Source organism: Manihot esculenta, chromosome 17 (genome assembly GCF_001659605.2).
Source record: "Manihot esculenta cultivar AM560-2 chromosome 17, M.esculenta_v8, whole genome shotgun sequence".
NCBI classification, from domain to species: domain Eukaryota; kingdom Viridiplantae; phylum Streptophyta; class Magnoliopsida; order Malpighiales; family Euphorbiaceae; genus Manihot; species Manihot esculenta.
The window spans coordinates 3935410-4079588 of NC_035177.2; the positions used below are offsets into that span (position 1 = coordinate 3935410).

Genomic DNA, 144179 nt, shown 5'->3' on the forward strand with positions numbered 1-144179 from the left:
ATGACTTCGATGGAAGAGGATGATCTTCTCCAGCGTAGTGTACGCAGGAAAAGTAAAGATGGTGAGATGGGTGTTTCATTGAATGAGATTTGTGATGATCTGATTCTTCATCTGACTATCCGATGATAGAGACTGAGAATAATCCTGTGAACCTTGATTTTGTTAATGGACCTTCTTTTAAGGATGTAGTGACGAATAGAAACGGTCCAGGACTGTAGGAAGCTTCTGGGAGTGACATGGCTCCTAAAGACAATGAGTTTCATTTTTCGGATGGTGAGGAGGATGATGAGGATGATCGTTGCCCTGTGATTAGACTTTCGAGTGTGGATAAACGTCGATTGTGTCGACCTTGAAAAAATTCCCTTATTGTGAAACTTTTTGGACGTTCAATAGGCTATACATATTTGTGTAGACGATTGAAAGAACTCTGGAAACCTTCTGCTCCAATGGATGTTATTGCTTTGGATAACAATTTCTTTTTGGTCCGTTTCGCTAATTCTGGGGACTTGGACTTTGCTAGATCTGAGGGACCCTGGATTATTGCTGACCATTACTTGACTATTCGTCAATGGTGCCCGGAGTTTGACCCTTTTCAGGATGTGTTAGAATGTTTAACTGTATGGGTTCATTTCCCTTGCTTGCCTATTGAATATTATGATGAGGAACTTTTGTTACGCATTGCCCGTAAAATAGGTGAGCCTGTTAAAGTTGACTCTAATACTAGCCTTGTGACTCAAGGACATTTTGCCAGAGTTTGTGTGGAATTGGATTTGACTAAGCCCCTTCTATCTAAATTCAAGTTGCACCGTAGAGTTCGCCGGATTGAATATGAGGGTTTGCATATGGTGTGCTTTGAGTGTGGTAAGTATGGGCATATGAAGGAAACTTATCCTAGTATTAAACCAACGCAGGTTAATCAGCCTAATTCTGTTAATCAGCAAGGTGTTGTTGTTGGTCATGAGCTGAACCGTGAGACTTACAAAATGCCTGAGAGTTTGCCTGTCAATCCCGCTGCTACTGAGGATTTTGGGGATTGGATGTTGGTTCGGAGGGATCGACGTAGGGATAATCGTCAGAGTATCAGGCCTGGGCCTAAGAGAGTTGATAGAGATGAGGTTCAAAGGGTAGTTGCAGATGGGTCTACGGGAAATCATTTTGACTCTTTACTTAATTTAGAGAATGAGGTCATACCAGAGGAGCAGAATAATGGTAGTTTGGGCACTCAGGAGATTCACATGGCTGTCCATGATGAGCGTCCTAGCAACCGGGCAAATAATGTAGTATCTAGGGGAGGTGGAATCCAGAGAGGGAGTCGTGGTGGTAGAAGGCTGTTTCGTGGAGGACGAGGAAGTCAGGCTGTGGCTAATAATGCTAATGTCGAGATAATTCCATCATCTGCTACGACTTCTAAGGAAGTACGACCTAATACTAGAATTGGATTATCAAGGAAAGCAGCGGTAGAGGTTGAGCATACTGTAGTTGTTGGTAATGGGAAGGAGAGGGTAGAATCTTGGGTTGTTTCTTCTGAAGATCAGGTGGGGTTGAGTGTCTTGAATCATGTGCCTCCAAATTCACCAAGTTTTCATCACCCATCTTTCCCTCATCCGTCTAGCTCGAATATTGTCCCTAGTCAGAAGACAGTCAATGGGAGTGAGGATGATGTCGCGTTGATTGTGGCTGAGACATTTTTGAATGAGTTGAATAAGGCGAATTCTGCTAGTTTGGTTGCTCCTTTGGAGCACCAACAGCGTATGTGATACCCTTGTGAGATTAATCTGATGATGCTCTTTTTAATATTTATTTTAATGATAATTATAACTTGGAATTGTCATGGTGCAGCATCATCTACTTTTCGCAACGCTTTTCAGGAATACAAGAGGCTATATCATCCTAACATCTTTTGTTTAGTGGAACCTCGTATTTCTGGAGAAGCGGCTGATGAAGTTTGTGGTTTGTTGGGGTATGAGAATTGGATCCGTGTTGAGGCAGTCGAATTTAGTGGTGATATTTGGTTGCTTTGGTCAGAAGATAGTTTTCGAATTGAATTAGTTGTTACCGATCCTCAATTCATTGCGGTAGCAATTAATTTTTCTACTGGAGAGAAATGGGTGTTTAGTGTAGTTTATGCAAGCCCTGATATTTATTTAAGGAGGAAGCTTTGACAATCTCTTTCTGGAGAAAATAGTCTATCCATTTCTAAATGGATTGTCGCGAGTGATTTTAATTCTGTAGTGGACTCATCTGAACAAAGTGGATATTCTTCTTCTAATCCTCCAGGAGCTCAGGATTTTTCAGACTAGATTTTCAAGCACTCTCTTATTGATCTGGGGTTTGTTGGGAGTGGTTTTATATGGCAGAGAAGTGGCGAAAATGTCCCCTATCAAGCTGCTCGGTTAGATCGATGTTTTGTATCTACTGATTGGAGACTGGATTATGTTGATGCTATTGTTGAACATCCACCTAAATTGCATTCAGATCATGTTCCAATTGTGATTAAATGTCAAGGGGTTCTAGCTTTTGGAGTTCATCCTTTTCGATTTTTAACAGCTTGGACACTACATGCTCAGTTTGATCAAGTAGTTGCATGCTCTTGGGACCCAAATCGTTCCCTAATTCATAATCTGAGCATATTAAAAATTCAGCTTGGAGAGTGGAATAGGACTCAGCTCGGTAATATCTTTGATAACAAGAGAAGGCTTTTACGCAGGTTAGGTGGTGTTCAGAGAGATCTTGCTGAAAGCCGGTCAAGGAGCCTTGTAAAACTTGAATTTAAATTGAAACGCAGATTGGAAGAGATTCTACGCCAAGAGGAGATGTACTGGTTTCAGAAATCAAAAGAGGAATGGATAGCGAGCGGCGAACGGAATACTCATTTCTATCATCTAGCAGCTACTATCAAACGGAAAAAATTCTATATTTCTGCTTTAAAGAATGATTTGGGGGAGGTTGTTACTGATCCGTCGGTTCTTAAAGGTATGGCCATCAATTTTTTTCGCAATTTGTATACTTTCGATTTGGGTGAGCTTTTGGATATTCCTTTCCAATATGCCCATCCTGTGCTCTCCACGACACAAATTGCAGAACTTAATAGACCATTTTCTCCAGAGGAGGTTAAGCTAGCATTGGACCAGATGGCGAGTGGTAAAGCGGCTGGTGACGATGGTTTTAATGTTGAATTTTATAAGAAGGCTTGGCCAATAGTTGAGACTCAGGTGATTGATTTTGTTCTTTTTTGTTTACAAGGCAATGAGCTCCCAAGTATGATTAATGAGACGGTTTTGGTATTGATACCGAAGGTGGCTACCCCTGAATTTATTACTCAATTTCGGCTAATTAGCCTCTGTAATGTGCTTTATAAGCTTATTACGAAGGTCTTGGTGAACAGGTTACAACAAGTCCTTACTTCTTTAATTGGACCAGAGTAGAATAGTTTTGTTCCGGGTCGGCAAATCACGGATAATGTAGTCATTTACCAAGAGGCTCTTCACACTATGGGGAAAATGAACGGTGGCAATGGATTTATGGCTTTGAAAATTGATTTAGAAAAAGCCTATAATAGGCTGGAATGGAGCTTGGAGAAAGCTAATTTTTCCAGTTTATGGAGAACGAATGTGAGACATTGTGTTCATTCTGCTTCTATGTCAGTTCTTTGGAACAATGAGAAGTTGGAGTCTTTTTTGCCCACTCGTGGGATTCAGCAAGGCGACCCTTTATCATCCTATCTTTTTGTGCTTTGTGTGGAGCAACTTTCCAATATTATTAAACATTCGGTGGAACAAGGGGCGTGGCATCCACTTCCTATTTCCAACAATGGTCCGTTGGTTTCACATCTCATGTTCGCCGATGATATGGTATTGTTTGCTGAAGCTACGGAAGAACAGCTGGATGTTGTTATTAATTGTTTAACTGTCTTTTGTAATGCTTCTGGACAAAAGGTGAATTTTTTAAAGTCAAGCCTTTTTGTTTCTCCGAATGTGAGTACATCTACAGCCTCTCGTTTATCCTCTAAATCAGGAATTCCTTTGGTCTCTGACCTTGGGCATTATTTGGGTATACCATCTCTTCATGGTAGAGTATCTCAGGTACAATTTCGTGGATTGGTTGATGATATGCGAAGCCGGCTTGCTGGTTGGAAGGCGGGTGCACTTTCTAGAGCAAGGAGAATAACGCTGGTCCAATCAGTCTTGAACTCCATTCCTATTTATACTATGCAATCTATTAAATTGCCGGTGTCTATTTGTAAGGAAATGGAGCGACTTTGCCGTAATTTTATTTGGCATGGTAACAGTGGGGATTCTGCTGTTCATCTGATTAATTGGCAAACTTTGCAATATCCAAAGCAAAATGGTGGGTTGGGCATTCGGAATTTTGGATTAATGAATCAAGCTATGTTGGGTAAATTATGTTGGCGGGCATTTATGAACCCATCTGACTTATGGATCTCATGTCTTCTTTGGAAATATAATAATGGTAGAATTTCTTGGAATCTTCGAGTACCTCCTGGTGCCTCTATGAATTGGAAGGCTTTATGCTGGGGCCTCCAATTAGTTTCTAGCAGTGTTTCTATTGACGTTCGTAGTGGTAATGATGTTAAGTTTTGGCAAGAAGATTGCCTTTTGGTTGGACCTCTTTTCCGATTGGTTTCTGCTCCTATTGATCCTTTGGAATTAGAGGTGGTTGTGAGATATTATTGGATCCCTGGATATGGATGGGATTGGAATCGGTTGTCTTTATGGCTACCTGATTTCGTTTTAGCATTTTTACTCCCCATTTGCCTACATGATGATGTTAACTCAAGGGATGGAATAATATGGAGACATTCCATTAGTGGACAGTATTCAGTTAAAACGGGGTACTCTCTTCTGGTGGAGAAATGTGGTTTACCAGTTGCCTTACCATTATGGAAGCTTATTTGGAAAGCAACTGGCACACAGAGGATGCGGGTTTTTTTGTGGAAAGTTGCCCATGAGAAAATTATGGTCAATGTTTAGCGGTTTCGGAGAGGATGGATTAATTCAGACTTGTGTATGAGCTGTGGTACTCAGTCTGAGTCGGTGCTACATGTTTTAAGAGATTGCAACTTTATTAAGAGTTGCTGGCTTAATTTATTACCTACTAGTGAAGTCCAAACCTTTTTTGGCTTCGTTGATATCCGCGAATGGTTGTCTTGGTGTCTTAAAAGCTCTTTTTGTATTGGTGAGCTTCCCTGGCCTGTGGTTTTTATGGTTACAGTTTGGTGGGCATGGAAATTTCGCAATGAACGGTCCTTCAATCTTGGGGTCCAAAGATCAGTTCCTTGCCCACTAATCTTGGGCAAGGCTAAGGAAATATATCAAGCCTAGAATGGTTATTTTCCTTCTTCTATTCAACGTCAATATCGAGTGATGAGAGTGGCCTGGACACCAGCAGCTATGGGGTGGATTATAATCAACACAAATGGTAGTGTGCGTCAAAATTCAGGAGCTGCAACATGTGCGGGTTCTTTTCGAGACAGTTATGGTAAATGGCTACTTAGTTTTCGTTGTGTGTTGGGAGTTTGTGGTGTGGTTGAGGCAGAATTATGGGCCATATATCATGCTTTGAATGTGGCTTGGAGTAGGGGATGGCGGAAAATTGTTATCCAAACTGATTCTCAAGTTGCTGTTCAGCTTCTTCAAGGTCAAGGCAGTAGTGTTTATAGACTGCAGTCTTTAGTTATTAATTGCAGAGCTCTTATCCGGCAGGAATGGGAGGTTAAGGTCGTGAAAATATATAGGGAAGCTAATATGGTAGCGGATTATCTTGCGAATAGTGCGCATGGTGGAGTTTTTGGTATGAGTCTTATTGATTTGCCTTCATCTAGTATTAAGCTCATCTTGGATGCTGACTGTATGAATGTTTTTCATGATCGTATAATAAATTAAAGGGCTCTATCCCTCCTTTTCAAAAAAAAAAAAATCCAATCAAATTTAAGGAAACTAAAATAGTGTAAAATTAAAATATAGAAAGTAAATTATTATAATGTAATAATAAATATAATTATTTTATTGATAAACGAAAAGTTTAAAACTAAAAATCAATTTTCAACCGATGAAGTATTAACTATATTTCTAGTTTAATCAAATTTCACAAGCTATATTATAAGGTAGCTATAAATATTCAATATTTATGGATTGATATATGAGTATCATAATTCTCAATAATTATGTATTTAATAATAATTATATTTATATAAAATTATGATACAATTAATTTTATGGAAGAGTTTGATTGATTATCTTCAGAAAAACGAGAGAAAAAGGGCGAAAAAAGAGAAAGAATGGGTGAAAGGAGAGCAAATATCTATCAGGAGAGGAATCAGTTAAGGCCTTCGATTTTCAGGGCATTGTTTTGTTGGTAGTCTTTTTTGTGTATGGTTGTGGTTATTTTTTTTATCCTTTATTTTGTTTGGTTTATTTTGTGAGTCACTGTGTTGTGATTTCCCTTATTAGAGGTGTGCGATGGTTTTTGTTTACTTTTGTTTTGTTGTTTCTTTATTTTTCTTATTTGCAGGTTTTGATGTCCTTATGTGAGGGATTTGTTTTTATAACTTGAGTTTACTTTGAAGGTTTTGATTAGCTTCTAGAAAGGACTCTAGTTTTAATGATGTTGGCATAGTATGACTGTGCTGCTACATCCAATAAATATAGTTTCTACACATTATTGATTGGTTGAACTCTGCTACGTCCTCTTTTTGTCTGGTTGTTTAGATGGGTGGCATCGTTTCCTCATACTGAAGGCCTTCTCCAAATTTATTTATCTATTACATTTTGGTTGTTCTTTATTATGTTTCTTAATTGTGTGACTAGGGTTTGATCACTTTATTTTTCTGCTAGTTTATATACTCAACGACATCTGAAGTAATGCGTAGTTTGAGTATTTTGGTTTGATGTGTTTGCTTCTTCTCTTGGATTTTGGTTTCTTTATTTTTTTGGTTTAATTTAATTTTTGTACGAGTTTAGACCTTTAACATGATTTTTCAGCCCTTTCATATACACTTATGGACATTGTTCAAATACAATATACTAAAAATTGGTAAAAAAAATTAGAATATCTTGAATTTTGAACAAACTAAAAATTACGAGAATACATGTACCGTAATCCGAATTCAGGTTACACTATCATACCTTTTTTAAAAAATCTTGCACATTATATTGGTTAATTTAAAACGAGAAAAAAGAGATAAATCTCCAACTATACTGCAGATTATATTTATACAAGATTAAGCATGTTCATAACAATAAGGTAAGAAACATATTACTTCAAAGACTGCAAATTGTTTTCATAACATAATTATATTCAAAACAATAAGGCAAAAATCTTACAGTATCCAATATTACAAAATATTGTCTATAACAGATATTGCCTTAAACAATATTATTCACAACCAAAACCTAAAATCACATATAACCTTTACTTTGTTAAAAGGCTTTCCAAATGCTAAGTCTAAAGGGAGCCATTCCAAAATGTAAATATTACAGCAAATATCACTAGCATTAAACTTTGCTATTTTGGCTTAGATTGCAAACCGCTGATGTTGAACTACTTTGAACTTGTTCCATAAACTGTCTCCTTATCATCACATGGTTGTCTCTATATTGCTCCTTGGCCTGCCTCCTTGTCATCACTTGGTGGTCTCTATTTTGCTGCAATTGATTTGAAGTTGTAGCAGATTTTCCTTTCATCTCAAACTTCATGGTTTGAATCCTAGATCACCACAGATGCTCTCTTGATTGCAGGTTGTTGTGTATGATGCATGATCACCCTACTGCTGCTACTAATTCCAGGCTGCAAAGAAATTGTTAAGTCAATTAAGTGATAATTATTTATTATAATATTTGTAATATTTTGAATAACTTGCATTTTGGATTAAGAATCCTTTAATAACATATATTTATTGCAATATTTGTAATATTGTAATATTTGTTGATCACTACTTCATCTACCTCTTTTGATGCAGTATTAGTATCTCTAACCTCTTTTACAGCAGTTCTTTCTAACCTAGACCTTGAAGACCCAACATTTGTATGGCCCACATATGCTTCAAATGTCCCACCTTCCCAAATATCCTTTAATAAATCTAAAAGGATGCTATCGGTCCAAATAAGCCTAAAATCCTCTTTTGGTCCATCGACAAGCCTATGATAGATACTTACAACCTCACACAGTCACATTCTTTTGCAAAATCAAGCATATCAAGTACAAATATATAGTCTGGATCCATTACACATGTTTCCCTCATACCCCAACATATGTTTAGTGTAGTTTATTGACAAACCCCCCCCCCCATAGTGCCAACTCATAAAACTCATAAAGATTCTTATATGTAAAGTAAGAATAGTACATATTAATAAAAAAAAAAAAGAAAACAACAGACTCTTCTATATAGGATCACTCAACTATGCAAAGTAATAAAAAAATGGCCAAATACTATAAAGACCCAAAGCTCACTCTTTATTAACTAAAATACCTCACTTCTTATTTCAAAAACCCAGAAGAATACATGTAAATTCTCAATAAATCAGAAAAAATAAAAAATCTTACTCACATTTATTTTCAAACACTCGATTCTTCAATCTCAAGTCTGTTGTCGTCGAAGTGAGCTTGAAGTTCTAATATGCTGAATCGATTCAGCAATGCGATCAATCACCTATGTATTTAAATTAATCTTCACCAACACATGCATTTACAGATATCCCAAACCATTCAACCTTCAAATTTCGGAATTCTCAGAAGAAAAACAAACTTCAAATTTTGAACTTCTCGAAAGAAAAACAAGCTTCATATTTGGAAATTCTTAGAAGAAAAACTAATTTTGTATTTTGACAATTATGAGTATTTTCCTATGTATAATACCACATCAGTTTACTTTTTTTAATATTTGGCATTATATGTACATATCAGCGAGCGTGTAATACACTCATCTTGAACTGTGAAATTTTATATTTAAGTATAATGATTTTAAATTATTTGAGTGTCTTATAGATTACGAATTTAGTATAGAAGTGCCATAGGCAAAACGTAAATAGTTTAAGTGTCTAAGTATATAATTGGCCAACTAAACTTTTTATACTGAATAAATGAAAAAATATTCGCAGATCAACCTCAAACCACCACATTTAAGATTGCTTTCAATAATAAATACTTAAGTTCAAATTAATTCTCTAGTAAAATATATTTTTTCCTCAAATTAGATAGTGTATCTTTGGCAAATTAATGTTATGAAATTACATATCAAACAAAATATCTCTTACGAAATTTTACTCCATTAAACATGCTGATAAAATTTAATTTTTTTTATTAAAAATTAATATAAAATCACCTTCGGATAAAAAAACGAACATCTCTTTACTATTTAAAGATATTTTATGTAAATTCTTTAATAAAATATGGTTTGATAACCTCCAGATCTTTCCTAGTCCAGGAATAAGGTCGGGCCCAAAAGAAGGCCACAGGTCCAAAACCCATCAGATCATACGCTCGAGAGGCGGCTCGACTTCACGGGCCTGGGCCGGCAACCCGGGGTGATCCGGATCAGATATGAGCACAAGCCCTATAAGGGAGTAGGCCCAATCACTCACCAGCCCTACCCGCATGCGCTCTGGAGAGCATTAAATGGCTGTTACGCATGGAGCAGGTGCCTGACACGCCCGTACGTACGGGCCTGAGTGACAAGGACAGGAAGCACTATATACTGGGGGGTCTTCTCTTGCAAGGGGGTATCTTCTTCTTTTTCTTCTCCTGCCTGGACTCCATTTTTATTTTCTCTGCAATTCTTGTCTAAGGACACGACTCTTATTCAGGAAACCTGACCTGAACGTCGGAGGATCTCCGTCGGGGCATCCCCGGTGGATCCCTGACCCCCTTTTCCCTTGTTTTGCAGGTCATTTCCTCAAAGAAAACATGGAGAGACCCATTTGACAGACCCATCAGAGAGCCCAAAAAGGAATCAGATCCATATAATAGGGGACGAGAGAGAACCAGATCTATCGGACATGGAGCCCAGGGAGATTGAGGGTTATCAAATGGCACCGTCTGTGGGAACGAAGGAGATCTTTTCATCACCGAAGTTCCTAAATCCACCCATTGAGATCCACATGGAGGTATGAAAGCTTATGCGAAAAGAAAGCTGGAGATTTACAATAACCCAACTGAATAACCTAGCTGAAAAGAAAGACCCAGCCGGTTCAAGAATATCTTGACAGTCTTTTAATCTTCATTTTCCTGCCCTCGTTGTTTATTTTAACATTTATTGAATTTTATTATTACTAACTTTTTCTTTGAGATCTGATGAGGTGAAACTTCAGATCGAAATGCTTGTCTATGAGTATAGATTTTAATCTTTTCTGTAAAAGGAAAAAAAGAATGAAAAATATATATATATTTGTTGAAATTGTAAGGTCGGCTGTAAAATCCCAGGTTAGCAAGTTAGAGAGAAAATTAATAAGTGAAAAATGGGAGGTCGGACTGACATTTCAGGTCGGATAGGGCGTCAGGTCGGATAGGGCGTCAGGTCGGAGGAGACACGAGTCATAGCCATCCAACTCGATTGCAGAGCAACGCCCCTCAAGTATCAGAGCAACCTGGAGACAATAGGAAATAATCAAATATCCAGGCAGGTCGAGGTGGATAAGTTCAGACGCTCGAAGACAAGGTGAACTGAGATACCCAGGTCGGCATGGTTGGCCTTAGTCCGTCTGATTGTCGAAAGAACGACTGATCAAACACTGCTAGTAAGACCGTCAATGGTTTCGCTGGTCGGAGTAGCAGAACTGAAAGGAGCTCGACATATCCAATGACCCCAGCGTCAGATTACTCGTCGAGGTCGGATCCGTGCTCGAGCTTAGACCTGTGATCGAGGTTGGAGTTGCGTTGGAGATCGGGCTCACTTTTCAGGTCGGATAAAAATAATCGTCGCGTCCAGTCGCCCCAGTCCGTCTCCAATCACCCATTGAAGATCCCCTCTACAAGCATATCTCTCCATTTCTCTCTGAAACAGAGTTCAAAAACGTAAGATAGTCCCAAAACACCCCAGTGTTTCCAATGGATCTGTCAATGACAAAGGAACCTGCATCGTCGCCTCTAGCGGCACAATGGCAGCAGCAATTACAGTCTGCGCCGCTTGGTTCCCCAGTCATGCCGATGGTGAATAAGTTGCAGGACATATTCACGCAGCTCGAGAACTAGTTGACGATCGAGCTGCCGCAGCAGGTGGCGGTCGTTGGAAACCAGAGCAGTGGGAAATCCGGCGTGCTGGAAGCTCTCGACGGGAGGGATTTCTTGCCTCAAGGGAAAGATATTCGCACCCAGCAGCCGTCGATTTTGCAGCGGTCGCAGACTAAAAGGAAGGCTGATGCCACAGAGGAGGAGTGGGGCGAGTTCCTGCGTCTTCCTGGAAAACGCCTCCATGATTTCTCCGAGATTCGGAAAGAAATTCAAAATGAAATTCTAGCTTATTACAAGTGCTATTCAAGTGACGCTGTCAAAAGAGGCTTTGCGGTGGATCTAGGATATGGGACCCAGTAAAAGGAACCAGGGAGGGAGGAAAGCCAATCCTTTGACCGATGAGGAGTCCCTCTCTGTGACCACACTCAAAGATTGGCCTTCCTCTGATTACTTTATTAAAGGGGCACTCCCGCATTCAACGGAACTGATCTTGACGTCAAATAAAGAAGTGGAGATGAAGGCAACCTCCAATGATGCATCTAAATCTGAAGAGGAGGCCCGCCACATTTGGGATAATCATGCCAATTGATGTTGAAATAAGGTACACATAACTTACCACGTGTCATTAGCATAATTACTGTAGGAAAAATTTATAAGCTCTTAATCACTTATTTTAAATACTCATGATATATACGTATGCTCCAGTTGCTCAAAACGCGCTTTGCTGAGTATGCCTTTAGTTATGGGCAATTATTTTAATTAAATATTATTGAAAATAAATGATTTCATAGATTATTAAAAGGCATGCTTCGCATGTAAATAGTAAGACTAAATTTAATTAAAATATATCTCTATGAGTTATAGATTGAAAAATCCTGGAGAAATTTACACATGCAAAAATATTGTTCATTGCATCTCTAAAATTGCATGAGTTAATACTTGCATGCATCTGAAAAATGAAACCAAGTGACACATGCGACATATTATTGATGAATATTATTGAACTAACAACGAGCATTCTTGTTATATACGCTCTGCGCAAGCTCTTATTTTGCAGAAAATTCAGAAAAAAGAGTAAGGCCTAAAAGCCTGAATCTTGTACAAGTCCAGGATCCCCAAGATCTCCTGGCAATGAAGACCCTGAGACATAGAGACCTCAGAGGTAGAAGACCGGGATCCCCAAGATCTCCCGGATACAAGTCCAGGATCCCCAAGATCTCCTGGCAATAAGACCCTGAGACATAGAGACCTCAGAGGTAGAAGACAGGGATCCCCAAGATCTCCCGGATACAAGTCCAGGATCCCCAAGATCTCCTGGCAATGAAGACCCTGAGACATAAAGACCTCAGAGGTAGAAGACCGGGATCCCCAAGATCTCCCGGATACAAGTCCAGGATCCCCAAGATCTCTTAGCAATGAAGACCCTGAGACATAAAGACCTCAGAGGTAGAAGACCGGGATCCCTAAGATCTCCAGGATACAAGTCTAGGATCCCCAAGATCTCCTGGCAATGAAGACCCTGAGACATAGAGACCTCAGAGGTAGAAGACCGGGATCCCCAAGATCTCCCGGATACAAGTCCAGGATCCCCAAGATCTCCTGGCAATGAAGACCCTGAGACATAGAGACCTCAGAGGTAGAAGACCAGGATCCCCAAGATCTCCCGGATACAAGTCCAGGATCCCCAAGATCTCCTGGCAATGAAGACCCTGAGACATAGAGACCTCAGAGGTAGAAGACCGGGATCCCCTAGAACTCCCGGGAAAACAAAACAAAAACGGCCGGTGAGGATCTTAAAAGACCTCCCGGAGCACGAAGACCGGGATCCCCTAGAACTCCCGGAAAAACAAAGAAGACCGGGATCCCCTAGAACTCCCAGGAAAACAAAACAAAAACGGCCGGTGAGGATCTTAAAAGACCTCCCAGAGCACGAAGACCGGGATCCCCTAGAACTCCCGGGAAAACAAAACAAAAACGGTCAGTGAAGGTCTTAAGGGCCTCCCGACGCAAAAATTCCCAATATCATGTGCAGGGACAACTCATAAAAACACAGCTCCGATCTCACGCGAAAGATGAGTCCTAAGCTACCAATGAAAAACCAGATTCCGACCTCCCGAAGGAGCTCGGGGCACAATAGCCAAGAGCACCACAGCCCCATGCCGACCTCAAAAAATGAGCTCGGTACTACATCAACCTCGCGAATTGACTGCTGGCACTGAACTAGCTCAACTAGCCTAGAGAGAGGTCTAAACAGCAAAGAGCCCGGAAAATACTCAGGGATACAAGAAGCATCACAGACTGTAGGCATAAAAGCCTAAGCACAGGGCAAGGAACCGAGCTCCCAAACCAAGTCCGACCTCACAAACGAGCTCGGGGCACCAAAGCGAAATTTCGAACTCCCAAGCTCGCGATACAAGAGGCGTTACAGACTGTAGGCACAAAAGCCTAAGAAAAAAGCAAAGAACCGAGCTCCCAGCTCAGATGAACTCGCAACAGAAAAAACACTCAAGTAGAATAAAGCTAAATACAGAAGAAATAACAGAGAACCGAGCTCCCTCTACGAAAAGGCCCACAAATGCAGGAACGCATAAAAGGATAAACGAAGGCAAAGGACCATGCTCACAGCTCGGATTAACTCACAATAAACATACGTTCAGCAAGAATAACCCAGGAAGAGGAAAACAACAAAAGAACGAGTACTCTATCCCAGTGGAGCTCACAGCTCAAACCGGACCGACTACCAGAAGGTTATCTCAAGAGGAACAAGGTATTATATTCCTGAGCTCGCAACAATGACGAGATCGTGAGCCAAAAACAGAAATGCCCTCATGAGAATAAGAAAAACTTGCAAGTCAGAAGCTTAACCAGACTCCGAGCTCTTAGCCCGGCTCGGTTCGACCAGCAAAGACCCAGTAGAGCCGGCCTGGTCCATCAAATAAGTAAAGTTGACAAAACCAGAAGACAGTGTGAGTAGAAAATAATGACGAGGCACAGGCCGAGGTGAAATATCATTCATCATCAAATACACATCTCCAGATCGCCATACATTTAAACACCAAAGTAAAGAGATAAAAAAATAAGGCAAGAAAAGGACGTTTTGACAAGAGCCGTTCTTGAGCTGCACGGTCATTAGTGGAGCCTAAGTATTTACCCCCTCACCAGTCATGGAATAACTGCTGAGGAGGTAAAGGGGTAATTGATAACCTCCAGATCTTTCCTAGCCCAGGAATAAGGTCGGGCCCAAAAGAAGGCCACAGGTCCAAAACCCATTAGATCATACGCTCGAGAGGCGGCTCGACTTCACGGGCCTGGGTCGGCAACCCGGGGTGATCCGGATCAGATATGAGCACAAGCCCCATAAGGGAGTAGGCCCAATCACTCACCAGCCCTACCCGCATGCGCTCTGAAGAGCATTAAATGGCCGTTACGCATGGAGTAGGTGCCTGACACGCCCGTACGTACGGGCCTGAGTGACAAGGACAGGAAGCACTATATACTGGGGGGTCTTCTCTTGCAATGGGGTATCTTCTTCTTTTTCTTCTCCTGCCTGGACTCCATTTTTATTTTCTCTGCAACTCTTGTCTAAGGACACGACTCTTATTTAGGAAACCTGACCTGAACGTCGGAGGGTCTCCGCCGGGGCATCCCCGGTGGACTCCTGACCCCCTTTTCCCTTGTTTTGCAGGTCCTTTCCTCAAAGAAAACATGGAGAGACCCATTTGACAGACCCATCAGAGAGCCCAAAAAGGAATCAGATCCATATAATAGGGGACGAGAGAGAACCAGATATATCGGACATGGAGCCCAGGGAGATTGAGGGTTATCATAGTTCATACGCCTCATTTTATAAAATTATTATAAATAAATAATTAAAATTTATCATTTTTCCTTATTTCCACTTTTTAAAATGTAGTAAATTTTTAAATTTCGCCTCATGTTAATTTTAAATAAAATTTAACCTTCCTGCAATATCCTTTGCATTTTAAATCCAATTTTAAATAAATTTACTTTCAAAATTTATTTTGTAAAAAAACTCAAAGGAACCTTTTAATTTTCAGCAAAATCAAATTTTCTATCCAAAATTTATTTTTTCAAGTTTTCCTAAACTTTTAAAATAAAATTATCTTTTTCAAAATTCGTTGACTTGTCAAATTTGAAAATCCCTTTTTTAAAATAATAAATTTAAAAATTATATTTAATTTAATTTTATCTTTCTCTAATGTTTAAATATTTTTCTAAAATAAATAAAATAAGTTAGAATAAATTGAATCAAAATTCACTTAAGGGTTAAATCAATTACTTACATTGGGTATTTGGTTCACCTTAATAGTGAAACATTTATATATTCCTATAATCATTTTAATTTATTTCTTATCAAGTTATAAGAAATTAATATCATAATTTAAATTAGTTAATTTATTTGAGCATATTCTACACACTTAAGGATTAGCAACCCGAATTTTCTAAAATAGAAGTGTTTTTTTTTTAGAAAAATCATTAGTCGTTTCTGATGTTATACAACGATCGCCTAAAGTAAATTATGAGCTGTCACTATAAAATAGAGTCACATGGCAAGAATCTTATAAGTAGATAATGCGGTCCCATCCGAGGAAAGAAAAACCTAGACACCTTAACACTCAGCTCATCATTAAGACTTGTTCTTCCCTGAATAGATCAAGTCTCAGCATAAAGTTACATCATGGGATCCCCGACCAGTTAATCCGGCGGAATCCTTTATCAAGCAGTCAGCCACATCATAGTCGGATTGTCAGAAAATGTTATATTTATCTCCATCTTCTTACAGGGAGAATGATCACAGAGCAATGTACACAATTCTTACACTACTCAAGTTTTAAGCAATTCATTACATTTGCTCTATTCTCCAGTATACTGACTTGAGCATCAACATGACTGTCATGGGCACCCACCACTTCGCGTTCTCTTTCTAGCAGGTTTAGCCAATCACAACACAGCTCTACTTTTGGCCGCATCATTTGGTTTCATAGCTGGGATATCCATTGAATCCTTTCTATTGATTTGGATTAAAGTTGGTCTCTTATTCCTTTTCTTTGTTTCAGAAATCTCTCCCATTTTTTTTACAAAATGGCTGAAACTTCTCGAGCTGCTGCTAAGATTGCAACCAATGAGAGCGCTATGCTTTCTTCTACCTATGGCAGTGGATAAAACATGCCCTTAATGATTAATGAAGTAGATCTCAGCAATTTGAATAATGAGCAGATGCTCCAATACATTCAAAGGTTGCAGGCTACCCTCGAACAGTACAAGGTCAGGGGGAGGCACCAAACATGGCTCCCGGGGGAAGGGAGGAAGCCTCTATAGACACCCCAAGGGCTCAAACAGAGGCGATCAAAATGCAGCCTAAAAGAAAGGCTAAGTTCGAAGATGAATCAAACGATACTCCGAAAGGCATCGATTGGAAGCTGGTATGGGCCGTGCAAAGGTACCAAAAGGAATAAGAGGAGGACTTCAACTTGAATGGTATCTCGTTTCTTTCGGAAGAAATCTTAGTAAAAATATTTCCAACTAAGTTCAATCTGCCTAACTTGGACAAATATGATGGAACAGCAAATTCCAGAAGTCACCTGGCAATCTTCAGGAAGACCATGCAGCTTCAGAATGTCAATAAATTTGTACTATGCCGAGTGTTTCCATCAACACTCACAGGTTTGGCTCAGAAATGATACCAACATCTTAGTCCAAGTTTAATTCAAAACTTTACACAGTCTACTACGTTATTTAAATCTAGATTTATTACTTGTATACCTCCTAAAAAACTTTTCTCTGACTTGTAAAAGATCTACCAAGAAGAGGGCGAGTCTTTAAGAAATTTTATCTCAAGGTTCAATGTTGAAGCAATACAGGTGGAGGAGTTAAATAATGAGATAGCGTGTGAAGCATTAAAAAAAGGAACGCGCAATATCAAATTCATGGATTTTTTAATTAAAAACTCAGCCGCAACGTATCAACAGTTGATAGACAAAGCCCATAAGTATATCTGGCTGGATGACGAAATCCAAGTACTAAGAGAGAACAAGAGAGCGACCAAAAGTAAAGCCAAAAGCCGGAGAGGCGAGGACATAAAGGAGACCACAGGAGTTATCTCGTCTCTCGAAGGAGGATGACCAAAGTAAGTACAAGAATTAGTCTCTATTGAATGACTCACAAATATGTATTTTAATGTGGATCAGGAAAAACGACAATTTAGGTGGCCGCCCAAGCTTAATCCCAAAAAAGCAGAAAGATGAGATAGGACCAAGTATTGTTGTTTTCATGAAGATCACTGTCATACAACGGAGGAGTGTCAACAACTGCAAGATGAAATCGAAAGACTAATAAGGGATGACACACTTTGAAAGTTTGCCAGAAAAAGCAGAGAAGAGAGGAGGCTCGAATCTAAGGCGACAACTCCTGAGACTTTCCCTGACCAAGAACCTGTAGGAGTTATACATATAATCGCAGAGGGACCCATCAATGAAATAAATGAATCACAGAAGATGTCCTGAAGGTTCATCAGGAGAGACATATCACATGCCTATAATGTAAGGGACTCTGTCTCTAAAAGGACAGTTATAACCCGAGGTCATACTGAGTCTGGTAAGGTGTGCAAAAACTGGAAAGGACTGTTTAGGACCTCAAAGGTCATTCGAGCAGGATCCTACAAGCTGGCCAAGTGAGATGGCCGAGTCATTTCCTATTCTTGGAGTATCTGTAATCTAAGAAAATTTTAGCAATAAACAATTGACGAGCTATTTTTTCATATGTTGTGCTTTTTAGTGACAAGGAACGATGGAATTGCCTTTTTCAAAAAGATAAGAAGCATTCATGATAGATCATAATCCAGGCATTGGTCCCATTAAGCAAGGCCACAAGGCGGGTTCCGCCAAGTCAGGTCACAAGATGGGTTTCACTAGACTATAATATGGGTATTGGTCCCACTAAACAAAGCCACAAGGCGGGTTTCACTAGGCCAGGTCACAAGGTAGGCTCTACCATTCCACAATCCAGACTTTGGTCCCACTAAGCAAGGCCATAAAGTGGGTTCTGCCAGGCCAAGTCACAAGGTGGGTTCCACTAGACTCCAATCCGGGCGTCAGTCCCACTAAATAAGGCCACAAGGTAGGTTTTGCTGGGCTATGCCATAAGGCGGGTTCCACCTGGCCAGAAGACTAGGCATTGGTCCTACTAATCAAGGCATTCATGTGGAGCCACAAGGCTGGTCTTGTCAGGCTAAACATGTAACGACTCGAAAACCGGACCGCTACCGGCGCTAGAATCCAGATCGGCTTAAGGCCGCCGGGACCCGTAGCAAGCCAAACATACATCCTGTGAACCTGTTTAATCCCATACATGATCAACAATATACATAAAAATTCGAACTTTTCTTTTTCATTCATGAACCAAACTCAACCTGTGCATGCATTAACATGGACATTAACATTAACCCCACTATGGAGTCCTCATCAATGCTCCAATGGGGTGACAAAATCATGCATTAAGTTTGGTTAAACATAATCATCCATAAACATTTAAGATCATGTATCTAAAAAGGGATTTCTATACAAACTCGGTCAAGCACAACTTCTAAACCTCAATTTCTAAAATTAACATTTTCATGACATAACTATATATCAATTACAATTTATCATGTCCACATTCTATCTATTACATACACATGACTTCATTCATCTCGACTTCTCTGCCTAGCCCGTACTTGCAAACCTGGGGGATTAGGGAGAGGGGTGAGCTACTAGAGCCCAGTGAGCAGAATAATAAAAACATTACATTAATATTTCATGCTTTCATGGAATGCATCACATCACAAACATATCATATCAAGGATGAACTTGTCACCAGTAGCCCTCTACATATCCAATAGTTCCAGAACGTAGAATGGGTCCTGGTCTTTCTCTTACATAGTGCCAGCGAACGTAGAATGGGTCCCACTGGTCTTACATTCCATACCGTACATATCATATCGTCACATCATAGGTCGAGGGCTATGGATCATCCAACGTTCATCCACATCAACAACAAAATATGCAATGCAACATATTCGTGAATTCTAATGCAAACAACCTAGTATATCTCATGGCATTAATGATGCGTGAATCATGCTAAATGTCCATTATTTGCTTTAAAACATAAGTGTTTATTCTACTCACCTCTGGATAGCTCTGACCAGACACTGGAGCAGCTGACTCACTACTGGGGTCCTCGGTTCCTCGGGTCCGAACCTACACAGGTGGACTCAAATGAGGGACCAAACATATATGAACATAACTCTAAACTACTTCCCAAAAACCCCCTAGGACAACATGAAACAATCATAGAAAAACATGCAAGGGAGGGCTGGACAGGGCACTTTCGGCGGCAGGTTCGGCGGCCGAAACTCCCAGTCAGAGACGAAACTCATGCATGTTCGGCGGCACTTTCGGCGGCCGAAACTACCCTCTAGAGATGAAAGTCCTCTTTCGGGGGCAGGCTTCTGCAGCCGAAGGCTGCCTCCACAAGCGGGTTCGGCGGCCGAAAGTTCTTTCGGCGACCGAACCTGAGTTTTTCCAAAGTGGCAGAAACTCAGCTCCAACATGCACAAACGCCTCCCAACCTTTCAAACATGCATAAACCTATTCTACAACACTCCCAATCATACACAAACAAGCATACAAGTTCATAGGGGTCTCAAACTAGCCTAAACCCCAACTACAACACATCAAATATACCCACATTGCTCATAAACACACCTTAAACCCATAAACTCAAAACAACCTAAACATGCATTTCTACTCCATAAACTTGTATAAAACTTGTTTAAAACACATCATAAGCTAGAGATCGACTCTTACCTCTTGAAGATCGAGAGTAGAGGCGATCTAACTTGGAGTTGGGGGAGATTTAGCTCCTTGGGTCTCCAAGCTCAAAACTTGTTCTTATACTCGAAAATCTTCAAAACAAAGTGAAAACTAGTGAAAATCGTGAAAGATTTGAAGGAAGGAACTCAAGATCGGTGAGGGGCGGCGGAGAGCTCACCTTGGCCGAAAATGGGGGAAAAGCTCGCTCGTTTTCGGCTAAGGGACCCCTTTATAGGTGGCTGGCTAGGCCACATTCGGGAGCCGAACGTGCCTCCGCATGCATGCCATGTTCGGCGGCCGAACCTGGACTTCCCTCACTTATGCTTTCGGGGGCCTAATAGCGCTCCGAAGGCATGCATGTTCGGCGGCCGAACTTGAGGTTCGGCGGCCGAACCTAAGTTTTCCTCCAAGGCTATTTTCATGCAAAAACTCATTTCTTTCTTGATTAAAAACATAAAACACATTAAAACATTTTATAAAAACATGATTTTACCCTTCTAGAGGTCTCCGACACCTGAGATTCCACCGGACGGTAGGAATTCCGATACCGGAGTCTAGCCGGGTATTACATTCTCCCCCCTTAAGAATATTCGTCCCCAAATGTTCCTCAACTAGTACAAGCAAGGCATAACACACATCATACACATAAAACACACATAAAACTAACCTCAGAAGAGATAAGGGTACTGCTGGAGCATGGACTCCCGTGTCTCCCAAGTGCATTCTTCCAAATTGTGGTGGTTCCACAGGACTTTCACCATCGGGATTTCCTTATTTCTCAGCTTCTTGATCTGGGTGTCTAAGATCCGTACTGGCTGCTCAACATAAGTGAGATATTCTTGGATCTCCACATCAGGCTCCCTAAGAACCTTGCCCAGATCTGACACAAACTTCCTCAACATGGAAACATGGAAAACCGGATGGATTCTTTCCATTGAAGCAGGTAAATCCAGCTTGTACGACACATTCCCAATCTTTTGCAAGATTTCAAAGGGTCCGATGTATCGTGGGGCTAGTTTACCTTTCTTCCCAAAGCGAACCACTCCTTTCATAGGAGACACCTTGAGCAATACCAGGTCCCCCTCCTGAAACTCTAATTGCCTCCTGCGGATGTCTGCATAACTCTTCTGTCTGCTTGCAGCAGTCTTGATCCTTTCTCTGATTATGGGTACCACCCTACTGGTGATCTCTACTAGCTCAGGCCCTGCCAAGGCCTTTTCTCCAACCTCTTCCCAGCAAACAGGTGATCTGCACTTCCTCCCATACAAAGCTTCATATGGAGCCATCCCGATGCTAGCATGATGGCTGTTATTGTAGGCAAACTCCACCAAAGGTAGATGTTGCCTTCAAGAACCGCCAAAGTCCAGCACACACATTCTGAGCATATCCTCTATCGTCTGGATGGTCCTTTCTGATTGTCCGTCCGTCTGTGGATGGAAGGCAGTGCTAAAATCCAACCTGGTATCCATGGCATTCTGCAGACTCCGCCAGAACCTGGAGGTGAATTGGGGCCCTCGATCAGATACTATAGAAACAGGGACCCCATGCAGCCTGACAACCTCATCAACATACACCTGCGCCAACTTGTCCACATAATAGCCACTCCTGACAGGGATGAAGTGAGCAGATTTGGTGAGTCTGTCCATAATCACCCATATGAAATCCAATATGTTGGACGTCGCCGGTAACTCCACTACGAAGTCCATAGCTATGTTCTCCCATTTCCACTCTGGAATAGGTAGCGGGTTAAGCATTCCAGCCGGCTTCTGATGTTCCAGCTTCACCCTCTAACACACTTCGCAGGCTGACACGAACTGTGCCACTTCTCTCTTCATAGCTGGCCACCAATAGACCTTCTTCAAATCTTGATACATTTTGGTGGCTCCTGGGTGAACGCTGTATCTTGCATTATGAGCCTCTCTCATAATGTCTCCCTTTAGCCCTATGTCATCTGGTACACATAGTCTGCTCCCATAGCGGAGGATCCCCTTGCTGTCGAATCTGAACTCACTATCTTTGCCTGACTGAACAGTCCTGGCAATCTTTACTAACTCTGGGTCCTCATGCTGTTTCTGAGCCACTTGTTCCAGAAACACGGGTGCCACTCTCATCTGGGCAATCAAAGCACCTGTACCAGACAACTCCAACTGTAGACCTTCGCTAACGAGCTTGTAAAACTCCTTCACCACCGGCCTCCTCTCTGCTGATATGTGGGATAAACTGCCAAGTGATTTCCGGCTTAAGGCGTTCGCCACAACGTTCGCCTTACCCGGATGGTACTGTATTTTGCAATCATAGTCACAAAGCAGTTTTACCCATCTTCTCTGTCTCAAATTCAGCTCTCTCTGACTCAGGATGTACTGCAGGCTCTTATGATCTGTGAAGATCTCACATTTTACCCCATAAAGGTAATGCCTCCACATCTTGAGTGCAAAGATTACCGCTGCCATTTCTAGGTCATGTGTAGGGTAATTCAACTCACAAATAAGACTGGAGCACCCCAAGGTGAGGTACTCGGTCGGATGAAGCCCTTTTCTACCAGTTCTTGCAACTGTTCCTTCAATTCTTTCAACTCAACTGGAGCCATCCTGTAGGGAGGAATAGAGATTGGTCTAGTTCCAGGCATCAATTCGATTTCAAACTCTATCTCCCTAGCAGGTGGTAGTCCTGGAAGCTCCTCTGAAAAAACATCCTGAAATTCTCTGACAACTGGTACAGAGGCTGGCTCCCTGACCTGACTATCTAACTCTCTCACATGAGCCAAATACCCTTGACATCCCTTCCTAAGCAACCTACGAGCCTAAAGAGCTGATATTAGACCTCTAGGTGTACCCCTCTTGTCTCCTCTGAAGACGACCTCTGACCCGTTCTGATCTCTAAACCTGACTACCTTGTCTCTGCAGTCCAAGGTAGCACCATGGGTAGATAGCCAATCCATCCCTAGAATGACGTCAAAATCTGTCAAATCTAGAACCACAAGGTCGGCAGAAAGACATCTTCCCTCAACAAAAACTGGATTGTACTGGCAGACTGACTCTACCACTGACGGGTCACACTTGGGTCCACTGACCCATAGAGGACACTCTAACCCAGAGACTATCAGACCCAACCTCTCAACGGCTCTCGGAGAAATAAAAGAATGAGATGTACCCGGGTCCATTAAAGCATACACATCAGAACACCCAATGATGAGATTACCTGACACCACGGTATTGGATGTGTTAGCCTCCTGCTGTGTCATGGTGAAGATCCTGGCTGGAGCTGACGAACCTTCACCCCGGGAACCAGAAGAAGAGGCTGCCCCTCTCCCTCTACCTCTGCCACTACCCTGAGTTATGGCTGGAGCTGCTGGCTGTGCCACACTACCAGAAGCTGTCTGCTGGGGCTGGCCCATAAAAGGTGCTCTAGGACACTCCCGAGCCATGTGTCCCTCCTGTCCACATCTGAAACATGCATTAGTCCCAGCCCGACACACTCCCTTGTGTGGCTTCCCACACCTTAGGCATTTTGTACCATCTGAGCCTGAGCTCGAGCCACCGCCTAATCCCAGACCGGATTTCAACTTACTCCAAAACTTGTTCTTCTTCGGTTTCTTGGTGGTGTTACTCCACTTCTTGCTACTTGAACTCTGAGAAGAGGGACCTGGCCCTCCTCTGCTTGGGGTCTTAACTCCTGAAGACTGGGTCACTGACTGCTTCACTGACCCCTCAATTATGGCACTAGCCTCCATCCTTCGAGCCATATCCACCACAGTGTGGAAACTTTCCCTCTCAACTGACTGAATCAAAGAGGAGTACCTAGAATGCAGTTTCATAACATATCTCTTGGCTTTCTTCGAATCTGTATCTAGAGCTTGCCCTGAAAAAGGCAATAGCTCCAAGAATTTATCCGTGTACTCCTCTACACTCATGTGTTCTGTCTGCCTCAGCTGCTCAAACTCAATCATCTTCAGTTCTCTGGAACTGTCTAGAAAAGTCCATCCAGCAAACTCATTTGCAAATTCCTCCCATGTCATGCCGTCTAGTCTTGGGTCCACATAACACTTGAACCATTCCCGTGCCTTTTTGCACTTTAAAGTGAACCCTGCCATCTGAATGGCCCTGCTGTCGTCTGCCCCTAGCTCGTCCGTTATCGTCTTCACCACCCTCAGGTACTCAAAGGGGTCATCCCCTGACTTGTATTTGGGAGCATCCAGCTTAAGGTAATCTGTCATCTTCACCTTGCTCCCACCGGCTGAGCTAGGTCTAGAAGGTTGAGCAACTGGAGCTACTGGTTCTGTAGGTGGTGGAGGTGGGGGTGCAGCATTCCCCGAGGTGGGGTTTGCCGGGGTAGGATAGAAGGGTGAGGGTGGATAAGCTGGGTACTGTGGGTAAGGTGGATAGAAAGGTGGATAAGGCATGTAGGTAGGGTAGGGGTTAAAGCTGGAGTAATCTGATGTGCCTCCCATCGGATACCCTGAACCCTATGGGAAGGGTGGATAATAGGGTGGAAAACCATATCCCGAGGCCTGAGCGCCTCCCTGCGACTCCCCTGTCCCTTCTTCCGACATGCTGACATCCAGATTCCCATCCCTCCTCTGGTCCTCTTCCATAACCTCCTTCACATCTGAAGAACTTCCTCTTCTATCTGTCCCCCTTCTGCTAGCATCAAAAGACCTTCTAGGGTCCCTTGACACTCTTTCTCTGCTTGATCTACATGACATTGCCCTAGGCAATGCAGGAGGACGGGCATCAGTGCCCTCATCCTGGGGTGGTACTCCAGTCAATCGTGCAGATCGACGAGTTCCTCTCATCCTATTTTCTAAAAAACAGCACATAACACATAGAACATCAGCATCATATGGTTCATGTGGAAACACATGAACCTGCATCACATACATAGCATACATATCCTAGCAGTAATGCACATGCATATTATCATGGCATTTCACATCATCATACAAGACAGGACTCAACATCCTATCCTAGTGGACATGATCTTTCCTATTGTGCTTGACCTTCTAGAACATCTATGAGCCCGACACTCTAGGTCCGACCATATGAACCTAGGGCTCTGATACCACTCTGTAACGACCCAGAAATCGGACCGCTACCGGTGCTAGAATTCAGATCGGCTTAAGGCCGCCGGGACCCGTAGCAAGCCAAACATACATCCTGTGAACCTGTTTAATCCCATACATGATCAACAACATACATAAAAATTCAAACTTTTCTTTTTCATTCATGAACCAAACTCAACCTGTGCATGCATTAACATGGACATTAACATTAACCCCACTATGGAGTCCTCATCAATGCTCCAATGGGGTGACAAAATCATGCATTAAGTTTGGTTAAACATAATCATCCATAAACATTTAAGATCATGTATCTGAAAAGGGATTTCTATACAAACTCGGTCAAGCACAACTTCTAAACCTCAATCTCTAAAATTAACATTTTCATGACATAACTATATATCAATTACAATTTATCATGTCCACGTTCTATCTATTACATACACATGACTTCATTCATCTCGACTTCTCTGCCTAGCCCGTACTTGCAAACCTGGGGGATTAGGGAGAGGGGTGAGCCCAGTGAGTAGAATAATAAAAACATTACATTAATATTTCATGCTTTCATGGAATGCATCACATCACAAACATATCATATCAAGGATGAACTTGTCACCAGTAGCCCTCTACATATCCAATAGTGCCAGAACGTAGAATGGGTCATGGTCTTTCTCTTACATAGCATAACATAACATTCCAATGTGCCAGAACGTAGAATGGGTCCTGGTCTTTCTCTTACATAGTGCCAGCGAACGTAGAATGGGTCCCACTGGTCTTACATTCCATACCGTACATATCATATCGTCACATCATAGGTCGAGGGATATGGATCATCCAACGTTCATCCACATCAACAACAAAATATGCAATGCAACATATTCGTGAATTCTAATGCAAACAACCTAGTATATCTCATGGCATTAATGATGTGTGAATCATGCTAAATGTCCATTATTTGCTTTAAAACATAAGTGTTTATTCTACTCACCTCTGAATAGCTCTGACCAGACACTGGAGCAGCTGACTCACTGCTGGGGTCCTCGGTTCCTCGGGTCCGAACCTACACAGGTGGACTCAAATGAGGGACCAAACATATATGAACATAACTCTAAACTACTCCCCAAAAACCCCCTAGGACAACATGAAACAATCATAGAAAAACATGCAAGGGAGGGCTGGACAGGGCACTTTCGGCGGCAGGTTCGGCGGCCGAAAGTCCCTTCAGAGCCGAAAGTCAGGCAGGTTCGGCGGCCGAAACTCCCAGACAGAGACGAAACTCATGCATGTTCGGCGGCACTTTCGGCGGCCGAAACTGCCCTCCAGAGACGAAAGTCCTCTTTCGGGGGTAGGCTTCGGCAGCCGAAGGCTGCCTCCACAAGCGGGTTCGGCGGCCGAAAGTTCTTTCGGCGGTCGAACCTGAGTTTCTCCAAAGTGGCAGAAACTCAGCTCCAACATGCACAAACGCCTCCCAACCTTTCAAACATGCATAAACCTATTCTACAACACTCCCAATCATACACAATCAAGCATACAAGTTCATAGGGGTCTCAAACTAGCCTAAACCCCAACTACAACACATCAAATATACCCACATTGCTCATAAACACACCTTAAACCCATAAACTCAAAACAACCTAAACATGCATTTCTACTCCATAAACTTGTATAAAACTTGTTTAAAACACATCATAAGCTAGAGATCGACTCTTACCTCTTGAAGATCGAGAGTAGAGACGATCTAACTTGGAGTTGGGGGAGATTTAGCTCCTTGGGTCTCCAAGCTCAAAACTTGTTCTTATACTCGAAAATCTTCAAAACAAAGTGAAAACTAGTGAAAATCGTGAAAGATTTGAAGGAAGAAACTCAAGATCGGTGAGGGGCGGCGGAGAGCTCACCTTGGCCGAAAATGGGGAAAAAGCTCGCCCGTTTTCGGCTAAGGGACCCCTTTATAGGTGGCTGGCTATGCCACATTCGGGAGCCGAACGTGCCTCCGCATGCATGCCATGTTCGGCGGCCGAACATAAGGTTCGGCAGCCGAACCTGGACTTCCCTCACTTATGCTTTCGGGGGCCTAATAGCGCTCCGAAGGCATGCATGTTCGGCGGCCGAACTTGAGGTTCGGCGGCCGAACCTGAGTTTTCCTCTAAGGCTATTTTCATGCAAAAACTCATTTCTTTCTTGATTAAAAACATAAAACACATTAAAACATTTTATAAAAACATGGTTTTACCCTTCTAGAGGTCTCCAACACCCAAGATTCCACCGGACGGTAGGAATTCCGATACCGGAGTCTAGCCGGGTATTACACAACAATTGGGTATTAGCCCCCTATAAAAAGTTCTAAGGCATTTAATGCCCAAGGCCATAAGGGAAGTATAAGTCAGGCCAAAAGATTGGGCATTGGTCCTACTAATCAAGGTATTCGTGTTAGGCCATGAGGCAGGTTTTGCCAGGCTCAACTATCGGGTGTTAGTCCCTTATAAAAAGTTTAAAGGCATTTGATGCCCAAGACCACAAGGTGAGTCTAAACCAGACCAAAAGATCGGGCATTGATCCCACTAATCAAGGCATTCGTGCCAAGCCACAAGACAAGTTTCACTAGGCTCAACTATCAAGTGTTAGTCCCCTATAAAAGTTCTCAGGGATTTGATGCCCAAGACCACAGGGTGAGTGTAAGCCAAGCCAAAAGATTGGGTATTTGTCCCACTAATCAAGGCATTCGTGCTAGGCCATGAGGTAGGTTTCGCTAGGCTCAATCACTGAGTGATAGTCCCATATAAAATTTTTGAGGCGTTTGAGGCCCAAACCATAAGGTGAGTGTTCATGAATGAGTATTAGCCTCTAGATTATAAGAACTCCTATAAAGTATCTCAGGCCCAAGATAGGCATCCACCAGGCCATATGTCTGGGTGTTAACCCCACTATTCAAAAGTTTTCAAGTTATTTATCACCACTATGGCAATCGAGTATTAACCCCTTAGCAATCTTTTAAAAAAAATCATTTAAGTCTTGAGTAAATAAGGTTTATGGCTGGATACTGATCATACAAAACCATCAAAATCAAATATTTTCATTCAAAGAAAAGACTTATTACAGGGTAGGGGGGACATCATCAGTCGCCTCCTCCCGAGTTTCTATTATAGGTTCATCATTGGTTATGGCACTAGAAGCTGGGTTAGGAGGGTTGTCTTCAATTAGCCCTTCTTCATCTCGCCCATCCTCATCTTTATTCTCCTCATTAGGGAAGATGTCATTGATCTAGGAGAAGTCCTTTGTAGGGAAATCCCTGAGGAGCTCCTTCTTGATGGAGTCTTAGCCTTGTATGAACATCTCCCCATCCTGGGCTACCGTCTCTTAAAGTTCTTTCTCAAGCTCAGCAACCCTGGTAGAGGCAGCCCGGGCCTCCTCATCTTGAGCCTGTAGGTCCAGGACTTAGCGATGCAGCAGGGCCACTTGATCCTTGGCAGTCTTTTCCCGATTCTTAAGGACCAACTTGGAAGCATTGGCCTCACTTAGCTCAGTCTGAAGCTTGTCCATAGATATTAGAGTCTCCTTTATGGTTCCTTCCACCTCAACAACCCAAGTCTTCAACCTAGAGCATTCCTCTCCTAAGAGCCTCCTGCTTGTTTCCTGAGCACCAAACTCCCATCTCAAGACTTTGTTACGTTCGTTAGCCATATAGGCACAGAGGGCACTCTCCAAGACAAGATGCATGACATTGTCAAAAAGCTCATCCGTCTCGAGCTCTTTCAAACGATTACGATCCCCAAGCCTCAAGGCATTCTTGGTCAAGAGGACAGCCAATTTAGGATCATCAAGGAGAGAAAGAGTGTGGGTTAGGGCCAATACCAGGCATTGGATGCTAGGAAGCCATGAGGAGTCAACCCCCGCGTTAGTAAGAGTGGGCTTAGTAGGAGCAGGGATGGCAATAGAAGGCTCGAAAATGGGGGCAAACTCAGAGGCGCCCATGGTAGAAGTTGCCTTTACTGGCAGCATGCGTCGCCTCAGAAAATCTGCTTCTTAACCCAATCATATTTGCATAAATTGAAAAGTCAGTAAGAAAAGAAGTTTGAAATCTAAAAGAAGGCGGAAAGAAAAGTACCTTGATATCTAGCCAAGGATGTGCCTTCCCCAAGGCTAGGAAGGTTGGGTGAGTGAGGACCTCAAGTCTGGCTTGCCTGTGAATGACTTTGCTAAGACAAAATAGCATTCCTTACCACTTTGTGATGTCCATTTTCTTTGGAGACTTAGCCATCGTTAAAAGAAAGTTTAAAGCATCCCCAAGGTGTAACGACCCGGAAACTGGACTGCTACCGGCACTAGGATCCAGATCGGCTTAAGGCCGCCGGGACCCGTAGCAAGCCAAACATACATCCTGTAGACCTGTTCAATCCCACACATGATCAACATTTACATAAAAACTTTAAACTTTCTTTCTTTCATTTACCAAGCTCAACCTGTGCATGCACAACTCATAAACATAAAACCCCACACTGGAGCCCTCATCAAATGCTCCAATGGGGCAACATCTCATACATTAAGCTTGGTTTACATAAACATCATTAAAACTTTTCATTAAAAAGATCATGAGAACAAGGGATTAACTTTACATACTAGGGTCAAGCACAACTCTAAACCTCATTAAACATTGTTACATTACATGACTGTTCAACTCTATTCATTACATTATATTCTTTCTCATGTCCACTTACTAGCTATTACATACATAAAACTTTTTACTCTAGCTGACTTCCCGGACTGTCTCGTACCTGCAAACCTAGGGGATTAAGGGAACGGGGTGAGCTACTAGAGCCCAGTGAGCAAAATAGTAAAACATTATATTTAAAAATATATGATCTCATGGAATGCATCACATCACAAACAAATCACATCAAGGATGAACTTGTCACCATTATATTTAAAAACATATGATCTCACTGGTCTTTCATACCGTATCTGTAATACCCGGCTAGAATCCGGCATCGGGATTCCTGCCTTCCGGCGGAATCTAAGGTGTTGGATCTCTCTAGAAGGGGTAAAATGTGTTTTCTAAAATGTTTTTCACATGATTTCATGGTTTTAAATGGAAATGAATTTAGTTTTGAAAGGAAAAAGACCAAGGAGGCAATTGCCAGGTTCGGCCGCCGAAAGTGAAGTTCGGCCGCCGAACATGGGAAGGCTTCGGGAGCGCCTTTGGCCTCCGAAAGTCTTGTTTGAACGAGCCAAGGTTCGGCCGCCGAAAGTCAAGTTCGGCCGCCGAACATGCATGAGTTTAGGGGGCACGTTAGGCTGCCGAAGGTCTTCGACCAGGCCACCTATAAAGGGCCCTCAGATCGGAAAAGGGCGAGTTTTCTCCCCATTCACGAGCTCAGGTGAGTTTATGCCTTCCTTTGGTCGTTTTCGTGTTTTCTCTACCCATCTCTCAAGTTTTTCATGATTTCTACCCTTGTGTTTGAAGATTTAAAGCTTAAAAGGAGTTTTGGGAGCTTGGAGCTTTTGGAGCTTGGATTCTCCACACCTCCGAGTTAGGGGTCACACCACCCTCGATCTTCAAGAGGTAAGTGTAGATCTATGCTTCCTTTTATGTTTTAATGAGTTTTAAGTAAGTTTATTGGAGTTTTGAATGGGTAGAATGGCATGTTTAGGTTTATGTGGGTTTTATACCCAAATGTATGTTATATGATGTTTTGTTGGGGTTTTAAGTTAGTTTATGCCCCTTTATGCATGTGGGAGTGAGTATGCATGATTGGGAGAGAGTATGTAAGGATTTGGGTGTTTTGAGTTCGGTTTTTTTGGCTAGGCAGAATCGGACCTGTCGTCCAGAGGGGACCAGGTTCGGCCGCCGAAAGGAGTTTCGGCCGCCGAACCTGCATGGGAGGCAGCCTTTCGGCTGCCGAACGTGCCCCCGAAGGAGGGACTTTCGTTTCTGTCCAGGGGTTTCGGCCGCCGAACCTGCCGCCGAACTTATCCGAGTTTCGTCTCTGGAAGGGACTTTCGGCCGCCGAAGGTGCCGCCGAAAGTGCCCAGTCCAGCCGTTTCTTGGGTGTTTTCCATGCATGTTTAAGTGGCGTTTAGAGGGGTTTTTGGGGGTATGTTTATGAGTTGTATAGAGTATGTTTGGCACCTCATTCGAGTCCACCTGTGTAGGATCGGACCCGAGGGACCGAGGAGGCCAGTAGTGCTAGCAGTTGCAGAGTCAGTCAGCGTCTGCCAGGAGGTGAGTAGAACTAAACTTAATCTTTTATGCACAAAATCTAATGCCTAAAGCATGAGCATGCATCATGATTATGTATAGTAGGTTGATTGCACTAGTTCACGAATATGTTGCATTGCATTATTTGATGTTGATGGAGGAAGGGTGGACCGAGGCGACTTCAATAGCCCATATCTGTCACGAGTCTTGTCTTAGTCCTTTGAGAGCCGGACAAGTACATGTAGGAAAGTCCATGTGAGCTCTCTGTGGACCAGACACCATGTCATGTATGTTACAGGCCTTTGTGAGCTCCTATGGGGGAGCCGGGCACCGACAGAGGGATTTTTGATGTCATGTCCATCCTCTGAGAGGAAAGATGCATGCGAAAAGACAGACTCTCAGAAACCAGGGTCCGTGGGGAATAAATCTTGCATAAGCCCCGAGACGGACAAGATTATGTGATTTCTCTGTGTTGTGATGCATTTCATGAAAGCATGAATAAGAAAGAAAGAAGAAGTTAAATGAATAATAATATACCTAAAAATGGTGGAATTAAAGCAAATGTTTTTAGTAAAATGAAATCATAATTAATGAACTGTTTTCTCTGTTTCTACTCACTGGGCTTTTTAGCTCACCCCTTTCCCCTAACCCCAGTGTTGCAGGTTAAGTCAGAGCTCAGAAGTCAGCAGGGTAAAGATTAAGAGACGTGTGTTTTATGTTATAGTTTATCTTTATGTATCAGTTTAGTGGTTTTAGAAGTGGACATGTAATATAAGTTGATGTAATGTAATTTGAGATAATGTATGTAACTGATAGTAGAGTTTATGTTTATGGATTAGAGTGTGCTTGGCCCTATAGACTGGTTAATCCCTGTTGATGCATGGTTATGTAATGTTTTTATGTTGAGTTGAGAACCAGGCTTGTTGTATGTAATGTTGACCCAGCTAGAGCATTTGATGAGGGCTCTAGCATGGGGAAGTGTATGTTCACAGTTATGTTGTAGCATACGGATCAAGCTTGGTGTATGTTCAGTTTTACAGGTTTTATGTTAAAGTTTTTGATCATGTGTGGGATTTGACCAGGTGATAGTATGTATGTTTGGCTTGCTACGGGTCCCGGCGGCCTTAAGCCGATCTGGATCCTAGCGCCGGTGGCGGTTCGGGCCGTTACAGAGGGGTATCGGTTTCCGGGCTGTTACAGTATCATCACCATATCATATCATATCATATTATAGGGAGGGCTAAAGGATCATCCAACATTCATCCACATCATCATCATATTATGCAATGCAACATATTCGTGAATTCTAATGCAAACATCCTAATATATCACATGGTATTCGTGATGCATGAACATGCTCAAATTTATTTATTTGCTTTGGAAATAAAAGTCCATTCTACTCACCTCAGGCTAGCTCTGAAAAGACACTGAAGCAGCTATCTCACTGCTGGGGTCCTCAGTTCCTCGGGTCTGAACCTACACAGGTGGACTCAAATGAGGGACCAACACACATAAACATGACTCTAAACTACTCCCCAAAAACCCCCTAAAACACCTTAAAACAATCATAGAAATCATGCAAAGGAAGGCTGAACAGGGCACTTTCGGCGGCAGGTTCAGCGGCCGAAAGTCATGCACCTTCGGCGACACTTTTGGCGGCCGAAGGTTCCTTCCAGATCCGAAACTCGTGCATGTTCGGCGGCACCTTCGGCGGCCAAAACTCCTTTCCAGAGCCGAAAGTCCACTTTCGGGGGCAGGGTTCGGCAGCCAAAAGTTTGCCTCCACAGGCAGGTTCGGTGGCCGAAAGTCCCTTCAGCTGCCGAACCTGAGTTCTTCCAAAGTGGCAGAACTCAGCCATTCTATGCACATTTGCCTCCCAAACCTTTCAACTCAAATCCAACACTTTCAAAACATGCATACACACATACATAAGCTTGTAGGGGTCTCAAACTAACCTAAACCCCAACACAAACACCTCAAACATACTTATACAACATACATTAACCATAAAAGCACATAAGTCTTAACTCTAAACAACTAACCTAATCATGCATTTCTACCCCATGAACCTTCAAGAAACTTAGTCAAAACATGAAAAGAGGTGAGGATCTATTCTTACCTCTTGAAGATCGAGAGGAGAGGCGATCCAACTCGGAGGTGGGAGAGATCTAGCTCCTTGGGCCTCCAAACTTCAAAAACTTGTTCTAAGCTCACAAATCTTCAAAAATCAAGTAAACGCTTGTTAACACTTCAAAGATTTGAGGAAAAATCATCAAAATCAACCACAGGAGGGCATGGACTCACCATTGGCCGAAAATAGGGGAGAAAACTCGCCCATTTTCGGCCATGGGTCCTTTTATAGGTGGCTAGCCAGGCCACCTTCGGAAGCCAAAGGCGACTCCAAAACGCATGCATGTTCGGCGGCCGAATATGAGCCACATTCGGAAGCCTAACGTGCCTCCCCTAAACTATCCCACGTTCGGCGGCCGAACTTGAGGTTCGGCGGTCGAACCTAGAAATGCCTCCATGGCCTTTTTCATTCAAAACTTCATTTCTTTCTTACTTAAAACCATAAAATACATTAAAACATTTTATGAAAACATGATTTTACCCTTCTAGAGGTTTCCGACAATCGAGATTCCACCGGACGATAGGAATTCCGATACCGGAGTCTAGCCGGGTATTACAGAAGGGGTGAGATGGGATGGCACAGATCCCTTCTCCCTTAACCAAAGGTTTTGAATTCGGACTCTGGATACGGAGCACCTTTAAAAACTTGGGAGGGAGCGCTTTGCCCCCCTTAATGGGTCTGCCCGATGCAAATTCGAATTAGTCAAATCAATGAATTTCGAACACCAGATGGTTTATACAAAAAAAAAAAAAAGAGTTTAGAGCCTTATCCTCATCCCTCCGTGGCTGGATGTAACTGTAATACCCGGCTAGATTCAGACATCGGAATTCCTACCGTCCGGTGGAATTTGAGGATGTCAGAGGTCTCTGGAAGGGTACGAGAAAGTTTTCTCAAATGTGTTCAAGTGTTTTAAAGGTTTAGGGTAGAAAACGAGTTGAGTTTTGTGGAGAATTGGCCAAAGGAGTTTCTGTAATGTTCGGCCCCCGAAGGTTAAGTTCGACCGCCGAAAGTGCCCAATGTTCGGCCCCCGAAGGTTATGTTCGGCCCCCGAAAGTTGCATGGTTTTGCATGCAGTTTCGGCAGCCGAAGCTGAGGTGGTCGGTTCGTTGTGCATGCTCCTCAGTCCGTGGTTTGGCCAGGTGTTCACCTCCAGATCATGACCAGAGGTTAGGCCACGTCTCCTATGACTCATCTGCAAAGTTTTAATCACCCAGGCACAGGGTTGAGGGTGGTAAAGTGTTGTGAACGTTTGTGAGAAAAAAAGGAGAGCGTTGGTGGTTTAGTGAAGAAGAAGAGGTGGTGGTGCATAGCTTTGAGTTCAGATTGTTTAGCTTCTATTGTCCAAAGGTAAGGGCAGTTGTTAACTTGTTTTAATGGTTTTTAACAGCTTTTAAAGCGGTTACGGGTAGAGTTGTATGTTTAGGGTTTAGAGTTTAGTTTTGATGTGTTAATGGTGAAAGCATGATTATGTGTTGTGTTAGTTGTTTTGTTGGGGTTAATAGGTAGTTTGGGACCCCTTTGTGCATATACCAGAGTATATGTGAGTGAAGACGCTGAGTTATGCATGTTAGAGTGTGTTGGAGACGTTGTGCATGAGAGGAAGCAAGGTTCTGCCTTCTGGAGAACCCAGCTTCGGCCGCCGAAGGGAGGATTCGGCCGCCGAACCCCTTGTGGAGGTAGTTTCGGCTGCCTAAGGTTGCCTCCGAAAGAATGGACTTTCGGATCTGTCATGCACATTCGGCCGCCGAAGGTGCCGCCGAACATGCATGAGTTTCGGCTCTGGAGAGGACATTCGGCCGCCGAACCTGCTGCCGAATGTGTTCTGTCCAGCCTTCTTTTGCATGAGTTATGTGATTATTTTCAGAGGTTTAGAGGGGATTATGGGGATTTGTTTAAGAGTTATTTAAAGTATGTGTGACACCTCATTCGAGTCCATTTGTGTAGGATTGGACCCGAGAGTTCGAGGAGATCATCAGAGTTAGAGATATCAGAGTCAGTACAGTATCTGCCAGAAGGGCAGAGGTGAGTGGAACTAAACTGAATATTTTATTTTGAGAAATGACACGATTCTAGCATGATCCATGCATCATAAACTGCCATGTTATGTATTAGGTTGTATTGCATTAGAATTCACGATGATGATGCATTGCATATAAGATGTTATTTATGTGGATGAATGTTGGATGATCCTTAGCCCTTGACAGAGAGCAGATACAGATTTATGGCATGAGATAGCCATACCAGGTCGCCCCTGGATAGTCCAGGTCGCTCCTGGTACTATGAGTGAGACAGCTGGGCTGTCAAAGCAGAGTTAAGTGTAGACCAGGTGAGACCTCGTCTCCTTGGCACAGTTAGTCATGTTGTGATATCAGAGAGATAAGTGTAGACCAGGTGATGACATAGTCTCCTTGGCACAGTTGGCATTAGTATAACTTGTAGTTGAGGGTTATTGGTGACAAGTTCATCCTTGAGCTGATATGTTTGTGATGTGATGCATTTCATGAGAGCATGTAATGACTGAACTGTTTTTATTGTTCCTCCTCACTGGGCTCTAAAGCTCATCCCACTCCCTTACCCCCAGTTTTGCAGGTCCTGAGATAGCTATGGGAAGTCAAAGTCAGCAAGAGTACAGAGGAAAGTTATGCATGAATGTATGTTTGTAATAGCATAGTGGACATGATGTAATTAAAAGATGAGTTGTCATGTAATGTATAGATATGTACTGTCATATACTGGATAGACTTATGCTTTCCCTAGTGTCATTGCTACAGTGTGATGTATGATTAATCCCTTGTACATGAATCATGTTTTACGTTTCTTGATGAGAAATGTGAGTTGGGCTTAACATATGGCTTTGATGAGATACCAATGGGATGTGTTACAGATTAAAAGGGTTTCAATCCCTTGACCCACAGCAGATAGTAGTCCCTGGTATAGGCCCTGAGGGCCATTTCAGATTGACTTATCTGAGTAGCAGCAGTTAAGCCTACAGAGTTTTACAGGATTGTTGAGTTGTTTTGTATCATGTATGGGATTTATCAGGTACACAGAAAGTATAGTTGGCTGACTACGGGTCCCGGCGGCCTTAAGCCGATCTGGATCCTAGTGCCAGTGATGGTTCGGACCGTTACTAAGGGGTACCGGTTTCCGGGTCGTTACAGTAACAACTCGGAAACCGATACCCCTCTGTAACGGCCCGAACCGCTACCGGCGCTAGGATCCAGATCGGCTTAAGGCCGCCGGGACCCGTAGTAAGCCAAACATACCTCCTATCACATGGTCAAATCCCATACATGATCAAAACTTTAACATAAAAACTGAAACATCTAATGTATATACCGAGCTTGACCTGTATGTAACATAACTGAAAATATAAAGAACCCCCTACTAGAGCCCTCATCAAAACTCTAGCTGGATCAACATAACATACATCAAGCCGGAGTCACATCTAAAGAACTAGAACCTAACCTGTGCATGCATCAAACCACAAACATAAGACCTCTACTAGGGTCCTCCTCAAATACTCTAGCGTGGTAAACAACACATGCCACAAGTTCAGTTCAAACACAACCAACACTAAAACATTACATACATCATGTACTAAACAGGGACTAACCAAGTCTTAGGGCCAAGTACAGTACTAATCCATAACCATAACTCTATTTTACATTACATTACATTACATTATCTCACAATCCATTATATCAATTTACAAAACATGTCCACACTAACATACTAAGCTATTACAAAGCCACAACCTTAACTCTGGAGACTTCCCAATCTTCCTCAAACCTGCAACACTGGGGTTAGGGGAGAGGGGTGAGCTTAAAAGCCCAGTGAGTAGAAACAAAGAAAACAGTTCATTAATTACATGCATTCATGAAATGCATCATAGAACAAACAATTCACATCACGGATTGGACATGACCTCCAAAGCTCCCTCTGTCAATGCCCGGCCCCCAAAGGAGCTCACATAGGACTTTCATTACATGGTGCCCGGCCCTTAAAGGAGCTCCACAGGACTTCTCTTGTCGTGACAGATCGTGGGCCATTGGGGTCGCCTTGGTCCATCCCCATCAACAGTAAATAATGCAATGCGTCATATTCGTATAACTAGTGCAATCAACCTATTACATATAATCATGATGCATGAACATGCTTGTAACAGCCCGGCCCCTTTCACCGGCACTATTACCGTTCACGGCCCAGGGCTATCCCTCGCCTGGCCTCGTGCCACCTCGGGCTTTCCACTGGCGTCGTGAACAGCTTTTAACATCCATTCACCCTCACGGGTTCCTGGCAGGATTTGTCCCCTTAGGTTCTCGCATCGCATCCTTCCCCAAGTGGATTTGGCCCAAATTTCCCTTTGGAAATTAGGTCGCCTCCCCCACTACTTGAACCCTTGACCTCCCACTTTAAGGGAATAGTCTGGTGAGAGTGAGTACCAATTGTTCCAATTTGGATGAACGTTGGATGATCCATAGCCCTCGATCTATGATGTGACGATGTGATATGTATGGTATGGAATGTAAGACCAGTGGGACCCATTCTACGTTCGCTGGCACTATGTAAGAGAAAGACCAGGACCCATTCTACGTTCTAGCACAGTTGGACTGTTATGTTATGCTATGTTATGTAAGAGAAAGACCAGGACCCATTCTACGTTCTGGCACAGTTGGACCATGTAGAGGGCTATTGGTGACAAGTTCATCCTTGATGTGATTAGCTGTGATGTGATGCATTCCATGTTATCATATGTTTTAAATGTTTTATTATTCTGCTCACTGGGCTCTAGTAGCTCACCCCTCTCCCTAATCCCCCAGGTGTGCAGGTACAGGGTAGACCAGGAGGTCAGCAAGAGTATTGAAGTCGTGTCTATGTAATAGATAGTGTGGACATGATAAATTGTAAAATGATGTAAAGTTATGAATAGTAATGTATATAATGATATTGAGGATTAGAGGTTGTGCTTGACCCTATGTGTATGTTATCCCTTTTAATACATGATCTTAGATGTTTTATGATGCCTATGTAAACCAACTCAACGTATGTTATATCGCCCATTGGGGCATTGATGAGATCCCACAGAGGGGTCAATGTTTATGAGTATGACTATGATCAGTGCATGCACAGGTTGAGTTTGGTGTATGAGAGAATGTATGAAAGAAAAGTTTTAAATTTTTATGTATGTTCTTGATCATGTATGGGATTAAACAGGTTTACAGGTTGTATGTCAGGCTTGCTACGGGTCCCGGCGGCCTTAAGCCGACCTAGATCCTAGCGCCGGTAGCGGTCCGATTTTCGGGTCGTTACAATGCTTTAGGCATTTGATTTCGTAAAATAAAAGATTAAGTTAGTTCTACTCACCTCTGGCAGACGCTGAACTGACTCTACAACTGCTAACACTAATGGCCGCCTCGGTCCCTCGAGTCCAATCCTACACAGGTGGACTCGAATGAGGTGCAAAACACACTCTAACAACTCATAAACAACTCCCCAAAAACCTCTAAAAATATCACCAAAGCATGCATAGAAAACAACCATGAAAGGGCTGGATAGGGCACTTTCGGCGGCCGAAGGTCCCTTCCAGAGCCGAAAGTCATGCAGGTTCGGCGGCCGAAGCCTCACTCCAGATCTGAAAGTCAGGCACCTTCGGCGGCCGAACATCACCTTCGGCGGCCGAAAGTCTGCTCCAAATCCGAAACACAACTTTCGGGGGCAAGGTTAGGCGGCCAAACCATGCATCCACAGGCAGGTTCGGCGGCCGAAACCACCTTCGGCGGCCGAACCTGAGTTCATCCAAAACTCAGCCTCATGCACAAACAAGCCTCCCAAACCTTACCAACACCCAAAACATGCCTCCAACCTCACAAACACATGCATAAACCCTTAACCATGCACAAAGGAGCTTAAACAAGCTTAAACTCCAACAAAGAACATCATAAAGCATATATAAATAGCTTATGACCCACATAAGCCAAAACCAATAAAACTACTCAAAACCTCACTTGCTCTCTCCCAATCATGCATACACTCTCCCACATGCATAAAGGAGCATAACTAACATAAACTCCTCAAGCAAACATCACATATCATACATTGGGCATAAAACCCACATAAACCTAAACATGCATATCTACCCATACACAACCATCAAAACATCATTAAACTTACTTAAAACTTCATTAAAATGCAAGGAAAGCAAGGATCTACACTTACCTCTTGAAGATCGAGGGGTGGTGCGATCCCTAACTCGGAAGTGTGGAGGATCCAAGCTCTAAAAGCCTCCAAGCTCCCAAAACTCCTTTTTAAGCTTCAAAACTTCAAAACAAGGGTAGAACTCATGAAAAACTTGAGGGATGGGTAGAGAAAACATGAAAACGACCAAAGGAGGGCATAAACTCATCTGAGCTCGAGCATGGGGAAAAACTCGCCCATTTCCGATCTGAGGGCCCTTTATAGGTGGCCTGGTCAAAGACTTTCGGCAACCTAACGTGCCCTCTAAACTCATGCATGTTCGGCGGCTGAACTTAAGGTTCGGCGGCCGAACCTTGGTTCATTTAAACAAAGCTTTCGGAGGCCAAAAGCGCTCCCAAAACCTTCCCATGTTCGGCAGCCGAACCTCACTTTCAGCGGCCGAACCTGGCAAATGCCTCATTGGTCTTTTCTTTTAAAAACTCAATTCCTTTTTCCATTTAAAACTATGAAATCAGTAAAAACATTTTAGAAAGCACATTTTACCCCTCTAGAAGCCTTTGGCATCTTCAGAATTCCATATTCCAACGGAGATTCCGCCGAAAGGTAGGGATTTCGATGTCGGAATCTAGCCGGGTATTACATTCTTCCCCCCTTTAAGAACATTCGTCCCCGAATGTTCCACAAACAAACAGGCATTCTCAATCATAACATCAAGCATATATAAACAAGCAAGCAAACAAGCAAGCAAAACATAAAAACCTCTCTCCTAAAAGAGAGACACAGGTACTGCTGGAGTATAAACTCCCGGGTCTCCCAAACACTCACTACCATCCAGTGGTGATTTCCAAAAGCCTTTCACCATCGGGATTTCCTGGTTCCTCAGCTTCTTGACTTATGTGTCAATGATCCGCACTAGCTACTCAACATAGGTGAGACCTCTTGCGATCTCCACCTCTGGTTCTTTAAGAACCCTACTAGGACCTAACACGAACCTCCATAACATAGGAACATGGAAATTCGGGTGGATTTTTTTTCATAAAGAATCACCCTTCCCAAAGAGACACCTTAAGCAATACCCAACCTTCTTTCCTGAAACTCAACACGCTTCCAAAGCACTACTCTAATCCTTACTCTTTTCTCTTCACCTTCACTAACTGGCTTCTTCTCACTGCTACCCCAAAACTAACTCTAACTCTCACAGGTAGTACCCGGATTTCAGATCTATCTTGAAAAACAAACAGCTTCTACTATCTGTTTCAATAGATCATCCATCCTACAGGGGAATACCTGCCCTTGGTAGTTACCTTGGTCAACTGCTTACAGTCGTTACAAAGTCTCACGGATGCATCCTTCTTTTCCCACCACCACACTGGAGCAATCCAGGGTGAGGTACTAAGTCGGATACAACCCTTGTTCACCAAGCCTCGCCACCATTCCTACAACTCTGCAGGTGCCATCCTGTAGGGAAAGATAGAAATGGTTCTGGTACCAAGTACCACTTCCATTTCAAACTCTATCGCCCTAACTGATGGTAAACCTGACAGCCCGCCTGGGAAACCAACTAAGAACTCTCTAACTATTAACACTGAGGCTGGTTCCCTGACCTGACTGCTAAACTCCCAACAAGAACTCGAACCCTCTGACAACCCCTCCTACGCACCCTACGAACCTGACAGGCTGACAACAAACCTCGAGGCATCCCTACTGTGTCCCCTAAAAAAGAACTACCTCTGACCCATCCTGTCCTCAGAATCTAACTACCTTGTCTCAGCAGACCAAGATAGCACCACGAGTAGAAAACCAATCCATCCCTCGATTGACGTCCAGACAGTCAAGTCTAGGACCTCAAAGTCGGGTGGAAGGCACCTACCCTCAACTGACACTGAACTGGATCAGCAGACTGACTCTGCCACAGATGGATCACACTCGGGTCCACTGACCCAAAGGGAAACACTCTAGCCCAGAAGCTGTCAACTCAACCTCTCGACGGCTCCTAGAGCAACTAAAGAAAGAGAAACGCCAGAGTTCACAAAAACATACACATCAGAACATTCAAAAGTGAGCGTACCTGACACCACCATGTTCGATGTGTCTGCCTCCTGCTGAGCTTGGGTGAAGATCCGAGCTGCAGCTGACGGACCTTCTCCACAGGAACCTTTAGAAAGAAAGGCTGACCCTCTTCCTCTACCTCGACCACAGACCTGAAACATGGCTGGAGCTGCTGGCTGAGCCGCTCTACCTGAAGCTGTCCACTGGGATTGAGCCATCTAGGGCGCAGTGGGACACTCACGTGCTATGTGCCCCTCCTGTCCGCACCTAAAACATGCTGTAGTCCCCACTCAACAGACTCCTTTGTGCGGCCTTCCACACCTCATGCATCTTGAACTACCCGAGCCAGAGCTTGAGCCACCAAAACCCAGACTAGCCTTCAAATTCTTCCAGAACTTCTTCTTTGACCTTCTGAGGCCTCTGCCCCACTTCTTAATGGTGTTTCCCCACCTTTTATCTCTTGTGGCAGCTGTGCTCAGAGTAGAGGGATCAATCCCTCCTGAACCTGAGATTCTGGAATCCTAAGTCTGAGCATCCTCCTGAGAATCCCCCATATCTTCTTCTGGCACTCTGACTCCCAAACTGACATCCCTTCTCTGAACACCCATCTCTACTTCCCTCATACTAGCTGACATCCTTCTTGGAGCCATTCCTTCTCTGCTTACATCAAAAGACCTTCCAGGGTCCCTAGATGTTCCCCATCTGCTAACTCCCCACGACTGCGCTCTTGGCAGAGTAGGGGGAAAGGTGTCCATACCTTCCCTCTCAGATGGAACTCTAGTCGATTCCACAGATCGACGAGCACCTCGCATTCTGGCTCCTCTGAAGAACAACACACAAGCATACAAACAATCATTAGCATCATACGGTTCAGGTGGAAACACATGAACCTACAACGTACATAGCATACATAGCATAACATACATAACATTAATGCACATGCATAAAATCATGGCATTACACATCATCAATCAAGACAGGACTCAACATCCTATCCTAGTGGACATGATTTCTTCTATTGTGCTTGCCCTTCTATGACTTCTAAACCAACGTCTTTCCGATGTGGGATATCTCTAACCCTTGAGCATCTTTGCTCAACACACCGTACGGATGAGGCCCCATGCTCTGATACCACTCTGTAACAGCCCGAAAATCGATACCCCTCTGTAACGGCCCGAACCGCTATCGGTGCTAGGATCCAGATCGGCTTAAGGCCGCCGGGACCCGTAGTAAGCCAAACATACCTCCTATCACCTGGTCAAATCCTATACATGATCAAAACTTTAACATAAAAACTGAAACATCTGATGTATATACCGAGCTTGACCTGTATGTAACATAACTGAAAACATAAAGAACCCTCTACTAGAGCCCTCATCAAAACTCTAGCTGGGTCAACATAACATACATCAAGCCGGAGTCACATCCAAAGAACTAGAACCTAACCTGTTCATGCATCAAACCACAAACATAAGACCTCTACTAGGGTCCTCCTCAAATACTCTAGCGTGGTAAACAACACATGCCACAAGTTCAGTTCAAACACAACTCAACACTAAAACATTACATACATCATGTACTAAACAAGGACTAACCAAGTCTTAGGGCCAAGCACAGTACTAATCCATAACCATAACTCTACTTTACATTACATTACATTACATTATCTTACAATCCATTATATCAATTTACAATACATATCCACACTAACATACTAAGCTATTACAAAGCCACAACCTTAACTCTGGAGACTTCCCAATCTTCCTTAAACCTGTAACACTGGGGTTAGGGGAGAGGGGTGAGCTAAAAAGCCCAGTGAGTAGAAACAAAGAAAACAGTTCATTAATTACATGCATTCATGAAATGCGTCATAGCACAAACAATTCACATCACGGATTGGACATGACCTCCAAAGCTCCCTCTGTCAATGCCCGGCCCCCAAAGGAGCTCACATAGGACTTTCATTACATGGTGCCCGGCCCTCAAAGGAGCTCCACAGGACTTCTCTTGTCGTGACAGATCGTGGGCCATTGGGGTCGCCTTGGTCCATCCCCATCAACAGTAAATAATGCAATGCGTCATATTCGTGTAACTAGTGCAATCAACCTATTACATATAATCATGATGCATGAACATGTTTTAGGCATTTGATTTCGTAAAATAAAAGTGTAACAGCCCGAAAACTAAACTGCTACCGGCACTAGGATCCAGATCGACTTAAGGTCGCCGGGACCCGTAGTAAGCCTGCTATACTGTCTGTGTACCTGGGAAATCCCATACATGATCATACATTTTCTGTCAAACCATTAAAACTTTTCTTTCCTCCAGGGCTTAACCTGTGCATGCACTATTTCTGATCTATCAACTCATAGTGTTAAGCCTGGTTTTCTCATATTCATTAACAATAAGAAACATACATAAATTGATCATGTCTACAATAAGGGATTACAACTCTTATAAGTCAAGCACAAAGCTACACACTATACATTATCTCTTTACATGTACATGTCCACACTAGCTATTACATAACTCTGCTTCTTGCAAACCCTGCTGGACTCCCTCTGGACTCTGAACCTGCAAACCTGGGGGATAGGGGAGAGGGATGAGTTATACAAGCCCAATGAGCAGAACTATATAAACCATAAGTTGAAAATATGATCTCATGGAATGCACTACAGCACATCATCTCAGGGATAGACATGACCACCAACAATCCCACTCAAAGGATGCCTGGCCTAGCCAGGTCTTACAACCTCAATCTGCCTGGCCCGGCCAGGTCTTACCACTCTGCCTGCCTGGCCCAGCCAGGTCTTACTATCTCTGCTGCCTGATCTAGTCAGGTCTTACCTACAGATGGTTGCCTGGCCCGGCCAGGTCTTATAACAGAGTTTGGGCTATTGGAGTTGCCTTGGTCTATCCACAGCCTCATACACATCGTATTATGCAATGCGTCAACTTCGTGAAACTAATGCAAACACCCTACTATACTCTTATGATGCATGACATATGCTCAAAGCAGTTTAGTTTTGAAAAGAGAAGTTTCACTCACCTCTGGCTGACTCTGTACTAACTCTGCAGGTTCTGAAACAGTGCTCACTACTGCTCTCTGGGGTTCCTCTGGTCCGTTCCTACACAGGTGGACTCAAATGAGGGACCAAACTAACTCAAGAACATCTCTACGAAACTCCCCAAAAACCCTCTAAACGATCCCCAAACAATCACATGAAACATGCAAAAGAAAGCTGGACAGGGCATGTTCGGCGGCAGGTTTGGCGGCCGAAACCCCTCTCCAGAGACGAAACTCATGCATGTTCGGCGGCACCTTCGGCAGCCGAAAGTCTCGTCCAGAGACGAAACTCAACCTTCGGCGGCACTTTCGGCGGCCGAACCTTGCCTCCAGAGACGAAAGTCCCAAGTTTCGGGGGCAAGCTTTGGCAGCCGAAACTGCCTCCACAAGGGGTTCGGCGGCCGAACCTGGTTTTGCCCGCTGGGCAAAACCCTGCTCTGGTTCAGGCAAACCTTTCCCCCAAACTTACTCAACATGCATATCAACTACTCCCAACTAGCACATACCATAAAACATGCATAAAAGGGCCTAAAACTCACTTATGACCCCAAGAAACCTACAAACAACACTTAAACATGCTTAAACACAAAATCATGCAAAACCTCAACCAAAACCCTATTCATGCATACTATCCATACAACTCCCATAAAACCTTCAAAAATTAATAAAAGAGGTTCTGGATCTGGACTTACCTCTTCCAAACAAGAGATCAAGTGATCCTAATGTGGAGATATGAAGAAAACCTCTTCCAAAGCTCCAAACTTGCTAGTTTTGCTCAAAACCTTCAAAACACACCAAAACTCTTAAAACCCTTGAAAGATTTGGTGAAAAACATGAAAAACATGAAAGTCAACTTGGGAGAGGCTTGAACTCGCCTCTGGCTGCAAGTGGAGGAGAAATATCCTCCTTCCACCGACCTTTGGCCCTTTTATAGGTGGCTGGCCAGACCACCTTCGGCAGCCGAACGTGAATCTGAAACCATGCAATGTTCGGCGGCCGAAAGTGACCTCGGCGGCCGAAAGTGACCTTCGGCGGCCGAAAGTGACCTTCGGCGGCCGAAAGTGACCTTCGGCGGCCGAAAGTGACCTTCGGCGGCCGAAAGTGACCTTCGGCGGCCGAAAGTGACCTTCGGCGGCCGAAAGTGACCTTCGGCGGCCGAAAGTGACCTTCGGCGGCCGAAAGTGACCTTCGGCGGCCGAAAGTGACCTTCGGCGGCCGAAAGTGACCTTCGGCGGCCGAAAGTGACCTTCGGCGGCCTAACCTTTGCAGTTCTCCCTTATTGCTTTTCTTTCAAAACTTAGTTCCTTTCACACTTAAAAACATTCAAAACTCTTAAAACACTCATGAAAACATAGGTCTTACCCTTCTCGAGGGTTTCGACACCCGAGATTCCACCAGACGACAGGAATTCCGAGGCCGGACTCAAGCCGGGTATTACATTCTTCCCCCCTTAAGAACATTCGTCCCCGAATGTTCCTCAAACAATGAAACACATAAACACAGATACATAGAGAAACGGGGAACAACTAACCTAAAACAGATATGGATATTGCCGGAGCATTGACTCCCGTGTCTCCCAGGTGCACTCTTCTAGGTTGTGGTGGTTCCACAGGACTTTCACCATGGGTATCTCCTTGTTTCTCAGCTTTCAAATCTGGATGTCAATGATCCGCACTGGCTGCTCAACATAGGTGAGATCGCTTAAGATTTCCACCTCAGGCTCACTAAGAACCTTCTCTGGATCTGACACAAACTTTCTCAACATCGAAACATGAAATACCGGGTGAATTCGTTCCATCGATGCAGGTAAATCCAGCTTATACGACACAGGCCCGATTTTCTGCAAGATCTCAAAGGGACCTATGTACCGTGGAGCTAATTTACCCTTCTTTCTAAAGCGAACCACTCCTTTCATTGGAGACACTTTCAACAATACCATATCCCCCTCCTGGAATTCTATCTGCTTCCTACGGATGTCTGCATAGCTTTTCTGCCTGCTTACAGCTGTTCTGATCCTCTCTCTGATCATAGGCACTAACTTGCTGGTAATCTCAACTAACTCTGGCCCTGCAAGAGCCTTCTCTCCTACCTCTTCCCAGAAAACAGGTGTTATGCACTTCCTCCCATACAGAGCTTCATAAGGAGCCATCCCTATGCTAGCATGATGGCTGTTGTTGTAGGCAAACTCCACCAGAGGTAGATGCTGTCTCCAAGAACCGCCAAAGTCTAACACACACATTCTCAGCATATCTTCTATGGTCTGGCTAGTTTTGCTCAAAACCTTCAAAACACACCAAAACTCTTAAAACCCTTGAAAGATTTGGTGAAAAACATGAAAGTCAACTTGGGAGAGGCTTGAACTCACCTCTGGCTGCAAGTGGAGCAGAAATATCCTCCTTCCACCGACCTTTGGCCCTTTTATAGGTGGCTAGCCAGACCACCTCCGGCAGCCGAACGTGAATCCGAAACCATGCAATGTTCGGCGGCCGAAAGTGACCTTCGGCGGCCGAACCTTTGCAGTTCTCCCTTATTGCTTTTCTTTCAAAACTTAGTTCCTTTCACACTTAAAAACATTCAAAACTCTTAAAACACTCATGAAAACATAGGTCTTACCCTTCTCGAGGGTTCCGACACCCGAGATTCCACCAGACGATAGGAATTCTGAGGCCGGACTCGAGTCAGGTATTACAAAAAGATTAAGTTAGTTCTACTCACCTCTGGCAGACGCTGAACTGACTCTGCAACTGCTAACACTGATGCCCGCCTCGGTCCCTCGGGTCCAATCCTACACAGGTGGACTCGAATGAGGTGCCAAACACACTCTAACAACTCATAAACAACTCCCCAAAAACCCCTAAAAATATCACCAAAGCATGCATAGAAAACAACCATGAAAGGGCTGGATAGGGCACTTTCGGCTGCACTTTTGGCGGCCGAAGGTCCCTTCCAGAGCCGAAAGTCATGCAGGTTCGGCGGCAGGTTCGGCGGCCGAAGCCTCACTCCAGATCCGAAAGTCAGGCACCTTCGGCGGCCGAACATCACCTTCGGCGGTCGAAAGTCTGCTCCAGATCCGAAACACAATTTTCGGGGGCAAGGTTAGGCGGCCAAACCATGCATCCATAGGCAGGTTCGGCGACCGAAACCACCTTCGGCGGCCGAACCTGAGTTCATCCAGAACTCAGCCTCATGCACAAACAAGCCTCCCAAACCTTACCAACACCCAAAACATGCCTCCAACCTCACAAACACATGCATAAACCCTTAACCATGCACAAAGGAGCTTAAACAAGCTTAAACTCCAACAAAGAACATCATAAAGCATACATAAATAACTTATGACCCACATAAGCCAAAACCAATAAAACTACTCAAAACCTCACTTGCTCTCTCCCAATCATGCATACACTCTCCCACATGCATAAAGGAGCATAACTAACATAAACTCCTCAAGCAAACATCACATATCATACATTGGGCATAAAACCCACATAAACCTAAACATGCATATCTACCCATACACAACCATCAAAACATCATTAAACTTACTTAAAACTTCATTAAAACGCAAGGAAAGCAAGGATCTACACTTACCTCTTGAAGATCGAGGGGTGGTGCGATCCCTAACTCGGAGGTGTGGAGGATCCAAGCTCTAAAAGCCTCCAAGCTCCCAAAACTCCTTTTTAAGCTTCAAAACTTCAAAACAAGGGTAGAACTCATGAAAAACTTGAGGGATGGGTAGAGAAAACATGAAAATGACCAAAAGAGGGCATAAACTCACCTGAGCTCGAGAATGGGGAAAAACTCGCCCATTTTCGATCTGAGGGCCCTTTATAGGTGGCCTGGTCAAAGACTTTCGGCAGCCTAACGTGCCCTCTAAACTCATGCATGTTCGGCGGTTGAACTTAAGGTTCGGCGGCCGAACCTTGGTTCGTTTAAACAAAGCTTTCGGAGGCCAAAAACGCTCCCAAAACCTTCCCATGTTCGGCGGCCGAACCTCACTTTCGGCGGCCGAACCTGGCAAATGCCTCCTTGGTCTTTTCTTTTAAAAACTCAATTCCTTTTCCATTTAAAACCATGAAATCAGTAAAAACATTTTAGAAAGCACATTTTACCCCTCTAGAAGCCTCTGGCATCTTCAGAATTCCAGATTCCAACGGAGATTCCGCCGGAAGGTAGGGATTCCGATGCCGGAATCTAGTCGGGTATTACACTGGACCTCATCCTTCCTCAGCTCCACCCATAGGTTCCAACTCATTCGAAGGCACCAAAAACCCTTGGACGTCCAGTAACGGAGAATGAAAAACTTATTTTTCTATCGTTTTAATGAAAAAGGTATCCATTCAAACACTGTATGACATTTTCGAGTGCTAAAAATCAGAACTATTCATTTTTGCATGTACCCAGCTGGTACAACTGGGAGAAAAGGGCCACTCTCAGCTCGATGTTGTTATTAAAGCAAACAAACCGGAAAGCCACTAGGATTCTCTAGCTGTTGGGATGCAGCTGGAAGACTGCAAGTCTGTGAAACCGAAGGACTTCAATAAAAAATGGGTCCATAGGGAATTGAAGACTCGCCTTCAGTTGTTCTTCATAGACAATAAGGATGTGCTCTGCAGGGATCTGGTCAGTCATGTGAATGCCCGAGGAAGGAGCAAAAACATGGAAAGTCTCTCGAGAAATTTGGTATTGATCGTGAAGACAATCTACATCTTGCTCTGATAGTATGGAAGGGACATCGCTAATTAGGTTGCCTTCGCCTTCATAAGCCGCCCTCAATAGAACGATATGGGCTGGAGCACAGATAGGGACGTCCAAGGAAGCTTGAGGTAGGGCTTCCACCAAGAGAAGAAGAAGAAGTATCCCTATTCATCTTAAAAGGAAATGGAAAACATAAATTATTGTGAAAATGAGGGAGTATAAGCGAGAGAGAATGAGCGATCGAGTCTTTTCAGAAGCAAAAATTATAGTCGTGAGCAAAAGTGATGCTTTAAGAAGAAGAAGGGACTCTTATAAGATGGTTTTGATGGCAGGCTTTAAATGCGGCTCAAGAAATGGGGCAGCCATCATTGAAGGGCTAGGTAAACAAAACGGCGTGAGTAGGGAAAGACCAATTTTAGTGGACCACATGTCTCAAATTGTGAGAATAATTGTCACCTTTGAACCTGAAGAATCAAAAACCAGTGGGAGACCTCTAATGTTACACAATAATCGCCCAAAATAAGCTATAAGATGTCACCACAGAACAGAGCCACATGACAAGGATCTAACACAGTCTCGTTCGAGGAAAGGAAGACCCAAATACCTTAACACTTGGCTCATCATTAAGACTCGCCCTCCCCTGGATAGGTCGAGTCTCAGCATAAAATTACTGTTAGTAGACACAATTCAGCAGGATTCCATTATGCATGTAATCACGGCATCCCCAACCAGTTAATTCGGCAGGATCCTTTATCAAGCAGTTGGTCACATCATTTCCATATTGTCAAAAAAAGTTATATTTATCCCTATCTTTTTACGATATAAAAGGAAAATGATCACAAAAGCAAAAATACGCAATTCATACATTACTCAAATTCTAAGCAATTCATTATATTCACCTTATTTTCTAGTATACTGACTTAAGCGTCGGAGTGGCTGTCATGGACACGGACTGTGCGGTTGTCGAAACCGGTCAAAAATAACCTTTTTGGTTATCAATAATTTTACAACTGTAGATAGTGGCAAACGGATCGAATCCACAGGGAATTGATATTTACCTATTTTCCTTATAAAGACCAAGTAAATAAACTGAAAGTAAAATAAAAAGGGGAGTTTTGAGATTGATGAATTAAACTAATACTGAAAGCAATAAAGTAAAGCAAATAATTGAAGTAAAGAAATTCAAATATGATAAAAGTTCTAGTTGAAGAATTGGATCCGCTTCAGTTGTTGGGATTGATCATTGATACTTAAATTTCTTTGTTTGACTCAATAAATTAGTTATGGAGATGGAAAACGCTTCTCATCACCATATCTCTCATTAAGCATAAATCAATTAGGGAACATCCTCTAATTAATTACTAATCAACAAGTTGCCAAAGAACATCCTTGAGCCTTTGGCATCTAACAACTGTCAATTGCATTAAGAAATAGAGAGACCTAATTCTAGCTATCCAAACGCATGGTGATATTGCTAGATTATGCAATTTCCTTAGTTTTTACACCAAGAGTTACTTATGTTTGAATAATCCAAGCAATTACGACTTAAAACTATCCAAACTAACAAATTATTACCTTGCAATCAAGAATCAATTGGCCTTATTGATCTAAACCACAAAGCAACAATGGAATTAAGCATGATTTTGCATAAATATTGAATAACAAAATATAAACAATGTATGTTCAGATCTCCCAATCCATAAAACAACTAAAGTTTCACATAATCTTCAACTAGAAAAAAAAGGTTTCAGCCACTCATGGCTGAAACAAAACCAAAAATAAAGAAAGAGATGAAGAAGAGATGTGACCACTTGCAATCTCATATGTGTGTCCAAGGGAGAGTAGAAAAGGCATGGGGAGGCTCCTTATGTGTCTTTTTATAGTTGAAAGTGTTGCCCTAGGTCTCCTTGATGAGGGGGAGCCTTCTTTTGAATTTTGAATTTTGAATCTTGATTACTTGGGAGGCAAGTATGTCTTGATTACTTGGGAGGGCAAGTATGTCTTCTTGAAATTTGGCTTCCTAAACAAGCTGAATTTTGAATTTTGAATTTTGAATGTGCATCTTCTTGATATTTGACTTTTTGAATAAGGGAAAAATTTCTTGAAGATTTGAAATTTAAATTTCAAATTACTCTGTTGAATATACTTTCTTTATTTACCACTTTCCTTATTTATCTTCACTTTAGCTGCAACTTGACTTGGACAACAAGTTTGTTCTCCTTTGTCCCTTTTTAGGCAGTTTTAAGAGCATTTTCACCAAACTACCTCTTTACACTATTTTCTACAAAATAATATCAAAACCACAAAATTAAACAGAAAAAGTGTAAATTAACATTAATAACAACATGATAAAATGGTCTAAATTTGGTTCTATCAGATACCCATCTCCTCCCGTTCTCTTTTTTACAAGTTCAGCCAATTACAATACAATTCTACTTTTGACCACATCAATTTTCTATAAAAATTCAATAGTTAGTCCCTTAATTAGTTGATTTTGAAAATAGATTAAAATGTTAGTAATGTAAATAGTATATGTTATGCAGACAATTTGAAAAAAAAAAATTAATTTAAATTTATGATTTTGAAATTAAGATTTTAAGCAATTTTTAGTTGCTCAAATTTTCTTGCAAAATATTAATTTCTATTAAATTTCAACTTCATTCACTTTTAATTTTAAAATTTTAATGGTTTCTTTTATTTTAATTAAAATAGTATTTCGATTCAGTTAAAAAAAGAAAAACAAAGAAAATAAAAATAAATTTTAATTTTAATACCTCTAATTCCTAACATTTAATTTTAAATACTTTTTATTCTTGACCATTAGATCAAAATTAGTTAAAGCAATTTGTACTTTTTGTTCGATGTTAAAAAGACTCATTAATGAGTTTCTCAGTATTACAGGACTAAATAAAAAATTTCTTTTTTTTTTTAATGTAATTTACGTTAAAATTAGGATGACAACTCACATCCTACTTCAGTAGGAATTCCGCCTCACAAAAACCCTAGTGACAAAAAATGCACTTTCCTTTCCACTTTATTCTAAGATGTGTATCTGTGGTTCATGATGCATATGTTTTTTAGGTAATGAATTCTTCATGCTAAAGTTTCCTTAATGCTTGACTGAAGTTGTTTTTGCAGTGAATTGAAGATCAAGCTTTTAGTCTTCTGTAGACTTGATGATTATGCAATTACTGAACACTATCATATTACTATAACTTTGAAAAGGCAATCAATTGTCGAAGAGGAGGCTTAGATAAACATCTGCCTGCTAGGGTTTCTTTGTTAAAAAGGGGAATTCTTTGTACCTTAGGAATATTCAAGTCCAACATTGTTAGGCCTAATTACTGTACAGAGAGATAGAGAGAGAGAGAAGGGGGTAATTCTTTATATGCAGAAGGGAGCAACCATCAGGCCTGCCCCAGATATCCCCAATTTCGACTATTGGAACTTATCCTCTTTCGCAGCAAATACCAACAGTGAAGCTCAGATTTACTCCTTTTAAAATGTGTTCAATACAGAGCTCGTTTGTTCCATTAATGGACTTCTACTCTTTGAGCACTTATGCTCTTCCAAACCTCAAAAATGTCCCTTCTTTTCTCCGATTACCATCACCTAAAGCCTGCAATCATCACTCAAGATTAAGGGCAGTGCTGCCCATAGAAGAAATTCCCCCAAATGCCCTTCGTCGGAAGAATGATCCACAGTGGAGAGGAGGATTCAGTTTAGGAGTAGACTTGGGTTTGTCTCGAACTGGCCTTGCCCTTAGCAAGGGCTTCTCTGTTCGTCCTCTCATGGTAATTAGCTTTGTTTTTTCCCCTTTTCTTCTTTCTTTTATGTGAAATTCTAGGTTTAATTTGATTCGCATAGTATTCAGGTTTTGGAGTTGCGAGGGCAAAAGCTTGAGCTTGGGCTTCTTGAAATTGCTGAAAATGAGGTTAAAGTTTCTTCCTTACACACACAAAAGAAAAGTCACTCTTCTTTTCCATTGATTTGCGTAAGTGAGAAAGTGTAGGAGGTAGATGAGTTTATCATTGGGCTTCCTAAATCTTGGGATGGAAAGGAGACTCCTCAATCCAACAAGGTTCGTAGTGTTGCTGGAAGGCTTGCTGTTCGAGCAGCTGAAAGGTGGACCTTAACCTTGTTATCTCTATTTTCCTTTATTAATTTCTTTGTTCCCATCATTTATTCATTTTTTACTATAAAACTGAATTTGATATTACAGATGGAAGGACCCAAAAAAAAAAAATTCGAGAGAACTTTATGAAAAACATATTTTGTTGTTTTAAAGTTAAATTAAAATGTATATTTTCAATATTGTACATTGCTAGTAGCTTAGATAGTAATATCAAATTGAGAAAACTATCACCTTGTATATGCTATATTAAGGCAATCAAAATTATCTGTTATCTTTTTTGTTATGTTTTATTTATGAGTGTTCAAAAAGTAATTTTTCTAGAAGTATCTAAAACGGTGTTTAAAAAAAATTTGAACTTCATTTTCAAACAAACTCTAAAGATCTCACCCTATTTGAATTTCACTGTTATAGAGAAAAGAATATATAATTAGAAGTCCATTTTATATCTTTCTGTTGATTAAGAAGTTTTCTTCAAGATCATATTCATCCAGTCTGTTTGTGATCCTTTAATTTGGATGAAGATTGTATTCATTCTATTTATGTTCTTTTATTCTGAATGTATTACTCTTCATTGAATTGTTGGTTTTTGCTGATAATTATTAATAATTAATCTCCATTTTTTAATTTTAGGGGTTGGCGAGTATTTCTGCAGGATGAACATGGGACATCAACAGAAGCTACTTACCGCATGATCAACATGTGAGCATTACATTTTAGTGGAAATTTTTTATATTGAATAGTCATTAGTCATAAGTTAATCTTTATCTATGAAATTTTGAATTATGGGGATTCATTTGGGGTTTCAAGGGTAATGAGTTTTTCCCTTAAAACTCTTTCATTGCCTTTGAAGATGCATGTTAGTTCTGCTATCTCAGAGTCACCAAGAAGGAAGATGTAAGCAGTTTAGACTTTATTCATTTATGAAACTGATAATAGTTTCTTTTGTTATCCTCATGAAACATTGAAACCCATTGGTCAATCAACCATACAATTCCTTGAAGAACTTAACATCACATTATATTTAATGGTAGTTTTAGATTTTGGAGTATTGACGAAACAAAACAATTTGAATAGAAGGGCTAAAATAGTTGGTCATATGATTTGGACATTGTCATGCAAAATAAATGGAATGGAAATTTAAATGTACATAATAAATTGGAGATGATATGTGAAGTTCCACTGCACTTCTTATTTTTATATTGCAATGAACGGAGAAGTTTTTCTTTAGCTTGCTTAAGTACTGTTGATAAAGGAGGTTGCATTACCATCGGAAACTGTCAAATTAGAGTTAATGCACTTTGCTTGCAGCATGTTATATAATGGCATGCAGAAGCTTCTTACATACACCAGAGTGTTTATACACCCACCGAATAGAATTAATTTAAATGTAGGTATTATAACCTACTATAGTTTTGGCTAAAATATTATTTGTTTGTTATCTAAATGTATACACTCGGGTACGCGTAAGAATTATTTGTTGCATTGAGGCAAATAAGGCCAATTCAGATAGATTTTGAACAAGTCTGAATTATTATGCTTGGAACCCTTTCAGGGGCCTGGGCAAGGGTGCTCGGCAAAGGAGCATTGATGCCTATGCAGCTGTGGTAAGCAAAGGAGATAGTATTTTCCCTTATTAGAAGAATGTTGTGCATATTTTTTAGTTTTTTTTTTTTTTTTTCCTTTTCTGGTTGTAGATGGTGTTGGAGAGATATTTTCAGACGAGTGGGGAGGGAACTGAACTTGTACTACCAAAGCAATTGGATCTGCAACATAAACTTCAAAAAGGTCCTCCTAAGGACATCGATTTTTATCCTGAATAAGTCCATGGCTGAGAATCAGAATTTGAAGCAATTCTTTGATGGTAGGATGTCAACGTGGTTTGCAGCCTTTAATAGAATGAATTTTGAATTCATTTTTCTATTCAGTTTTTGTTGGATTACATTATATGCACTAATTCATATAGAGGAATTGTACCATGTAAAATTTTCATTATGTGATTACTATACCTGCACAGAGTTTGTCATAATGATTGCAGATTTTGTCTTCATATCATCAAAAGAGGCTTCTCTCTCTAAGTCTTTTAGAGAGAGGAATCCTCTTGTTTTTTTTTTCTTTGTTTGTTTTAAGTTAGTAGGCCTTCTCCTTGCTGGTCCTGCGGCTGCACCTGCCCTTTCCGAGCGAGGGCGGCTCTTCCTACCTTGCCTGGTGGGTTTTTCTCCCGCCCTTTCCGAATGAGGATTGTATATAGTTTGTGGGCTTTTTGGTTTAGTCTCTTGCAGGTAATGCTTCATTGGGAGAGGACATCTTTTGGTTGCCTGCTTGGTGTGTTGTATGTGCTCTTGTTCTTTCTCTCTAGATTTGAAACTTTGAAGGTGTTAATGTGGCATGCAAGTTCTTAGTTGTTGCAAGCGGCTCTTTTTTAGTTTTGGAAAGCTTGGGTCTCTCTTCTCTTTGCTCCTGATGGCTCCAGGAGCTATTTTTTGATATTTTCTTGTTGGCAACGGTGCCCTTGTTTTTTCCTGGCAATTCAGGAGTGGCTTCTTCGAAAGTATATTTAGGTAGTTACGAATTACTTGTGGATGGATCTTTAGGAATCGGCTTTTAGTTGAGCTCTTTATTCTTTGGGCCCTAAAGATTCGATTTATGTTGTAGTTTGGGCCATGGACATTTTCTTTTCAATGATATTCTCTATAACTTGATATAAATATATATATCAAATCAAATCTCGTCTTGGATGCGATCAATTTCACTAAAAAAAAAGAAGAAAAAAGATAAATTACTAACAGAAATTTCTTTTTAGAATTATATTAAAGAAATTTTATTATTTAGTTTATATATTATAAAAAAAATATTAGTTAATTTTTTTAAAAAATAAATTAAAACATTTTTAATGTTTTTAAAAATCTATTAATTAGTAGATTTATTTATTTTAGCTGTTAGAAATTATAAAAAAATTTTAAATGCTTATGGAATAACTAATGAGTTTTAAAATTATAAAAACTAAATATTAACATAAATTTAAAATTAATGAAGAATTAATCAATAGATTTTTTAAAATATGAAATTTAATATATTTTTTAAAATTAAAATATCAACTAATAAATTTATTAAAATTAATAAAAATAAATTCAATTAAATTTTTATACTTTTATTAAATAAGTCTGATTCAAATTTTAAAATTAATTAATCTCCTTTAATTTTGTCAAGGGCAAATAGGTCCTTTTAACAATAAAATATTATTATTTATAATTTAAAAAATAAAAAATTTAGTATTTTAATTATCATAAAAAAATTTTAAAATATATATTGATATAATAAATAATTTTTAAAATTATAAAAATAAATTTTTTATATAAAAATATTTTTATTATTAAAAAATAATATTATATTAAATGAGAACTTATTTACGATTGAATAACTCTACAAATTTAATTGGCCTAAAATTCTGAATTAGGCATAAAGCTTAAAATTTTGAATTGATTTTGAACTGATTTTAATTTATTCTTTGAGTAAAAATATATATATATAGTTAGGTTTTGAATAGAATCGAAACTCAATGGTTTAGTCATGTTTTAGAAAGAATAGTATTAAATCATCAGAGCATGCAAAGCCTTTTAACTTCTTTTTTTTATAATGCTAATAAGCCCGTTAAAAGAAAAGGAAAATAAAAATATAAAAAATGATTTACTGATGCATTTATTTTCGTTATAGTTTTCTATTTTCATTTTTATTTGATAAAAAAATAAAAAATTTATTCAATTGTTTCGTTTTAATTTTTATTACTAATTAAAGTGTTCTTAAAATTAAAAAATTAAAAATCAATTATTGTTTTTATTATTTTGGATTTTATCAAATTGTTATTAATAATTTTAAAAATTTTATTATTATTGATTAAATTCATTTTTAATATATATTTATTTAATTAATTTACAAAATATATTTTTATTTTATTATTATAAAAGATTTATTATTTAATTTTTATATTATAAAAAACTTATTGATTTTAAAAATATATTTAAAAAATACTTAAATTTTAATAAATTTTTTAATTAATTTTTTAATTTTTAATTTTTAAATATTTTATTATTCAATCTCACATTAATTAATCTTCAATTTTGTAAACATATATAAATTATTTTATTCATATTAAAATTAATTTAAATTTTTTATAAAAAATTATTAGTTAATTCATATAATATGTAAATTAGATCAAAAATTTATTATTTAATTTTATATTATTGAAAACCTATTAATTTTAAAAATATATTAAAAAATTTTAATAATTTATTAATTAATTCTTTTATTTTTAATTTTTAAATATTTTATTATTTAATCTCTCATCAATTAATCTTCAATTTTATAAAAATATATACTAATTATTTTTTTATATTAAAAATATTTTAAAAAGTATCTTTTTTACTACGCTTAATAATTAAAATTAATAAAAAAATATTTTTTTTTAATTTTAAAAATACTTTAATATATTTTTTAAAATTAAATAACTAATTAATATATAAGCTAGCTAAATAATAATAATTAAGACTACAGAAAAAAACCAAGCTCCAGGCATTTTTTTCCTCTTTAAATAATAATAATAATAATAGTAATAGTAATAATAATAATGCTTTTATAGATGAAATATTACATAATAGCAAAATTAACTATAAAAAAAGAATAAATTCGTGCTGAAGTTTAATAGATGGAGTTCTTAAAAATTACACAAAGCACTCTAATTGTATAAACTTTAAACCACCGTCGCAAGAAGAAATGGCAATAATAAGATACAAAAGAATATAATAAGGACACGCAGCAATACCTAAAATTTGAATTGGATCCACCAAAATCCTTTATCTTCTCATTTATGCCCTCTGAAATACATGTAAATTTTCTGCACCCATGCCAACAGACAACAGTCAATGACAGACAGCCACGTAAACATCTCTAAAGAGGGCTACGTAAAGAAGTTAAATAATCCAATCTTTATAATTGATTTGGTAAGATGAAGATAAAATATGATTTGGTCATGCTCGATGGTTAAAGAATAAATGATTTTGCATCTAACCTGAAGAACCCACAAGCTAAGAAGAGATTCTAAGCAAAACAATCCAAACCCCACTAAGTAGAAAATCTGCACGATAACCAGAATAACAAATAACATTAGCTGCACCCAAACATTCAAAAGCTTTATAGAAGAAAGCAAACCATATGACATTATGTCCCAAAGGAACCTATAACACCTCATAATTAAAAATCTACATGTACTAAAATTCATCCTATATCATTTTCAAAAGGTATTGCTTTTATCTTCAAACAATATTAAAAGATTCAACTATCCAATGCAAAGATGCAGAACTCAATCTGCCAAAATCAACTACAAATACATTGTAAAAATTAACACCAAAAGATGACAAGAGGACATTGGCATGAATCATGAAGCATGCACCATAAGTTTTTCCTACCTAAATAGTTAACTAATGCCAGTTGATCCAGCGGTACTTTTTTTTTTCTTCCCATCACTGGCAATGATTTTCCCCGCAAGGAAACTATGCCCAAACTCTTTTTTGTAATGCAGACTTGAAAATCATGACCAAAGAAAATTTTTCTGCCCATCCTTGTTCTGAGCATTCACTTTCACTGCATTACTAATCAGGAAACATCACATAGCTACAGATTATTGTACCAACTTACAGCCATTTGTATGTACAAATTACTCTGATGTTTAGATGAATTAAATATATTCCTAAACTACACTTATTCAATATTTAGATGAACTGAAACAATTCCTGAACTACAAACCATAAGGACATGATTATGAACCAAATTGTTAAATCAATATTGCAATAATCCTCAAAAACCAAGAGTGAAGAAAATAAGAAGCTTCAAGTCTTCCAAGAAATGGGAGAACTTTCCTCATGTGGTACGAGGAAAAGTGAAAAAAAAAAAGGGACAGAAACTTCTCCAAAAGTAAAATGAGAATTGAAGTAAAGATAAGCTTTCTGATCTTTGAAAATACAGCAGTAAAATTGCCATTTACAACAATATCAAGCCTGATTTTATAAAATTGCCATGCTGAAGTGATAATAAAATGAGAGAAAAAAAAAGTAGCAGATTGCCCATAACATCCAACTTACCCCGACCAACAGATGGTCAGAGATGACATCAATTGCTGGAAGTATGCCTCTGCAATTAGAAAAATAGACAAGAATTAGTTTACAAAAGACAATTTTCCGTGTAATAAATTATTATAGCAATCAACTTTCATGAGATTGTCCAAATGCAAATCAAACTGCAACATGAGAAAACTTACGTCAGTGACTTCCCATGGAAGACAATTGGAGGAGCAATAGCAGCAAATATACAGAATCCAATATGAACCTGCATGAGTAGGCAGAAAATCCAATGATCAGATGGTTGATGCATTAGCAATTATGACGCAAGACAAAACTCACCAGGTAAAACAGGAAAAACCAGCCAAACTTCAGTGCACTATCTGTCCTGCAAGTTTAAAGATTGTAAGAAACATCTGCATGCCTAATACTACTTCCTTATGGGAAGAAAATAAGTTCAGAATATTGTATGATATTGAAGGCTGGTTGCTATCACATGCATTTTTGTTGTTAACCTACAAAATTTGACAAGTGCACAGGTAAAAAATCTCAAAAATGTCACATAACAGACACAAATCACATCCTTTAAAATCAAGGTAAAATCTCAACTTGAATCAGTAAAACAATAGAGAAGCAAATCCATTGCCAATTATAGCAAGCCCCAGCAACTCTTTTCATTATCTATGAACTTAGGCTTCTAATGAGCTATTGAAGCCTAAATCAGAAGAATTGAAACCTAGCCCTACTTTAATTATTTAAGTAGACCCTCTATATTTGATAGTTTCATTAAAAATTCCAACTCTACTGATTCTAGGTAAAGGTTAAGTTTAAATGGTTGCAATGAATTTTTTTATATATATATTTTAAATCAAATTTTTGGCAAGCAGAAAAATGCTAGATAATGAGAAAAGGAATTAGTGATAACATATGTGGTTTCAAGTGCAACTTGTCAAACTTTGTCAAGCTTCTGTTATTATTTTGGATTTAGATTGATCTGTTTGTCCAAAATCTTAATAGTTATTTATAAGTTGTTCAATTAAATTAATTTTGTACAAAATTTGTTTTTGAAATGCTAGACTTAATTGGCAATTCACAGGTGTAAAGACAGAGACTACAAAAGAAATCCCCATAAAAGTAGGTTTTAAACCAGGGATAATGTTATGGATAACAGACAAATTAAATCCATAACATCCATAACAAACAGATTATATTTATCTATTATCTTATATCTAGTATCTTATCTTACGCGTTTGTTATTAGATTTCTGTTATTTTATCTTAAGAGTTCTTTATCTAATCGTTGTTTGTATTGGACTTCTACTCTAATTAAAGGTACTATGATTGTATGAACCTCCACTACATAAAGAGGTTTATTTTTATTTAATAAAGCAAGTAGAATTTATTTCTAAAATTATGAGATTTAAAGCTCTCTCATTAACGAGTCCGAGATGTTAACAGTTCTCTTTGATGAGCTCCTTCTCCATCTATCATCCAGTGACGTGATCCGTGACCCGAAACCGTAATAGAGAAGCTTTAAGTTCACACCTACAGTCTTAGAAAAGTTGATTGGTCATATTCGAATGATGACATATGGTGCATATTATATTTAGATGATGTAGTTTAGTTGATGAAACTAGTGAAGGAGTTAAACTAAAATGCAACCAATTCAAATATTTAAGTTCCACCAATAAGAAGAATGGAATAACAAATTGAGAATGTAATTCATGGGTCAAAACAAGATGGATAAAATGGAGGATTCCGACAAATATATTGTGCAACAGTTCCATCACTAACAAAGTGAAAAGTCGAATAGAACTGTGCTCATGACAGTGAAAGTTGACATTTAAGTAACAATACACCTACAAGATGATTGTGGTATGATATAGATATTAAGATGGATTTCTACAAAAATGAAAGCGGATAAAATTTAGGAATACAATATCCACTATAGAATGCATGTAGTGCACATTGGAGATGAACTGAAAGCATCAATTAAGATGGTTTGACCATGTCCATTTTAGAGCATCAACTGCCCCAATACAGAAGTGCAGTAAGTTAGTGGTAGAATGAATAAGAAGAGAAAGAGAGAGAACTAGAATGAGTCAGGGTGAAGTAGTATCAAAAGGTTTTGTTATAGCAAGTCAATTATGTAATAATCATTAACATAATTATGGTGATAATTATTCACATAATTATAAGGATACTTTCCTTAGTTAGAATACATGATTATAGGATTTTTTGTATATAAATATTGCATCATTTTCAAAAGAATACACACAGAAATTACAACATCTACATGGTATCAGAGCTGGGTCTCAGATCTGTAGCTCCTTGGGCCTGTTGGTTTAAATTTTTTCAGCCGCTTCTTCGATCTCAAATATGTCATCTCTAGATCACCTGTTTAGGGTGAGTTGTTTGAGTCACCACCCTTACCAATCAGAATCGCGGCCCAAGATCGGCCTCCTGTCCAAGTCCGGCAATCGAACGACACGCGTGTGACCACACGCGCCTTATGCTCTCTTTGCTCCAACGCCATGCGCCGGCTCATGTGTCCTTTTCCGGCGAGATCCAACAGCTCCATCTCCTCTTCTGGCATCAACTCAGCCCGAGTATTGTAGCCTTGGGTGCTATTTTGAAGTTTGGTCCTCCGGTTAAGGTGATTACCTTTAGTACCTTTGGTTTTACCTTTGGCTACTGTTTGGGTATTCTGCCACTTGGGAATTCTATCTCTTGATCTACTGATTCTATTGAAGATTTTTCATTGGTCTTTTAAATTTTGTTCTCATCATTTTGTGCTATTATTCATATTGTTGTCAAATGGCATCATCATCTGAGAAGAATATTTTAATATCTGAAGATGAGTTTACTCGGTTTTCTAGATATAAAGAATTATTAAGGCACACCAATCCTTCTATCACTACCATTACTAAATCTGTAAACCCACCTCTTGTCTTGTCTCTTCTTCTGTATGGGTCATTGATTCAAGTGCTACAAATCACAACGGGTAATCCTAATCTTTTATCCTCTTTTCAATCTCATACAACCTCATTAAGTGTTTTCTAACATTGCAAATTCTTATGGCGTTCATCATCTATTTTGTGTTTACCTCAACTCTTTTAATTTACCTTTTATCGGTAAACTTACTCAAAATTTGAATTGTTGTCTTATTCTTTCCAGATCCTTGTGTTTTTCAGAATCTTGCGACAAAGCAAATTATTGATCATGGTTGTGAGTCTGGAGGTCTCTACATTCTTGACCAACGAGTACAAAAGTCTCTCGTATGTTCTCGTGTCTCAACCCCTTTTGAAATTCATTGCCGATTAAGACATCCTTCATTATCTATCTTGAAAAAATTATGTCCACAATTACAATCACTGTCAAATTTAGAATGTGAGTCATGTCAGTTTGCTAAGCATCATCATTTACCTTCTATTGCTAGAGTGAATATACGAGCATCATCTCCTTTTGAGTTGCTTCATTCTAATATTTGGGATCCGTTTCCTATTGTCTCTAAGCCTAGCTTTAAACTATTTTGTCATTTTTATTGATGATTACTCTCATGTTATCTTGTTGTGTTTGACAAAGAATCATCCAAAATTCTTTTCTATTTTTTGTGCCTTTTGTTCTGAAATTAAAATTTAGTTCAATGTTCATGTGCGGGTATTGCACAGTGACAATGGCAAAGAATATTTTTCAAAAAACTTTCAGGCCTTCATGACCCAAAATGAAATGCTTCATCAATTCTCTTGTGTGGATACACCGTCTGAAAATTATGTTGCCGACAAAAAAAATCAGCATCTTCTTGAGATAGCTCAAGTCCTTCTATTTCAAATGAAAGTTCCAAAAGAATTCTGGACAGATGCAGACTCTACAGCTTGTTTCTTAATTAATCGAATGCCTTCTTTGGTACTTCATGGTGATATTTCTTACTCTGTTTTATTTCCGTCCAAGTCATTATTTCCTGTCGAACCTCATATACTTGATTATACTTATTTTGTGTGAGATGTTCATCCACAGCTCACTAAATTAGATCCCAAATCCCTTAAATTGTCTTCCTTGGTTATTCAAGACTTTAAAAAGGATATCAATGTTTCTCTCTTGATCTTAATCGTTATCTTGTGTCTGTTGGTGTTACATTTTTTGAGTCTAGACCTTTTTTCTCCCAATCTCCCATTTATGAAAGTCAAGGGAAGCACAATGATTTAGTAATATATTCTATCAAATACGTCTTTGTGCCTCACCATCCTATAGGTTCATCTATTCCAGTAATTGTTCGTCCTCCTGTTGTTCATGTTTATTCCTGTTGTTCATGTTTATTCCAGGAGATTGGAGACTATTGACTCAGGCCATGCACCAACAACTTCTTCGTTGGAAGATCCAGCCACCATTCACGCTTCTACTTCTAATTTAGACCTAACCTTTGCCCTTCGCAAAAGTAAACATACGTGTACTTATCCCATCTCATCTTTCATGTCTTATAATCATTTGTCTTCCTCATACCACGACTTTGGAGTCTGTTACTGTCCCTATAACTTTTAAGGAAGCCTTATGCCATCCTAGTTGGCGTGTTACAATGCAAGAAGAAATGGTAGCATTAGATGATAATGGTACTTAGGAACTAGTACCTCTACCTTCTAGTAAGAAAGCAATTGGTTGCAAATGGGTTGTTGCCCTAAAAGTGAATCTTGATGGTCCTGTGGCTAGGTTGAAAGCTTGCCTTGTTGCCAAAGGGTATACTCAGACATATGACATTGATTATTCTGACATTTTTTCTCTAGTAACCAAATTGGCATCTTTTCGCCTCTTCACATCTCTGTTATCCACCTATAATTGGCCTTTGCATCAATTAGACATCAAGGATGCGTTCCTTCATGGTGCTCTTCAAGAAGAGGTTTATATGGAGCAACCGCCTGGCTTTGTTGCTTAAGAGGAGTTGGATAAGGTGTGCAAGCTCTAGAAATCCCTATATGGATTGAAACAGAGCCCTAGGGCTTGGTTTAGAAGATTCAGCGAGATAGTACAATAATTTAGTATAAAAAAGAGCATATCTGATCATTCAGTATTTTATAAAGACTCTGAAAATGGTCTAAACTTACTTGTGATCAATGTTGATGATATTGTCATTACTGGAAATGACCTTGTGAGCACCTCCTCTCTCAAATCATTCCTTCAATCTCAATTCCAAACAAATGATTTAGGCCAGTTAAAGTATTTTTTGGGTATTGAGATTTCAAGGTGTAACAAAGGTATATTCTTGTCCCAGAGGAGGTATGTTCTTGATCTGTTGGCTGAAACAGGGAAATTAAATGCCAAACCATGCAGTGCACTAATGGCTCCTAACCTTCAACTTGCAACAGAGATAATGAGCTATTTGATGATCCTGAAATGTATAGAAGGTTGATTGGCAAGTTTAATTATCTTATGATAACCCATCCAAATATTGCATACGCTGTTAGTATTATAAATATGTTTATGTCCTCCCCCATTACTGCTCATTAGAAAGCTTTAGGACAGATTTTGTGCCATTTGAAGAGTGAACCAGAATGCAATCTTCTGTATAGCAATCATGGGCACTTAGCTATTGAGTGTTTTTATGATGCAAATTCTTATGGTCTCGGATTGCGGATCGCGTTACGGAATTATTGATAGGAAATGAGCTCATTAGAGGAAGCTCTTAACACCTCAAGACTAAAAAAAGAGAGTCTCAATCTCACAATTCTTAGAATAAATCTATTTATTTTTATTGAATGAAATAAACTCCTTTTATAGTGGAAGTTCTAAAACTTCTAATCAGAGTAAAAGTCTAATACAAGCAACCATTAGATCTAGAATAAAATAATTAAAACATGATCATATAAGATAATAGGAAATCTGAAAAGAAACTACTAGATAAATAAAAATCTGTTTGTTTTGGATTTAGACCATCCATTATCCATACCATCACTTTCCTCCTTCACGAAACAGAGCTTGTCCTCAAGCTTGTCTAGATCAAACACAACTTCACTTAAAACTAAATCAAGTTCTTTTAGAACACGATCTACTACTCCCACTCTTATAGGTCTCAGAATGTAAGATGATAATGTACCATTTGTGTCATCGCATGATGGAAAGTCAAGTTTGTCATTTTGGGACACCATAGGTACCTCTATCTTTTCATTTGCTTATTGACCAAAATTTAATTGGCTACAACTCGATCTATCTCAGTTTTGGTTCAACCTATTGAAGGTTCGAACTAGTTCAGAAATCTGCTAAGCTAAGTCATCCAAACGTCCATCAAATTGTTACAAGAATGAATTCAACTTATCTTCTAGATTTGTTGAAACATCTATGACAGCAGGCTCTTATACCAAGTTGTTATGGTCTCGGATTGCTCATCGTGTCACAGGTTGATATGAAAGGAGCTCGTTAGAGGAAGCTCTTAACACCTCAAGACTCAAAAAGGAAAAGAGTCTCAATCTCACAATTCTTAGAATAAATCTACTTTTTTTTATTGAATAAAATAAAAACCTTTTATAGTGAAGGTTCTAGAACTTCTAATCAAAGTAGAAGTTTAATACAAGTAACAATTAGATCTAGGATAAAATAATTAGAAATATGATAAGATAATAGGAAATCTAAAAAGAAACTACTAGATAAATAAAAATCTATTTGTTATAAATTTAGACTATCCATTATCCATAACGTAGATGGGGCAGGATCCAAGATTTATACGAGATCAACCACAAGATATTGTGTTTTTGTTGGAAGAAACTTGATATCATGGAAAAATAAAAAGCAAAACGTGATTTCTTTTCAAATGCTGAATCAAAATATCGAGCTATGGCTTAGTCTGTATATAAAGTAATATGGATACGTCAATTATTTGATGAAGTCAGTCTTAAGGTCTCACACCTGCTAAGTTGAGTGATAACCAAACAGCCCTCCACATCACCTCTAATCCAGTGTTTCATTTTCATGAATGAACCAATTGTCACTTCATTCGTGAAAAGATTCAATAGCAGATCATCTCAACTGGACATGTAAAGACTGGAGAATAACTGCGTGATATTTTCACGAAAGCTCTAAATGGGGCTAAGGTTGACTGCATTTGTAACAAGTTGGGCATTATAAACATATATGTTCCAACTTGAGGGGAGTATTATAGTAAGTCAATTATGTAATAATCATTAGCATAATTAAGGGATACTTTCATAAGTTCGAATACATTATTATAGGATTTCTTGTGTATAAATATTGTATCATTTTCAAAGGAATACACAGAAATTACAGCATTTACAGGTTTAAAATTTAAGGATACTAATGCAATAATGATTTCAAACAAAGCTGAATTGCCCAAGATAATCCATGCAGCTGACTCCAAATAGTTTGGGATTAAAGGTCTACTTATTGTTCTAGTATTGATTAGCAATTTATGGTCTTGAAAGTGATATTTAATTTTTCCCCTTATAATTGAAAATGCCACCGAATACAACTTCTTTCATAATAGTTTTATTCCTTTCAATTCCTTAAGCTAGATCACAATCTTAATCATAGAGGTGCAGAGTAGGTGGGGCACCCATTGTTCCTTCAGCCTGTGCTGTATCTCCTTGTTATGAAATTTACATTTGAATGAATAGTGGTTCTTATAGACCTATGATTAAGTGGAATTTTTCATAAAAATTGGTATTATTGAGATGAATAAAGGACTAACAAGTAACAATCGAAAAAGCTATAACTATTTTTTCTTTATTTTAATTTTTTGCACCTTGCCTCACTCAAGCTCATGCCTGCAACTTGCCCCTAAGCAGTACAGAACCCTTGGTGCCTTAGGTAACTATGGTCCTAATGCTTCTTCTAACCTAGTTACAAGGAAAAATAAATAAATATGAAATGATCTCTTAAATAATCGGCATTTGGATTTATTCAGAAGCTTACTTTATCTTGGAATTGTTGTGAAATTAAAATAAGAAGTTCAAGTTTTTAAAATGAAAAACAAAATAAGAAGACAGGTCTTGTGGCATTAGAAATGCCAGCCTACTTTATGGATTAACTAGAATCCGCAAATTCCCACAGCATAAAAATTTCATTAGACTTGCACTCAAATTGCTGAAGCCTGAATTCTTGCATTCTGAAAGCAGGACAGAACAATTTTCTCCCAAGTTTGATGCAAAGACTAGCAATTGGATTATAAGTCACAACTTAATGCAATCATATATTCTACCACAGATTGAGTTCCACTCCTTGTCACTTCCGTATGACCTGTTCAATTGGGAAACCCTACTCCTTTGGAGAAATTATCAGGTGGGAACCACTTGCTTTACGCTTAAAATTTCTTTTTTAAGTCCCATTTCTTGTTGTCACTTTGATATGAAGTGTTCAACTAGGAAACACTTTTTTTTTAAGCGAAGTTATTGGGTGGGGAACATTTTCTCTCTTTCTTTTGTCAAACATGGAAACCCATTACTATCATCGCAACACAATGTGGGTAGAAAGAATGTAGAACAAATAGTTAAAGCCATAATTGTTTTTTGTAATTTTCCCTGCTCAAATGGAGATGAGGTCTTTGTACATAAAAAAGGCATAAACCAAAGCTCATAAAGAAAGCACACAGGTCACAGGATCACCAAATTACCACTCCCATATCTCTTGCACAATAAACTTGTGAGAAAACAACGTCAGATTATGGTGTTGCATCATATTGACTTTCCCTAGAAATAGATGCATTCAACCATCAATGTCTTTGGATACTATAAATCATATAAAAATAAAGAAAGGATTACTTGCCTCATTGCACGATAAAGAGGCCTATACCATAACACATATGACATAGGAATGCCAGATAGAGCATAGATTGACGCAAGGAGAAAAATTTTGACTCCTGCAGAATATCCTCGTCAGATAATTCAAATTGCACTGGAGTCCTGGGAGATTTATTTATAAAGAATATGCTGATGTAATTGAAAAAGCTTACCCCCGCCTCTAATCCAATTGACGAGCACAGCGATTACATTAAAGACAAGACAAAGAACAATACCTGCAAATGCAGAAACAGAAGACGACAAATAATCATTCCATAGTAGTTGTGAGCTAATATACGAACCGATAAACTTCAAACAGATCTTGACCTTCAAACAGATCTTGATCATAACTAGCTATTTGAAAAGAGAACAGCAGTAAAATAATGCACAAATAGAAGATGCATGTCACTACCACAAAACAACAGCAGTAAAAGACACTATCCCATACACTTCACAACCATCATACATCACTATCCCATCTGCACCCATGCGTCAAGGGTCATAAGTCCACCCAAACCACCATGTTATATACCTCACAAAGACACTCGCGTCTGCCAGGTCTACCACACATCATTGCTGAAGCTGAACTCCACTCCACCACAATGACTTCACAGCTTTAAACATTTTTTCTAATCCTACAGATCCCCACCTCATTTCTTAATTCTTACCCCTTAATGTTCTATGATGCCTTCAGCAATCATTTAAAATTTGAAGTATTGTTAGAATGGGAAGAAAATAGAAGTGGATGGTGGGAAACAATGATCAAATCCAAAGTAAAATTTATTTTTCAAAGCCTTGAGTCATATTGGGATTGGAGGTGGTGGCAAGAAAAAAAAAAAGGAAAAGACAGAAGTTAGATTTTAAACCCACTCTCTGACTATAAAAATAGGAAGGTAAAAGGAAAAATGTCAAGGGAAAACAGGATTGCTATATCATTGTTCTAAATGAAGCAAATCCAACGTTGAGAATAAATATTTCCATATATTAATATTCCTTTATTTTATGAAGTTATGAACACTAGGCATAAGGCTTATCAAACAACAGAAACTCAAACAACTACCCTTTAGGATCGGATTCAAACAGGGGGAATACAGTTTCCATTCCTTTCCATCTCATTTCATTATCACTAAGTATTCCTTATTTTAATGATAATGAAAAGGAATAACAACAGCATCAAATACATACATTTGTTGGAAATGTGAAATTTTAATTAACACATTAATAACAACAACTCATTTTTATATTCATTACTAATCAGTTAAGTTAAGAAGCACAGTAAAAGCATTAAAATTTCCAGCCTTCATACCACCAACAAAAAGGAATGCTGTGATTCATAAAAGATTTTGCCAAAGGGGAAAAGAACTTAAAATTAGTATTGCTTAACTTTCTTTGTGAAGAAAGATGCACACAAATTCCAACCTTATCATCAACAGAAAGGATTCAAATGATTTCTGTGATTCATAAAAGAAGTTGCCAAAGGGTAAAAGAACATAAAAATTAGTTCTTTTTTAACTTGCATTTGTGAAGAAATATGCACACAACAGAGATGATATGAATACATGTAAAATGAGTAAACTCTGTGCGCACCAGAAAAAGAATATGGTACAAAAGATTAATCATCCAAGTCAAACTATTTGAGAAGACAAATAAACCAAGAATGAAATGTATTGAAGTGATAAAAAAAAAAATGAAGACTCTCAAGACTTCATTGAACTATACACTTTAACTCTAAATGAAAAGGGGAAAAAACTGAATTCACACAATCAAACATGAATAAACTGGAAGCACATAGTTAGGAGGAGTCTTTTTCACCGAGATTTAGCTCTTAGCACGCATAAACAAGTTGGACATTGAAAGTCAGATAACTATGAGTTTTAAGCACAAAATCATTCAAAAATATAAACCACAGCTAGATGGAAGTTCAATTGTCATTTTTCACACGAAAAAAGGAACAAAAAAACTTTAAAGTGATTTTGACCCAGATTTAGCTGTGGAAAGCACAATCAAGCTGTATATTCAAAGTCATAGAGAATTAGGAGTTTTATGCATACTGTGTAGGATATAAGCACAAAAAATCATTTTAAAAATAATTACAAAATATTGGAGCATTTAAGTTTTGAACTCCGTAATTGGTTATCAACTATTTTTTTCGCCCATAATAAATATTGAGTTACATTGTAACATATTATTGAAAACCATAACATAATTCGCATGGCCATTATATTATTGAAAACCATAATCTGCAGACTAGGTAGTGAAGAAATGAAACATTACAGAACCCTATACAAAAATCAGTCTCTTGAAAACATTACAGTCCAAATATCCACCTCAATTCAAATAAAAGATAACTTAGAAAATTTTGAATTTGCAAATTATTCCTTGTGTAAAAAAAGAATATCATTAGACACAGGAAAATTTCAGCAGAAAATTACAATCACTAAACTTTCATCTGAGGAAAAAAATAATACCTAACCAACTTGCAAAAGCCAAATACTGTAGCCTTTGAGCATGAACGGGTATTTCATTTGCTATATCATGATGGATGATTGGGAAGAATGGAGGCCAGTTCTTATCATCTGCAGGGACACCAGCTGATACACAAAATTGAACACGAAAACAATGAGCAACTAAACATTCACAAATCCATACAATTATACAAACTACAAATGTTCTACTTCTAGGGTTTAATGTTATTGCGGACCTTTTGCAACAGCATCTTCTCTCCTTTTGATATCCTGCAGAGGACAAAACCAATGAGTGAAAACCAACACAAGATTTAAAGTTAACATATGAGATATATCTCACACAAATTGAAGCATCAACTATGTAAACACCTAAAATAGACAGTAATCATACTCAGGATTAGGGGTGAGCAAACTGAAAAAACCGACCGAACTAAATTAATTTGAAATTTTGATTCAATTTTTTATTCATTTCGGTTCGGTTTGGTTTTTAATTTCAAAATTTTCGATTATTTCAGTTCGGTTAGGTTTTGATTAGAATAAAATTGAAAAAAACCGAACTGAACCGATTAGTGATAATAGTATATTATTTTCAATAATATAGAGAGATTAGATCATATTAAAGTTAAAATATTCCAGTTAAATTTTAAAATATTAAAAATAAAGTGTAAAAAATAAAAAATTTATTAAAATTCAAACCGAATCAGATCAATTCAATTCGATTCATTTTCTGACCAAAATCGATTCAGTTCGGTTTTCATAAATACCAAAATTTCGGTTTTAAACCGAACCGACCGAATGCTCACCCCTAGTCAAGATACAGAAATGAAACCATGTTTACAAGATGATAAACCACAAGATAGACTTGCTTATACGTGCTACATCATAGAATTGTAAAATAACCTTTTCCCTCCTTTTAAGATCTGCTTCCCAAGCTGCAAGCTCTTTCTCCTTCTTCTTTGGATCCTGTATTATTTAATAGAAAGGATGAATCAAAAGCTTATGAAAAGAAAAGTAGGAATAGGGGAATGAAGAGGAAAGAGAAACTAATTACATTCATTGTATCAAGTGGAATGTCCACCGTTGCATCATGCCCAAATCCAGAAGGTTCAGGTCCCAAAGGAGGTGTACGTGTCTTTGATCCAGGAGCAGTAGCACCATTCTGCAAATACCCTCATTAAGTGGCACCTTTGAGCACAATGACATATGAACAATAGCAAATATAGACTCAGACATGCACAAAGACACTTATAAGTATAAACATCAAGTCAGCTATACTCGTGATTTATGGATCTTGTCACAGCGTGATGTATGGGGATATCTGCCTCAACAGCCTTTCCTTTGTTACAATTTCTTCCTCACGGAGAACCTGTGGTGAACTATTCGCAGAACTCATCAAAGGGAGCTCCAGACATTAGACTCATTGGGAAAGAGAGAGCCTTAGAGTTATACCTCTAGCTCTATGAGTTTACAGAAGAAATTCTCCTTGGTTTTATTCTCTTGGTATTGTCTTTAAAGAGGATTACATCTGTAGTTGTGCTATAAATTAAAGTTCCTAATTTGAGAGCACTACTAAATCACAAACACTGCTAATTATTAATTATGCTAGCAATTAATTGATGTCAGCTGTGTGTAATTAGGAATTATGCAAGCAATTAAATTGCAGCCAGCTATGTCGTTCCCTCCATTGGTAGCATCAGCTGCTTTCTTCTGTGGCCTGTGGCCTACGTCGTCATGAATGCATCAATAACAAAGTCATACAGAAACAGTCAGCTATGATCTAGGAAGATGAAATGGATCAATGGCATACAGAAAAGAACATCTACCTAACCAGAATATAGCTCTGAGTAAACCATCAGTTTTGGCAGCATCGATTCAATTAGTAATCAACCGAGGAACCATGTCAAAGTTTGCTAAGACATTTTAGTTGACATTCCTCTTTTCTAATTAGCCAGTAACCTCACAGAGGCAAGATCCACCACTCAACTTTCAAACTATGTGCACACAATAAAGTTTCATTTAAATTCTGAATTAAATAAGTTACGGGAATATAACTAATTACATCAAAATATTAACATAGTGACTTTTGGCAATCCAATTTGCTACGGGACAGGTAGCCTCGACACACAGAACCCCTTCAAAAAATCCAAACAAAACAACAGATATCTTAAAAATAATAATAAAAACAAATACTTTGTCTACAAAACCATTGGCATCCCTCTGACCCAAGAATTAAATTCACTAGACCAAACCAACCATCCTTCAAATCGCACTTAAAAGCATTTAATAAGTAATTTTGCCACAGAAGAACGGCTGTTTAAGTTAAAAAATTATGCTGACCTTATAAAGTATTTATCCCTGTACAGTTATAATTTTTCTTACATGGTTACACTATCCAAGCCTGGAAGTTTATAAATATAGTTCCTAAATCAATAAAATTCGGTTATTAATAAAACATATAATCCTTTAATTTAAATTTTATATTGAAATTAAATACATCTTATATTTTTTATAAAAATATTAATATATTATAAATATTTATATTACAAATAAATTCATATTATATAAAATATCACATATAAATAATTTATATTAAAATATTTCATTTAATGTTTATACTCAATATTATAGATTATATATATGTTGTTAGTATTTGGAAAACTTCATTTTTTATTAATCATATTCTAAATAAAATGAAATAGTATATGTTTTAAATTGTAAAGCTTTATTTTTTTTTCCATATTTTAAGTTTTTATTAATAATCTATAATATTACATAAAAGTGAAAATAGAATAATAAAAATATATACTTAAGGAACTTTAGAAACTATATTATAATTTACCATTAACTTTTATAAATTTAATTTAGTCCTCTAACTATAATTGTGGCAAATTAAAAAAATTTAGCTTAACCATCTAAGATTTAAATTATTGAATATAAATGTGAATTATCATAAATGTTTAGATTTTTTGTCCAATAGCTCTTATTATTGTCATGAGATGAACCCTTTTTAAAAGTGATGACTATATATATAGTTTGTAGTTTGGTTATTTTCACAAGATAGAACTTTTTGATTTGGGTTAAATGTTATTTTCTCATAATTTCAATTAAACTCAATCACTATTGTGGAAACCACAATTTGAGTTCGTTAACCGAATTGACACACTTAATTGGCCCCTCAATAAAGATTTTCTGGTTTCGCCCCTGCACTCTACTCCTTTCTATAGCCTTCTTACCCTGCTATCAATCTAAAATTGGTTGAGAAAAAAAAAAAGAAATTATTATTGAAGCAATAAGCATTTTCATGTTAATCAATTTATATGCCAACCTTAACTAAATCATATTGTACAAATTTAAAACTGAAAACATCAAATAAGCAAGCAGATACATGACATTACTGAAACATATAAAATCCAACAAGAGAATCAAGTCACAGGTAGATCTGGAAGGGGGCAGACATGGAAGGAAATTTACCGAGAAGGGATTGACCTCATCTTCATCGAATGGATTAGGATCATGGTGGTACCTACTCATGCTCTCTGCTTTTCTTCAGATCCCTAAATTTTGCACCAAAATTTGCCTGATTGAACGCTAAAGTTGAGAGAGAGAGAGAGAGAGAGAGAGAGAGTGGAGTTGGCACTCAGGCAGCGTTGTATGCGACGCGGGCTATGAATTATAAATTTTATTCCTCATTTGACCCTGGGATTTCAATTAATTACGCTTTTGCTAGTTTGCGTCAAGCGGCCGCATTGTTTTGTAGGTGCCACAGCGTTCTTGGAGTTCTTAGTGACTGCCACGTCATGAATTCTGTCACGGGATATACACCTGTTCTTATAATTCCTAGTTTCCTATAGGGCTTTTGCCGCTTCGCGTCGGCTTTGGTTTTTGAAAACCACTCTTTACCCAAAAATAAATAAGAAAGAACGAACGTCGGTGGACTTACCTTTTAGGGCTTTTTGTGTAATTAAATATAAATATGAACTTTTTCTCATATTTATCATGTAATTGTTAACAATATGATAAACTATGATATGTTAAAATTAAGGGATAATTATAAAAAAAATATTATAAAAAATTATTATGTGATTTAATATATTTTTTATGTAGAATTTTATATTTTAATTTGTAATAAAAAAAATTTTATACTTTTATACTGTTAATAAAATTTTATTCTAACACATTGATTTCATAATATTTAATAAAAGCTACATTTTAATTTCTATATTTTAAATTTATTTTATTAAGTTTTATTTGATTATAAAATAATTTCTTAATTTAAATTTTATATTTTTAATTAAAATTAATCTCTATATTTTATAGATTGATTCTAAAAATTATACTTACTGGTCATATATAACAATCGCTCAAAAACAAGTTATGAATTGACTCTATGAGATAAACACACGTAGCAATTACTTGATGTGTAAGAAACGCGGACCAAATTAAGAAAGGAAGATCCGGACACTGTAACACCCAGATCTTCATCAAAACTCGCTCCATCCCTCTGTAAGGCGAGTCTTAATAGGAAGTTACCATTAGTAGGAACAACCTAGCGTATTCCCATTATACCTGAAATCACGGGATTATCAATTTGGTAGTTGGCGATACGACATATCAAGCAGCCGGTCATATCACCGCTGGATTACCGAAAAATACCATATTCATTTCTATCCACTTACAGTATAAAAGGAGGAGGACCACAAAAGTAAAGGTACGCTATTCTCTAACACTAAAGTTCTAAACAATTCATCGCATTCCCTTTACTCTTCAAGATACTGACTTGAGCGTCGGAGTGGCTGTCATGGGCACCCACCACCACCTCACATTTTCTTCATTGCAGGTTCTAACCAATCACAGCGAAACTCCATTCCTGCCACGTCATCAATCTAATCTCAGTAACACCATTTGGTTCTGTTACCGAGAACATCCATTGAACTCTATCTATTCATTTGAATTAAAATTGATATCTTGTTTCCTCTCTTTCTAAACTTCAAGATACTAACTTGAGCGTCGGAGTGGCTGTCATGGGCACCCACCACCACCTCACATTTTCTTCATTGCAGGTTCTAACCAATCACAGCGAAACTCCATTCCTGCCACGTCATCAATCTAATCTCAGTAACCCCATTTGGTTCTGTTACCGAGAACATCCATTGAACTCTATCTATTCATTTGAATTAAAACTGATATCTTGTTTCCTCTCTTTCTAAAAAAAAAAAAGGAATCTCTCATCTCTCATCTCTTAAAATGGTCGGAATCGTACATGTTATTATGAGAGGACCTTATAAGTGCAAAGGAAAAAATAAGCGGGTAGCAGAAGACGTCTTATCTGTCGACCGAGAACCATGGACCAAGCAAGAGGTTAGGTTTGGTCTAACTGACAAAGCGATTGAATTCTTTCAGAATGACCCGCTGGTTGTTAAGATCCTCCTGAATTGGTGCGAGATAAGGCGGGTATTGGTGGATATAGGTAGCACCATTAACCTTCTCATCTTAAATGTTTTTAACGAGTTAAGCTTGGTTAAAAACAGTATTATCAGAGTTTCCTATCCTTTATAAGATTATGAGATAAAATCATGGCAGTACTGGATGCCATTAACCTTCTCCTAGTATTGGATGACGAAAAGTATAGGCGAGAGTTATATGCAGAATTTACGCTGGTAGATATCCGATTTGCATACAATGCCATACTTGTCCATTTGATGCTAAACTGCCACGGTATCGTTGTTAACATGGGTGCTATGTGTCTTAAGCTTCCAACTCCATGGGGGATCGCGGTAGTCCGAGGCAATTTGAAGCTGGCCAAAAAATGTTACAGACACCCAGCAAAAAGCTTCAGGAAAGCAATCATGCCCATCGACTTGCTGAAAAAATCGAAGTCTCACGTAAAGCCAGAACCGGCATACTCGGTATAAGAGGTCCAGATAGGTAAGGAGCAAAAAGTACGGTTCGACACTGCGTTAACCGGTGAAATAAAGACTTGTCTAGTAAAGTTGCTAAAAAGTTGAGTAACCACTTTCGCTTGGTCTCCAAATGAGGGAACGGGTGTAGACTCCGCTCTTATCACCCACAAGCTATCTATTGACAAGATCGTTAAACCAATCCACCAAAAGAAAAGAAAGTTCGCACCAAAAAGACAACATGTAATCAAATAAGAGGTTGATAAGCTTTTGAGTGCAGGATTGATAAAGGAAGTCCAATATCCCACATGATTGGCCAATGCGACCCTGGTGAAAAAAGCTAATAGAAAGTGGAGGATGTACGTAGATTTCACTAACCTAAATAAAGCATGTCCGAAAGATCATTACCTATTGCCATCCATCAATAGATTAGTGAAATCGACCTCGAGTCATGTGGTGGTTTCCTTTCTTGATGTCATCTCAGGATACTACCAAATCATGATGGATACCGAGGATGCAAAGAAGACCGCGTTCATAATATATGAGAGAGTTTATTGCTGCAAGGTAATACCTTTTGGTTTAAAAAACGTAGGAGCCACTTACCAAAGGTTGGTATCAGGAATCTTTAAAGACATAGTGGAATCAACCGTCGAGGTGTACATGGACGACATGGTGGTAAAGAGTCGAGAGGATATACGGAAAGTCTTTGACATCCTAGATAAGACGAACATGAAGCTAAACTCTCAAAAGTGTACCTTCGGAGTAAAGGCTGGAAAGTTTCTAGAATATATCATCTCAGAAAGAGGCATAAAAGCAAATCCTAAGAAGATCAACGCTATCCAAAACATGGAAGCACCCAAAACTATCAATGAAGTACAGAGGTTAAATGGGCGAGTCACTGCCCTGGGTTGATTCATATCATGTTTATTCAGAAGGTGTCTCCCGTTCTTCAATACCTTGAAGGGCGTTTGAATGGGGGAAAGCGTGCGCAGAGGCTTTTGACAATCTAAAAACCTTTTTATCATCTCCTCCATTGCTAAGCCCGCCTATCGTAGGCGAAGTCTCCCAAGTGAAACCGTGCGACCTTAGTTTAGTCCGTTGAAATAAGTCAGCTTCTATTCGGGCTTAGCGTGCGCAGTCCTTGCTTTCTTCTTACTTGCCCTGCCGACCAGCCTGGTCTAAGATCTTGTCCATCTTTTGGCTAAAATTAATCTGGGCGATATGGTAACACCCTGGCGAGTTTTTAGGTTTTCTCCTGCCTTAACCAGCCTTGGCAAGCTTCCGAATATTTTCCAGCTTTAATAATTTTTTAGGCATTTTTTAGCCTTGACCAGCTCTGTCGAGCTTCATGTCTTTTTCCTCCTTGTGAACTTCACTCTTAGCAGTCCGTCTTGCCTTCACTAATCATCAAAAAGTCTCGCCCACCTACAATGGGCCTTCTTCCTTTGCAAAACGTTTTGGATTTCTCGGGAGTGTTCGTAAGAGCAGCGACAAATGCCTCATAGACTTTTTGTGAAATGGGACCAATGCTTGGTCGTGTGGCCTAGGCATGAAATGCATTTGAAACTTTTTGTGAAATAGGACTAATACCCAGTTGGTCGGCTGGCATATACCCAGCTCGTAACCTGGCATCAAATGCCTTAAAATCTTTTTATGAAATAGGATTGAAACCCGGTTGATCGACCTGGTGTATACTCGCCTTGTGGCCTGGCATAAGATGCCTTGTGATGCGGGACTAACGCTCAGATGGCCTGACGAAACTTGCCTTATGGGCCAGTATGAGTTGCCTTGATTAGTGGGACTGATGCTCAGATGGTTTAACGAAATTTGCCTTATAGCCTGGCATGAGTTGCCTTGATTAGTGGGACCGATGCCCAGATAGCCTGATAGAACTTGCCAATGGCCTGGCATGAGTTACCTTGTTATGCAGGACCAACGCCCGGATGACCTTGTAGCCTTTTAATGGGACTAATACCTAGATGGACTTGTGGCCTTATTATGTGGAACCGACGCCCGGATGGCCTTATGGCCTTTTAGTGGGACTAACACCCGGATGGCCTGGTGGATTTCTGTCTTGTGACTTGGCATGAGATGCTTTGTTATGCGGGACTGACGCTCGGATGGCCTTGTGGCCTTTTAGTGGGACTAACACCCGGAAGGCCTGGTGGAACTTGCCTTGTGGCCTGACCTGGCGGAATCCGCCTTATGGCCTTGATTAGTAGGACCGACACTCGTATTGTGGTCTGGTGAAATCCGCCTTGTGACTTGATCTGGCGTAACCCGTCTTGTGGCACCTGGATTGTGGTATGGCATAACCCGTTTTATGACCTGACCTGGTGGAACCTACCTTGTGGCCTTGTTTAGTGGGACCGACGCTCGGATTGTGGTATAGTGGAACCCGCCTTATGACCTGGCCTGGTGGAACTCAACTTGTGGCCTTATTTAGTGGGATTAACACCTATATTATGGCTTGTTGAAACTCGCCTTGTGGCCTGCCATGAATGCTCCTTGTCTTTTTTGAAGAAAAGCAATACCAACGTTCCTTGTCACTAAAGAACACAACATATGAAAAAATACCTCATTAACTGTTATTGATAAAAAATTTTCAAATATTCCCAGAGTGAGGAATGATTCGGCCATCTAACTTGGCCAGGTTATAAGACCCTGGACGATTAACCTTCGGAATCCTGAATGACCCTTTCCAATTTTCACCCAACTTACCAGACTCGGCATCTATTATATTTGTTCTTTTAATGTCTAAGTCTCCTACATTAAAGACACGTGATCTGGCTCTACTGCTGAATTGCATTTCTTCATAACTTTCTGAGATCTCGGGGTGCTTACATGCGCTTGACATCGATGACACCTCTATAAAGCTCTTTTGCATATTGCATTATCGTGGGCCAATAGTATCTTTGTTCGAATGCTTTCTGAGTAATCACTGAGCTCCTTCGTGATTTCCACGATTACTTTCATAAATGTCTTTAAGGATTTCTCGGCCCACATTTTTCATTACGCATCATAACCACGATTGAGTTGAGGATCTCCTGCACAATTGACCATTAATTAGTGCATATTTAGACGATTTCTTTATTACCTGTTCAGCCGACCATTCATCGGTCGCCAAATCATCATGTGTCAAAAACTTATATACTGATGTTATCTAGGATTCTCCTTCCCCTGCTGCCTTTTCGTTATCACCTCTAGCCATATGATGAAGTTCGCAGTTGCTCTTATTAGTAGTAACCTTAGCAATAACTTGTGAATTATTGGCCATTGTGAGAGAGAAGAGAGAGATTTTTTTAAGAGAAAAATGATAAAAGACTGATTTTAATCCAAATGAACAGAGATAATTCAATGAATATTCCCGACAATCCAAATGAACAAAGATAATTCAATGAATATTCTCGACAATGGAACCAAATGATGCGGTTGAAAAATAGAGCTGTACTGTGATTGATTAAATCTGCAAAATAGGAAATATTAGATAGTTGGCACCTACGACAGCCACTCTGACGCGCAACTTAGTAAACTAAATAGAAGAGTGAATGTAATATAATACTCTAAACTTAAGAGTAGTTGTGTAAGAATAGTATACTCTTATTTTTGTGATCGTTAGATGTAGTTAATTATAATATTTTCTGAAAATTCGATAATGATATGGCCGGCTCGTTGATAAGGGATCTCGCCAATCAATTGGTCAGAGATCTTGTGATTACAGGTATAAAGGGGATTTATTGGATTGTAGCTGCTAACGGTAACTTCCTGTGAAGACTCAATCTCTCTAAGAAAGAAAGAGTTTTGATGAAGAGCCGAAACTTGAAGCGTTCGAGGTTTTTTTTTTTTCCTTTCGTTGTGGTTGAGTATTACATGATTAGATTTTTATCACACGATCCTTTTTAGATTATTATTATACAATATCAACTATATAATAGCAATTTTAATTAAAAAATATTTTATATGTTAGCTATGTATATGATTAATAAATATTCTTAAATTCTAGCATTTGCAGATTTATTATTGCCTTCACGAGAAATTTAAATATTTTCTTTTTATTATAAATAAATGAATTTTTATATTCACAAAAGAAAAAAAAGGTAAATTAAATAATTTTAGTATAAAAAAATTTAAAAGATAAATTAAATGAATTTAAATTAAAAAAATTATTAGAATAATTTAAAAATAAAAAATTAAATGTAAAATAATTTTTTCAAAAACTCAAAAAATAAATTGAATAAATCTGAATTGTGTAAAAAAATTTAAAAGATAAATTAAACAATTTAGATAAGAAAAACTACTAAAATAATTTTAAAATAAAAAAGAAAAAATATTTTTTTTATAAATTTAGATTAAAAAAATTATGAAAATAATTAAAAATAAAAAATTAATTTTTTTATTCTCTCATCCATTTCCAAAAGCATACTTTATTATATAATATATAATATATAAAATATAAATATATAATATAATATAATATAATAGATAAGAAATTATTTATTATTTTAAATTTTGTGTTAGAAAAATAGATTAAAATTAAAATTAAAATTTGAGATTTTATAATAAAAATTTTTCAATTTTTTTAATTTATACAATTTTGTTGATATCTACACTTTTTTAAATAAGAAGATAAAAATGTTAATAATAATAAAATAAAATATTCAAAATATTTTTAACATACAGTTTTTCTAACTTTATGCAGCCGGTGCAAATCTAAAACCCTAAAAATAAACCTCGTTCTTCCTTTCGGTTGTGGTGCTGGTTTGCTCTGCTTCGAGTTGCTGCCTGCGGCCATGGGTAAAAAGCTCGAAGAAACCGTCCTAATCAACGAACCAGTTATCCAATTAGACTCCCACGAAACTGATAAGAGGGAGAAGAAGAAGAAGAAGAATAAGCATGTCAAGCTTGAATCTGATGAAGGAAAGGAACTAAATATAAAGAGAAAGCTAGAAGAAACAGAGGTTCAAAAAGACTCCAAGAGAGACAAAAAGAAGAAAAAGCAGAAGGAAGAGAAAGAAAATGGAACCCAGCAAGGGAATGATATTGAAACCCATGAACTGGAGGAATTAGTGCCAGTTGAAGGCGACGGAGATACGGTGGCGGTGACTGGAAAGGATGCGCATGAGGCAAAGTATGCCCCATTGAAATCGTTTGCTGAGTCGAATTTGCCAGATATTGTTCTGAAATGCTGTGAAAATTTTAAGAATCCATCTCCAATTCAGGCCCATGCTTGGCCTTTTTTGTTGAATGGGCGTGATTTTATTGGGATTGCAAAGACTGGATCAGGTAGGCTTTTTAATTGTAGAAATCAAAGATAAAGTTGAATAAGATTTCTGGTTTGTGATTGTTTCCCCCCCTTCAGGCAAGACATTGGCGTATGGGATACCCGCAATTATGCATGTTTTGAGCAAGCGAAAAAGGGCATCGGCTAATAAGAGGGTGAATCCCCTTTGCCTTGTGCTTGCACCTACGCGGGAATTAGCTGACCAAGTAAGTTATCTTTGTAGTTGCTGAAATTGTGTAATATGTGATCAAGTCATATATATCTACTAAAGAAGATGCTGCATATTTTATCATAGCAGTTACAGAGGGAAAATGTTTAAATAAGGCTATTGTTTGGTTAGATGTGGAGAAATGAATTTCGGGATGCCTATTATAAATGTAGTAAACTCCTATTGAATTGGTTACTGGGTTCAGGGAACAAACCCGGTTCCTTAAAGCTTTAAAGGAGGAGGAAGCCTCCTTCACCAGAGTTATGAGCTTAGTTTCACTTAAAAAATTGAAATGTGATACTGTATGACAACTAAAAATGGGTTTAATGGAAAGGTACAACAGAAAAAGGGGTTTAATGGAAAGTTAAAATGGAACCAAAACCTTTGCCGCATCAGGAAAGCTTTTGCTAATGCTGCTATGGTGCTTTGTTTTATTGAATGTTTGTGACTGGAAGTGGGAATCAATCTAGATAGGCCGTGACTTCTATTGATAGGATGCTATTTTTGTTATTTTGCTTCCTTTTCTTTCTACACTTTCTTCTTCCTTGGTTTATATTACTGCATATAATGTTTTATAATTATTCTGCTTATATGGTATATTAGAACTCATAGTATAATTATTTTCTTTCTTCTTTTTCTTTCTTTTTTTTTTTTTTTTTTTTTTCTATTACAGATTTCTGTTGTTCTACATGATGCTGGGGAACCTTGCAGTGTGAAATCAGTTTGTCTATACGGAGGAACCTCGAAAGGACCTCAAATTTCTTCCCTCAAGTCTGGTGTTGTAGGATATTCTGTTCTCTCTCCCTAATTTTATGTGATGATATTTATTCTGTTTTCTGTTTGTGGTATATATTGCCTGTAGTGTTAATGTGGTGTACATGGTTGCTTTATGATTCAAAGAAATGTGGTATACATGGTTGTTTTATGATTCAAACTGTAAATTCCTGTTTGATTTTTTTATATCAATATAGTTGTTTTGTGGCTTAAAAGGGGATGAGAGTTGCAGTCTAGATTCCTAGAGTTTTATTTTTCTGGTACTCCCAACTCCCAAGTAAATATTTTTTGAAAGTTGAAACTGCTAGCCTCTTAGGACTCATTCTTTAAGTCTTCAGATTGGATTGTGGAAGACTTTTCTTTTTGTTGCAGCCTGTGGCGGGAAATTCTGGTCGGTTGTTAAGAGAGGATTATAGCGTTTGATCTTTGTCACTTGTTAGTATAAGACAATTGGGTGGCTTAATGGTTAATAAGGATATGACAGAGGAATCTAGCTTGATGCTTAGGCAAGAGAAGCTCAAAGTTCATGACTGTTAAAAGGGTCATTGGATTCTCTGATTTCTCTCAATAAATGGCATCAGATTTACAATTTTTCTGGCTTGTGGGTGTGAAAACATAATATGTGTAATTGATTAAATAGATTGTAAGTATCCTAGTAAGACTCATACCTAGAATTTTTTCCACGCTAGGGAGCCTTGCATCTTAACATCTTCCTTGACCTCTGAATTTCTAAAGTTTCTTAGACTAATATTTATTCAACCAATGAATTGTGTCATTATATATTAAAAAAATGCTAGTAAACATAGAGTGGCTGCCATAATAGCACTTTCTAGAATAAGCTGATTAGATCAAGACCAACAAAACAAGTTAGTGGCTTGGTTAATGATTAGAATTGAGAATAAAAGCCCTTTGACAGCCTCCAAAAAATCTCGATATTTGGGTAGTATTGCCAACTCTCTAGTTTAAAACTTCTCTAGCATGTTGAGTTCCTATTCATTTTTCAGTTGAAATGGTTATGAAGTTGATTAAGGTAGAGACTGGTTTGGAAGATTTTGCTATCATGCTTGATATGCTTGTTGGCTGGCAAAGAATCTACATGCTTTATACTGTGTGCAAGTCAACATGCTTTATACTGTGTGCAAGTCACCATGCTTGGGGGAAAGCATTTGGTTGGTTCGAAACTGAATCAAATAAGAAAAATAAAACTGAACAACTGAAATTTCTATACTGAACCAAATGTGAAGGAATAACCGAACCAAAAAAATACATTTGGTTCATTTCAGTTTGGATAGAACCGAAAATAGTAGAAAAATTGACATATATCTCAATTCACATCTACAAAGTAAACATCAATATTCAACAATCAGCAATTCAAATGCCCTAGGGACTTGGGAGATGCAGAATGTGGCCACAGGAGAAGAGGATAGCGAATTCAGCAACATTCAGACTCCTAGCACAATCAACACTTGACACATGCACTAATTCTTTGCTACCTGGAGAATTGTGGATCTTGCTAGCAGAAATGGGAGATGGCGACACAGATGAGATGTGATGGTGAATGGAGATGGCGAAACAGACAACACGTGATGGAGGAGTTCTTGCTAGCTGAAAAGGGAGCAGTGGCAGTGAGAAGAAATGAAGTTCTTCTCTAGCGTAATGAGTCCAGAGGATAACAGAGATGGAGAATGCACCAAAAGATTGGTGGGAGTAGAGGATGTGGTTGCTGTATTCCATGGCAGCTGATATATTTCTCTTGTTCTGTGCTCTCATGCATAGATCAAGGGAGAGCAATCAAAAGGGGAGAAATAAGAGGGTTGAGAGAGATGAGAGTAAGGGAGGAGGGGAAGACAGGGAATGTAAAGAAGGAAGAGAAAAACAATGTGGCAACATTTCAACTCCAAGTATGCTGCTCCAATGCAGGAGTGGCCTTTAGACCAGTCGCCAGTTGGGTTAAGCTCAATGGTCTTCTTGGCATCAGCAAGCATGTCAGCATAGTTGTGGAGTGAGGTGAGAGTCACAGATTGCTGGTTGTAGAGGATGTGGTTGCTGTATTCCGTAGCAGCTGATATATTTCTCTTGTTCTGAGCTCTCATGCATGGATCAACAGAAAGAGGGAGCAAAAGGAGTGAAAGATAGATAGGTTGAGAGAGATGAGAGAAAGTAAGGGAGGAGGGAAAGGCTGAGAACATGAAGAAGGAAGAGAAAACAGTATGCCTACATTTCAATTTCAGTTTCTTTTCTAATGGGTTGGCACTTGGCACCAGCTAGGCATGGCATGTCAGCAGCATGTGTGAGCTATATTCAGAATCCAGTAAAGTGGGTTTTGTGTTCATTATATTGAAATTGGTGGAGTTTATGGGACGATTGAATGTTACGAGAATATGGTTGGTGAAATTTGCCATGATTAAAACCATAACTGGGAAATTTTGTTCATATGGATATAGTATTTCTTTTGCCCTTCTAGATACAGAAAATAGTTTTTTCTCCTTGTAAGATATCTCTTCTGTTGCATATGTATCTTTGTTATATATTCATTTATGATATTTGTATATTTTCATTTTTCTACACTTTCCTGCATTACTATTAATTATTAATTGCAGTTTCCTTTATATTATACACTCAGGACATTGTCATTGCAACCCCTGGTCGTCTGAAGGATCTAATTGAAATGAATGTATGCAACCTAACGGAAGTATCTTTTGTGGTAAGTAAAAATTGCTTCTCAACCTATTGCTTAATTAGCATTTTTTAATTGTTCTTATGGGCAGTCATCACATGCTTGCTATATACTTGGGGATAACATTTGGTTGCTATATGTTTCAATCAAACTGATCCAAAGTTAACTGAATTCTTCTAAAAAATTTGGCTGGATTAGCTACTATTTGGTTTTCAAACTAACAAGCTCAAAAATTTTTGAAGTACAATAGATGCTTCTACTAAAGGCATGTAAGAAAAGAATGTGAACAAACCTGAAAAGGAAGCAAAAAAGCGCCAAGTTCAACAACCAAAGCTTCTAGAAGATTATTTTTAATTGTTGGAGAATAACTTAAAATACTGAAGTCTCCGTTTCAAAGCAAAATCTGGAAGCAAGAGAACTGTCAACACCGGGCTGTTAGAGTACTCTGAGTGGCACTCCTCACTACTGTCTGGCCACAATAAGTACAACCTGCATCAATTCAGATTGCAACTAATTTTTAGAGAGAGAAAAGAGCAATTTCTGTGAACTCTTGAAAATTGTAGATGCAATTTTAACGACCAAAGGAAATATAAACATAGAATACCCAAAGAAGGGAAAAATGGATACCAGGAAGCAATTTTAACTACCAAATGGAATAGAATATCCTAGAAGGAAAAAATGGACATCTTGAAAGAGAGAAAGAGAGAGATGTTTTATGCATAAGAGAATCTTAAACTGTTCATTACCTTTGCATATGATGCCTCTGAATCCTGCTCCTAACTTATATTATATTTGTTTTACAGATATTTGTTTGTATTTTCTCTCTTATGCATGGTTATTTTTTAAATTTTCTTTCTTTGTTTCTTTATTTTTTTTAATATAGATAGCATATTCAACAATCAGTTTATGTTTGTTTTGTTACAGTGTCGTCAATATTCATCTACAAATCCATTGTTCATTATATGATAAATCTATAAATCATTATATTTCATAGCTTTATAAAAGAACAAAGAATAAAGAACTTTCTTTTTTTTTCTTACAATTTTTTCATGCTAAATTAAGCATAATTTGCTGAATAATCAAATTGAAATTTTGTGAATTGATATCATTCATTTTTCACTCACCTGTGTATTTAATCATACCATTACTGTTTATCTAATATTTACCAAGCTAGGTGAATGCATAGTTGAATTTTCAGGAGATTTTTATTTCCTAATCTTGCCAATTCGTTGAAATGAGTTATGATCAAGATGCATTAAAGTCTAAGAAAAGGAGCTATTAATTGATTATGCAGAATTTGCAGTTGCAAGCATTACAAATTGCCTTTTTGCGTTGCTGCAAACGAGTGTTCTCTTTTTAACATTATTTTCTGTAGGTCCTTGATGAAGCGGATAGGATGCTTGATATGGGATTTAGACAGGAAGTTCGTTCCATATTAGGCAACACATGTTCTGGTACTCTCTCTCTATCCTACAAGGCATTTGAATAGAAAGAAAAAGAATTAGATTGTTGATGTTCACAAGCATACCTGCATCATTTCATAGGCTTATTGCAGCATGAATTTTTTATTTAATTTTTTTATAATATTGAAGAATATTGAGGTAAATTTTTATCATGTAGAACTTAAAGAAATTGTAATATGACAGTTTTAAGTATTCCTTTTCGCTTAATATTTAGGAGAGGCATTATTATTATGATGGATACGATATAACTTCTTTTAGTTGTAGTATCATTCACAATTAGAGACAAATGTCTTTAACAGAAAAATTTGTCGTTCAATTATAATGTTCATATTGTAAAATATAATCAATATATTCCCATAATTGAAATCTGAAAAAAAATCACACTCAAAATTTTAAATAAAACTCTACGCATAATTTATTCATGTAGTTATTTAGTTATCACAATTAAAACCTAGTTCAGTTCTTCGCAAAAATCATAGAACTTGTGAAACAAATTGAGATAATATCTTATAATATTTATCAATAATAAAGTGCATTGAATAAAATGTTATTTGGTATTAGAAAGGATTCAACTCCAAAGCCAGGAGACAAAGGGAATTTTTTTTTTTAAAATCCCGTATTATTGGCCTATTCGCCTTAAACCAGATTGAGAAAGTATAGTGCTTATTTGGATGAGTGGTAGGGGCTAAATTTGACATTTGGGCTTTCAATTGTTGGTTTGGAATGTTTGCTAAATGTTACAGTATGCAATGTTTCAAAATATTCATTGAAATGTTGGAAGTTGGGATCTCTAACTATTGGCTTTTCCCTCAAATCCAAAGGATTTTGAATCAATATTTTATAAATTACAAATACTGAGTACATATTTGCATCCCTCAACTTCACTAAGAAAGTGTTGTGGTAGCATGAACTGTGAAATTGTGCCATGACACTTGAAATATTCAAAAGTGTAATTATAATGACCTTGCAATCTTAGAATGATGTAGCGTGAACTACAAATTCATTGACATGTATTTACAAGCTCAAATTGTTGCCAAAATTCACCGTCAACAGTTAGTAACTTAACAACAATCTTACACAAAATACAAAGCTTGAAATTCAAATTCGCTTTATATTTTCTTCATTCAAAGAATCTTCTCCCTAGATTCAAATTGGTTTAAGAATACTTTAGAGATTTACACTACGTGATAATTGGGATAACAAAGTCAACTTAATTCCAATTTTAAATAGTCTAGGTGTCTCATGGATCATTTTCAAAATTCAGGGTGCCATGAGATTTTTTTGTTTAAGTTTAGGGGTGCAAATATGTATCATCTCATTACAAGTAAACTACAGTTTATGACTTTCTGTACAGAATACTTAATTGTGTTAGATATACTAATGCTGTTTTTTGTCAAATGTATGCTTATATTTCTCCTATTTATAATTTTGAATTTATGTAAGGGTTTTGAAACTAAGTTATTACTATCATTCTTTGTGGAAGTGACTGTTCTTTGACATTCCATTTGGAAGACCACATGAAGAACCTACTAGCATTGAGCACTCAAATTGTGTCACCTGGAAAGAACTTTAGGGTTATTGATCAGCATTTTCTGCATCAGTAGCTTTCTTAGTTGAATGGTCAAGTCAATTAATGCTTTGCAATTTTTTAGGTAAAATTATGGTGATAACAGGATAATGTTAGAGAATTAAACTTATAGTGCTTCACTTCTGATTAAATAACTTAAGACGGAAAAAGGAAAAGCGGGATGCTACTTATCCGGTGTTAAGGGAGTATCATTAAGTAAATCGTGGGAGAGAGTGTATTTCTTTAATTACCCTCAATGTTGTGATAATTTTATTGTTTAAGCTTTTGATATCAGTTTAGTTTAATTTATTCTCAGTTAAAGAAAATATCTAATGTATATTGTATATTCTTGACTATTTATATGATTCACTTAACCTATACAGCTCGCCAAATGATAATGTTCAGTGCTACATGGCCTCTAGATGTACATAACCTAGCTGAGGAGTACATGGATCCTAACCCCATTAAGGTGTGGATCTTCACTACTGGTTCTAATTGTTTGGTTGTTAGCTACATCCATTGTAAAATTAATGAGCTTTTCAGGTAGTTGTAGGTTCAGAGGATACGGCTGCCAACCATGATGTCATGCAGATTGTGGAGGTTTGTTGCTCAATGCGTAGCTAGGGGTCTTTGTGAAATTTGGATTTTTTGTGTTGTGCTAAGATGCATATTTTTATATATATTGTCACCTTCTCTTCTACATTTAGGTCCTGGAGGAACATCTGCGTGATGATCGTTTGATTGCTTTGCTAGACAAATATCACAAATCCCAACGGTACCTTGTGCCTTTATACATGCTTGTATTCTTTGACATGTGTAACCTGAATGTAAATTAACTATTAATTACTCTATTGAACTCAACTTAGTCCCAGCACTGATCTATTTGGGTTTTGGCTATGTAGGTCCATGTTTTAGTTGGATTTTAGACTAAAATTTCAGAAAAATCTAGAGATGTTAAACCTTTCTTGACATCATCCCCTATGTTATTCTTGGTCAACCTTCTGTCTTTTGCTCTTCTGACTTTGATGTACCAATATGTGAATCCATCTTTGAACTTAATCCTATCTTGATTTATCTGCTGGATAGTGGATATGAGCAACCATTATCAGTTTTGCTCTCTTAACTTTTTCCTTATAGGTGCCATTTCCACTTTCATTTGAATATGCTTCTTTCTTATTCAATCATTGCTTATTTCCACATTCATATGACCATACTTCATGTTGTGGACATGTTTCTTCTCCACCCAACTTCCATTATTAGGTGCTTAAGTTGGCTAACCTTGAAAGGATTTTAGGAACTTAACCTTACTGGATTACTGTCCCATCTTTGTTTTAAGGAACTTAACCTTATTGGATAACTATCGCCCCTCTTTGTTTTAACCAACTTGCTTTGGTATTATATAATATCATTGTGACTGTTGTCATTTTTTTGTTAATAGAATCAAAGTGTTGAAAATATTAACTTCGTTGGATTTTCTCACTATTCAGTTCTCATTGCCCTTGCATTATAAATGCAATGCTTTGATTGTCTTTCGGTTGTACTTAACTTGAAACCCATAGGCTTTGTGATCTTTCATCTCAAGTTTTGCCTTTTGAAAAATGGGAGTAACTGTAACAGAATGAAAGGATAGTTTACTTATGGATTTTATTCTGATTTACCTTTGAGGTGAGCTTTCATCTCAAGATTTGCCTTCAGAATTAGTACAGGGTAGAATTGCTAAAATTTAAAAGAACACTAAATATTATAACAAACTAAGGCGTTGTCACTCAAAGTATAAAACTCAGTACCTTCTAATATTTTTGGTTGATTCAGTGTTTCAAATTTCACCTATTCGAAAACTGAATTAACCAAAAAATTACCTTTAAATAACGGGGTTAACGGTAACAACCCTTCTAAAACCTAGAAAATAACGGCTATTATGTATAAATATGTAACTTAAAGGGCCACTATGTAACATAATGACCATTATTTGAAACCATGTTGAGGATGACTCTTTCTCTGTTTAGGCTCTAGGTGACGGGTGACTCTATTTTGGCTTCTAAGAGTGGGACTCCGTTGACTACAAGAAAAGGAAAATGAAACTGAAGTTTGATAGAGAAAGAGAGGCCAGAAAAAGGAAGGCCTTTTGACTGAGTGAGAGAAGTGCGGACGGAAACTGAAATGAAAGAAGGGAAGATGACCTTTTATACCAATGCTTAAAATGGCGGTGGATTGAAGGAGGGATAAATTGGCCAGTTCAGTTCTATTTTGCACATAGGACTAACAGAAAGTTTTTTTTCCCCTAAAATCTATAATCGAAGTAAACCAAGTGACTTAAACAGCTGAGCTGAAAAACCAAATTTCATATGTTCTGGTTTGTTTTTTTGGTTATAACCCAAAACTTGTCAACCCTATTTTTGACAAAAACAAAATTGAGAGATTAAATGGTTGAATTTTAAATTATAAGGACATTAATGTTTTTAATAGTAAGCACTAGATAGTAATTTATCCACAATTAAAACTAGACTAACAAAATTTGGTTCGAGTTAGATTCTATTTTGTTCTTTTTTTTTTTTTAAATTTCAGTGTTTTATGGATTATTTGATTAATAATGTATTTGCATATTTTCACGTTGTTCTTAGTTTTTGGTTCAATATGATTCTATAGAATGAGGATTTTGGTTATTTTCATTTTGGTAAATTTGGAGCTGAACCAAATTGAACCATATGGGGCATAACATGTGTGGAAGTTAGCCATTATGTTTATCATTTTGTTTGGTTTCAATTCCAGTTTTCTTTCTGATATTAAGCTAGAGCGAAATAAGCTTAAAATTCCTACACTTGCTATCAGGAACAGAGTATTGGTTTTTGCATTGTACCAGAAGGAAGCTGCTCGTCTTGAAGGAATGCTAAAAACAAGGTAATATGAAATTGCAATGTATTTAAGGCAAGCCAAAAATGGCTATGAAGCTAGTTGCTGAAAAATACAATTTGGAAGCTATTGATTATTCCTGTTGTCCTTGTTTCTCGCTTAACCTTTCTTCCTGCGTCCTTTTTGATGTTGTAGAGGTTGGAAGGTTGTTTCTATACATGGCAACAAAGCACAGGATCAAAGGACAAAGGCACTGTCATTGTTCAAGAAGGGCAGCTGTCCTTTAATGGTATATTGTAAATTAGTGTTTAATTACGAGTGTACAAAAACTTCAGTGCGATAATCTTAATAGTATCTTGGTATATGCAACTTTTTTTTATTTTCAATATTCATTTCATGCTGCAATGTCAGTAAAGAAAGAGGTGGAAACATATGTGGGAAGTAAGGTGCGTACCGCACTAATAATAAGGAAATGTCTAGAGAAGATAGAGAGAGAATATAGTTTTGGGATTGGTGAAAGAAAGTATGAAGTGGTTAATTGGATACAACCTTATATTGACCTAGTTCATTTCAAATATTTTTGTTTTTGAGGGGAAACTTTGATGACTAAAATCACAATTTGCAGGTAGCTACTGATGTTGCTGCTCGAGGGTTGGATGTTCCTGATGTTGAAGTAGTGATCAATTATAGTTTTCCACTCACTACAGAAGATTATGTCCACAGAATTGGCAGGACTGGTCGGGCTGGTAAGAAGGGTGTTGCCCACACATTTTTCACGCATCAAAATAAGGTAATTTTTTAAGTTTTATTAGGATGCTCCTGCTAAATTCTGCAGTTAACGAGAAAAAAAAAAGTAATAACAATTCTATTCCAGGGGCTCGCTGGAGAGCTTGTGAACGTTCTCCGTGAAGCTGGGCAAGTTGTGCCATCTGCTCTTTTGAAATTTGGCACTCATGTAAAGAAAAAGGTGCTCATTTTTTTATCTGATATTTTTACACCTTTTTTTTAATGTATTCTTTCAGTTTTACTTTTACATGCAGCTACAGGGTTGGGGTTTCTCATATGTGCTTGTGTTGTGGGAGAGCAATTGTACACCAAATACATTGTTGGAGGATAATTGTATGCTAAACACCCCATATATTGTCTAGGATTAACACAATAAACACTTGAACTAAAATTATTAACCTATTGAATACATGAAAATCATAACACTAAACACAATTAACCATGCCAATGATATCTTGTCAAAAAGGTTAAAAGTTGACACTTGTTTCTAAGTTTACTTTAAATCTTGCTGATTGTGCTGTAAATTTCACAGAATAATAAAACTACTCCCGGTAAGACGAGTGACATTGTTATTAAGTTATTTTTCAGTTCTGGTATCCAATGAGTTAATCTGGAATAGTATAGTGGTACTGGGGTGTAAACGTGTACTTGGCCAATGATACAAGCTGGGCATAGTCATGAATTTTAGTTCCTTCTTAACAGTTTACTTTTTGTCATTAATTGCAGGAGTCCAAGCTTTATGGGGCCCACTTCAGAGAAATATCTGCAGATGCTCCAAAGGCGAAAAAGATTACATTTAACTCAGATGATGAAGATTGAATCATGTCTTCTCATAGTGAGACTGGCAGAAAACATAAAGAGCTAGTCAGTCATTTAAAGGTTTCTTCCTTCCATTTCCATTATTAATTTTATCTTATAGATTTCATCATTTATTTAGTTTTATTTCACCTGATTTTTCCTTAATGGCAAATTGGTTTGCCTCTTCATTATGTATCAATCCTGCTTAGTAATTTGATTCTTTGGAACTTTTTCTAAATTTGAAGAGCAAAAAATCCAAGTCACTATACATTTTTTATGCCATTTATTTGAGTGAAAAACAAAGAATATCTCTTTACTTTTCTTCTGATCACATATTGAAGAGGCTATGTGATGTTTAGGCCTATTTGGTATTTACTATAAAGAAAAACATGTTCTTAAATATAATTATAATTAATATTTAAATTTTTATATTTTAAAATATAAACTAAATATTTCTTTTTTTTAGTCAATTTAGAAAGTTGTTTAATGAGAGTTAAAGGGGTCAATATTGGTAAAATCTGCTGATGAGAATGTTTACAATAGTAAAATTAATGAATGAAATAATAATTTGAGATATATATTTATCTCGAAATTAAAAATAAAAGGATTAAATAGTTAAAGGCTTTAAAAAACATAGGCTGTAATTATATTTTTTAAAAAATATAAGGATTAATTTATTAGTTTCAAAATAAACCCTATGAACCAAATAGTTAATTTTCTTTTTATATAAATGTGAGTTATAAATGCATTCTTAGTAATGCATTATTAAAAATATAATTTCTTTATTTTATTGATTCATTTATTTATATTTATAAAGAGGCCAAAATACCTAAAAATAGATGTTTAATATATTTTTTTAAAAAAAAAGTGAATGAAAGCATTAACAAAGGGTAAATTCTAGACACTAAATAATTATTTCTTAAAATTTGAGTAATGTTAGAAAATAGATGGAATGATTAAATTTAATGATTTTTTTTTTGAACAATAAGAAAACTTGCAAATTAATATTAAGAGCGTATGCAATAAAATAGGGATTTTTTTTTTTTTTTTGTCAATAGAGAAAGAGTGCCTAAGGTGCAAAACAAAAATGCAAACATTTAAGGTCTCTACTCTAGGCTCAATAAAAAAGAAACCATTCCGAATACACAACCTTAGAGATATTGTCGCTCTTCTTTGAAGACTCTTGTTACTAGACAATCAACCAAGACAACGGAGTTACTCTTTCAAATGAAGTCGTAAAGACTGCAAACAAACTTATTAAAGTTCATGGCAGTGAGAATTTTCTTTCATAAAAAAATCAGAGATCCAAATCTAAAATAAGAAAAAAAAAATCATATTGCTAGAAACGAACAATAAGCCATTAGATTCACACAACCAACATTTAGATCAAGGTGCTTTTAGAAATAGAAGAGTCAAGCGAAAATAAAGGAAATTTAATTAATAATAGCAATACTTAAAAATATTTTTCCAATTAATAAATAATTTAGAAAATTTAATTAAAAAAAATTATCATTTAATCTCTATTATAAAAAAAAAAACTCATTAGCACAATCTTACATTTTAAAAATATATTAAAACATTTATAATATTTTTAACTATTAAATGTTTATAATTAGTAGAGAAATACATTAAAAATTAATTTCTCGACTGTAAAAAAATATATTAAAATATTTATATTTTTAAAAATATATTAATTAGTCTCATTAAAAAATATTTTATATTTTTTATCTATTACTTAACGGCTAAAATTAATAAAATAATAAATTAATAATTTTTTTAAAATTTTAAAAATATTTTAAAATATTTTTTAAAATTATTAACAATGTTTTTTAAAATTATTTAAAATATTTTAAAATTTTTTCTTAAAATTAATAAAGTGGCTAATTAGTAAATTTTAAATACTATTTTAAAATATTTTTTTCAATATGTATAAGTAGAGTAGTTTACATAAAAAAACATAAATAATTTTTTATAAATATTCAAAAATATTAATTAAAGAAAATATACTAAATAAAATATAATTATTTAATATTTCAAATTAAAAACTATAATTTTAGTTAAAATATTAAAAATTTATACACGATAATGCAACATGGCACATTTAATTATAATTTTAGAAATTTGTCTAAAAAATTTTAAAAATCGAAGTTATTTTTTTTTATTTTAAAAATTGAAAAATTAATCTCTCTTTACATAAAAAAACATAAATAATTTTTTATAAATATTTAAAAATATCAATTAAAGAAAATATGCTGAATAAACCATAGTTATTTAATATTTTAAATTAAAAACTACAATTTTAGTTAAAATATTAAAATTTTATACACGATCATACTAGATGTAATATGAAAAAGTTAACTATAATTTTGAAAATTACAATTATTTAACTTTAATTTAAAAAATTAATCTCAAAAATTTTAAAAACTGCAGTTATTATTTTATTTAATTTAAAAATAAAAAAAAAACTCTCGTTACATAAACAACATAAATCATTTTTTATAGATATTTAAAATATCAATTAAAGAAAATATACTAAATAAAATATAGGTATTTAATATTTCAAATTTAAAACTATAATTTCAAATATTAAAATTTTATACAATATAATTTAACATGAATTTACAAATAATTTATTGAAATTTTTGTAAACTTTCAGTAAAATAGTTAAATATAAAAAAAATTAATAGAAAAAATTTATTTCTTCAAGTAAACAAAAACATATCTAACATAGTTTAAAAATATTATAAAAATATTTTAAAAATATGAATAATTTAACTCATACTAACTACAGATAAATAAATTAACTAAAAATTAATTTAAATCCAAATATCAATAGAAATACTATTGAATCCAAATAATTTAAATTTAGGATGTGTTTGGTAAAGTTGTAGAATTTCTTTTTTTATTTTTAAAAAATTATTTTTTTTCAATTTTTATTATTTACTTCTTAAAAATTACTTTCTAAAAATTATTGGTATGAAAATAAGTTTATAAATTTTTATATAAAATTAAAGTAATAAAATATTTTTTAAATATGGTATTTAATAATAGAAAAAGATATAAATAATTTTATAAATGACTCACATAGAAATAATAATAAACTATTTTATAAATTATATAATATTATAATGAAAAAAAAAATAGTATTCAGTTTTATAATATAAGAAAATTCATTAGTTAATCCTTAAATTTTGAAAAATATATTAAAATGTCCTTGAAATTTTAAAAATTCTGTTAGTTAGTCCCTATTGTAATTTTAGCCGTCGTGTCTTATAAAAATAAAAAGTTACTATTTAATTTCTATAATATAAGAAAATTCATAAATTAGTTAATTAATTTGAAAAATATATTAAAATATTTCTGAGATTATAAAAATGGTACTGATTAATCCCTCCATTAATTTTAATTATTAAGTATTATAAAAAAATTTTAAATGTTTTTACTATGAAAGGACTAATTAATATATAATGTTTACAAAAATGAGAAATTAACTAATAAATTTTCTCTTACAGAAAATAAATAGCAAAAATTTAATGGCTAAACTAATAAAACGATTAATTAATACATTTTTAATACTGTAGGCATGTTTTAATGTATTTTTTAAAACTGAGAAACTATCTAATGATTTTTTTCATATCACATAGATTAAATAGTAAATTTTTCTTATAAAAAAGTTTAAAATATATTCAATATGGAGAAAAATAGTTAGTAAATATTTGAAAAAAGTACAAAAAAATATCTTGTGATTTCATAAGTTTTTCACTTCAGAGTCTATGGTTTACTTTTAGGATATATGATTCAATTTTGTGTTAAATTAGTACCTCATTATATCGTGTTATTTACGAACAACGACTGTTTCAAAGTTTTACAACTGTTTCCATGGCCTAGTACACATGGCACCCGCGCATTGGCTTTCCATACCCATGTCCTTTCGCTTGCTCTGTGAATAAATGTCCATTACCTTACTTCTTGAGCTGTATTCATACCAGCCGCCGGCATAATCTGTATATAAACCTTTCTTCTTGTTTGATTACCACTTTCGCTCACATCCACTTTCTAATTCTCTCAAAAGACTTAACCTATTCCTTCTCAAAGCTCTCCTTTTTCAAAAGGTAACTTCTGTTCAATCTTTCACTTTCCCAAAAAAAAAAATGAATATTTCTACCTTGTCGTCTCCTTTTGGTGGAAGTTCCACCACGAGCTCTTCCTCTGATGGCCCCATTCGTGCTTCTGCTCCCATCACTCCCTTAAGAGTGGCTCATGAAAACGATGGTCTTCTAGTGAATGAAATCTCGTTCGTGCTGATTGAGAAGGACGTGGATCGCCTATACAACCTTTACCAGATCCTTAAAGACATTTTTCGAATTTATGCTCCAAACTCAAACATTCGTGTGGACGACCAGATCCCTGCCGAAAACACAATCATGGTCTATGAAGAACAATTAAAGGGCGAGTCTTTGATTCCCTATAGATCCATTCTTCACTGAACCCTGCGATTCGATATGCTAGTAGTCACCCAACTACATTTGAACAGTTGGAGAATCCTGGTGGCCTTCCGATTTTTCTACTTCAACAACAACATCGAGCCAAGTGTAGCTGTAACGACCCGGAAATCGGACCGCTACCGGCACTAGGATCCAGATCGGGTTAAGGCCGCCGGGACCCGTAACAAGCCTAACATACATCCTATTACCTGGTAAAATCCCATACATGATCAAACATAAATATAAAAACTTTAAAACATTTCATATACCAAGCTTGATTCGTATGCTACATAACTGTAAATATAAAAATCCCCATGCTAGAGCCTTCATCAAATGCTCTAGCTGGGTCAACATTACATACATCAAGCCTGATTCATAACTCAACAATAAAAATCATAACATACATCATGTACAAAAAGGGATTAACCAGACCTTAGGGTCAAGCACAATACTAAACCATAAAACCTTACTCTACTTTACATTTCATTACAATACATTGTATCAATTTACATTACATGTCCACACTAACATGCTAATCTATTACAAAGCCATAACCTTTACCCTTGACGTCTTCCTGGACTACCTCTGACCTGCAAGCCTGGGGGTTAGGGGAAATGGGTGAGCTAAAAAGCCCAGTGAGCAGAACAGGGAAAAACAGTTTAATAAATCATATGCTATCATGGAATGCGTCACATCACAAACATTTCACATAACGGATGGACATGACCTCCAAAACCCCCTCTGTCTGTGCCCGGCCCTCGAAGGAGCTCCTCAGGACTTCTGTAACATATCATGGTGCCCGGCCCTCGATGGGGCTCCTCAGGACTTCTGTATCATAACATAGTGCACGGCCCTCGAAGGGGCTCCTCAGGACTTCTGTAACATATCATATCTAGGGCTAATGGGGTCGCCTTGGTCCATCCACATCAACAACAAATTATGCAATGCAACATCTTCGTGAAATCTAATGCAACAGCCTAATACATATACATGGTATTCATGATGCGTGAACATGCTTAAAACATTTGTGTTAGTTCTACTCACCTCTGCCAGACGCTGGACTGACGCTGCAACAGCTAATACTGCTGGCCTCCTCGGTCCCTCGGGTCCGATCCTACACAGGTGGACTCGAATGAGGTGCCAAACACACGCTAATAAGACTCTAAACAACTCTCCAAAAACCCCCTAAAACATCATAGAATAACCATAGAAATCATGCAAAGGAAGGCTGGACAGGGCACTTTCGGCGGCAGGTTTGGCGGCCGAAAGTCCCTCCAGAGCCGAAACTCAGCCACTTTCGACGGCACCTTCGGCGGCCGAAAGTCTCTTCCAGAGCCGAAACTCATGCATGTTCGGCGGCACCTTCGGCGGCCAAAACTCCCTTCCAAAGCCGAAAGTCCAACTTTAGGGGGCAGGGTTCGGCGGCCAAATCATGCTACCACAGGCAGGTTCGGCGGCCGAAAGTCCCTTCGGCGGCCGAACCTGAATTTTTCCAGAAAGGCAAAACTCAGCCTCCTCATACACAAACAGCCTTCAAACCTTCCAAAACAACCCAAAATCTCACATGCTCTCTCCCAAGCATGCATACACACTCCCACATGCATAAACTAGCCTAAACCTCCAACACAACATCACATAAACATACATTAAGCATAAAACCCACATAAACCTTAACATGCACATCTACTCTATCCCATGCATCAAAACTTCTTAAAACTTCATTAAACATAAAGGAAAGCAAAGATCCACACTTACCTCTTGAAGATCGAGGGTTGGTGTGATCCTTAACTTAGAGATGGGAGAAAACAAACCCCTTAGGTCTCCAAGCTCCAAAACTTGATCTTAAGCTCAAAACTTCAAAACCCAAGCTAAAACTTGTTAAAACTTGAAAGATTTGAAGAAAGAACATGAAATCAACCAAAGGAGGACATGAACGCACCTGAGCTGGAGAATGGGGAGAAAACTCACCCATTTTCAGTTTGAGGGCCTTTTATAGGTGGCCGGTCAACCACCTTCGGCGGCCTAAGCTGCTTTCGCAACTTCACCACCTTCGGTAGCCTAACGTGCCTCCTAAACTATCCCATGTTCGGCGGCCGAACTTGAGGTTCGGCGGCCGAACCTAGTTTCTTCCCTCATAGCCTTCGGAGGCCTAAAGCACTCCTGAAACAGCCCCATGTTCGGCAGCCGAACTTGAGGTTCAGCGGACGAACCTGGGTCCTTCCTCCTTGCCCTATTCTCTTCAAAACTCAATTTCTTTTCCATTTAAAACCATAAAATCATGTGAAAATATTTTAAAAACACATTTTACCCCTCTAGAAGACTCTGGCATCTTCAGAATTCCAGATTCCAACGGAGATTCCGCCGGAAGGTAGGGATTCTGATGCCGGAATCTAGCCAAGTATTACAGTAGCACTCTTGTAATACCCGGCTAGACTCCGGTATCGGAATTCCTACCGTCCGGTGGAATCACGGATGTCGGAAACCTCTAGAAGGGTAAAACCAGGTTTTTATGAAATGTTTTCATGTTTTTAATGATTTTAAGTATGAAATTTAATGAGTTTTTACATGAAAAGTCTTTGGAGGAAAACCCAGGTTCGGCCGCCGAAAGTCAAGTTCGGCCGCCGAACATGCATGCGTTTTGGAGGCACGTTAGGCCCCCGAAAGCATGAGTGAGGGAAATCCAGGTTCGGCCGCCGAACCTCATGTTCGGCCGCCGAACATGGCATGCATGCGGAGGCACATTCGGCCCCCGAATGTGGTCTGGCCAGCCACTATAAAAGGGTCCCTTAGCCGAAAACGGGCGAGTTTTTCCCCATTTTCGGCCAAGGTGAGCTTTCCGCCGTCCCTCACCCATTTTTGATGTTCTTCCTCTAAATCTTTCAAGATTTTCACTTGTTTTCCCTTGGTTTTGAAGATTTAAGCTTTTGAAACAAGTTTTGGAGCTTTGGGAACTCAGGAGCTCATTTTCGTGGATCTCCAAGTTTAGGTCGTCTCCCTCTCGATCTTCAAGAGGTAAGAGCCGATCTTAAGCTCCTTAGGTGTTTTAAATAAGTTTTATGCAAGATCTATGGGTAGAAATGCCTGTTAGGTTATGTGTTGAGTTATGGGTTAATATTAAATGTTTTGAGCAATGTGTGTTGATTTTGTGTGTTTGAAGTGTTGTAGTTGGGGTGTATGCTAGTTTGAGACCCCTAAGTGTAATGTATGGTATGTATGCATGTTTTAGAACTAGTTTTTGCATGATTTGAGCTTGGGAGGCAAAATGTGCATAGAGGAGCTGAGTTTCTGCCCTTCGGGAGAAGCTCAGGTTCGGCCGCCGAAGTAATTTTCGGCCGCCGAACCCCCTTTTGTGGAGGCAGCATTCGGCTGCCGAAGTTGCCCCCGAAAAGAGACTTTCGTCTCTGTCTGGGACTTTCGGCCGCCGAAGGTGCCGCCGAAAGTGCCCTGTTCAGCCATTTCATGCATATTTCTATGTGATGTTTTCCTGATGTTTTAGGGGGTTTTTGGGGAGTTTATTAGAGTTATGTTTATGTATGTTCGGTCCCTCACTTGAGTCCACCTGTGTAGGTTCGGACCCGAGAAATCAGGGACCCCAGCAGTGAGATAGCTGCTTCAGAGTCTGTAGAGCTTCAGCCAGAGGTGAGTGGAATGAACCTTAAGATTTTAAATAAATGAAATATAGCTTTTTGGAGCATGTTCATGCATCATATATGCCATGTGATATTCTAGGTTGTTTGCATTAGTATTCACGAATATGATGCATTGCATAATATGATGTGGATGCGGATTGGTTATTGGATGATCCTCTAGTCCTCCTATGGTATGATATGATGATGATGCGGTATGGATTGCCAGTGAGGCCCATTCTACGCCCCTGGACTATGTTAAGAGAAAGACCAGTGAGGCCCATTCTACGCCCCTGGCATATTGGAATGTTATGTTATGTTATGTATGTAAGAGAAAGACCAGTGAGGCCCATTCTACGCCCCTGGCACGATTGGACTATGTTGAGGACTATAGGTGACAATACCATCCTTATGTGATATGTTTGTGATGTGTTGCATTTCATGGAAGCATGGAATATTTTAATATATGTTTTCTCTATTCTGCTCACTGGGCTCTTTAGCTCACCCCTCTCCCCTAACCTCAGATGTGCAGGTACAGGGTAGACCAGGAGGTTAGCTAGAGTATGAAGTGATGTTATGTAATAGTTAGATTGTGGACATGACAATTGTATTATGATGTAATGTAAAAGAGTTTTAAGTTATGTTGTGAAATTTTGAATATTGAGGATAGAGTTGTGCTTGACCATTACAGATTGTTAATCCCACTTGTATGTACATGGTCTTTATGATATGAGATATGAGGTTATGTTTCAACCAAGCTTATGTATGATGAGATACCCCATTGGAGCATTTGATGAGGACTCCAGTGGAGGTTTATGATATGTTTATGTTCATGTACAGGTTGAGCTTGGTTGTTATATGAGAATGTTTACAGGTTTATGAGTTTTGTTGATCATGTATGGGATTTACAGGTTTACAGGTTATATGTCAGGCTTGCTACGGGTCCCGGCGGCCTTACGCCGATCTGGATCCTAGCGCCGGTAGCGGTCCGGATTTTCGGGCTGTTACAGAGTGGTATCAAAGCCCTAAGTTCATATGGTCGGACCTAGAGTGTCGGGCTCATAGAGGTTATAGCAGGTCAAGCACAATAGGAAAGGTCATGTCCACTAGGATAGAATGTGGAGTCCTGTCTTACATGATGATGTGATATGCCATGATTATATGCATGTGCATACATGATATGTTCTGCTATGTGATGTATGTGATGAGAGTTCATGTGTGCCCACATGAACCATATGATGCTGATGTTTGTGCTATGTGTGGTTTTTCAGAAGACAGGATGAGAGGAACTCGTCGATCAGCAAGATTGACTGGAGTGCCACCTGAGGATGAGGGCGTGAGCGCCCGTCCTCCAGCATTGCCTAGGGCAATGTCTAGCAGGTCCAACAGGGAAAGAGCAGTGAGAGACCCTAGAAGGTCTCTGGATCTGGGTAGAAGCAGGTCAGTACGAGGAACAGTTCAAGGTGGTATGTCAGAAGATGTGGGAGATGACATGGATGTGGACCAGAGGAGGGATGGCAGTTTGGGGATGAGTATGCCAGAGGAAGGCATGGGAGAGTCCCAAGGAGGCACTCAGGCCTCGGGTTTTGTTCAGCCACCTCATTACCCACCTTTCTCACAGAATCCCGGGTATTCGATGGGAGGTACATCGGATTACCCTAGTTTTAGCCCTTACCCCACACAGATGCCATACCCACCATATTACCCACCATACCCACAGTATCCTATGTATCCACCACCACCCTATCACCCAAATCCAGCAAACCCTATCTCAGGGGATGCTGCACCTCCTCCACCACCAGCAGCACCTATTGTCCCAGAAACCCAAATACCTCAACCTAGCTCATCTGGAGGGAGCAAGGTCAGAATGACTGATAATATGAAGTTGGGTGCTCCCCAGTTTGAAACCGGTGATGACCCGTTTGTGTACCTTGAGAGGGTCAAGGCGATAACAGATGAGATAGGGGCGGATGACAGTAGAGCCATTCAGATGGCTGGGTTCACACTAAAATGCAAGAAGGCCCGTGAGTGGTTCAAGAACTATGTGAAATCGAGGGTGGATAGTCTATCATGGGAGGAGTTTGCTAATGAATTTGCAGGGTGGGCTTTCCCTGATAGTTCAAGGGAATTGAAGATGATAGAATTCGAGCAGTTGAGGCAAACTGATGACATGAGTGTAGACGAATATACTGACAGGTTTATGGAGTTGCTGTCATTTGCTGGGCAGGACCTTAATACAGACCAGAAGAAGTCAAGGAGGTATATCATGAAGCTTCATTCCAGGTATTCCTCCTTGATACAGTCAGCAGATAGAGAGAGTTTTCATGCCATAGTGGATATGGCTAGGAGGATGGAGGCTAGTGCTATCATCGAGGGAAATGTCAAACAGTCAGCAGCACAGCCTTCCGGTTCCAGAACCCCAGGTAGGGGAAAAGTGGATCCTTCTTCCTTAAGCTCAGGCAGTAAGAGGTGGAGCAGTACCACCAAGAAGCAGAAGAAGAACAAGTTCTGGAGTAAGATCAAGTCAGGTCTGGGATTAGGAAGTGGCTCGAGCTTAGGTGCAGACAATGTAGCATGTGTGAAGTGTGGTAAGCCACACAGGGGAGTGTGCCTCTATGGGTCCAGAGCCTGCTTCAGATGTGGGCAAGAGGGACATATGGCTCGGGATTGTCCTAGAGCAGCTGTTATGGCACAGTCCCAGCAGACAGGTTCAGGCAGTGTAGCTCAGCCAGTAGCTCCAGCACCAACTTAAGCCAGTGGCAGAGGTAGAGGGAGAGGAGCAGCCTCTTCTTCAGCGGGTTTCAGAGGTGAAAGTCCGTCAGCTCCAGCAAGGATCTTCACAATGACACAACAAGAGGCGAACACATCCAACACCGTGGTGGCAGGTAATCTCATCATTGGTTGTTTTGATGTGTATGCATTGATGGACCCTGGTACATCTCATTCTTTCATCGCTCCGAGAGCCGTGCAGAGGTTAGGGTTGATGGTCTCTGAGTTAGAGTGTCCCCTATGGGTCAGTGGACCCAAGTGTGACCCGTCAGTGGCAGAGTCAGTCTGCCAATGTAGTCCAGTTTTTGTGGAGGGAAGATGCATGTCCGCCGACCTTGTGGTTCTAGAGTTGACTGATTTTGACGTCATTCTAGGGATGGACTGGTTATCTACCCATGGTGCTACCTTGGACTGCAGGGACAAGGTAGTTAAGTTCAGATGTCAGGATGGGTCAGAAGTCGTCTTCAGAGGAGACGAAAGGGGTACACCTAGAGGTATGATATCGGCCCTACAGGCTCGTAGGCTGCTCATGAGGGGTTGTCAGGGTTTTCTAGCTCACGTGAGAGAGCTAGACAGTCAGGTTAGAGAGCCCGCCTCAGTGCCAGTGGTCAGAGAGTTCTTAGACGTGTTCCCAGACGAGCTTCCAGGTTTACCACCTGCTAGGGAGATAGAGTTCGAGATAGAGGTAATGCCTGGAACGAGACCGATCTCTATCCCTCCCTACAGGATGGCCCCAGCTGAGTTGAAAGAGTTGAAAGAACAGTTGCAAGATCTAGTAGATAAGGGCTTCATCCGACCGAGTACCTCACCTTGGGGTGCTCCAGTGCTCTTTGTAAAGAAGAAGGATGGATCCCTCAGACTTTGTATCGACTACAGACAGTTGAACAAAGTCACTACTAAGAACAAGTACCCATTGCCAAGGATCGACGATCTATTCGACCAGCTAGCAGGAGCGGGTTGTTTCTCCAAGATAGATCTGAGATCAGGGTACCATCAGCTGAGAATAAGGGAAGAAGACACACCAAAGACAGCTTTCAGGACCAGATATGGGCACTATGAGTTCCTTGTGATGCCGTTTGGGTTAACTAACGCCCCTGCAGCATTCATGGATCTCATGAACAGAGTGTTTAGCCAATACCTGGATCACTTTGTTATTGTCTTCATAGATGATATCTTAGTGTACTCCAGGAATGCAGAGGAGCATGCCCATCATCTGAGGTTGGTTCTACAGACCTTGAGGGAACATGGCTTGTATGCCAAGTTCTCTAAATGTGAGTTCTGGCTGAGGAGCATTTCGTTCTTGGGGCATGTAGTGTCAGAGAATGGTATTGAGGTAGATCCCAAGAAGACAGAAACTGTGGCTAACTGGCCTAGACCCACTTCAGTGACAGAGATCAGGAGTTTCTTGGGTTTGGCAGGTTACTACAGGAGGTTCGTTCAGGACTTCTCAAAGATAGCAGCTCCTCTGACCAGACTAACCAGGAAGAATCAGAAGTTTTTGTGGACCGACCAGTGCGAAGAGAGTTTCGAAGAGCTTAAGAAGAGGTTGACTTCAGCACCAGTGTTAGCTCTGCCAACTAGCAATGAGGACTTCACAGTGTTCTGTGATGCATCCAGAGTAGGCTTGGTTTGTGTGTTGATGCAGAATGGCAGGGTGATCGCTAATGCTTCTAGACAGCTGAAGAGGCATGAGTTGAATTACCCCACACACGATCTTGAGATGGCAGCAGTCATCTTTGCACTCAAGATGTGGAGGCACTACCTCTATGGGGTAAAATGTGAGATCTTTACAGATCATAAGAGCCTGCAGCACATCTTGAGCCAGAGAGAGCTGAATTTGAGACAGAGGAGGTGGGTAGAGCTGCTCAGTGACTATGATTGCAGAATCCAGTATCATCCGGGTAAGGCTAATGTAGTAGCTGACGCCTTAAGCCGGAAATCACTTGGCAGTCTATCCCACATCTCGGCAGAGAGGAGACCGGTGGTGAAGGAGTTTTACAAGCTCATGAATGAAGGTCTACAGTTAGAGTTGTCTGGTACAGGTGCTTTGATTGCACAGATGAGAGTGACACCCGTGTTTCTGGAGCAGGTGGCTCAGAAACAGCATGAGGACCCAGAGCTAGTGAATATTGCCAGGACTGTTCAGTCGGGCAAAGATAGCCAGTTCAGATTTGACAGTAAGGGGATTCTCCGCTATGGGAGTAGATTATGTGTACCAGATGACATAGGGCTTAAGGGAGACATTATGAGAGAGGCTCATAATGCAAGATACAGCGTTCACCCTGGAGCCACCAAAATGTATCAGGATCTGAAAAGAGTATATTGGTGGCCAGCTATGAAGAGGGAAGTGGCACAGTTTGTGTCAGCCTGCGAGGTATGTCAGAGGGTGAAGCTGGAACATCAGAAGCCGGCTGGAATGCTTAACCCGCTACCTATTCCAGAATGGAAATGGGAAAATGTAGCTATGGATTTCGTAGTGGGGTTACCGGCGGCGTCCAACAGATTGGACTCCATATGGGTGATTGTGGACAGACTCACCAAATCTGCTCACTTCATTCCAGTTAGGAGCAACTACTCTGTGGATAAGTTAGCGCAGGTGTATGTAAACGAGATTGTCAGACTGCATGGGGTTCCTGTTTCAATAGTGTCAGATAGAGGGCCCCAGTTCACCTCTAGGTTTTGGCGGAGTCTGCAGGATGCCATGGGTACCAGGTTGGATTTCAGTACTGCCTTCCATCCACAGACGGACGGACAGTCAGAAAGGACCATCCAGACCATCGAGGATATGCTTAGGATGTGTGTGCTGGACTTTGGCGGTTCTTGGAGGCAGCATCTACCTTTGGTGGAGTTTGCCTACAATAACAGCCATCATGCTAGCATCGGGATGGCTCCATATGAAGCTTTGTATGGAAGGAAGTGCAGGTCCCCTGTTTGCTGGGAGGAAGTTGGAGAGAAGGCCTTGGCAGGGCCTGAGTTAGTTGAGATCACCAGCAGGGTGGTACCCATCATCAGAGAGAGAATCAAGACTGCTGCAAGCAGACAGAAGAGTTATGCAGACCTCCGCAGGAAACAAGTAGAGTTTCAGGAGGGGGATCTAGTATTGCTCAAGGTGTCTCCAATGAAAGGGGTGGTTCGGTTTGGTAAAAAGGGTAAGCTAGCTCCACGGTACATCGGACCCTTCGAAGTCTTGCAAAAGATTGGGAGTGTATCGTACAAGCTGGACTTGCCTGCGTCTATGGAAAGAATCCATCCGGTTTTCCATGTTTCCATGTTAAGAAAGTACGTGTCAGATCCGAGCAAGGTTCTTAGTGAGCCTGATGTTGAGATCCAAGAGGATCTCACCTATGTAGAGCAGCCAGTGCGGATTCTTGACACTCAGATCAGAAAGTTGAGGAACAAGGAAATCCCAATGGTGAAAGTCCTTTGGAACCACCACAACATAGAAGAATGTACCTGGGAGACACGGGAGTCCATGCTCCAGCAATATCTCCACCTCTTTTAAGGTTAGTCCCTATGTGTTTTGTATGTATGTTATGTTGTTTTTCTATACATGTGCTAGTTGAGGAACATTCGGGGACGAATGTTCTTAAGGGGGGGAGAATGTAATACCCGGCTAGACTCCGGTATCGGAATTCCTACCGTCCGGTGGAATCACGGATGTCGGAAACCTCTAGAAGGGTAAAACCAGGTTTTTATGAAATGTTTTCATGTTTTTAATGATTTTAAGTATGAAATTTAATGAGTTTTTACATGAAAAGTCTTTGGAGGAAAACCCAGGTTCGGCCGCCGAAAGTCAAGTTCGGCCGCCGAACATGCATGCGTTTTGGAGGCACGTTAGGCCCCCGAAAGCATGAGTGAGGGAAATCCAGGTTCGGCCGCCGAACCTCATGTTCGGCCGCCGAACATGGCATGCATGCGGAGGCACATTCGGCCCCCGAATGTGGTCTGGCCAGCCACTATAAAAGGGTCCCTTAGCCGAAAACGGGCGAGTTTTTCCCCATTTTCGGCCAAGGTGAGCTTTCCGCCGTCCCTCACCCATTTTTGATGTTCTTCCTCTAAATCTTTCAAGATTTTCACTTGTTTTCCCTTGGTTTTGAAGATTTAAGCTTTTGAAACAAGTTTTGGAGCTTTGGGAACTCAGGAGCTCATTTTCGTGGATCTCCAAGTTTAGGTCGTCTCCCTCTCGATCTTCAAGAGGTAAGAGCCGATCTTAAGCTCCTTAGGTGTTTTAAATAAGTTTTATGCAAGATCTATGGGTAGAAATGCCTGTTAGGTTATGTGTTGAGTTATGGGTTAATATTAAATGTTTTGAGCAATGTGTGTTGATTTTGTGTGTTTGAAGTGTTGTAGTTGGGGTGTATGCTAGTTTGAGACCCCTAAGTGTAATGTATGGTATGTATGCATGTTTTAGAACTAGTTTTTGCATGATTTGAGCTTGGGAGGCAAAATGTGCATAGAGGAGCTGAGTTTCTGCCCTTCGGGAGAAGCTCAGATTCGGCCGCCGAAGTAATTTTCGGCCGCCGAACCCCCTTTTGTGGAGGCAGCATTCGGCTGCCGAAGTTGCCCCCGAAAAGAGACTTTCGTCTCTGTCTGGGACTTTCGGCCGCCGAAGGTGCCGCCGAAAGTGCCCGACTTTCGGATCTGTCCAGGACTTTCGGCCGCCGAAGGTGCCGCCGAAAGTGCCCTGTTCAGCCATTTCATGCATATTTCTATGTGATGTTTTCCTGATGTTTTAGGGGGTTTTTGGGGAGTTTATTAGAGTTATGTTTATGTATGTTCGGTCCCTCACTTGAGTCCACCTGTGTAGGTTCGGACCCGAGAAATCAGGGACCCCAGCAGTGAGATAGCTGCTTCAGAGTCTGTAGAGCTTCAGCCAGAGGTGAGTGGAATGAACCTTAAGATTTTAAATAAATGAAATATAACTTTTTGGAGCATGTTCATGCATCATATATGCCATGTGATATTCTAGGTTGTTTGCATTAGTATTCACGAATATGTTGCATTGCATAATATGATGTGGATGCGGATTGGTTATTGGATGATCCTCTAGTCCTCCTATGGTATGATATGATGATGATGCGGTATGGATTGCCAGTGAGGCCCATTCTACGCCCCTGGACTATGTTAAGAGAAAGACCAGTGAGGCCTATTCTACGCCCCTGGCATATTGGAATGTTATGTTATGTTATGTATGTAAGAGAAAGACCAGTGAGGCCCATTCTACGCCCCTGGCACGATTGGACTATGTTGAGGACTATAGGTGACAATACCATCCTTATGTGATATGTTTGTGATGTGTTGCATTTCATGGAAGCATGGAATATTTTAATATATGTTTTCTCTATTCTGCTCACTGGGCTCTTTAGCTCACCCCTCTCCCCTAACCCCAGATGTGCAGGTACAGGGTAGACCAGGAGGTTAGCTAGAGTATGAAGTGATGTTATGTAATAGTTAGATTGTGGACATGACAATTGTATTATGATGTAATGTAAAAGAGTTTTAAGTTATGTTGTGAAATTTTGAATATTGAGGATAGAGTTGTGCTTGACCATTACAGTGTTAATCCCACTTGTATGTACATGGTCTTTATGATATGAGATATGAGGTTATGTTTCAACCAAGCTTATGTATGATGAGATACCCCATTGGAGCATTTGATGAGGACTCCAGTGGAGGTTTATGATATGTTTATGTTCATGTACAGGTTGAGCTTGGTTGTTATATGAGAATGTTTACAGGTTTATGAGTTTTGTTGATCATGTATGGGATTTACAGGTTTACAGGTTATATGTCAGGCTTGCTACGGGTCCCGGCGGCCTTACGCCGATCTGGATCCTAGCGCCGGTAGCGGTCCGGATTTCCGGGCTGTTACAACTCTTCTCTCAACTGTACCAACTGGGTATTAGAAAAAATGAAGAATTTTGATTTTTCAGCTGGAAGAATCATTAGACTCTCTTCGATTGGATACCCTATTCCCTAAAGCATTGAAAAAACAAGTTCTTCATGTTGCGCCACAGGGTATCCAAAGGTTTTGGGCGGCTCCAGACTGATTGGAACCTATATGTGAGAGCTAAGAAATGATGGGGTCCAGCTACAGCGGGACGAGGAAGAGTCTTTGGACTTCCTCCAGAGGATGGCCTCAACTTAGAGGGTAGACATAAATGTGGCAGTGAGGAATGCCATTCTGTCTTGATAGAGCCATTATCATGCAGAACAGACTCGATCTTCTTACCCTCGCCTTCAAAACCCTTGGGAAAGCATAGAGCAGGGTATTTTCTTTCCAACTTTTCCTGTTTTTAGAGCTGCCTCATTTACTCACGCTTTTTTCTATGCAGATATGGCCGGAAAGAAGAATAAGTTCGACAAATCTACTGTTGGAACCATCGACCCTCCTCCTAAATAGGCTTTCTGAGTAGAGGAGATCATCATGCTTTCTGCACCTACAATTGAGGGAACAAACTCTACTCAGCCCGAGTCTTCTTCTAGGGGCACTCCTGCAATAGTCCCTGTACAAGCTGATCCTCCTTAAGAAGATGCTAGTGTTGGAGCCACATGGCCTTGGGGCATCCAACATCTAGCGTTGGCGCTTTACTTAGATGTTCCCCCTTTTCAAGGAGCCCCACTTGTCAGTCCTTATCGCAAAAAATACTCTAAGGCCCAAGGACCGCCACTGCTTGAATGAGGTCGAGACAGACGACCTCTACGACAACATAATCCATTCTGTGATGGAGAGTGCTCTCTGTGCATACACGACCTAGGAGCGTAATAAGGATTTGAGGTGAGAGTTTGGTGCATAGGAGACTGACAAAAATATCCTACAAGAGGAATGCTCAAGATTGAAGGCTCAGGTTGAAGAGATGGAAAATACAATGAAGGAGACATTGGAGTCCGTCGATAAGCTCCAAGCGGACTTAGATGAGGCTAATACTTCAAAGTCCACCCTTGAAAATCAGGCAAAAATAGCCGAGGACCAAGTGGCCACACTTCAATGCCAAGTCCAGGAGCTGCAGTCTTAGGCTGAGGAGAACTGGGCCCCCTCCAACAGAATCGCTAAGTTAGAAGCCGAACCTCAAGAGACAGTGGCCCAAGGAGGAGAGATGTTCATCGAGGACCAAGACTCGGTCAAGAAGGAGCTGTAAAGTGATTTTGTATTGATGACTTCACTTGAATTGATGACATCTTCCCAGATGAGGAGGGGGAGGAAGAGCAAAAGGAGGAGCAGATTGAAGACATCCCCACCGACCTGGTCTCTGCTGAAAATATAATAGATGTAGACAATGTAAATGTAATAGAGACTCGGAAGAAGGAAACTGAAGATATCTCTCCTCCCATGTAATTTTCTCTTGATATAATGAAAATATTTCTTTTATCCTTTGTTTTTATTTTTGCCAAGTATTTTAGGATCAATATTCGACCAAGCTAGAACTCTCGTCAAGTATTTTTTCAGATCAAATCGTAAAATTATAAAAAACTTGGTCGATTTTGTTAATGGGGCTAACACCCACCCAAATTCCTAGTAATGCTCGCCTTTGAAATAAAATGACTTAAAAATTATTAATGGAGCATGACACCTGACCCTCGGCCTAGCGAATACCCGCCTTGTAGTCTTGGAATGAAATAACATTGAAAAGGTTATTAATAACTAGAACTAGCACCAGTCAAGAGCCTGACGGATACTCGAATTATGGCTTTTAGCCTAAAAATGCCTTAAGAGAATTTATTAACGGAACTAACACCCAGGTGCGAGTATGGCGGATACCTACCTTGTGGCTTGAGCATAAAAATACCTTAAATAATTTATTAACGGGACTAAAACCTAGGCGTGAGCCTAGCAGATACACACCTTGTGGCTTTGGCATAAAAATGCCTTAGATAATTTATTAACGGGATTAACACTCGGTCATGGGCCTAGTGAATACCCGCTTTGTGGCCTTTTGGCATAAAAAATGCCTTAAAAGAATTTATTAACGGGACTAACAACAGGTCATGGATCTGGCGGATACGCCTTGTGGCTTTGACATAAAAATACCTTGAATAATTTATTAACGAGACTAACACTCGGTCATGGGCCTAGTAGATACTCGCCTTGTAGCCTTTTGATATAAAAATGCTTTAAGAGAATTTATTAACGGGACTAACACTCAGTTAAGGGTCTGGCGGATACCCGCCTTGTGGTCTTTCCATACTGAGAAAATTCTTTGATCAATGATCTTTTATTTTGGTAAACCATCATTCCTCAAAACTAAATCACACAGCACATGAAAAAAAATACCTCATTAAACGTTATTGATAAAATTTTCTTAAATTATAAATATTCTAAAAATGGAGAATGACTCGACCATCTATCTTAGCTAACTTATACGCCTCTGGGCGAATAACCTTCGAGATCCTAAATGGTCCTTTCCAGTTTTCGTCCAACTTACCAGATCCAACACTGTCGCCTGTTACATGAGTTCTCTTAGGGTCTAAATCCTCTACATTAAAGGTATATGGTTTGGTTCTACTGTTAAACATCATGGACATCTTGTTCATGTATACCACCATTTTGATTGCAGCCTGTTCTCGCAAAAATTCAGCTTGATCTAAGTTAAATTGCATCTCTTTAGGTTTTTCCAAAATCTCATGGTGTTGTGTTCTAAAACTGTTTACTTGGATTTCCACGGAGATTTCTACCTCAAACCCATATACAAAGGAGAACAGAGTTTCTCCTGTAGCTGTTCTCGGAGTTGTTCTACATGCCCAGAGTATGTGGGGTAATTCCTTAGGTCAGTTGCCCTTAGCTTTATCGAGTCTTTTCTTTAACCCTTGTAGGATTGTCCTGTTTGTCACCTCAGTCATTCCATTGGTTTGAGGATGGTATGCCGAGCTGAACCTTAAGTCAATCTCCCATTTTCTATAGAAATCTTTTAACTTAGAACTTGCGAACTGAGTTTTGTTGTCAGTGACTACTACCTTTGGAATTCTAAATCAAGTGAAGATATTCTTACTGACAAAAGAAATCGCCTATTGGGTGGTAATGGACTAAACTACCTCTGTCTCAACCCACTTGCTGATATAATTTACTGCTATGATCACGAATTTCCTTGACCCAGTTGCTTTTCGAAAAGGGCCAAGGATGTCTAGTCCCACTGAAAGAAAGGCCAAGGGCTTCCAATCACTGCTTGCATCTTTTTGGGGTTTCGTGGAATGCTCACATGCATGTGACATCGACAGCACTTCTGGATGAGTTCTTTTGCATCTTGCATTATCGTGGGCCAGGAATATCCTTGCCTAAAGGCTTTCTAGCTGATGGTTCGAGCCCCTTCATGACATGCAATCTCCTCCGTAGATATTGTAACGACCCGGAATTCGGACCGCTACCGGCGCTAGGATCCAGATCGGCTTAAGGCCGCCAGGACCCGTAGCACCCGTAGCGGTCCGAATTCCGGGTCGTTACAGATTGGTATCAGAGCCCTAGGTTCATATGGTTGGACCTAGAGTGTCGGGCTCATAGATGTTCTAGAAGGTCAAGTACAATAGAAAAAATCATGTCCACTAGGATAGGATGTAGAGTCCTGTCTTGAATGTTGATGTGAAATGCCATGATTTTATACATGTGCATTGATGATATGTTATGTATGTGATGTATGTGATGCGGGTTCATGTGTTTGCACATGAACCATTTGATGCTAATGTTTATGTGATGTGTGCTGTTTTTCAGTAAGCGCGATGAGAGGAACTCGTCGATCTGCACGATTGACTGGAGTACCACCCCAGGACGAGGGCACGGATGCCCGTCCTCCTGCATTGCCTAGGGCAATGTCCTGCAGGTCTAGCAGGGAGAGAACATCGAGGGACCCTAGAAGGTCTTTTGATGTGAGCAGAAGAGGAATAGTGCAATGAGGAATGTCAGAGGATGTGGGGGATGATATGGATGTGGATCAGATGAGGGATGGCAGTCTTGGAGTGAGTATGTCGGAAGAGGGCATGTGAGAGTCCCAAGGAGGCACTCAGGCCTCGGGATTTGTTCAGCCACCCCAATACCCACTCTTTGCTCAGAATCCCGGGTATTCGATGGGAGGTACATCGGATTACTCCAGCTTTAGCCCTTATCACTCTCATATGCCATACCCACCTTTCTACCCACCATACCCACAGTACCCTATGTACCCTCCCCCATCATTCTACCCAGGTACAGCAAACCCTACCCCAGGGGATGTTGCACCTCCTCCACCACCAGCAGAACCTACTGTCCCAGTAACCCAAGTGCCTAAACCTAGCTCATCTGGAGGGAGCAAGGTCAAGATGACCGATTACATGAAGCTGGGTGCTCCCCAGTTTGAAACAGGTGATGACCCATTTGTGTACCTTGAGAGGGTCAAGATGATTACAGATGAGATAGGAGCTGATGACAGTAGAGCCATTCAGATGGCTGGGTTCACACTGAAGTGCAAGAAGGCCCGAGAGTGGTTTAAAAATTATGTGAGCCTGAGGGTGGATGGTCTTTCATGGGAGGAGTTCGCTAATGAGTTTGCAGGATGGGCTTTCCCTGACAGTTCAAGGGAATGGAAGATGATTGAATTTGAGCAGTTGAGGCAGACAGAGGAGATGAGTGTGGATGAGTACACAGATCAGTTTTTGAAGCTATTGCCATTTGCTGGGCAAAATCTGGACACAGACCAGAAGAAGTCAAGGAGGTATATCATGAGGCTCCATTCCAGGTATTCCTCCTTGATCCAGTCAGCAGAGAGGGAGAGTTTCCATGCCATTGTGGATATGGCTCGGAGGATGGAGGCTAGTGCAATCATCGAAGGGAAAGTTAAGCAGTCAGTAGCACAGCCTTCTGGTTCCAAGACCCCAGGTGGGGGAAGGTTAGACCCTTCTTCTCTGAGTTCAGGTAGTAAGAGATGGAGCAGTACCACCAAAAAGTCAAAGAAGAACAAGTTCTGGAACAAGATCAAGTCAGGTCTGGGATTAGGAAGTGGCTCGAGCTCAAGTGCAGATAATGCAGCATGTGTGAAATGTGGAAAGCCGCACAAGGGAGTGTGTCGGTTTGGGACGACAGCCTGCTTTAGATGTGGGCAGGAGGGACACATGGCACGGGAGTGTCCTAGAGCAGCTTTTGTGGCACAGTCCCAGCAGACAGCTTCTGGTAGTGTGGCTCAGCCAGCAGCTCCAGCCGCGACTCAGGCTAGTGGCAGAGGCAGAGGGAGAGGGGCAGCCTCTTCTTCAGCGGGTTTCAGAGGTGAAGGTCCGTCAGCTCCAGCACAGATCTTCACGACGACTCAGCAGGAGGCAAATGCATCAAACACAGTGGTGTCAGGTAATCTCATCATTGGTTGTTTTGATGTTTATGCCTTAATGGACCCTGGTGCATCGCATTCTTTTATTGCTCCGAGGGTGTCGAGAGGTTGGGGTTGATGGTCTCTGGGTTAGAGTGTCCCCTATGGGTCAGTGGACCCAAGTGTGACCCGTCAGTGGCAGAGTCAGTCTGCCAGTGTAGTCCGATTTTTGTTGAGGGGAGATGCCTTTCAGCCGACCTTGTGGTTCTAGATTTGACAGATTTTGACGTCATTCTAGGGATGGATTGGCTATCTACCCATGGTGCTATCTTGGATTGCAGAGACAAGGTAGTCAGGTTCAGAGGTCAGGATGGGTCAGAGGTTGTCTTCAGAGGAGACAGGAGGGGTACACCTAGAGGTTTGATATCTGCCCTATAGGCTCGTAGGCTGCTCAGGAGGGGTTGTCAAGGTTTCCTAGCTCATGTGAGAGAGCTGGATAGTCATGTCAGAGAGCCCGCCTCAGTGCCCGTGGTCAGAGAGTTTTTAGATGTTTTCCCAGACGAGCTGCCAGGTTTACCACCTGCTAGGGAGATAGAGTTTGAAATTGAGCTGATGCCTGGAACTAGACCGATCTCTATCCCTCCCTACAGGATGGCACCAGCAGAGTTGAAGGAGCTTAAGGAGCAGTTGCAAGAGTTGGTAGATAAGGGCTTCATCCGACCGAGTACCTCACCTTGGGGTGCTCCAGTGCTGTTTGTGAAAAAGAAGGATGGATCCCTCAGACTTTGTATCGACTACAGGCAGTTGAACAAAGTCACTACCAAGAACAAGTACCCGTTGCCTAGGATCGACGATCTATTCGACCAGCTAGCAGGAGCAGGTTGTTTCTCCAAGATAGATCTGAGATCAGGGTACCATCAGCTGAGGATAAGAGAAGAGGATGTGCCGCCGAAGGTGCTGCTGAACATGCATAAGTTTCATCTCTGGAGGGAACCTTCGGCCGCCGAAAGTGTCGCCGAAGGTGCATGACTTTCGGCTCTAGAGGGCCTTTCGGCCGCCGAACCTGCCGCCGAAAGTGCCCTGTCCAGCCTTCCTTTGCATGATTTCTATGATTGTTTTAAGGTGTTTTAAGGGGGTTTTTGGGGAGTATTTTAGAGTCATGTTCATGTATGTTTGGTCCCTCATTTGAGTCCACCTGTGTAGGTTCGGACCCGAGGAACCGAGGACCCCAGCAGTGAGTCAGCTGCTTCAGAGTCTTGTCAGAGCTAGCCTAAGGTGAGTAGAATAACTCTATATGTCTCAAAGTAAATGATGAAAGATTTAGCATGATTCACGCATCATGAATGCCATGAGATGTATTAGGTTGCTTGCATTTGAATTCACGAATATGTTGCATTGCATATTATGTTGTTGATGTGGATGAATGTTGGATGATCCTTTAGCCCTCACTATGATATGAGATAGTGATGACATGGTATGGAAGACCAGTGAGGCCCATTCTACGCCCTTGGCACTATGTAAGAGAAAGACCAGTGAGGCCCATTCTACGCCCTTGGCACTATGGAATGTTATGTTATGTTATGTATGTAAGAGAAAGACCAGTGAGGCCCATTCTACACCCCTGGCACTATTGGAATGTGTAGAGGGCTATTGGTGACAAATTCATCCTTGATGTGATTTGTCTGTGATGTGATGCATTCCATGTTAGCATATGTTTTAAATGTTTTTATTATTCTGCTCACTGGGCTCTAGTAGCTCACCCTATTTCCATAATCCTCCAGGTATGCAGGTACGGGATAGATCAGGAGGTCAGCTAGAGTAAAATCATGGTTATGTAATAGCTAGTGGTGGACATGATGAATAATGAAATGTAATGAATAGTATTAAACAGTTATGTAATGTAATGATGTTATTGAGGATTAGAGTTGTGCTTGACCCCAGTATGTTGTTAATCCCTTTTGAGTACATGATTTTTAATAATGTTTATGTAAACCAAACTTAATACATGTTATGTTACCCCATTGGAGCATTGTTGAGGACTCCAGTGTGGGGTTGATGTTTATGTTTATGAGTTATTCATGCACAGGTTAAGTTTGGAAAATGAATGAGAAAAGTTCAAAAATTTTATGTATGTGTTGATCATGTATGGGATTGAACAGGTATACAGGTTGTATGTTAGGCTTGCTACGGGTCCCAGCGACCTTAAGCCGATCTGGATCCTAGCGCCGGTAGCGGTCCGAATTTCGGGTCGTTACAGATATCTTCGAGGATACACTAGCTGTCATGCTCTGTTACACACTGAAGCCACAGTTGAGTTGATGATCTCCTGTACAACCACCCATTAATTAGTGCATACTTAGAGGACCTTCTTAGTACCTATTTAGCCGATAGTTCATCAGCCAACAATTCATCCTCAGTAAAAACTTTGTACACTGGCATTATCCATGTTTCTCCTTCCTCGATAGGAAAAGACTCCTCCTTATCGGTTGCCGAAGTATGTAGCTCTTTGAACTGAAATGGCTGAGTCAAGTGTTGTTCACTTGCCGCTGCTATTTTTACTAGATGATCCGCTTTCTTGTTGTCGTTTTTGGTCACCTAGTGAAGTTCATAATTGCCCTGCCTATCTTTGATTCTCACCATTAAGGAGCGAAGCTTTTCTTCATATTTGACGAGGTTAGGCTCTCAAACTTTAAACTATCCCTAACATTGATTAATAATTAATTGTGAGTCACTAAAAATAATAGACTTATGTATACCTATTTTTAATAATTTTCAGCGCTATAATTACAATCTTATACTCGGCTACGTTGTTTGTGGCACTGAAGGGGAGTTTTACTACGTTACGAAGCTTTATCCCAGTTTGACTTTGGAGGAGGATTCCAATTTTGGAACCCTTGGCTCCACAAGCACCGTTAGCCCAGACTCTCCATTCTTTAATGGGTGGCTCTAAGGTCTCTAGAGATTGAGTCATCTTAATGAAATCAGCTACTACTTGGACTTTCATCGCATTTCTTAGGACATACTTGATGTTGTCTGCTGATACCATCACCGCCCAGGTGGACAACCACCTTGACAACTCTAGCCTATGGAGTACCTTTCTCAAGGGATAGTTTCTTCTTACCTTAATGGTTTGTGACTCGAAATAGGGATGCAACTTCGTGGCAAACATCAGGACTGCGAACACTAATTTCTCGAGAGGGAGATAATTCACCTCCACCCCCTTTAAGACTTGACTGGCATAATAGACTGGACTTTGCTCCCCTTTATCCTTTCGAACGAGCACATAACTCATTGTTTCCTGCATCAAAGACATATATAAAAATAATACTTCACCTTTAATAAGCGAGCTTAGCAAAGGAGGAGATGATAGAAAAGCTTTTAAATTTTCAAATGCTTCTACACACTTTTCTACCATATAAATTTATTTTTACCTTTTAAGGCTTTAAAGAAAGGGAGACACCTCTTGTCCGAGCACAATATAAATCGGCCAAGAGCCATGACTCGCCCATTTAACCTCTTTATATCATTTATGGTTCTGGGTGCCTCCATGTCTTGGATGGTTTTAATTTTTTTTTGGGTTTGCTTCTATACCTCTTTTGGAGACGGTATATCCTAAATATTTTCCAGCCTTTACTCCAAAGGTACATTTTTCAGGGTTAAGCTTCATATCTATCTTATCCAGCACGCCAAATACTATTTGGATATCACTTGGATGATCTTCTAAGAATTGACCATTCACTATCATATCATCCACGAATACTTCAACCGTTGTCCCGCCAAGTCTTCGAAGATGCTTGACAGCAGCCTTTGGTAGGTTATCCCTGCATTCTTTAGTCCAAATGGCATCACCTTATAACAAAAGACTCCTACATATGATGAAAGCAGTTTTTTCTGCATCTTTAGCGTCCATCAAGATCTGTTAGTAACCTAAAATAGCATCAAGGAAAGAAATCACTGTGTGTTATGAGGTAGAGTCTACTAACCTGTCGATGAACGAGCGTAGATAATAATCTTTTGGACATATATTGTTTAAGTCGGTAAAGTCCACGCACATTCTCCACTTCCTGTTTGCCTTCTTAACTAGTACTACATTGGCGAGCCATGTAGAATACTGGACCTCTTTTATCAACCTTGCTCTTAATAGTTCTATAACCTCCTCCTTAATCATCTGTTGCCTCTCCGATGAAAACTTTCTTTTCTTTTATTGTACCCATTTAATGTCTCATCAATAGATAGCTTATGGATGATAATAGTCAGGTCAGCACTTGTTACATCTTCTAGAGACCAAGTAAAAGTGGTCACTCTACGTTTTGGCAATTCTATTAAAGTATGCTTTATTTCAACACTTAACACAATTTCAAATCGTACTTTTTTATCGGTTTCTAGCTAGACTTCTTCCATCGGGTCTACTGGCTCTGGCTTTATGTGGGAGTCTGGTTTTTCTTGGCTGCCTCGAACAACAGCTAATCCTCCTGGAGCTGATAGCTTTATACACATAGCACCCATGTTAATAACTATCCCTTGACAGTTTAAGACTGGGTGATCAAGTATTACATTATAGGCGAGTAGAATGTCCACCACTGCAAACTTCGCATATAGCTCCCGCTTGTGCTTTTCATCACCCAGCACAAGGGAGAGATTAAAGGTGCCCAGTACTACCATGGTTTTGTCCCTTAATCCTACTAACGGATAAGAGACTTTAGCTTGGTTATTCCTATCTAATCCTAGTTTATTAAAAACATCCAAGGTGATGAGATTGACGGAGCTACCTGTGTCGACCAAGACTCACTTCACATCATACTTGTTCAATCAGACACTTACGACTAATGGGTCATTATGGAAAAACCCTGTCACCTTATTTGTAGGTCTGAACTTTATCTCCTGTTTGCCCATGGTTCTTGTTCTACGGACAAGACATCTTCAGTGATGCGCTTGTTCTTTCCCTTGCCATCGTTAGGGCCTCCTACAATCACATGTATAATCCCCACAGGTTCACTGTCAGTGGTATTTTCAGGAGTTCTTACCCCGGGCTCGGCTCTCCTCTCCTCTCTATCTTTTCTAGTAAACTTTCAAAGTGTGTCGTCTCTTATCAATCTCTTGATTTCATCTTTTAGCTACTCGCAATCCTCCATTATATGCCCATGACCTTCATGAAAGCAGCAGTACTTGGTTCTATTTCATCTATCGGCTTTCTCAGGATTGAGCTTGGAAGGCCATCTGACCTCTGTAATACCCGGCTCGAGTTCGGCCTCGGAATTCCTGTCGTCTGGTGGAATCTCGAGTGTCGGAACCCTCGAGAAGGGTAAGACATATGTTTTCAGGTGTATTTTAAAGAGGTTTTGAATGTTTTTACGTGTGAAAGGAAATGAGTTTTGAAAGAAAAGCAATAAGGGAAAATGCAAAGGTTCGGCCGCCGAAGGTCACTTTCGGCCGCCGAACATTGCATGGTTTCGGATTCACGTTCGGCTGCCGAAGGTGGTCTGGCCAGCCACCTATTTAAGGGCCAAAGGTCGGTGGAAGGAGGATATTTCTCCTCCACTTGCAGCCAGAGGTGAGTTCCAGCCTCTCCCAAGTTGACTTTCATGTTTTCCATGTTTTTCACCAAATCTTTCAAGGGTTTTAAGAGTTGTGGTGTGTTTTGAAGGTTTTGAGCAAAAATAGCAAGTTTGGAAGTTTGGAGTTTTGGAAGAGGTTTTCTTCATATCTCCACGATAGGATCACTCATCCTCAAGTTCTTAAGGAGGTAAGGGTGGATCCTGAACTTCTTTGGTGATTTTTCAAGGTTTTATGAAAGGGTGAGGGGTAGTATGCATGAGTAGGTGTAGGTGAGGTTTTTTGGTGGTCTTTGATGTTCAAGCATGTTTAAGTGTTATGTGCTATGTTTGTTTGGGGTTTTAGGATAGTTTGAGACCCCTTTGTGCATATATATGTGTATGTGCTAGTTGGGAGTAGTTGATATTCATGTTGTAGGTTTTTGGGCAAAGTTTGCATGAAACAGAGCAGGGTTCTGCCCATCGGGCAAAACCAGGTTCGGCCGCCGAAGGAAGGTTCGGCCGCCGAACCCCTTGTGGAGGCAGTTTCGGCTGCCAAAGCTTGCCCCCGAAGCTTGGGACTTTCGTCTCTGGAGGCAAGGTTCGGCCGCCGAAAGTGCCGCCGAAGGTTGAGTTTCGTCTCTGGACGAGACTTTCGGCTGCCGAAGGTGCCGCCGAACATGCATGAGTTTCGTCTCTGGAGAGGGGTTTCGGCCGCCGAACCTGCCGTCGAAAATGCCCTGTCCAGCTTTCTTTTGCATGTTTTATGTGATTGTTTGGGGATCGTTTAGAGGGTTTTTGGGGAGTTTCTTAGAGATGGTCTTGAGTTAGTTTGGTCCCTCATTTGTGTAGGAACAGAGCAGAGGAATCAGGGAAGTCAGCAGTGAGCACGGTTTCAGAACCTGCAGAGTTAGTACAGAGTCAGCCAGAGGTGAGTGGAACTTCTCTTTTCAGACTTAAACTGCTTTGAGCATATATCATGCATCATAATGAGTCTAGTAGGATGATTGCATTAGTTTCACGAATTTGATGCATTGCATAATACGATGCGTATGAGGCTGTGGATAGACCAAGGCGACACCAATAGCCCAAACTCTGTTATAAGACCTGGCCGGGCCAGGCAGCCATCTGTAGGTAAGACCTGATTAGATCAGGCAGCAGAGATAGTAAGACCTGGCTGGGCCAGGCAGGCAGAGTGTAAGACCTGGCCGGGCCAGGCAGACGGAGGTTGTAAGACCTGGCTAGGTCAGGCATCCTTGAGTGGGATTGTTGGTGGTCATGTCTGATCCCTGAGATGATGTGATGTAGTGCATTCCATGAGATCATGTTTTCAACTCATGTTTTATAGTTCTGCTCATTGGGCTTGTATAGCTCATTCCTCTCCCCTATCCCCCAGATTTGCAGGTTCAAAGTCCAGAGGGAGTCCAGCAGGGTTTGGAAGAAGAAAAGTGATGTAATAGCTAGTATGGACATGAAATTGTATAAAGAGATAGTGTACAGTGTATAGACTTGTGCTTGACTTAGAGAGTTGTAATCCCTTGTTGTATATACATGGTCAGTTTCTGTATGTATGTTTCCTGTATTGATGATGTCTATGAGAAAACCAGGCTTAACACTATGAGTTGATAGACCAGATATAGTGCATGCACAGGTTAAGCCCTGGAGGAAAGACAAGTTTTACTGGTTTAACAGAAAATGTATGCTCATGTATGGGATTTCACAGGTACACAGACAGTATAGCAGGCTTACTACGGGTCCCGGCGACCTTAAGTCGATCTGGATCCTAGTGCCGGTAGCAGTTCGGTTTTCGGGCTGTTACAGATTGATATCAGAGCACTAGGTTCACATGGTCGGACCTATAGAGCTAGAGTTGGGCTCATAGAGGTTTAGTGGGTCAAGCACAATAGGAAAACATGTCCACTAGGATAGGATGTTAGTCCTGTCTATCTGATGATGTGCAATGTCATGCTGCATGTGTTGTTTTCCTCTATGTGTTGCTTATGTGCTCTGTTATGTGTTGTTTCTAAAGAGAGGTAAGATGCGAGGAACTCGTCAATCCGCGAGATTGACTGGAGTCCCACCTGAGAGTGAGGGTACAGCTGCTCGTCCTCCTGCATTGCCAAGGGCAAGGACTCATAGGTCAAGCAGGGAGGGAACGTCAAGAGACCCTTGAATGTCTTCTGACGAAAGCAGAAGAGGAATAGGCAGAGGGGGAAGATCAGAAGAAGAGAGAGTTGCTGTGGAGGAAGCTCAGAGTAGAGATGTAAGTATGGGTATAGGAAGGTCAGAAGAAGGTATGGGGGAGTCCCAGGGAGGCGCACAGGCCTCGGGGTTTGGCTATCCACCTTTTCCACAGGGCCCAGGGTATCTGATGGGAGGCACGTCGGATTACTCCAGCTTTGCCCCATATCCACCCTACATGCCCTATATGCCCTATCCTTCCTTTTATCCACCATATCATATGTATCCACCCCCACCTTTTCATCCAAGTTCAGCATCGCCTGAAGCCAGAGAACCAGTACCTCCACCACCACCACTTGAACCAGTAGCCCCTATTGTTGAAGCACAACCCAGTTCTTCAGGGGGAAGTAAGGTGAAGATGACTGAGTACTTAAAGTTGGATGCTCCTAAATTCAATACGGGAGATGATCCCTTTGAGTATCTCAGTGCAGTGAGAATGATAACAAGTGAGTTGGGAGCAGATGAGAGCAGGGCCATTGAGATGGCAGGGTTCACTTTAAAATGCAAGAAAGCCAGAGAATGGTTCAAGAACTATGTGGACCCCAGAATAGACAGTATGACATGGGAAGAGTTCGCCAACGAAATTGTTGGGTGGGCTTTCCCTGACAGTTCTAGGGAGCTAAAGGTTGTGGAGTTTAAGCAGTTGAGACAGACGGAGGAGATGATCGTTGATGAGTATACAGATAAGTTCCTGGAATTGTTACCATACGTGGGTCAGGCGTATGATACGGATCAGAAGAAGGCAAAGAGATATGCCACAAGGCTTCATCCCAGGTATTTCTCTTTGATTCTTCATGCGGAGAAGGAGAGTTTCCACTCCATTGTGGATGCTGCTAGAAAGATGGAGGCCAGTGCCATCAGTCAGGGAGTAGTCAAGCAAGCAAAGGCACAGGCTTCTGGTACGGCAAGTGCGAGCAAAAAGAGATGGGATAAATTCAGAGGAAAGAGAGGCAAGTTCTGGAGCAGGATTAAGACGGGTCTGGGCATGAGTAGCGGCTCCAGCTCTGGCACAGATCTTCCAGTTTGTAATAGGTGTGGGAAACCGCACAGAGGAGCTTGTATGTTGGGATCTACAGCCTGCTATAGATGTGGGCAGGAGGGACATTATGCACGGGAATGTCCTCAGGCGACTTTGGTTGCACCATCCCAGCAGATGACCTCAGGTAGTGTTGTACAGTCAGCAGCTTCAGTCCGTCCACCAAGCAGTGGCAGAGGTAAAGGAAGAGGGGCAGCCTCTTCATCAGGGATAGGTTCCCGAGGTGCAGGTCCGTCAGCTCCAGCACGGATTTTCACCATGACGCAACAGGAGGCAGACACTTCGAACACAGTGGTGTCAGGTAATCTCATCATTGGGTGTTCAGAGGTGTATGCTTTGATGGACCCCGGTGCTTCTCACTCTTTCATTTCTTCTAGAGCCGCAGAGAGATTGGGGTTGATTGTATCCGAGTTAGCGTGTCCTCTCTGGGTCAGTGGACCTAGATGTGACCCATCATTGGCAGAGTCAGTCTGTCAGTTCAGTCTAGTGTTTATAGAAGATAGATGCCTTCCAGCTGACCTTGTGGTTCTAGAGTTGACAGATTTTGATGTCATTCTAGGGATGGATTGGTTATCTACCTATAGTGCTACCTTGCACTGCAGGGACAAGGTAGTGAGTCTCAAAGACCAGGATGGGTCAGAGTGTGTCTTCAGAGGAGACAGGAGAGGGACACCTAGGGGTTTGATATCAGCCCTCCAGGCTCATAGGATGTTGAGGAAGGGTTGTCAGGGGTTCCTAGCTTATGTGAGAGAGCTAGACAGTCAGGTTAGGGAACCATCCTCAGTACCAGTTGTTAGAGACTTCCCAGATGTGTTTCCTGAAGAGCTTCCAGGACTACCACCTGATAGGGAAATAGAGTTCGAGATAGAGTTGATGCCCAGTGCCAGACCGATCTCTATTCCTCCCTACAGGATGGCACCAGCAGAGTTGAGAGAGTTGAAAGAGCAGTTACAAGATTTGGTAGCTAAGGGTTTCATCCGTCCGAGTACCTCACCCTGGGGTGCTCCAGTATTATTTGTCAGAAAGAAGGATGGACCTCTTAGACTTTGTGTCGACTACAGACAGTTGAACAAAGTTACTATCAAAAACAAGTATCCTTTACCTAGGATCGATGATCTATTCGACCAACTGTCAGGAGTAGGTTGTTTTTTGAAGATAGATCTGAGATTCGGATACCACCAGTTAAAGATCAGGGAAGGAGATGTTTCCAAGACTGCTTTCCGAACCAGATATGGGCATTATGAAGTCCTAGTGATGCCGTTCGGGTTGACTAATGCCCCTGCAGCATTCATGGATCTCATGAACAGGGTTTTCCGGGAGTACTTGGATCGTTTTGTGATTGTCTTTATAGATGATATCTTGGTGTACTCCAGGAATGCGGAGGAGCATGCCCAGCATCTGAGACTAGTTTTGCAAACCTTACGAGAGCATGGCTTGTATGCCAAGTTCTCCAAGTGTGAGTTCTGGCTAAGGAGCATTGCCTTTTTGGGACATGTCGTATCAGAGGAAGGAATAGCAGTAGATCCCAAGAAGGTAGAGGCAGTAGCCAATTGGCCTATACCCACGACAGTGACAGAGATCAAGAGTTTTCTGGGTTTGGGAGGCTACTATCGGAGGTTCGTTCAGGACTTTTCGAAGATAGCTGCTCCTATGACCAGACTGACCAGGAAGAATCAGAAGTTCGTATGGTCAGAGGATTGTGATGAGAGTTTTGAAGAGTTAAAGAGACGGTTAACTTCAGCACCGGTGTTAGCTCTGCCAAACAGTGATGATGAGTTCACAGTGTTCTGTGATGCATCCCGAGTGGGATTAGGTTGTGTGTTAATGCAGAATGACAAAGTGATAGCGTATGCTTCTAGACAGCTTAAGAAGCACGAGCTGAACTATCCGACACACGATCTGGAGATGGCCGCTATTATCTTTGCACTTAAGATGTGGAGGCATTACCTCTATGGGGTAAAGTGTGAGATCTATACGGATCATAAGAGCCTGCAGCACATCTTGAGTCAGAGAGAGTTAAACTTGAGGCAGAGACGGTGGGTAGAATTGCTCAGTGATTACGATTGTAAGATCCAATATCATCCGGGTAAGGCTAATGTGGTAGCTGATGCCTTAAGCCGGAAGTCACTTGGCAGTTTATCCCACATTGCAATAGAGAGAAGACCGGTGGTGAAGGACTTTTACAGACTCATGGATGAAGGGCTTCAGTTGCAGTTATCTGGTACAGGTGCTTTGATTGCACAGATGAGAGTTACACTAGTGTTTCTAGAGCAAGTGGCTCTGAAACAGCACAAAGATCCTGAGTTAGTGAAACTTGCCAGGACTGTTCAGTCTGGCAACAGTGCAGCGTTCAGATTTGACAGTGAGGGGATTCTTCGTCATGGTAAGAGATTATGTGTACTAGATGATAGCAGTTTAAAGGAAGACATTATGAGGGAAGCTCATAATGCAAGGTATAGCGTTCACCCTGGAGCCACCAAGATGTATCAAGATCTGAGAAGGGTGTATTGGTGGTCAGCAATGAAGAGGGAAGTGGCACAGTTTGTGTCAGCCTGCGAGACATGTCAAAGGGTGAAGCTAGAACACCAGAAGCAGGCTGGAATGCTTACCCACTGCCGATTCCAGAGTGGAAATGGGAGAACATAGCTATGGATTTTGTAGTGGGGTTACCGGCGACGTCCAACAGGCTCGACTCCATATGGGTGATTGTGGATAGACTCACTAAATCTGCCCACTTCATTCCAGTCAGGAGTAACTATTCTGTGGACAAGCTAGCGGTGTGAATGAGATAGTCAAGCTGCATGGAGTTCCAGTGTCGATTGTATCAGATAGAGGACCTCAGTTCACCTCCAGATTTTGGCGGAGTCTGCAAGCTGCTATGGGTACAAGATTGGATTTCAGCACTGCTTTCCATCCACAGACAGACGGTCAGTCAGAGAGGACCATCCAAACCATAGAAGATATGCTGAGAATGTGTGTGTTAGACTTTGGCGGTTCTTGGAGGCAGCATCTACCTCTGGTGGAGTTTGCCTACAATAACAGCCATCATGCTAGCATAGGGATGGCCCCTTATGAAGCTTTGTATGGGAGGAAGTGCAGAACACCTGTTTGCTGGGAAGAAGTAGGAGAGAAGGCTCTTGCAGGGCCAGAGTTAGTTGAGATTACCAGCAAGTTAGTGCCTATCATCAGAGAGAGGATCAGAACAGCTGTAAGCAGACAGAAAAGCTATGCAGACATCCGTAGGAAGCAGATAGAATTTCAGGAGGGGGATATGGTGTTGCTAAAGGTGTCTCCGATGAAAGGAGTGGTTCGCTTTGGAAAGAAGGGTAAATTGGCTCCACGGTACATAGGTCCCTTTGAGATCTTGCAGAAGATCGGGCCTGTGTCGTATAAGCTGGATTTACCTGCATCGATGGAAAGGATTCACCCGGTATTCCATGTTTCGATGTTGAGAAAGTTTGTGTCAGATCCAGAGAAGGTTCTTAGTGAGCCTGAGGTGGAAGTCTTAAGCGATCTCACCTATGTCGAGCAGCCAGTGCGGATCCTTGACACCCAGATTCGAAAGCTGAGAAACAAGGAGATACCAATGGTGAAAGTCCTGTGGAACCACCATAACCTCGAAGAGTGCACCTGGGAGACATGAGAATCCATACTCCAACAATATCCATATCTATTCTAAGGTTAGGTTTGCCCCTTATCTATGTGTTTATGTGTTTCGTTGTTTGAGGAACATTCGGGGACGAATGTTCTTAAGGGGGGGAGAATGTAATACCCGGCTCGAGTCCGGCCTCGGAATTCCTGTCGTCTGGTGGAATCTCGGGTGTCGAAACCCTCGAGAAGGGTAAGACATATGTTTTCAGGTTTGTTTTAAAGAGGTTTTGAATGTTTTTACGTGTGAAAGGAAATGAGTTTTGAAAGAAAAGCAATAAGAGAAAATGCAAAGGTTCGGCCGCCGAAGGTCACTTTCGGCCGCCGAACATTGCATGGTTTCGGATTCACGTTCGGCTGCCGAAGGTGGTCTGGCCAGCCACCTATTTAAGGGCCAAAGGTCGGTGGAAGGAGGATATTTCTCCTCCACTTGCAGCCAGAGGTGAGTTCCAGCCTCTCCCAAGTTGACTTTCATGTTTTCCATGTTTTTCACCAAATCTTTCAAGGGTTTTAAGAGTTGTGGTGTGTTTTGAAGGTTTTGAGCAAAAATAGCAAGTTTGGAAGTTTGGAGTTTTGGAAGAGGTTTTCTTCATATCTCCACGATAGGATCACTCATCCTCAAGTTCTTAAGGAGGTAAGGGTGGATCCTGAACTTCTTTGGTGATTTTTCAAGGTTTTATGAAAGGGTGAGGGGTAGTATGCATGAGTAGGTGTAGGTGAGGTTTTTTGGTGGTCTTTGATGTTCAAGCATGTTTAAGTGTTATGTGCTATGTTTGTTTGGGGTTTTAGGATAGTTTGAGACTCCTTTGTGCATATATATGTGTATGTGCTAGTTGGGAGTAGTTGATATTCATGTTGTAGGTTTTTGGGCAAAGTTTGCATGAAACAGAGCAGGGTTCTGCCCATCGGGCAAAACCAGGTTCGGCCGCCGAAGGAAGGTTCGGCCGCCGAACCCCTTGTGGAGGCAGTTTCGGCTGCTAAAGCTTGCCCCCGAAGCTTGGGACTTTCGTCTCTGGAGGCAAGGTTCGGCCGCCGAAAGTGCCGCCGAAGGTTGAGTTTCGTCTCTGGACGAGACTTTCGGCTGCCGAAGGTGCCGCCGAACATGCATGAGTTTCGTCTCTGGAGAGGGGTTTCGGCCGTCGAACCTGCCGCCGAAAGTGCCCTGTCCAGCTTTCTTTTGCATGTTTTATGTGATTGTTTGGGGATCGTTTAGAGGGTTTTTGGGGAGTTTCTTAGAGATGGTCTTGAGTTAGTTTGGTCCCTCATTTGTCTAGGAACGGACCAAAGGAATCAGGGAAGTCAGCAGTGAGCACGGTTTCAGAACCTGCAGAGTTAGTACAGAGTCAGCCAGAGGTGAGTGGAACTTCTCTTTTCAGACTTAAACTGCTTTGAGCATATATCATGCATCATAATGAGTCTAGTAGGATGATTGCATTAGTTTCACGAATTTGATGCATTGCATAATACGATGCGTATGAGGCTGTGGATAGACCAAGGCGACACCAATAGCCCAAACTCTGTTATAAGACCTGGCCGGGCCAGGCAGCCATCTGTAGGTAAGACCTGATTAGATCAGGCAGCAGAGATAGTAAGACCTAGCTGGGCCAGGCATGCAGAGTGTAAGACCTGGCCGGGCCAGGCAGACGGAGGTTGTAAGACCTGGCTAGGTCAGGCATCCTTGAGTGGGATTGTTGGTGGTCATGTCTGATCCCTGAGATGATGTGATGTAGTGCATTCCATGAGATCATGTTTTCAACTCATGTTTTATAGTTCTGCTCATTGGGCTTGTATAGCTCATTCCTCTCCCCTATCCCTCAGATTTGCAGGTTCAGAGTCTAGAGGGAGTCCAGCAGGGTTTGGAAGAAGAAAAGTGATGTAATAGCTAGTATGGACATGAAATTGTATAAAGAGATAGTGTACAGTGTATAGACTTGTGCTTGACTTAGAGAGTTGTAATCCCTTGTTGTATATACATGGTCAGTTTCTGTATGTATGTTTCCTGTATTGATGATGTCTATGAGAAAACCAGGCTTAACACTATGAGTTGATAGACCAGATATAGTGCATGCACAGGTTAAGCCCTGGAGAAAAGACAAGTTTTACTGGTTTAACAGAAAATGTATGCTCATGTATGGGATTTCACAGGTACACAGACAGTATAGCAGGCTTACTACGGGTCCCGGCGACCTTAAGTCGATCTGGATCCTAGTGCCGGTAGCAGTTCGGTTTTCGGGCTGTTACAACCTCTTTATCGTTTTTCCTGATATACATTAAAAAATTTATTTGTAGTCATTCAATAGGGTGTAACTTTTATACTTATCTCAGTCGTTCCTTCCTCGAGAGATTAGATAATTCCTATGGTCTCCTTTATACCCTCGCCTCTCTGGCTTTTGAGTCTACTTTTGACTCATATTCTTATCTTTCTTCAGTGCCTGGACTTCGTCATTAAGCCTTATTGATAGAACATAATTTAGTCCATTTTATTATGATGTTATTAATGTTAATTTACACTATTTCTGCTTAATTTTGTGGTTTTAATCTTATTCTACAGAAAATGGTGTAAAGAGACAATTTGGAGAAAATGCCCCTAAAACTGCCTAAATTAGAGCAAAGGAGAGCAAGCATGCCAAGTGCAACTTGAAAGGAGCCAAATAAGGAAAGTAATTTGAAATTCAAATTTCAAATCCTTAAGAGAATTCAAAATTCAAAATCAAGATTCAGCTCATTAAGAAAAGTGCTAAATAAGGAAAGTGGCAAATAAGGAAAGTGCACTCAACATGGCAATTTGAAATTCAAATTCTTCAAGAATCCTTTTTCTTATTCAAGAAGCCAAGTCTTTAGAAGTTGCATATTCAGATTTGAAATTCAAATTTAGCTTGCCAAAGAAGCCAAAGAAGTCACACATGCCACACATGCCATGCACATTCAAAATTCAAATTGCAAAAGGTAGGCTCCATCTCATCACATGGGAGGCAAGACATGGGCAGCACATGGGCAGCCACTTTGGACACTTGGGCAGCAAGTAAGAAGACCTATGGCAGCATCTTAAATCCTTTACAATCCTCCCAAAGGCTGCCGCACAAGCTTGGTCCATCCTTCTCCCAATTGGCGCTCCACCTCATTAATGTGCAAAATCTGGGCAGCAACTTGGGCAAGACTTGGGCAGCCACTAGGGCATCATCTAAGCTCTATTTAAACACCCCTTAACCAGCCGCACACCCCTTGGACTTCAATTCCCCATTCGGCAAGACTTGGGCAGCCACTAGGGCATCATCTAAACTCTATTTAAACACCCCTTAACCAGCCGCACACCCCTTGGACTTCAATTCCCCATTCGGCCAAGAAGGGCGCAAGGTTCTCCAAGCTCTCCAATCAGTTCCTTCTTCATCTTTCTTCTTTCTTTTCTTTTATTTTCTGTTTTGGTTCAGCCATGAGAGGCTGAAACCTTTTATTCTAGTTGAAGATTGGTTGAAACTTTGGTTGTTTTATGGATTGTGAGATCTGAACATATATTATTTGTCTTTGGTTTATTCAATATTCATACAATTTCATGCTCGATTCCATTATTGCTTTATTATTTTGATCAATGTGGCCACTTGATTCTTGATTGCAAGGTAATATATTGTTAGTTTGAATAGTTTTAAGTATGTAATTGCTTGGATTGTTCAAACATAAGAACACTTGGTGTAAGAACTAAGGAAATTATATGATCTAGCAACATCTCCATACGTTTGGGTAGCTAGGATTGGATCTCTCTATTTCTTAATGCAATTGACAGTTGTTTTGATGCCTAAGGCCCAAGGACGTTCCTTGGCAACTTGTTGGTTAATAATTAATTAGATGACTTTCCCTAATTGGTTAATGATTAAGGAGAGACATGGGGGTGAGAAGCGTTTTCCATCTCTATAACTAATCTATTGAATCAATCAAAAGAATTTAAGTTTCAATTATCAATCCGAATAACTGAAGTGGATCCAAATCTTCAACTAGAGCCTTCTCATTATTGATTTCCCTTTTATTTCATTATTCGCTTATTTTATTGCTTTCAGTAGTTGTTCAATTGAATCAATCTCAAAACCCTTCATTTTACTTTCAGTTATTTGGTTTTAGTTTTATCTCGTTTCAGTTTATTTTGCTTTCAGTTTCCCTTTCAGTTAATTCTCTTGGTCTTGTTAAGAAAGATAGATAAGTTTTCAATTCTCTGTGGATTCGATCCTTTAACACTATCTGCCGTAATAATATTGTTGATAACCGGAAAAGTTATTTTTGACCGGTTTCGACAACCGCGAGTCACTTATATATTTTTTAGCTTTATCCATCAGCTGCTGATAAGTAGCGGTGGGATTCTTGATCAATGAATCCATGAATTTGATATTGCGAGTTCCTTTTTCTAGCACCTCGTATGATATCTCATGATTTAATTCTTCCACCTATATCACTTCAGCATTGAACCATGAAATGAAACTCCTTAAAGACTCACCCTCTCCCTGACGGATCTTCATAAATTAGAGGAAAACTTTTTAAGAGGGATGCAAGTGATAAATCTAGACTTAAACATCATAACAAATTGAGTAAAACTTTAAATAGAACTTGAGCTTAGATGTTGGTACCATTTCTGAGTCAAACCTGTGAGTGTGGATGGAAACATCAAGTACAAAACAAAGTCATTGACGTCTTGGAGCTGCATCGTTGTTCTAAAAATTGCTCGGTGACTTCTGGGGTCTGTTGTTCTGTCATACTTGTCCAAGTTTGGCAGCTTGAATTCAGTAGGGAAGGTTTCTGCTAGGATCTCCTCCGACAAGGGCTAGGCATCATCCAGGCCATAGTCCTCCTCTTACTCCTAATACCTTTGCACAGCACGGACTAACTTCTAGTCAACGCTTTTTAGGGCCTCGTCCGATGACTCCTCATTCTTCAACTTGGTTTTCCCTTTGGATTGCGTTTGGACTGCTTCCGTCCGAGTCCTTAAGGTCTCGATGGAAGCTTCCTCTCTTATTCTGGGAGCCATGAATAAGGTCTCCTTCCAAGCCTTATATTGCTCGAGAATTGCCTGTAATTTTTTGTAATACCCGGCTAGAGTCTGGCATCGAAATTCTACTTTCCGGTGGACTCTCGGATGTCGAAATCCTCTAGAAGGGTAAGATGTATGTTTTTGTAAAGGATTTTAGTGTGTTTTAATGTTTTAAGTCCAAAAGGAAATGAATTTTTGAAAGAAAAGCACCAAGGAAGAAATGCAAGGTTCGGCAGCCGAAGGTGAAGTTCGGCCGCCGAACATGCATGAGTTTTGGTTTCACGTTAGGCCGCCGAAGGTGGTTTGGCCAGCCACCTATAAAAGGCCCTAGGTCGGTGAATGGATAAGATTTTCTTTTCATTCACAGACAGAGGTGAGAGCATGCTCTTCCTTGGGTGATTTTCATGTTTTCTTCAACTCTTGCAAAGTTTTGATGAGTTTTATGTTGTTTTGAAGCTTTTGAACAAATTAACCACAAGTGGTGAAGTTGGAGACTTTGAGGGAGAGTTTCTCCATATCTCCACGTTGGGATCTTTTATCTTCTTGGTTGTAAGAGGTAAGTGAAGATCCTGAACTTCTTGTCATGTTTTATGAGTTTTTAAGAAGTTGATGGGTAGAGAGGCATGGTTAGGTTTAGTTGAGGTTTTGGTTGATTTGTGGTCAAAGCATGTTTGTGTGTTTAGCTGTGTTGTTTGTTGGGGTTTTAAGTTAGTTTTGGACCCCTTTGTGCCTATACTTGAGTATATGCAGGTTGTGGCATTGTGGTTTGCATGTTTGAGTGGAGATTGGGTACGTTTGCATGAAGCAGAACAAGTTTCTGCCTTATTGGAGAATCCAGTTTCGGCCGCCGAAAGAAGGTTCGGCCGCCGAACATGCTAAGGAGGTGGTTTCGGCTGCCTAAGCTTGCCCAAGCTTGCCCCCGAAAGTTTGGACTTTCGGCTCTGGAGGAGGGTTTCGGCCGCCGAAGGTGCCGCCGAAGGTTAGAGACTTTCGTCTCTGGAGAGGACTTTCGGCAGCCGAAGTGCCGCCGAAAGTGCTTGAGTTTCATCTCTGGAAGGGACTTTCGGCCGCCGAACCTGCCGCCGAAAGTGCCCTGTCCAGCCTTCTTTTGCATGTTTGTCTTGATTCTTTTAGGATGTTTTAGGGGGTTTTTGGGGAGTATTCTAGCGTTGTTCTTGAGTTAGTTTGGTCCCTCATTTGAGTCCATCTGTGTAGGAACGGACCAGAGGAACCGAAGAGAGCAGTAGTGAGCACTGCTTCAGAGTATTCAGAGTTAGCGCAGAGTCAGCCAGAGGTGAGTGGAACTAAACTGAATGTTTTAAATTGAGAAAGTAAATGCTTTGAGCATGTTCCATGCATCATGATATGTAATAGGTTGAGTGCACTAGAAGACACTAATGTGACGCATTGCATTATTCTATGCTTGTACGGAGCGGACATAGTGGATTCATTAGCTGTAACAGCCCGGCCCTTTCACCGGCACTGTTACCGTTCACGGCCCAGGGCTATCCCTCGCCTGGCCTCGTGCCACCTCGGGCTTTCCACTGGCGTCGTGAACAGCTTTTAACATCCATTCACCCTCACGGGTTCCTGGCAGGATTTGTCCCCTTGGGTTCTCGCATCGCATCCTTCCCCAAGTGGATTTGGCCCAAATTTTCCTTTGGAAATTAGGTCGCCTCCCCCACTACTCGAACCCTTGACCTCCCACTTTAAGGGAATAGTCTGGTGAGAGTGAGTACCAATTGTTTCATTTTCTAACACCACATGCCCCAAGAATGAAATGCTCCTCAGCCAGAACTCACATTTGGAGAACTTGGCATACAAGCCATGCTCCCTCAATGTCTGTAGAACCAACCTCAGATGATGGGCATGCTCCTCTGCATTCCTGGAATACACTAAGATATCATCTATGAAGACAATAACAAAGTGATCCAGGTACTGGCTAAACACTCTGTTCATGAGATCCATGAATGCTGCAGGGGCGTTGGTTAACCCGAACGGCATCACAAGGAACTCAAAATGCCCATATCTGGTCCTGAAAGCTGTCTTTGGCACATCATCCTCTCTGATCCTCAGCTGATGATACCCGGACCTCAGATCTATTTTAGAGAAACAACCCGCTCCTGCTAGCTGGTCGAATAGATCATCGATCCTTGGCAAAGGGTACCTGTTCTTGGTAGTGACTTTGTTCAACTGCCTGTAGTCGATACAAAGTCTGAGGGATCCATCCTTCTTTCTCACAAACAAAACTGGAGCACCCCAGGGTGAGGTACTCGGTCGGATGAAGCCCTTGTCTACCAGCTCCTGTAACTGCTCCTTCAACTCTTTCAATTCTGCTGGCGCCATCCTGTAAGGAGGGATAGAGATCGGTCGGGTTCTAGGCATCAGTTCTATCTCGAACTCTATCTCCCTAGCAAGTGGTAAACCTGGCAGCTCGTCTGGGAACACATCCAAAAACCCTCTGACCACCGGCACCGAGGCGGGCTCTCTAATCTGACTGCTAAGCTCTCTCACATGAGCCAAATACCCCTGACATCCCCTCCTAAGCAACCTACGAGCCTGAAGAGCTGATATCAGACCTCTAGGTGTACCCCTCCTGTCTCCCCTGAAGACGACCTCTGACCCATCCTAACCTCTGAACCTGACTACCTTGTCCCTGCAGTCCAAGGTAGCACCATGGGTAGATAACCAGTCCATCCCTAGAATGACGTCAAAGTCTGTCAAATCTAGAACCACCAGGTCGGCGGACAAGCATCTTCCCTCAACAAACACAGGACTACACTGGCAGACTGATTCTGCCACTGATGGATCACACTTGGGTCCACTAACCCAGAGAGGACACTCTAACCCAGAGATCATCAATCCCAACCTCTCAACGGCTCTCGGTGCAATAAAAGAATGAGATGCACCAGGGTCCATCAAGGCATACACATCTGAACAACCAATGACTAAGTTACCTGCCACCACGGTGTTAGATGCATCTGCCTCCTGCTGTGTCATTGTGAAGATCCATGCTGGAGCTGATGGACCTTCACCTCTGAAACCCGCTGAAGAAGAGGCTGCCCCTCTCCCTCTCCCTCTGCCTCTGCCACTGGCCTGAGTCGTGGCTGGAGCTGCTGGCTGCGCTACACTACCTGAAGCTGTCTGCTGGGACTGTGCCATCGGGACTGCTCTTGGACATTCTCGAGCCATATGCCCCTCCTGACCGCATCTGAAACAGGCTGTCGTCCCAAACCGACATACTCCCTTGTGTGGCTTACCACACCTTGCACAAACTGCATTATCTGCACCAGAGCTTGAGCCACTCCCAAATCCCAGACTGGACCTGACTTTGCTCCAGAACTTGTTCTTCTTAGTCTTGGCTTTGCCCCATCTCTTGCTGCCTGAAGCTGCTGCACTCAGGGTAGAGGGATCTAACCTTCCCCCACCCGGGGTTTTAGGACCAGAAGACTGTGCCACTGACTGCTTAACTGTCCCCTGAATGATGGCACTGGCCTCCATTTTCCTAGCCATATCTACTATGGCATGGAAGCTCTCCCTGTCCACAGACTGAATCAAGGAGGAATACCTGGAATGAAGTTTCATGACATACCTCCTTGACTTCTTCGAATCTGTATCCAGACTCTGCCCAGCAAAAGGCAACAGCTCCAAGAATCTGTCGGTGTACTCCTCTACACTCATTTCATCCGTCTGCCTCAACTGCTCAAACTCTATCATCTTCAGCTCCCTTGAACTATCGGGAAAAGCCCATCCTGCAAACTCGTTTGCAAACTCTTCCCAAGACATGCTGTCCACTCTCGGGTTCACATAATTCTTGAACCACTCTCGTGCCTTCTTGCACTTAAGCGTGAACCCAGCCATCTGTATGGCTCTACTGTCATCAGCCCCAATCTCATCTGTGATCACCTTAACCCTTTCAAGATACACAAATGGGTCATCCCCTTTTTCATACTGAGGAGCACCCAGTTTCATGTAGTCAGTCATCTTGACCTTGCTCCCACTGGCTGAGCTAGGTCTAGAAGGTTGAGTAACTGGGGCTGCTGTTTCTGTAGGTGGTGCAACATTTTCTGTTGTAGGGTTTGCTGGATTTGGATAGTAGGGTGGGGGTGGATACATCGGGTACTGTGAGTATGGTGGGTAGGGCATGTGTGTGGGATAAGGGGTAAAGCTAGGGTAATCCAATGTACCTCCCATCGAATACCCGGGATGTTGTGAGAAGTGTGGGTAGTAGGGTGGCTAAATAAATCCCGAGGCCTGAGTGCCTCCTTGGGACTCTCCCATACCTTCCTCTGACATGCTAACTCCCAGACTGCCATCCCTCCTCTGCTCTACATCCATATCATCCCCCATGTCCTCTGACATTCCTCCCTGAACTGTTCCCCTCACTGATCTGCTTCTACCCAGATCCAGAGACCTTCTAGGGTCTCTGGCTGCCCTTTCTCTGTTAGACCTACTAGACATTGCCCTAGGCAATGTAGGAGGACGGGGGCTCATGCCCTCATCCTCAGGTGGCACTCCAGTCAATCGTGCAGATCGACGAGTTCCTCTCATCCTGTTTTCTGAAAAACAGCACATAACAAACAAACAAACATCAGCATCATATGGTTCACGTGGGAACACATGAACCCGCATCATATACATCACATATCATAGCATATCATTAATGCACATGCATATTATCATGGCATTTCACATCATCATATAAGACAGGACTCAACATCCTATCCTAGTGGACATGATCTTTCCTATTGTGCTTGACCTTCTATAACATCTATGAGCCCGACACTCTAGGTCCGACCATATGAACCTAGGGCTCTGATACCATTCTGTAACGACCCGAAAATCGGACCACTACCGGCGCTAGGATCCAGATCGGCTTAAGGCCGCCGGGACCCGTAGCAAGCCTGACATATAACCTGTGAACCTGTCAAATCTCATACATGATCAACAACATACATAAGAATTAAAACTTTTCTTTCATACATACACCAAACTCAACATGTGCATGCACTATACAATATCATAATCATAGCCATGATCCCTCTTATGGGATCTCATCAATGCCTCCAATGGGCGATACAACATATGTTGAGTTGGTTTACATAAACATCATAAAAGATCTAGGATCATGCATTAAAAGGGATACCTTACACATAGGGTCAAGCACAATCTCTAATCCTCAATGTCATTACATTACATAACTATTCACAACTCTACATCATTATACAATTTGTCATGTCCACATTCTAGCTATTACATACACAAGACTTCATTACTCTTGCTGACCTCCTGATCTACCCTGTACCTGCAAGCCTGGGGGTTAAGGGAGAGGGGTGAGCTAAAAGCCCAGTGAGTAGAACCATAAAAACATATTAACAAACAATGCTCCAATGAAATGCATCATAACACAGACAATTCACATAAGGGTTGGGTGAACTTGTCACCAAATAGTCCCAGCATCATTTGTGCCAGGCCGTAGCATGGGGTCCTGGTCTTCCTGTCATATCATACATTACTTACCATTGCCCCGGGCCTCCTCTGGGCTCCTGGTCTTCGAGTCCCATATCCGTGCCAGGCCGTAGAATGGGGTCCTAGTCTTCCCTCAGGGACTAATTGGGTCATCCAACATTCACCCACATCAACAATAAAGAATGCAATGCAACATATTCGTGAAATCTAATGCAATCATCCTATTGCATACTCATGATGCATGAAACATGATAAACATTTAGTTTCTCAATTTTAAGGATTAAGTTTAGTTCCACTCACCTCTGGCTGACTCTGACAATACCGAAGCAGCTGAACTCACTGTTGGGATCCTCGGTTCCTCGGGTCCGAACCTACACAGGTGGACTCAAATGAGGGACTAAACATACTAGAACATGACTCTAAAATACTCCCCAAAAACCCCCTAAAACACCTTAAAACAATCATGCAAAACATGCAAAGAAAGGCTGGACAGGGCACTTTCGGCGGCAGGTTCGGCGGCCGAAAGTCCCTCCAGAGCCGAAAGTCGGGCAGGTTCGGCGGCACCTTCGGCGGCCGAACTCCCAGACAGAGGCGAAACTCATGCATGTTTGGCGGCACTTTCGGCGGCCGAAACTCCCAGACAGAGACGAAAGTCTCCTTTCGGGGGCAAGCTTCGGCAGCCGAAGGCTGCTTCCGCAAGCATGTTCGGCGGCCGAAAGTTCCTTCGGCTGCCGAACCTGGTTTCTCCCTTAGTGGCAGAAACTCAGCTCTTCCATGCATATACGCCTCCCATTCCATCCAAACATGCATAGACCTATTCTACAACACACAAACACAAGCATACAAGCTCCTAGGGGCTTCAAACTATCTTAAACCCCATCTACAACACATCAAACATGCATTGGCAAGTCACATTGTTCAAAAACACAACATAAACTCATAACCCTAACTATAAGCTAAACATGCATTCTACCCCATAGATCTTCATGAAACTTACTTAAAATATGCAATGAGCTTAAGATCGGCTCTTACCTCTTGAAGATCGAGAGAGAGACGACCTAATCTTGGAGATGGGAGATTTTCAACTTCCTTGGGTCTCCAAGCTCAAAACTTGCTCAAAACTTGAAAATCTTCAAAACAAGATGAAAACTTGTGAAAATCGTGAAAGATTTGAAGGAAGAACTCAAAGATTGGTGAGGGACGGCGGAGAGCTCACTTTGGCCGAAAATAGGGAGAAAAGCTCGCCCATTTCGGCTAAGGGACCCTTTTATAGTGGCTGGCCAGGCCACGTTCGGGGGCCGAACGTGCCTCCGCATGCATGCCATGTTCGGCGGCCGAACTTGAGGTTCGGCGGCCGAACCTGGACTTCCCTCACTTATGCCTTCGGGGGCCTAAGGCACACTCGAAATGCCTGCATGTTCGACGGCCAAACCTGGGTTTTCCTCCAAGGTTGTTTTCATGCAAAAACTCATTTTCCTTTTTACTTAAAATCATCAAATACATTAAAACATTTTATGAAAACATGGTTTTACCCTTCTAGAGGTCTCCGACATCCGAGATTCCACCGGACGGTAGGAATTCCGATACCGGAGTCTAGCCGGGTATTACATTAGCCCTCGTAGTAAAGTCCTGAGGAGCCCTGAGAGGGCCGGGCACAGGCACCCTAGGGTACGTAATAAAGTCCTGAGGAGCTCCTTCGCGGACCGGGCACAGATTGAGGGAATTTTGAATCAGTCCGTCTGAGATGATGTGATTTACTTGTGATGTGATGCATTGCATGTGAGCATGTTTTATTGACATGTTTGATTTGTTCTACTCACTGGGCTAGTATAGCTCATCCCTCTCCTTTAACCTCAGTCTTGCAGGATCAGAGTCAGAGGGAAGTCAGCAGGGTACAGGAAGAGTAAAGGCTTGTGTAATAGCATAGAGTGGACATGTAAATGTAATAAAGAAATGGTTTAGTCTTGTATAGTGTAGAGTATTGTGCTTGACCCATGTTGTAAATCCTTTTCTATACATGGTCTGTTTATGTGCTATGAATGTTTTTATCAGTATGTGAAAAACCAGGCTTAACAGAGTATGAGTTGAACCCGTCTAGAGCAAGCTCTAGTAAGGGGTTTTATAGTATAGAGATAGTGCATGCACAAGTTGAGCCTTGGTTCAGAGCATCCATTTTATGTTTTTCCAGAAAATGTTTGACCATGTATGGGATTTTACAGGTATGCAGAGAGTATAGCAGGCTTGCTACGGGTCCCGGCGACCTTAAGTCGACCTGGATCCTAGCGCCGGTAGCAGTCCGATTTTCAGAACGTTACAGATTGGTATCAGAGCCCTAGGTTCATATGGTCGGACCTAGATAGAGTGTCGAGCTCATAGAGGTTATAGTAGGTCAAGCACAATAGGAAAGCATGTCCACTAGGATAGGATGTTGAGTCCTGTCTATTTGCTGAGGTGTAATGCCATGAGTTAGGCATGTGCATTGTTGTTATGTGATGTTTATATGCTGATGTGTGATGTTATGTATTGTTTTCCAGAAAGGTAAGATGAGAGGAACTCGTCGATCTGCACGATTGACTGGAGTCCCACTAGTGAATGAGGGGTCAGATGCTCGTCCTCCTGCATTGCCAAGGGTAAGGTCTCAGAGGTCTAGCAGGGAGGGTACGTCAAGGGACCCTAGAAAGTCTTTTGACGAGAGCAGAAGAGGAGCAGATAGAGGGAGGGAGCTCAGAGGAAGTGAGGGAGGCTATGGATGTGGATCAGCAGCCAAGAGAGGAAAGTATGGGTATGGGCAGGTTTAAAGAGGATCTGGGCGAGTCTCAGGGAGGCGCTCAGGCCTCGGGATTTGGTTATCCACCCCATTATCCACCCTTTCCACAGGGCCCATGGTATCCGATGGGGGGTACGTCGGATTACTCTAGCTTTACCCCATATCCTACCTACATGCCTTATATGCCTTATCCTCCTTTTTACCCACCATATCCCATGTATCCACCCACACCTTTCCATCCCAGTACAACCTACCCAGAGCCAAGTTCAGCACCTTCTCCACCACCAGAACCAGTAGCCCCAATTGTCTAAGCACCTCAACCTAACTCAGCTGAGGGAAGCAAAGTGAAAATGACAGAGTACCTAAAGTTGGATGCTCCCAAATTCAATACGGGAGATGATCCATTTGAATACCTCAGAACGGTTAAGATGATAACTGATGAGTTAGGAGCTGATGATAGTAGAGCCATCGAGATGGCAGGGTTCACACTCAAATGCAAGAAGGCTCGAGAGTGGTTCAAGAATTATGTGGACCCCAAGTTGGACAGTGTAATACCCGGCTTGCTCAGGCATCGGAATTCCTGTAGTCCGGGGAAATTTCGGATGTCAGAGTTGCCTGTAAGGGTTTAAGCAAAGGTTTTCTACAAGGTTTTTATACGTTTTAAGTGTTTTTATGGTTTTTAAGTAAAATGGTTTTGAGTTTTGAAGAGAAAACGGCGAAGGAGACAAAATGCAGTTTCGGCCGCCGAAGGTGACGTTCGGCCGCCGAAAGTGCTTGAGGTTCAGCTTCCGAAAGAAAAGTTTGGCCGCCGAACGTTGCATGGTTTCGCCTGCATGTTTGGCCGCCGAACGTAGTTGACCAAGCCCTCTATAAAAGCCCCTTAGGTCGGTTCAAGAGGAGAGTTCTCTCCCTCTTCCCACCCAAGGTGAGCTCATGTCCTCCTTGGCATGATTTCCTAGTTTTTCCAAGTTCTTTCAAAGTTGTAGTAAGCTTTTAACTTGGGTTTGAAGGTTTTGAGCAAAAAGGAGCTAGTTAAGGAGTTTTAAGCTTTTGGAAGTGATTTCTTCACGTTGTGAAGATAGGATCTCACCAACTCTAGTTCTTCAAGAGGTAAGTGTTGATCCTTGTGTTTTATGATGTTTTAAGCATGTTTTATGGAGAGTTTTAGGAGTTTTATGAGGTTATATGCAAGTGAAGTGAGTTAGGAAGGGTTAAGGGAGTGTGTTTGTGCATGAACTGGGTTCTGGAAGAACTCAGGTTCGGCCGCCGAAGGTGCCGCCGAAGGTTGAGTTTCGTCTCTGGACGAGACTTTCGGATGCCGAAGGTGCACCCGAAGGGATAGTAATAGGACTTTCGGCCGCCGAAAGTAGAGGTTCGGCCGCCGAAAGTATGTGAGTTTCGTCTCTGGAGGAGACTTTCGGCCGCCGAACGTGTCGCCGAAGGTGCTCTGTTTTGCCTTCCTTTGCATGAATTTTCATGCATGTTTATGAGGCTTTAGAGGGGTTTTGGGAAGGTGTTTTAGAGTTATGCTAGAGATGTTTCGCACCTCATGAGAGTCCTTTGATGTAGGAATTGGTCAGAGAAGAGGTGTTTAGCTACAGTATAAAGTTGGCCCAAGTAGTAGAGCAGAGGCGTCAGGTGAGTGGAACTAACTATGCATCTTTTTAAAAATGTTGTTTAAAGATTATAATGATATGAGCATGAGACACGCATCATGAATGCCATGAGATACTAGGTTGCTTGCATTAGAATTCACGAAGGTGTCGCATTGCATAATTTGTTGAGTATGTGGATGAAGGTTGAGTGATCCTGTAGCCCTCAAAATGGTATGTTATGACATGACATGAAAAGAAGTAAAGAGTCAAGTATGATGAGTATGAACAGGGAGGCCTAACCGCCCCTGTTATTGAGTCAATATAGTCAGGAGGCCTAATCGCCCGGACAAAACGTTTTCAGGAAAGCAGTTTTCAGGAAGCAGTCAGGAGGCCTAATCGCCCAGACAAAATGTTTTCAGGAGAAAAGTTAAGTGATACAGGAGTCCAATATGTGGAGGGCTATAGGTGACAACTTCTTCCTTGATGTGTATTGTTGTGATGTGATGCATAGCATGAGAGCATATGTTTTTATGAACTGTTTTCATGGTTTCCGCTCATTGGGCTTTAGAAGCTCATCCCTCTCCCCTATTCCCATTTTTGCAGGGCCAGTTATAGTGATGGATAATAGGAAGGAGTTATGAGCAGTTAAAGATGGTAGAGACTAACGTCATGAAGGGTTATGTTTGAGATGTAATGGAATAGATGGTTATGTAAGGGTAATGTAAGTGAGGATATGTTCTGTTTGTATGCATGTATAATATAGTTGGGGACATGATGATGTATGGACATGAGATGTATGAATGTAAAGAGATAAGTAAAGCTATGAAGAGTATATGAAATATGGTTTAGAGATGTGCTATGCCTAATGTGTAGAGTGATATTATGTCTATAGTTGGCTAATCCGATAAGGGGTACATGATCATGAGTTTTGAAATGAATGTTTTTACGATGCAGGAAATGTTTTACAGATGAATTTTTATGGCCAAGCTTAATGAGAACGAGCATGCATGAGTTAAGCTTGGAAAAAGGAAAGAAAAGTTTTAGTTACAGTCCCTCGGGGTAAGCCTGGGGTATTTAAAAGTATAAAGTTTTATGAAAAGATTGATCATGTATAGGATTAGACCAGATTTATAGAAGGAATGTCAGGCTTACTACGGGTCTAGGCGGCCTTAAGCCGATCTGGATCCTAGTGCCGAACAGTTTGGAACCGTTACGGAAGGGTACCGGTTTCCGGGCTGTTACAGACAGCATGTCATGGGGAGAGTTCGCCAATGAGTTTGCAGGGTGGGCTTTTCCTGACAGTTCCAGGGAGTTGAAAGTGATAGAATTTGAGCAGCTAAGGCAGACTGAAGAGATGAGTGTAGATGAATACACAGACAAGTTTCTGGATCTGTTACAGTATGTGGGTCAGGCGTATGACACTGACCAGAAGAAGGTAAGGAGATATACCATGAGACTGCATCCTAGGTATTCCTCCTTGATTCTTCCAGCAGAGAAAGAGAGTTTCCACT

General features: G+C 40.3%; 3 protein-coding genes across 5 annotated transcripts; 2 read left to right on the forward strand and 1 right to left on the reverse strand.

The window, feature by feature from the left end:
* The first annotated feature begins 52406 nt into the window (after positions 1-52406).
* Positions 52407-56304, forward strand: LOC110605683 (putative pre-16S rRNA nuclease). 2 transcript variants are annotated; one of them, XM_021744331.2, is made up of 6 exons: positions 52412-53240; positions 53321-53380; positions 53459-53571; positions 54212-54280; positions 55134-55185; positions 55276-55604. In XM_021744331.2, the coding sequence occupies exons 1-6, from the start codon at positions 52950-52952 to the stop codon at positions 55399-55401; spliced, it is 711 nt and encodes a 236-aa protein (XP_021600023.1). In that variant the 5' UTR covers positions 52412-52949; the 3' UTR covers positions 55402-55604. The 2 variants fall into 2 exon arrangements, with proteins under 2 accessions (XP_021600022.1, XP_021600023.1); XM_021744330.2 differs by lacking the exon at positions 55134-55185 and having other exon boundaries at positions 52407-53240; positions 55276-56304.
* A 1882-nt stretch (positions 56305-58186) lies between these two features.
* LOC110605205 (secretory carrier-associated membrane protein 4) lies at positions 58187-74574 on the reverse strand. Its single transcript, XM_021743600.2, has 12 exons — positions 74401-74574; positions 71981-72088; positions 71830-71892; positions 71166-71199; positions 70933-71055; positions 68638-68700; positions 68451-68544; positions 60031-60076; positions 59889-59956; positions 59713-59761; positions 58644-58709; positions 58187-58469 (listed from the first exon to the last, which is right to left on the reverse strand). The coding sequence occupies exons 1-12, from the start codon at positions 74458-74460 to the stop codon at positions 58437-58439; spliced, it is 807 nt and encodes a 268-aa protein (XP_021599292.1). The 5' UTR covers positions 74461-74574; the 3' UTR covers positions 58187-58436.
* A 6933-nt stretch (positions 74575-81507) lies between these two features.
* LOC110605259 (DEAD-box ATP-dependent RNA helicase 5) lies at positions 81508-93512 on the forward strand. 2 transcript variants are annotated; one of them, XM_021743691.2, is made up of 13 exons: positions 81508-82109; positions 82186-82313; positions 82989-83096; positions 85713-85793; positions 87142-87220; positions 89180-89265; positions 89340-89396; positions 89504-89571; positions 91626-91694; positions 91842-91935; positions 92272-92436; positions 92521-92613; positions 93159-93512. In XM_021743691.2, the coding sequence occupies exons 1-13, from the start codon at positions 81617-81619 to the stop codon at positions 93249-93251; spliced, it is 1614 nt and encodes a 537-aa protein (XP_021599383.1). In that variant the 5' UTR covers positions 81508-81616; the 3' UTR covers positions 93252-93512. The 2 variants fall into 2 exon arrangements, with proteins under 2 accessions (XP_021599383.1, XP_043808460.1); XM_043952525.1 differs by having other exon boundaries at positions 91632-91694.
* The last annotated feature ends 50667 nt before the right edge of the window (positions 93513-144179 follow it).

Excerpts from the sequence above, each read along its gene's own strand:
- LOC110605683 (XM_021744330.2), top strand. The coding sequence starts at position 52,950 with ATGTGTTCAATACAGAGCTCGTTTGTTCCATTAATGGACTTCTACTCT. Across the intron at positions 53,381-53,458 it reads TTGAAATTGCTGAAAATGAG|GAGGTAGATGAGTTTATCAT; the intron begins GTTAAAGTTTCT and ends GAGAAAGTGTAG. Across the intron at positions 53,572-54,211 it reads GCTGTTCGAGCAGCTGAAAG|GGGTTGGCGAGTATTTCTGC; the intron begins GTGGACCTTAAC and ends TTTTAATTTTAG.
- LOC110605205 (XM_021743600.2), bottom strand. The coding sequence starts at position 74,460 with ATGAGTAGGTACCACCATGATCCTAATCCATTCGATGAAGATGAGGTC. Across the intron at positions 68,545-68,637 it reads CAATTGGATTAGAGGCGGGG|GAGTCAAAATTTTTCTCCTT; the intron begins GTAAGCTTTTTC and ends GATATTCTGCAG. Across the intron at positions 60,077-68,450 it reads CCTCTTTATCGTGCAATGAG|GACAGATAGTGCACTGAAGT; the intron begins GCAAGTAATCCT and ends TTAAACTTGCAG.
- LOC110605259 (XM_021743691.2), top strand. The coding sequence starts at position 81,617 with ATGGGTAAAAAGCTCGAAGAAACCGTCCTAATCAACGAACCAGTTATC. Across the intron at positions 89,572-91,625 it reads AAATATCACAAATCCCAACG|GAACAGAGTATTGGTTTTTG; the intron begins GTACCTTGTGCC and ends ACTTGCTATCAG. Across the intron at positions 92,437-92,520 it reads TTTTCACGCATCAAAATAAG|GGGCTCGCTGGAGAGCTTGT; the intron begins GTAATTTTTTAA and ends ATTCTATTCCAG.